A 144,179-nucleotide genomic window follows, 5' to 3' on the forward strand; every position below is an offset into this window, starting at 1 on the left:
GACTGCTGGTCCTCCTATGGGGTCACCTCCTCCTCAGCTTCTTCCAGCTTTTCCATAATTCAACCCATTTTTAATAAGGGCTCTCATACACTTCAACCCCTCTTTCTAGCCTACCATCCAAAGGTAAGTAAAAAAGCTAATAACTAGGAGAAGGGGATATGGACCTCTTAAGAAGCAGTTCCTTGGGGCAATTCAAATCTGTTTGTCAGGAAGCCAGCTGTCAGGTTACCAGGAATCAGCAGCAGTGGCACGATCTAGCAGAAACCACTAGGCTACCGGCGAACCATCACGAGTCAGCCGGAGTGACCAGGATGGCAGGGGAAGTTCTCCACTGCGCCTCTGTCAATGAAGTGAAGATCAGTAAAGATTTTCGAAGACTTGATCAAGAAAGCATTGCAAAGCTAGCTATGTAAGGGCAGACATCACGAGTCCTTCCACAGGTCTTGGCCCAGCAAAACACCACGTAAGTCTGTATCATGTGACATAACCAGAAATTTCCACTTCAGAGTTTTTTTGTTTCATTTTTTTTTAATTTGAGAAATGGGTCCATGTATCCCAGACTAGCCTAAAACAAGGATATTGTTAGTCTATCTTTGAACTTCTTCTCAATCCTTTGTCTCCTCCTCCATAGTACTAAAATTTTATTTAAGTACCACAACGTCCAGTTTATGTGGTACTGGGAATTGAACCCAGTCCCTCATCCATGCAAGGCAAGCCCTCTCTCAACTACCAGAGCCCCTAACGTCTCTTTAGGTATTTTAGTGCCCTTTATCCTCAGTAACAGCTATTGCTTTATATGTTGGTGTGCTCAAAAGCACCACACATTTCCTGAGGCTTTTATTTTTATTATACTTTTTAATTTTGCAATTCTCAGATAAGATATTTTCATTCAATATACATCATTGATTACTTCTACCATTTTAAGTCTGATGCTGAGTCTTTAAAGTGAATTTCCCACCCAAGTTATAATAACAACAACATTAGGGTTTGTTAGCCAAGACGATTCCATTTTTTTATTCAACATGTTTTTATTGATTCTTTGGAAATTTCCCATCATACCTACTACCCCCTGCAAAAAGAGTTCAAGTTGTGTTACCTGTAGACTCACTGGAGAATAGTCAAACAATAAATAGCCTGCCCTTTAAATAGAGCTGTGTCCTTCCCCTCCCTTATGCCCACCTGAGACCATCAGTTGGGGATAGCTATACTTCACCATCCTTATCACACTGTCTGTAAGAGTTTTCTTTAGTGGCTTTGTACTGGCTGGTTTTGTGTGTCAAATTGACACAAGCTGAAGTTCTCACAGAGAAAGGAGCCTCAGTTGAGGAAACGCCTCCACGAGACCCAGCTGTAAGCCATTTTCTTAACTAGTGATCAAGTGGGGAGGACCCAGCCCATTGTGGGTGGTACCCTACCTGGGCTGGTGGTCCTGGGTTCTATGAGAGAGGAAGCTGAACAAGCCAGGGGGAGCAAGCCAATAAGAAACATCCCTCCATGGCCTCTGCATCAGCTCCTGCTTCCTGCTGTGTGAGTTCCAGTCCTGACTTCCTTTGGTGATGAACAGCAATGTGGAAGTGTAAGCTGAATAAACCCTTTCCTCCCCAACTTGCTTCTCGGTCATGATGTTTGTGTAGGAGTAGAAACCCTAAGACAGGCTTCCTGTTTAGGCTGTTACTATTGGGGTGGGGATGTTGCCATCAGAGCTGACCGTGTTCTTCTTTCTCAGCTGTGTGTCTGCAGTCAGCAGGAGCACAGATCAGGGGCTTCTACATGGTGTCTGTCTGGCTACAACATAGACCATGAACAAGGAAGGCCCCTAGTTTCAGTAGGACAGTGGACCCAGACAAGACCCTCAAGGGCAGCCTAGACTAGGGTCATCACCATAGAATCAACTAGTAGCACAGACAACTCACATTAGTATGGCCCATGGTAGCAACATCAACATGGATTGGGGATTCGGCACAGACCAGAGTATATTCACTTGGATCTTGGGCTGTGTCGTAGCCTGGAGCCACAGCATGGACCACAGAGACCAACTTGGTCTCCAGTGTCATAATGGCCACCCTGGTCCTTAGAAGAGGTAAAATGCAGACCCATTTCACCTCAGTCATTGCCCAGAGACAGAGGGATCTCATGGTCAGGTAGACGTGCCCGGAGCTTAGTCTGCCTCGGCACAAGCTCCAGGCTGCAGCGCAGGCAGGGCCCCACTGGGCAAGGGCAAGTTCCACCGTTGAGGTCTCCAGTTCTGCCTGCCTTCAGAGCACACAGCTGCTCTTCTGTCCTCCCACCTCCCCATCGCTCTTTTGTACTTTGTTCCTTGTAGTGGTACTTCTGCCGCCCACCCCCACCAGGCCGTTTATAGTGCCCACTGATTAAACAATGACAATTCCGGAATCTAACTTGCTTTTCTACATTCTTCCTCTCCTCCACCCTGTCGCCTGTGGTAATGGACAGCCATGAGTGGTGCTGATTCATTCATCACCTGATAACCTCTAATCTATCATTCAAGTTCCTTAACGACTGCTAGCAATTGCCAACCAGGAGGTAAAACGAGGAAAGTTCAGTCCTCTTCCTTCTTTTTATCCTATAACTACCCCAGCTTAAAAGCTGCAGGCTCTGATTCCTAACCCTGGACATTTCAGGCTGAAGGGTATTTCCAGAATGTACCCTTCCCGTCAATGAGTGGCTTGTTTCTTATTTAATTTTCTTCCTCATTCACCTTACGTTTCTTAATACCAAAACTCCTTTTTCCAATGTTAAATTCTGTAACTCACTGGTGTTTCTTCACCAGGGCAATTTTACAAAACATCGTGCACACATGCCTTCATCTAATTCTGAAAACTCCTATTTTTTTTTAGCTACTGGAGCACATTTTTGTGAGCTGTGTTGTTGAAGTCTTTGCCTATTAAGGCTTCCTCTGTAACAATGTCTATTGATTCCTTTCCAGAGTTTAAGTGGGTAATGATTTTGTGCAATTCCTGTTGATGGAGATACTTTGTTAACACAAATATATTGCAGAAGAGCTTGAATTGATTTTCTCCCTCAACGGAGTCGGCATTTCCCTGTTAAATTTCTAGCTAGGCTGCTGGTATCTTGTTTCCACCGCTATCACAAATTCAGGGTAACAGCAAGTCACGGAGTCACTGAGTAACTGGGAAAATGCCGAGGGCCTCTGGTTGTAACTTATTTACTCCAAATCAAGTCAGAGTTTACCCCATTAAAACCTCTGAGGTTTACTCTCTGCCCACTTTCCTAGGAGTTTGATGGTAAAAAGAATGGTAGCATATCAAGTCTGAACACACAGAGTACATCATTTTTCCCTACCAAAAATGAGAGAGAGAGAGAGAGAGAGAGAGAGAGAGAGAGAGAGAGAATATTCAGCTAACCTATTGTATAGTTTTGTTTTATTTCCAGCTTGGATACATTCGTTTGGAATGTAGTCGTTGGATACATACATTTTCCATTTTGCCTAGTTTTCCAGCATAACCACATTTTAAGAGAGGGATCAATGAGCTTCCAATACCACTATCTCAAATATTCTGCTGGGTAAATACTCCTGCCTAGTGTGTGACTGTAATACTGATGTGAATGTACACATTTACTAGGTATAGTAGACAGAGTTCCATTCAGTTCTCATCCTCTGGACTGTTCTGTGAAACTCCCATCCACAACAGTGGTAGTGGGAGTTGGTGAAGTCAACTAAGTCCTGGACGTTGCAACACGGAGTTCATTCCAGAGTGCAGGTTTGTCAGATTGCAGAAGTGCTTGAAAACAGGACAACTTCAACCTGCAACCTCGTAACGATGCAACTGGAGAAGACAGTAGCTAATGCTGGCACTAATAGGGTCACAGCCTGAGCACTAACACTCTGCAAGTCAGCAGGCAGACCCATCCCCCACATGAGGACTCGAGGTGGCTTTCTGTTTAAATAGAGAACTTGGAGTTAAGAATAATTAAACAGTACCAACGAAGGTGTGGTCCTACCAGGCCTGTCGCCATTGCCTGAGCTCCACTCTGCAAGTTCTAAATCTTTCCTGAAGATAAGGAGGTCATTGGCTCCCCTGGAAGCCTTGGCTTTTTCCTTCTTCCTTTTCCCAGAAAGGGATATCTTGAAGAAATTCCAATCTTTTAGAGTCTATTTTCAGTTAGTCTAATTACCAAGGAGAAGAGCATCATTAGTGTCTCCTTAGAATATTTGTATTACTTCCAGAGCAGTTGCAAGGGGATAATCAAGTATTAAGTACTGACAGGGATCATGGAACATGGATCCCTAGACTTGTAACGTCAGCATTCGGGAAGCCGAGGCAGGATTAAGCAGGTATTCTATTGGTTTTGAAAATGAACTAGAGGGAGGTGCATTAGTCAAAAAAAATGTGATAGTCTCCAGGACACAAGAATATTAGCTTCAAATAATAGTCCTTAGAGTAAAGACCCTTTAACAGCCTTTTTTCTCTTAGAAATCAGTCCATGCCACCGGTAGGCCATTCCTGGGCAGCCCCTGCACTGGAGGTTAGAGCACAGTGATCTCTGTGGTGGGGATTGGAAGTTGGCAGGGGTGGGGATAAGTGGGAGCTTTGACTTTCCCTACCTGGCTACAAGAGAAAAGAGTGACCCTAAGTAGTTCCTTGCAACAGTGGACTGTGTGCTAAATAGTTATATGTCAATGTATTACAAGCTAAAGTTATCTGACAGGAGAGAGCCTCAAAATTGATTAAAATGCCTCCCTAAATCTTCTACAGGGAATTATAAACACATCTTTTTTACTCTTTATATAATTGTCATCTCTGATGACAATTTATCTGTTCCCTCTGCTAACCTAAACCTAGTCCAGGAAGCTTCTAGCCTCTGTGAAATTGTGTCTAGGCCTAGAATGTTTTCAGCCTCTTGAGACTTATGCTGAGTAAGTTGCCCTCTTAGTTCTTTCTGAGCTCTGGCTGGCTGATTGAGCTCAGCTCTTCTGGACCAAACTCCTCTCCCCAAACTGACTGATCCATCTGCCCCCTGACTCCTCTCTCTCCCTCTCCTGAATTGCTCTGCCTGACCTCAAACTAATTGTGGCAATCTGTTTTAATCTCCCCATTTTCTGGCTTGTTCTGTCTTTACCTATGTCTAGTTTGTTCTCTTTTCAACTTGTCTCTGGTCGAACTCTTTAGAAGCCGTCACAACCATCTTCAACTCCAGTTTCAGGGGGATTCAGCAGCTTCTTATGGCCTCTATAGGTACTGCACCCAGGTGGTGTACAGACGTACAAACAGACAGAACACCCATAGACATGAAATAAAAAGTAATAAAACAGTGTAATATAAATATTCCAATTTAATAAAAATTATATGTATCAATTATTTACAGAGTTGTTTGCAACAAAGAAAATAGGCCTACATTGTATTTATATTTCTTCCAATTTACATAGCAAAGTCAAATGTATACAGTTCTTCCATGGTTAAGAAAGAGTACTATAATTTTATTTTTCGCAGTTAAGAAAATCAAAATATTACAAATTTTAAGATATATTCAATTATGTACAAAATTACAGCAGGTACACCTGCAAGTTATTTTAAAATAATTATAAGCTCTGGCAAATACATATCATGAAAATATATTCTAAAAGCAGCATACCAACACATGTAATCTGCATGAATTTACAAATGGGAATGATGATTACAGTAGTGTGTTCACTTCATTCCAAATGTTGGTATCCTTTCTAAATATGTATATTCAAGTGCCGAAATTATCGGTTCCTTTAGCCATTTTCATTTGCACGTTTGTTAAAAAAAAAAGTGAGATAGGAAAAACTGAGTATAGTGAAGACGACGTCCATTTGATGACCACTAACTATTAGAATAACAATTCTCTACTGACCTGTTTAACAGACATGTCTGGGACTTTTCACTTCTCTCCCTGAGGGGCCACATACCCTTTTGTCTGTGCAGATAGCTTGTTTTCTTTCTCGTTCTCACTTCACGTTTCTATCACTAAGCTTCTCAGGATTGCATTAGCTTATCCTCCTCACAGACTGCCATGCTTCCACACGTGGGATTGTAGAAAGGCTGTCTTCTCGTCCCCTTGGCCGCAATGGACGCAGTATTTAAAATGTGCCCAGAAAGTCAGGAGAAATTTTCTCCCCCGAGGTATCATGTGGATTTCCCTATTTTCTTGTACTATCCCTTTGCATGATAGAAGTGTCAGCCTCCCAAATACCTGAATTTTGGCTGAATTCTTTCAAATTGATTTTTAGTATGTAAGTTCCTGAGATAAGTAGGTCTGTTTCCTGAGACTGTCCTCTCTCATTGAATATTGAAGGTGCTTATGAGTCTAACTCCTAGCTCATCCCTCTTTCTTGAATTTGGCTTACAAAAGTTTCTGAAGTCATGGACCATACATGGATGACCACCAGGCACAGCTATGTAAATTCTGTGAATTCTAGTGTCTCTAATTCTAATTTTCTTCCAGGTCTTTTTTCTGGGCCTGTGTTGCCCTGAGGGAGAAACTGATTCACGAAGCTTATAAAGAGTTAATATAGGTGATAGAGATGTGGGAGGGCTGGCTGGGGAAGCTAATTAAAGGAAAAGATTTGATTTGTAAAAAACAAACAAAAAAACAAACAACAGAATAGTTCTTTTCAGGACCGGGCATCAAATTTAGAATTTGCACTCAGCTACATCCTTAGCCCTGTAATACTTTTATTAATTAGAAATGGTATTCACAATAGTAAATTATTTTTGTTGATGCTCAATGACAGACTCCTTCAGTATTTTAAGTAACTTCGTCAGGAACCTTCAGAGATGGAATTTAGTTACTGAGATATAAGGTGGTTGGAAACACTCAAGCTTTCAGTAACTGCATCATTGAATTTAAAACTTCCATTGAATCGCAATGCATGATGGCTAGTCAATGAAACTCTACTTGGGTTACTATCGTGAATGGGCGAGGTGATTAGTTTGTAAAATAAAATATAAAGTAGTTGATATATAGACGCTTATCAATAGTGCATTATGTCCTCCTGGCTTGTCTACTTGGCACTTTTCATTATGGAAGCTGGTTCTTTTCTCTGAAAATATGTAATTGAGGAATACTATCACAGTCGTACGTTTTAGTGTTAAAAGTCAACAACATTAACAAATTCCCTCCTAGAATTCTTATTCTGAGTTGAAAATGCGTACTTCTTGCTGATAGTTCTGAGGCTGTAGGGTATCGAGACACAAAAAAGATAATTACCCTACCTTCTATCAGCTTGGAATTTTCTATGAAAATATATGCCAGAGAGGATATATTATATAAAACCTAATTACACTGTAAAGATGTCTTTTAATTCCATGAGTTTTAAATAACTAGTCCCCAAAACCATCACATAAATTTCACCAGCCTACATTTTTGTGCTGTAAACTTCTCAAATAAGCTCAAACAATCAACAATGAAAATTAATGTGGAACTAGTTAAAGAAAGAATGAAAATATGACAGTGGGAGCCAATGGGGGTGACACAGGCTTGTAACCTCAGTACATGAGATGTAAGTCCAGGAGGATCAGGCATCTAGGTCATCTTTAGCTACCGGACTTCCTGGGCTGTATGGGGTATGTGAAAAAAAAAGCAAAAGAAATAAAAACTAATGTTTTACTTTGTGTGCATAGCTGTGTTTAAAGCATAAACTTTTAACTATGTTTTGTTGGCCATTGTTCTGTTTACCCCGTGGTGATTTTATAGGTAGAAAATGGAAATAAATAAGAATCTGTATGGTTTGAGGCTTTTGGTGAACTTTAAAGGCGTGGGCCTGTTGTGTTCTGAGTTTGTCTTTTGTTTTTCACTTTAACAAAAATAGGAATCTGTACATAGACAGTGACCACTGAAATATGGGTTTTAAGCCATGGTGTACCCGGACAAGACAATGGTGCCTTGGCACAGTTTGTTCTGACAGGAAGGAGCCACTTTTCTAAAGCAGTATCCTCTTCTTTCTCATCCTTCGTTCTCTATTTTGTTGAGGTCCTCCTCCACTGTAATCGTCGACACAACTACATTCTGACTTTGAAATGATACCTCCGTTCCTGGGGGCGGTGGTTTATAGAGAACTATGGCAAGTCCATTGAAGAATATGGTGATGACTTTACAAGTAACACCTAAATACAAACAAAACGAAACAAAAATGGCATGCTTTAGACCTTTACCAATTAGTAAAACAAACTTTCTACTAAGTAATTTCTTCACAAATAAAAAAAGCTTCCTATTTCAAAGTAATGACTATAAAGAATAGTAATTGTATAGTTTCAGATTGTAAACCACAAGAGAGGCTGAGTACGGTAGCCCACACCTGTAAGTTACAGGGTTCACATGGCAGAGGCACGAACCGCATTAGACTAATTCCTTCCTAATCAGAAGGAATTTCTGGGCAGCTTAAAACAGAACAGGACCCTACCTCAAATTATTTATTATTATTATTATTATTATTATTATTATTAGTAGTAGTAGTAGTAGTAGTAGTAGTAAATGAAATGTTTTGTATGATTTTATATGTATGCAATTATTTTGTTTCCAAACAATAAAAAATAAAAACGTACAGTAACAATTATTTTATCCTTGAGAATAACTACAAAATTAGTGCTGTGTGTTGTGTAGGAGTCAGGAACCTTTAACTGACATTCCTTTGCCCATTTCTGTTTTCATTTTGCTATGTGGCCCAGATGAAGTGATCTTAGCTTCAAGGGAGCTGCAATTATAATGTTCAACACTACATTCAAGGTCTGTCACACATTTCTAAATTTGTAAATACATACTATGTTTATGGGAAGAAAAAGCAATCGAAAGTGAAAAATGAAATAAAATAGCTCACTATCTTTAAAATTGCATAAAATCAAGACATTTCATGTCAAAAATTTAAAAAACGTTAAAAATATGCTACAGAGTTCTTAGGTAAAGGACTGGATATGAATAAAGTCATATTTCATACCTACCCTAATTTATCTTTCCATATCAGCCAAAAACAATCTATTCAGATCTACCACATAAGTTATCTCAAATACTTCTTTTTAACCCAACTTCATAAAGATAACTTGATGTCCACTGTAGTATTCTCCTTCACTAAGTGCCAGCATTGAAACTGCTTTCACAGTGTCATTTCTCAATGGCTAACTTCCTGTTTGTTCGTCGTGCAAATTTATTATAAGGCATCTGAATAGCAGGAATTCTCCTGGGTCTATCTAAGCCTTACTTAGTTCTTCTGAAGATCACTGACCTAGACAACTGTCTCAATGGCTGTTCATTTGTATTTGAAAGGTTTGTATTTTAAAGTTATACATCTCTCTTTAATTTTTCAGGTTATAAATGCAATTACAATATTTCTTTCTTCCGTTTATTCCCTCCAAATCTTCCCACATACTCATGTTCTTTTTCTGTTTCAAATTCATGGCTTCTTTTAATTGTTATTACATGTATATACATATATGAATATATATTCACAAATACAACCTTCCTGGTCTGTATAATGGTTTTGTACGCATGTTTTTCAAAGCTGACCATTTGATATTGGATAACTTATCACTGTTACCTGGGGAAATTATCCTGCTCTTAACATGCCTTAGTTGCCTGTACTTCTTTGTGTAGGCTTGAGGCCTAACAACAATCTAAACATTTGTCCATATATCCATCCACAATTAAGTATAGTCTTCACCCCTCTTCTAGGAAAAACCATGAACAAGTTGAATAAAACTAATTTTGAGTACTAAGTAAACATAATAAGATGAATTTTATCTAGACTTAATATTTGCTCTCATTGTGTGTTTTGGGGTGCTCTGGTGCTGTTTGTATCTGAGGTAATTCTGCTTCCTCAAGAGAGACTGCCCTGACAAGGAGTGGGTTATGTTCTCAGGTGATTTCATGTGAATCTTCTCCCCATTTTAAGTGGTCAAATAAAGGCTAGAGCCCGTGATTGGGCAGTGGAAAGGAAAGGTGGGACCAGAGGCTTTAGAGTCGGGTAAGGGTAGAGGACAATGGAGAGAAGGGCAGAAAGAGGAGGCAGATGGAAGATGGACCACATGGCCTGGAGAAGTTACAAGTAGCAGAGGATTTCATGGTTGGGGAATAGATTAATGTAGCCGTGCTCCGCCCAGTCTAGGCGAGCAGCTCATAAATACTGTATCTGAGCTGTGTGCTTTTGCACAAACTTTTGGGGCTGGAGATTTACCATAACAATTGTGACTTTACATATTTACTGTTTATTTAATCAGTAGATATTGTGTTTCTGTAATTATTAATTCAGACAGAATATTGGTTAATATATAGGGTAAAAAAATCTATCTTGCCGTGTTAACATGATAGCAGTGAAAATCAAATGACATTTATGCATTTTACATTCTTTATACATATATGTGATATATATAATTATATGTGTATTGCATATATATAATTGTATAATGTATAATATATAAATATTACACACACACACACACATATATATGTGTGTGTGGGTGAAAGAGAGAGACAGAAAGAGGAACAGAGGGAGAGTGAGAAACAGACAGATACACAGACAGACAGAGACTTAGTCTTAGCCCAAGCTAGACTGAAATTCACTATACAGCCTAGGTTGTACTCAAGCTCATACCTATCTGGGCTCAACTTCCCATGTTCTAGGATAATAGCTGTGTACTAGCATGTCCTGCTAAGGGTGCTTTATATTCAAACATTTTAATGTCTTACATTGATATGAAATGTTTAACTGTCAAATTGTTACACACACACACACACACACACACACACATATATATATATAAATATATATATTAAGGCAGAATAATATATATTATTCTGCCTTAATCTTATCTTTAATTTGTCACCTAACCAAGAATGTATAGACTATCATCAACACAATTAATCATATCATGGCAAAACCTCTGAACTGTGAAATACTTCTTGTAGCTGCAGGACATCCCCCCGCCCACACACACACAATTTACATTGTTTTCAGAGCCCAGACACTTAGATGACAGTTATTCCAGATTTTCAAATTCTCCTTAATCTTTTTTTATATACTTTCTGCAAACTTAAGAGAAATTCTTCCTAAAAACCATGGCATGATACACAGAAAATGTAAATCTTATTCTTCCTCTACTGAAGAAGACTGAAAACTGCAGAGGCCACTGGAGACTCTGACGTCCATTGGGTAGCTTCATTTAGCTTCAGACCTGCAGGGTGACCTGCACACTGCAACAATACTAGACTGTGAGTCCATAGCGAGATGCCCACTTACTTATAGCCACCAGCATATGCGCCATCCTGATGTTATCATAGATCCAACACGCCCCCTTTGTTCCACATTCATTGATGTCCCACAGAACACACGTGCTGTCTATTGTGACACCAAATATAATTGGCCCAGGTATCGTGCCTAGAGGAATTAGAGGCAAAATGAGAATAGTGAAGAATACAGATTATAATACAGGTTTCAATACATAAAGATATACATATATTTATATAATACAAATAGACTTTATCCACATATACATTAGCTGATTCATATCTAAGTCAAAGATATATTAAAACAAACTTGGTCAAAATATTTTAAATAATTATAAGTAATTACATATTTCTAATTAGTTTTTAAAAGTACTTTTGTGCTGGGGCCAGTAAGATGGCTCAGAAGGTAAGGGCACTTGCTTCCAGGTCTGGCAATCTGAATGGGATCCCCAGAACCCATGTAATAGAAAGACCAGACTCTTCAAAGTCTTCTCTTCCCCATATGTCGCACATGTATACTCACACATATATATACATGTATACATACACGAAATAAAGGGTTTTTTTAATTTAAAGATAATCTTACTCTTACATTGTGTTAAAAATTTAGAAAAAATGTTCTTTTAATTGATACAAAAATCTATAAACAGTAATAAGGTACCATGTAATGTTTGATGATCTGCAAAATCATTAAATTAAGGTAAATGCAGTTATAGCCACAAATCCATTGTTTGTAGTAAAAATACCTTTCAAAATCCATTTCCCTGACTTTTAAAAATGTTAATTTAATAAGTAATTTAGTTCATTGCTTTCATAAGGTAAGAAATGGCTACCTCTTTGAAATTGGTTATGATAGAGTTAGAAAATAAAAAGACTGGTTTTGGTACACAAATAATGATAAACTACTATGTGCATGTCTATACATTTTGTATCTACACACACACACACACACACGGGCATGAATTAAAGCACGTGGGAGTGAACATGTCCACATATAGACATATATGATCATTTCCTACACACAGCATACACATACCAGGAGGCTTCCATGTGCTTCCACATGTAAGGGGCCCTCCCCACTTTTATATATTCAATATTAGTGAACTCAAACAAATAAAGACTGAAAGTATTAAAGTTAATACTGAGTAAGAATTACTTATTTTTTCAAATAAATCAGACATTCCCTTTAATGCAGTGAGACTGGAAACAATAGATAACAAGCCAGACAGGTGAGATCTAAGTCACTGTATTCTCATACATGTAGGCATTGCTATATCATGAATGTTAGAAAACTTTTACCAATGACAACTATGCCTTCTTTATCCTTCATCATTTACTTGGTGTGCAACATATACACACACACACACACACACACACACACACATATATATATATACACACATATATATATAACATATATGTAACACTAATTTAGCATATATGTAACATGTATATAACACTAATGAACCAAAGCAGCACATACTAATGTTTTTAAATAACACACCTAACAACCGAAGAAGCATGAACTGCACTCCCAGTGCTAGAGATCGCTGTCTGTGATTGACACACCTGCAAACATATTTAAAACAGATGATAAAAAAAACATCAGGGTATCTTTTAACTATAGCTACACTTTCTTATAGACACAAGTTTAGCATTTCTTCTCAAGTAAATGTGCAAATTAAAATATTTGCAAAATCTTACCAGTAAGTTATCCTGGGATTACAAAAGAAAAATATTATCAGTGGTAAAGCATCATATATAACAGCAAAAAAAGTCACTAGCTTCTGTGAATTTCAACAAGTAAAAGCGGGGGGGAAGCAGTCAGTTACAATATTTATCTTTCATAAATATGCACAGGGGGACTGAACCTCAGCACAATAGAAGTCACAAATTACAAAATTATATGCAACAAAATCGATGCTCTGAGTTTGGGAGTAGGAGACGAGGCGCTCTGTCCATGTTCAAAATTCTGTCAAAAAGACTTAAGTATCAAAAACCAAGAAAAGACATACAAATTGGAAAAGAAGAAACACTCTCTGTTTTTAGATTGTTATTCCACCTACAAAAAAAGAAAACAAAAACAAAAACATTGCCTCTACAAGCAGAACTATTCTCACGAAAAAATGAAGTTAATAAATTGGAACTTATCAAGTCAACACTATTCGTTACACTTCTACTCATTAGGAAACTAAGAAAAAATCCTGCTTACAACAGTAATTAAGTATCATGGATTAAACAAAAGGGATAAAACTTGTGGATATGAAAATAATGTAAAACTGAAGTTGGAAGATGACACACACATACAGAGAGACATTTCAATGTTCATGAATCAAAATAATGTTGTCAGTAAGCCCCTACTATCCAAGGCAATTAGAATAAAATCTCCATCAAAATGCTAATGAAACTTCATAAAAATAGGAAACATAACATTCATATGGAAAAAATCCAGAATAGCTATACCAATTTTGTTCAATATGAACAAAGTTAGAGGTATAATACCAGATTTCAAACTACAATAACAAAGCTATAATAATAAAAACAGACTGAGTCTGACACCATAAAAATGTACACAGAGATCAATAGGACAGAACACACATTTATGTACATGCAACTGATGTTTGACACGGCCGTCAGGAACACACAGTAGGGAGAAGAAGGTTGCATTGCATAAATTATGTTCAGAAAATTGTACACTCTAAAGTTACATGCAAAAGAATGAAATTGGACCCTTATCTCAAACTGTGTACAAATCACATTCAAAATGACTAAAGACTAAACAGAAATCCTGTGTCTTATCCTTGCAGAAAAAAAAATAAAACATAAAGTTCTTGATGTTCTTGATATTCATTTCAGCAGTGACATTTCTGGCTATCATATCAGAAACAAAAGCTAACAAAGAAAATAGAGGCGAATAGGAGCATCCCACAATGAGTCTGCACAGCAAAGGAAGCACAGTTAAGAGACAGGGTACAGGAAAGCACAGGTAAATGAGTCATCTCATAGCACTTCTTTCAAATCATAAACTCAAGTAGCATAATAATGAGAAAATAGACAAAAGATCTATCTGAATAGGTAGTTCTCCAAAGAAGACACGGCATGAAACAGTGTGGAAAACAATATCAAAATCAGTAGTCATGAACAGATGTTCTTCAAAAATGTTCATCAAGACCACAGGAGAAGCCATCTTGCTCCATTTAGTTCATTTCTTATGATAACATGAAACCAAGTGCTCTTGCGGAAATGGGGAAAAGCAAACCAGTATAAACTACTAGAAGGAAACAGAGCTGATAACACACAGACAGACAGCAGTCTCTCAGAGAAGTTAAAATCATAAGTAAAATGCGAGCCAGCACAATGTCAAAGATTGCTGCCCTTCTCGTTGACTGAAGTCATTAACAATAGTTAAGCTATCGAACAAGTCAATCATCAGATGAACGGACAGAGAAAATGTGGCATGTGATATTATACCACACTAGGAAAGGGAAGTCTCGCCATGTGTAGAGCACGAATGAGCTTACAGTATGTCGTGCTGAGATAAAACAGACAAAAATCAAAGTACTGTATACTAGCGTGCTCTCACTCATACTTGCATCCTGAAGCACCAGCTTTATTAGGAAGTAAAGGAGAGAGAGAGGGCAGGCTGGTAAGAGAGCTCTCGCTGCCAAGAGTAGTCGCCCAAGTTCAATTCCCAGAACAACAGGAGTGAAGGGGGAAACTTGACTCTTGAAAGACGTCATTTTCAAGACATCTACACACATACCATGGTGTAGGACGATGTCATACAGGTGACGGCAGGTACAAGATAGAATGAGGCCTGTCATTGGATGAGAAGGAAGTATGGGCGGGAGAAAAGTTTTAGAGAGGGGAGGAGACTGGATCGAGAGAGTAGCCCCCAGGAGAACATGGAGGCAGTTGTTAAGATTCCTCTCTGCACATTTACAGGTTGTTATGAATATTCTTTTTTTTTTATTAACTTGAGTATTTCTTATATACATTTCAAGTGTTATTCCCTTTCCCGGTTTCCGGGCAAACATCCCCCTCCCCCCTCCCCTCCTTATGGGTGTTCCCCTCCCAACCCTCCCCCCATTGCCGCCCTCCCCCCATAGTCTAGTTCACTGGGGGTTCAGTCTTAGCAGGACCCAGGGCTTCCCCTTCCACTGGTGCTCTTACTAGGATATTCATTGCTACCTATGGGGTCAGAGTCCAGGGTCAGTCCATGTATAGTATTTAGGTAGTGGCTTAGTCCCTGGAAGCTCTGGTTGCTTGACATTGTTGTACTTTTGGGGTCTCGAGCCCCTTCAAGCTCTTCCAGTTCTTTCTCTGATTCCTTCAACGGGGGACCTATTCTCAGTTCAGTGGTTTGCTGCTGGCATTCGCCTCTGTATTTGCTGTATTCTGGCTGTGTCTCTCAGGAGAGATCTACATCCGGCTCCTGTCGGTCTGCACTTCTTTGCTTCATCCATCTTGTCTAATTGGGTGGCTGTATATGTATGGGCCACATGTGGGGCAGGCTCTGAATGGGTGTTCCTTCAGTCTCTGTTTTAATCTTTGCCTCTCCCTTCCCTGCCAAGGGTATTCTTTTTCCTCATTTAAAGAAGGAGTGAAGCATATGAATATTCTTAAGGGATGGATGTGTACAGGGCTTTGTGTGTCTAGATGAGCAAATTATATCTTATCAATTGAATCAGAGGTTATTGTGATGTGTGTTCTTTCATGTGGCGATTGAAGTTCTAGAGAGTATGTGGTGGCTGGAGACACTAAGCCACCATGGAATTGGGATGTACATTTCTGGCATGGTGGCCACTTGCCTTGGGAACTGGATGGGTAGAGAGATTGTTGCCAGGCTCAGAGAGAAGCCATCGGCAGTGAGATATGGGATGGAGCAAAGCAGGTGAGAGGCTTTGCTGACTGAGATGAAGATGTCTACCAGATGTCTTGGGGTATCACAGTGCCGGACTTAGTGCAGGGTAAAAAGACAGCCATTATTTTAATTTTACAGCAACACCATGGTATATGTGCACACGTACAAATGTACACAAATTATAAAAATTTAAGATTGTTTTGAGGTGTATAGAGAAAAGTCATAATTACAGGAGGCCAAAGTCAAACGAATGGTTCAATTCTTGCAAAGGTTGCAAAGTTTTGACTGTGCAGGTTAAATTCTGGAGATGGAATGCATAGTGTGTCAGCCATAAGGCAGAAGAGTCTCAACTGCATAGCAAGTTCAAGGCCAGCCCAGCCTATGTAAGACCCTGCATTAACCACTGATCCTCCCCACCCCCAAATTTGTGTTATATATTTGAAATTTGCTATGAGTGGATGTTACTCATTCTTACCACGTGTGTCCATACACATTAAAAATGACCTGAGAGATGGTGAATTAGCTTGTGGTAATAATTTTATATCATATGCGTATTTCAGTATATTTAATAGTAACGCATATAGCTTTAATGGAGTAGTTATTGCAATGTATCTTGATGTCAATTAAAATAAGCTAGCATTTGTACCAACCCCCCTCCCTTTTGGGCAGGGATTACAGGCATGTAACACTATACTCCTGCTAAAATCTTTGTGTGTGTGTGTGTGTGTGTGTGTGTGTGTGTGTGTGTGTGTATTAGTATCACTGTTAAATAATCTTCAAGTACTATCACTTCTTCTACCATTGAGACTGAAATCATATAGACAAGATAGGGATATAAAGTGAGGAGAGAGAAAACAGTTTCTGGATTCAATAATAGTAAGAGTTCTTTCTTTAATGACTGCTCAATGACAATAACGTCTGACACCACCACAAAGGAAAGGCACGTGAGATACAGACAAGATGACTCTTCTTTCTAAACAAGTGTATAAGCCAGGCACAGCCTGTAATCCCAGCACCTAGGAGCCTAAAACAGAAGAAGAGTAACTTCAGGTTCAAGGCCAGCCTGTGCTCGATACTGAAATGTTATCTAAAACTCCAAAGCACCAAAAAACCACAAGAACAAAGAACCAAGCACTTAAAGAGGCAGTTATAGAATCTAAATTACTTTACTAAATACCTCTAGGTCTCAGGGAGAGCAATGCTAACACTTAATATCATTAACAGTGATATACCTTCCACTTATTAAAGGTATGAATGATAGTGGGTGAATACTGAAAATTAATGTGCTAAGAAAGAGAAAGGCCCGGCACTTGTTTGGAAAGAGGCAGAAAACTGCCAGATGGAAGGTAAACTCCTGTAGAGTGGCATTAAAGGGGGGAAAACACCAGTAAGCAGAAACCTCAGCTGATGCCGAGAGGACAGCTCGCTTCTTAGTGTTTTGTAGGGAGCTGATTTGCCAGCACCCACTTCTCAACTTAGAAAAGAAGACTGTGATTATGGCAGAAGACTTCCACACAACTTCCAGTTTCCAGATCACACCAGTCATGTGGGAAACCCGCAGAGAGACTAATGCCAAACGCTTGCCACCTGGGCAAACAGTAAGGCTTTTCCTGTGTTAGTGTCTTTAAACCGCAGGTACCTGGGCTTCTATGGAATCTGAGAACTCGAGGTGCACCAGGAAGGTGTTGCTTAAATCAATCAAAGCCTCCTTGAATCTCCAAGTTCACAACATACATTTCTAGGAAATGCAAGTTGTGGGGGGCAATGCTTACCTTAATATGGACACAGTTATGGGGGTACCTGCCATAAAGGTAAAAATCACAGTGATGAAGAAGATGCCGAGAAATATGGGCAGGTTTGAACACTGAGTTTTACATTTTCCAGCCCTTGCTTCAAAATCAGGGCTTTCTGCAGTAGAAGTGATGTCGACTTTCCTTTCAATACAGGAACAATTATAATATGCCTGAAATTTAAACACAAAAAATGTCAAAGTCGTTGTACGCTTTGAAAATGCCTTTTGTATCATCTTGTCACTGTCTAGTGTGACAGCCAGTAGTGCTGAGAGCCATTAACCCTTGTAAGAAGTGAAGCAAATTGTAACAAGCCACATATACGCAGTACCTGTGCTTGACTTTGTGGCTGTTACTCCAACTTGTAGCCTATTATCGGCTCATGACATAAAACAACTTGACAGGGATCTAACAGTTACACCCTTTCTCGTGTTCTGCATACATTACTTTCAGTAGATCATAATTGCTCAGATAATGTCTTCCTTCTATCTCCTCTTTTCCATGACAGGGGGCACAGAGGCATCCACGCTGGCAATCTCATTATGTGCACTAGTTCGAAAGAACAAACACTATAATTTTGATAAGTGCCAAGGTAAAATTACCTTGTATGCACAACTTTAACAAAATGCTGCTTCTAACAGCAACATTTTCTGAACTTTTGATCTACCTTACAGAAGACAAGTTATCCTTTTTATAACATGTTAATGATAGCAAAGGAGTAGTTGCTCTAAAAAGCATATCGGTTATTTCTCATATACTTATATATAGGCATAGATGTATGACTATACGATCATAATATTGTGAAAGGTAATGACCAAGAAAGATCATGTTTTATCCAAATAGAAAGACGATCGCTTATTTAGAAACTTTATTAAGTCCTAAAGGCATTGTATATCTCAATTTTTATCTTTAATATAAACTTTTTATGTGTTTAAGACATCAACAAAATCATAGCGAGATGGGAAGTCAAAGAAAGCAGTGTTTTCAGGGTTTCTAGGATAGATTCTTTCTCTGTATTAAAGCAATTGTAATACCAGTGGTGCTGGTTTGGGAAGAGCTAATATGTAAATGATGCTCTAACATGTGTTCTTATATAAGAACACTCAAATATACATTTAAAAATTAAGTCATTCATCCTGAACACTTTAAAATTTTTTGACACTCATTTACTGTGGGCAAGGGAATCTGCTGTGTCACAAAACACATTCAGAGGCAAGGAGACAGCTATTGAGAGTCTTATCCCTCCACCATGTGAGCTCTGGGATTCGGTTATTCATGTTTAACTGCATGCACCTGCCCTTTGAGGCATGTTAGACACCTTAAGATAAGAAACTGACTACGGTATTCTGTTACACTTTCATTAAAAAACTCAAGTAAGAGATGTGACAGAGCTCTCAGCCAATGTCAGTTTTGTATTTGGGTAACTGACAGAAAATATTATTTATTCTGAGGGAAAAAGCACAAGCATTTTATCATGTATATTTTATCATGAAATAGCTCCTAAGAAAAGTGTGTCTCGGGCTGGAGAGACGGTTAAGAGTCCTTGTTGCTCTTGCAGGAGTCGGGATCAATTCCTGTACCCACATGGTGGCTCACAACTTTCTGCAACTTCAGTTCCAGGGAATCTAGTATCTTCTTCGCTTCCTCAGGCAATAGGTACACACATGGTAGACTTTCCAACTACAGGGAAATACTAGTCACCCACCCCTACCTTGTAGGTAGTTCTTACTTTATATTGGTGCCAAGCTCACTTGTAGGACTTTTATTTCTGACAATTGATATACTACTACATTTTGTCAAGGTTCTTGAAAGCAAAGCCTTCCAACTTAACTAGAGTAAACAACCGTCCATTTAATGGCTGAAATCTTAAGCTCTCTGACATTGGTTTTTCTCTTTTCATTTTCAGACAAGGCCTCACTGTGTTAACTAGGGTGGCTTCAGACTCAGAGACCTGCCTCCTGAATGCTGGAAAATAGGCAAATTTATGTCAACACTGTAGTAATTTATTCTCCTGTAGTAATTGTTGTCTCCAAAGCCTACTGCCTCTGTCTGCTAACCTAGGCCTTGTCCTTGAAACTTCTAGACTCTATATAATCTTAATCTGGGCCTAGAATGTTTTCTGCCTCCGAGACTTATTGCTGAATAAGCTCCTCCCTTCCTAGTAAACTCTGCTATACTGACTTAAACTCTCCTCCAAGCTGACTAATTCAATCTGGCTTTTGACTGAATGGCTCTTTCTCATTCTCTGGTTTGTTCTATCTCCATCTGTGTCTAGTTTGTTCTTTCTTCACCCTGTCTCTGTACAACCGTTCCAGTAAAACTGCCTCCTTTCCTTCTCCCTCTTAGTGCTGTTCTCTCCTTTTTTCTCTGTACTCCTGAGAATTGTGCATATCCTATTCTGTCCAGTCTTTCTCTGAATTAGTCACTTTGTCTGCCACTCAACAAGACACCACTTTCAAACATGGTTGCTTCCTTGTACAAACTAGCTTTACCTCCATTGTTTGGGATTAAAGGTGTGTGCTAAGGGTTGAGCCACACCACAGCTAGAAAGAGCTTTCTTCAGTCAATAGCCAAATTTCAGAGTTTACAGTGCGATCCAATATCCTGCCACACAACATATGCAGGATACAACATAGGACACTGTGGGATGGAATCCACTGGCTCAAACATGAAAGGAAAGCACACTGCCTGCTAAGATAGTTACGTGGTTTGTCTGAAATTATTTAATTATATTAAAAAGAAATTTCTAGGCAAATTGATAGAAATTAAAAGTAAATTTATATTTGAAACGGAATTAATGATTTGGATGTTTTACAATGTATCCATGGTGTGTGAAATTTAAAAATTAGTCAGTTTCATCATATTACTGGATAGTAACCATGTTCTCATAATCATGCTCTCATAATGGAGAAAAAACAAAAATATAAAATGGTAATATAATTGCCATGCTGAGTTCGGCAAGAATTGCCTGAGACATGAAGGATTGAGTCTGAAGAGGCCAGGGTTGTGAAACTGGGAAAGGAAAGGAAACTGAGGGAAAAGACAGAATTGCCCACAAGGAGACTCAAGACAATAATCATATTCATTGGGGTAAAAGGAAACATGGCTACCTTTGGTTTCCTGTTTGAAACTGAGTTTAAACAACCTGCAAAGCAGGGAGAAAAATACTGGACTCCATCACTTCCACAGAGCGGGTAATAATAGGATCTCAAACAATTGCAATTGGCATTGCAAGGTGCAGTCAGATTCCCCATCTCTCCTGTTCTGTAAATAAGAAAAGATAGATAAGGTGAGATTTTCTTCAACAGAATGCCTTGGGAACAACTCAAAAGCAGTTGCATTTCGCCTTTGTATCATTTAGTTAGCTGCTCAACATGTTAGTACTAAATGCATAAAACATAATGTCTGCTTTTCCATGAGACTTAGCATACACTAACCTACATCCAGCCATAGACTGAAGTGTTCTCCTTACTCAACACAAAGCCTAATTATCACTGTGTCACACACATTGTTGACTGCATGCATGGGTGAGGCACTGGGGAAGCACACTTGATTAGGGTAAGCCTTTTAGAGGAATGGTGTCAAATAAGACAAAAGAAAACCGGATTGAATGTCTCAGTAAATATCGGGGTTTTGTGGCAGCGAAGAGCTCTTGTCTCTACAGATTGTTCATCAGGTGAGCAGCAGTTTCCCCTGCTCTTACCAACAGTTGCAAGTAGCTTTTTCTTTACTTGTGGCAAGGAAAAGGTTGTTAGACATTTGCAAACATCTTAGAAAGGTAGACAACTTTTAAAAAAACCAAATAAGTGAATAAAATCATGATGTTTAATCTGTGAATATCGTAATAAAACCTCTTTCTTTGCCAAAAGTAAATTTCCTACTTTCAGACTTGGTGAAATTTTGATTATCTCTTCTCTTCCTGTCTGTGAGAAGTCCTAATACCATGCAAAGAAGTCCTAATATAAATGGCCATCGAGGTTCCAATATAAAGGCTTACATCAATCAAAGAGGAATCCCAGTGCCTTGCCTATTCATCCATTCAACAATGTGTCTGAAGCAGGTGATAAGTAAGCCTTGAGTTGACTAAAGTGAGCATGAAACTGAGTAACATAACATCAATCTTCAACGACTTGCGTCCTGGGAGAGAGGTAGGTTCATTGTATCCTAATCTACTGACCTACTGATATGTACAGGTGCATTTTAGAAACTCCAAGGCAGGACAACTCATATGAGGGAAAGTTTGAAAAGGGGAAACCTGAGAAGTTAGCTCCTAAGTGAGTCTTAAAGGTGAGCAAAATTTAGCCAGACAGTGGGTAATTAGAAAAGGAACTATGGAACAAGAAAAATGGAAATGGTATTTGAAACAGAAAATGCAAAGGTATGTTCTTATAAGAAGTCAAGATCCAGTTGCCTCAGGGGCCTTGTTAAAATCAATGACTGTTTATTGTACAAATACATGTTACATTTAACAATGATGTTGTCAAAAGCTCATCAAAAACGTTTTCTTATGCACATGATATTTATGAATGTGTGTATACATGCATCTGTGTAGGTGCACTTGGGGGCATGTGAAACGGTTAATGTTGAGTATCTTTCTTGGTTACTTTTTTAATTGAAACAGGATCTCTCACTAACCCCAGAGATCTCTGATACAGGCTGGTCGAGCTAGCCAGCTCTGGGGAGCTACAGTCTCCATCGTCCAAGTGATGGAATTAGATGTGGACCACCATGCCCATCCAGCATAACCATGGGTTCTCACACTAGCTCAGCAAGCATTTCTCCTCTAAAGTTACATGGAGTATGAGCTTGTAGAAAGAGCCAGTCATAACACCCAACACAAGCGATCAGAATATAAAGAGAAATTGAAATACAACATGATTATAAGAAAGATTGGAGCAAACTTTTGAACACAGAATAGTAATTTTTTTTATTGATAGATGGTGAAGCACCACTTCACGGAATTCAAAGGCACTCCTACTATTTAGCAGAGGAGAACCCAATTCTGAGGAAGAGGTAAGCATTATGGCTTTATACATATTAAGAGTCTCAAGTTATTGGACAAGTAGTCAATGACTAGAAATCTTAATAACCATTTTCATCCATATTTAACAGAAATCATGATAACAACAAGATTTGCCACACAAAGTATAAACATATCCTACTGTCTGATATATTGCACACATTGCAAAATCTAACTATAACATGCACACAATCTCACACTGTTTTAAGTAAGTTTACAATTTTGTGTTGGACTGTTTTTGTGGCTATGCACTGGGGCTGGATACACCTGATAGAGACAAGTGGAGGTCTTGGGAGGTAGCTGACTTCATGATTACATAGTGAATTTCAGATATGTGATCATAAACAAGAGTGGTAGCAACATAACTGAAAGAGCAAACCAGAGCCAGGGAAAAGAAAGAAAGCATTATTCTTGCAATCATAAGTCAATACTTCCTTGGGAGGTAAAATATGTAAACCAGTGGAAATATCAAAGTATTCAAATACAATATTTCAAACTGGAAAATAATGGGACTTAAGAAGTAGGCAAAGAAGTTTGTGAGGGAGGTAGAAGATAGAAAACCAGTCAGCATGCGGTAAAAGGAAATGGAAATCAAAGAGTAGACTTTAGGATACTAGAAAGAATGCAGAGGGATATGGGCCCCAAGCAGGATGGCCTGAGCCCATATATTAGGAGAGAGCCAACTCCCACAAGCTGTTTTGATTTCCATGCACATATACACACAAGTAAATTAATAAGTGGAAAAAATTGTTAGCAATCTGTTCTTCTGAGTGGAGTGTCTTCTTATGTAGCTAGCCATGCCCTACAAAATGCTGCCATGTGTCCTTGCGATCAATAGAAAGGAAACTAGAGAAATATAGTCCTTGCAATTCAAACTAGTACTAAAAATTACATCATCGTTTCAATTGATTTTCCAACACTTAATTGTCATATTATATCCAGGCACATTTTGAAAATATTCAAAATGTAAGATGGCATTATGTAAAACGCAGCAAGAACAATAAAAAAATCATATTACCTGTCATCAGTCAACTTCTCTGAATTTTATACAAATTTGCCATGTGGTGGAAAAGAAATTATTAGTAGAGAACTTGTAAATGCTTGTGAAATATTTTCTTTCTTCCTTCCTTCCTTTTTATTATTTTTCCTTCCACAATAGGGTCTCTTTAAGTAATCCTGACTGTCCTAGGACTTGCTAAGTAGGCCAGGCTGGCCTCTAAGTCTCACAGATTCACTTACCTCTGCTCCTCTGCCTCCAAAGTGCTGGATGAAACATATGCCACCACACCTGGCTTAGCAGGTGTCTTTTCAACATTTCCAGATATTTTCATTCCCTATTTCCAGGAGTGTAATTCAAATTCCCCTCAAACTGGTGGCTGAAAGTGGCCTTTATTTCTGATATCATCTATACGCTTCAGTGATGTGTGTCTCCCCCAACCCCATAGTGCCTCATTCTCTCTTCTCCCACAGTGATGCATCCTCTCTCCTTTTCCTCCTTCGTACCTTCTTAACATTTTTAAACTTAAAAGCTTTAAGTAGTTAGGTCACAAGTCTTTCCTACTTGTAGCCAAATAAAATTTGACAGACCTCCTTTAGTGATTGCTATAGAACTTTCTAGAGCTCCAGTTTCATAACCCATTGTTCACTTGGTGTTCTGTTTTCCCAGTGTCTGTTTTATAGTCAGAGTTTACTGTCTCTGTAAGAGGAAGCATGAAGGTGTTTGGACTAAATGTAATGGAGCTTAACCAAACACTGATTTGGAACACCTGGCATCATATTAACACAAAGGAAAGACAGACATGTGCACACCTACAAATCAGTGTTGTTGTTATTGGCAAACTTTCCTAAAGAAATTTAGTGTCATGTGAATGTGGTATGACACAAAACTATGGAATATCATTCTTGGAGTGGCGCCTGCCTCAGAAGTCACACACATAAACAGTGAAAGAAAATACAGTGGAAGTCGCCTGTCTGATCTACTGCTGCTGGTATAGAACTTCATACAAAACAAACCTGACCAAAAAAACGGGTTAGAGGGGGAAACTTGTCTGCAGGACAGAATAAGAAGGTATTTGCTTCTCTGAAGTAAGCATAAACTTCAGCAGGAATAGAACAATCAGGACGGTACTGGTTTCAGGTTTACTTGAATGTATTTTCTGTATACTTTCAACCCAAACAAGATGAATTCATCATAAATATTAACTCCCATTTTTAAATATTTAAGTTAATAGGAAAGCAGAATGTTAAATTCTCCCTAGGATGTTGCCATAGTCTGTTCTTTGTAGCTATAACAAAATATCCAAGGTGAACAATTAAAAATAATGAAAGGTTTGCTTGAGGATAGGCAAGAGTACTGGAGGTCCAAGCAAAGGGAAGCGGGACCTGCTTGGCCTCTGATGGTAGAGGAAGTCATCAAAGGATGAATTGAGACGACAAGCTAGCTGGGGTGCTTTGTAGAAAACATTAATCCAGAATCTGGGGGTTCCTAGTCATTTCCTTTCCTCCAATAACCATTTGTACATAGATCTGGGGAAGAGCTTTTGGGGAATACATTCAAACTCTACCAAATATGAATCCTTACAAGAGAAACTCTCTGTAATGTTCTGTTCCTCTTTCAATCCCTGAGCCAAACACATCACCCTTCATCTGCTTCCTTGCTGAACACCCACAGCATTCGAGAAGGCACAAAATATTCAAATTAAAGCAAACAAAACACAAGACAAAGTCCCCCGGTGTTACACTGGTATGAAGGGTGTCTAAATGTTCTAAAAAGGCAATTCCTAATCATGTACATTGAGAGGAAATACTTGCAAATACACACATAATCTCTGACATGAATATAAAAAGCAATGAAGTATATTTACCCATTATATGATTCAGACACACCAGCAAATGGCCCATTTTCACATTTTGCATAAATAAATACAAAACTCAGCATAAGTGCTACTCCAGATGTACATAACGCAAACTTCATTGTATTTTTACACTTCATTTTGAATTTTGAAACAAGAACACCACCTAAGATTTGACCAAGAGCAGCTCCAGGAATTAAAACAGCCCCTAATGAAAAGTAAAATAATGAAAAACACACAATTATGCTCTGTAACTCATACAGACAGCTGGAAAACATCAAAACCAGCATCACCACAGCTTCCAGATAAAAACATTTCCCTGACATACATACACACACATGCACAAAAAAAAAATGCCATCAATACAGGCAGGGGAAGGTTAATCAACTTAAGTGTTAGTTAATATAGTCTTAGTTCAGTTTGGTCTGTCGTAAGTTGATACAGAACACTGATTTCAGAGAATCAAAAACTTCTACCAAAAAACTTTTAACGTGTGGGCTATCCAAAAGGATGCACTATCCTAATTAAAACAATGTGCTACATAGAATCAGTGCACTATGTAGTTTTTCAGAAGTCTTTTACCTCCAAGTGTCGCCGCAAAGCTCGATGTCAATCCAAATTGATTTTCTATAAATTTAGGTAAAAACGTGGCAAATCCCGTGGTAACTAGTGCTTCAGAAGTAGTTGATAGAACTAAACATATAAAGACTGTATTCCTCATCAAATTCTAAGGGAAAAATACAATTCAAATGAATGTCTGGGATTACAGCACAAAGTGTAACATTGAAATACAAGTTGAAATACAAACATTTAAACTACAGTATTCCTTCAGGCAGGAAAATATAATTATGGTTAATGGACACACACACACACACAAACACACAGAGAGAGAGAGAGAGAGAGTGGGGGGGAGGACATTTGTTTGTGGAGTACCTAGAGATTTGATAAATGCCCTTATTGCCCTCAAGAGCCCAGCAGAGGAGGTAAAAGCCCATTTGGAAAGGCTCCATGTTCTCAGATTATTGTAGATGTCTATATTATAAACGCACCTCTTACCAGATGATATAAAATATATGTAAATTCCTGTATCCACTAAATGGGGAACTTGAAACTTATCATGGATAAGTATTGTTTCATAATTAAAGTAATTAAGAACCTTAAATACAACATTAAGTAACCTTACATAGGTATCTACACTGCCAATTCTTTCATAATATTAAGGTATATGCCTATCAAATTTCCAGACCTCACGGATAGAGGACCACAATGGTTGTGTAGTGGTGAGCACAGCTGCCTGCTAAGGATAGATGAAACCTGAATCCACACAAGGGAGGAGTACAAACACAGCACTTCTCAACTTTCCACAGAAAGAGGAAATACTAACCTGAAACTACTGAGACTAAGGAGGGTGATCCAAACGGAAGGTGGCTTAAAGACAGCCAAATTTAGTGACAATTGATCAACGGATGACATAAGGGAATTAGCACGGGATAGAAAGCTACATGCTAAAGAGGAGTCACCGAATACACTGCCAGTGCAATAAATCATGCTCTTTCAGTTATTCTATTCTGGAGCTCAGAGGGCAATGAAATTTAATCAGAAAAGTTACATGGAAAAGCATCAGCAGGAATAGATAAGAAAATAAGTTATAAAATGATTCCAGTGTACACCATTTACTTATATGTGTAAGAAGTGTGTTCCTACGAGACTGGTTAAACACACACACACACACACACACACACACACACACACGAGAGAGAGAGAGAGAGAGAGAGAGAGAGAGAGAGAGAGAGAGGTTCTATTTTACCTTCACAGCAGTTGGAAAATCTTTAATACTTTTCCCAAAATTTTCATCCATATGTTGGAAGGAAGTACTATTATTTTGATGAGTCTGGGAAGTTTTGCCAGCTTGAATTTTTGCTGTCCCTAGGGAGAGGGATAGTAAATGTGTTTGTTTTACTATTTAATCAGTTTTTTAAAATATGCTTACCCTTTAATTGATATAAGTTCTATGGGTATGTAAATTCCAGTAGAATTCAGTTTTTTTTTTCCTTCTGGTAACTGAGAGGCCCAAACGTACTCCATCTTGAGATCAGCCTCCATCAAAAACAAAACAAAACAAAACAAAACAAAACAAAAAAAAGGCCTGAACATTTGGCCTGAGCTGAACCTGAGCTGCACCCAAGTACCAGGACTGACCGACCCCACGGCTTGTCCTTGGCCAGAGTCACTCACTAGCTCCTTCCTAGTAACAGTTAATCAAAGATTAATCTGATTGTTTCAGATGCACTTCCAGACTGTTCGTGATTGTATAAATCTTGCTTACAGCAGTCATTTAATTAGATGCTTGCAAGGATGGCCCACCCTCTCACTTGCTTCCATTTTCTATAAAACCTTGTCCTGATGAGAGTTCAGGGATGTTTTGCCAAACAGTCCTGAGGGTCAGCGGTAACTCAAGATCATAAGTCAAAGACCCTAATGTGATTATATTGGAAAGGGCTCATTGGTGGTCTTTTGGGGTTCACAAACACTTCTTGGTACAACATAATAAAATTCTATAAATACTTATGCTTGTAATCAAGCTGTGTTAAGGGCTAGTATTCATTAACACTCATGAATGATGCACAGGCATGGTGGCTCTGGTCTATAATCTCAGCAGGATCTGCCAGGAAGACTGACATGAATCTGTGGCCAGTATCAGCCTGGGCTGAGACCCTTGTCCAAAGATTAAAGAGGAAAAAAAAAATACCCGCTCACAAATGAAGTTCCCATCTGTCTAATATTAATGTACAGTCAAAGAATTGTAATTTAATGACACAGTTTTGCTACAAACATACTTTCTCTTTTCATTCGAAGTATGCTCACAATCTTTGTTTATTTAGCAATGTGTTTTGACAGTCTTTATAGGTTAAAATCTATATATGGCCATTCTTCTTTGTTCGCTAAAACAATAAAAAAGCAAGTGCTTGGAAGAGGAGGTAATATCTGCTGTCTGTAACCATGGCCCTTTATTTCAAACCATAGCTCTGTGAAGAGGTCTGAGGAAAGCATGCTTATAGGGCTTTACAATGGGATAGCCTAGGATGAAGACACCAATGAGTTCACCTGGTTCCAGTACGTCAGGTGTCTTTGGTCGAGTTCCGCCTCTTCTACACACTTCTACCCACCTCACACACCTCAACACACCTCCATATACTTTCATTCACTTCCAAAATCTTTGTTGCAAATGGCAATGAAAATAGGTAAATACCTTCAAATTTGAGAAAAATGCTTTAGAAGCAGGATCTCATAAGGAATGAATATTCATTTCTACTGAGATTTTTTTCAGACTGTCTAGTATTGAAATATGGTTTACAAATTAATATGTGGCAGAATTACTTCGAGCATAATTGAAAGAGTAAGTAGCAGGACAGTTTATAATGATTAGCTTGAATGATTTCACACACATTGGTCCTTGAAATTACTAACTCCATATGAAGTAATCTGAAGTAGTAGTTTATGTAATAGGTTACTAGTAATAGTAATAGTTTTGTGTCTTGTATGTATATAAGGCAAGAATTATATAAGGCAAGAATTACAATAAAACACAAGGACAGTTTTAGTAAAGCACAGTACATTGTAATCACTAAATATAAATGCAAATTCATGAATATTAATATTACTGAATTTTTTTTCTCGGAAGTTAGATTTCAAAACTTTGCACTGGCAAGCATGAACAGATATCTATGACATGAACAGAGTGATTCTAGCGTTCTTATTGATCATCTTAAAAACAACTGACCTAGACATACAGTAAAGCTCTCTGAAATTCAAGGAGATGGATTTACCTGGTAAATGCTTTGGAAAACAGGAGAAAGGCATTATCAAAGACCAAGCAAAGAGCCAAGCTAAAAGGAATCCAATCCACCAAGCCCCCAACCACCGGGGATCATCCTCAGTCAGATCTGAACTATAAAGATGGGGGGAAAAAGAGTTATAACTCATTCAGTATTAATTAGAGATCAGTCATAACAATCACATGTCTTGTAATTCAGGTGCAAAGTCTAGGCTCTTACTGTATCTAAAATTGTAAGGAAGCCATCACAATGAGTCAAATAACGTGAAGCCATACAAGTATAACAAGATTTAAGAATAATGGTCCAGAAAGCATCATAAAATGGCAACCATGGGAGAACAGAGAGATGACTCAGTGGTTAAGTGCATTGGCTACTCTGGCAGAGGACCTGGGTTTGATTCTCAGCACCAAGATGGTGACTCACAAACACCTGTAACTCTAGTTCCCAGGATCTGCTGCCCTCTTCTGGCCTCTGCTGGCACTAGACTTGCAGATGGTGCACAGCCACATAGGCAAGCAAAATATTCATACACAGAGAATAAAAGTAAGTAAGTCTTTTAAAATGCAGCAAATACAGAATCATGGTTTAAAATTTTTAGTGAACATAAATATGACAAATCCTTAAAAACATATAGAATGTCAGTGTGTTATTTTTTTGGTTTTGTTTCTGTTGTTGTTTTTGGAGCTGAGGACCGAACCCAGGGCTTTGTGCTTGCTAGGCAAGTGCTCTACCACTGAGCTAAATCCCCAACCCCCCTCAATGTGTTATTTAGCTTTCTCTTTTTCATTTACTGCAGCAGACTAAATACACATCACAGCAAATCACTGGTCTATGCTAAAAGTCTCAAGTACTTGGAGATCTTTCTCTAAATCATTATTTTTAAAACTTTATGATATTTTCATATTTTAATGTCAATAAATCTTACCCTCTGACATAACACTCTGACAGACTTTCCCTTTTGTTAAAATGCATGATCTTAAAAGGTGACCATCCTTTCCCATAGACTGTCCTGTTGAACATAATTATCTGCAGAACTGAGTAGGATAATACATAATATTATACCTAACACCAAATGTGAGGTATAAAATATAAATATTGGATCAATAATATTTATTATCATTATTTGACTTCCTCAGTAACAAATGCAACATGGTCTTTATTTTTTCATAATATCATCAGAGGTATCAGAAGACTTATTCTCATTCAGATATTTATAAAATGATTCATGTTTTCTATCTGCAACTAAATCTACTGAGAAGCTAATTTACTACATTCTTATTGTTCAATGACACAAAGGGTATATAAAGTCTTTTTTATAAATCACCAGTGATTCTATTGGACATCCCTATTCATGAATAAATACATTGTTATGTTAAAAGACCCTGGAAGCAAGGCAGACACAGTGGGTGTCAAATAGTGCATACTGTTTGATTTCCTGAAATCCTTCACTGCATTCTGAATGAGAAATGAGGCTCACTTTACTGCAATAGAATAAAAAATGAGAAGAAAAACAAATAGTGCCTTGCCTTTGTCCCATAGCAACATCAATGTACATTGTCAACAGCTGTCCTCCCAACACATAGCCAATGGCTGGGCCTAGGATTGACATAGAATAGCCAATACCTACGGAAAGATCAAAGGCATTAGGAATAACCATATAAACAGCTTTGCTCAACATTGTAACAGCAGGAAAGAAATACATTCTACTAAAGGACATTGTTAATGATTACACTTATATCAAATTTATAGTACACACACACACACACACACACACACACACACAGAACTATATGGTTAACAGTTATGTCAAGGTGCCTAAAATTAATATCTCACTATAGAACTACTTGATTATAATAATAATAGTTAAAATAAGCGCATAATTACAAATCCATGTACATTGCATAACTAACTAATGGCAAGATGGTGTGTGTTCTGTTTTCCTTGTAGCAATAATCATTGCTTACAATCTCATGGAAGAGTACAAGGGAAAGAAGCCTTTGCACTCCTCAGCCTCGTAAGAAGCTCTCCTCATTTCACTCCACAGCAGATTCTAACACCTAGATCTGCTGATGGGTTGAGTTGGTGTTTGGTTGACTGATTTTGCTTTGTTTTATTTTTCAGAAATGGTTTCTCTGTGTAACCCTGGGTGTCCTGGAACTCACCCTGTAGACCAGGCTGGCCTGGAACTCAGAGATCCACCTGTCTCTACCTCCCAAGTGCTGGGATTAAAGGCATGCACCACCATTGCCCAGTGATAAGTCAATTTGGAAAGCAACCCATTTACTATTAGACACTATTCCTCGTGATTTCTCTCACTTTTACTAACAGTAGGGGAAGCAACTTATTTCTGGCTATGAGAGATTTAAAATATTGTCACAGGGAACAGAGTATTTGCAAAATGAAATTTGCCGTATTGACATCATCTACATTTTTTATTTGCTGCTAAATTTCTTATGTATACACATGCAAACACACACACACACACACACACACAAACACACACACATACACAAAACCACACACACACACACACACACACACACACACACACACACACATGAAACAATTTTTTGCCCCAAACTAAACATACATCAATGGCAAAAGGACTTAGGTACCTATTAGATCAAGTCTCCACTACAAAGGTGACTCGAGGTAATATCAAAAGTCGTATTAATCCGTCAGGTATGTTAAAATACACAATACCCATGTTTCTATACTTAGAAAATAGTCTAAAACAACCTTAAGTATATAATGTATCAGTAGATGCATATAAAATATCGGTTTTTGTGGTCAGAAAAAACATGAATTAAAAATGCTGAAAATGGGCTAGATATTGCAGTATGTGTCTTTAATCCCACAAGGCAGAAACAGGAGAATCTCTGAGTTTGAGGCCAACTGTCCCAAGCTATCCAAGGGCTACCTGGTTAGATGCTGTCTCACCCCTCCCCTGAAAATGCTAGAAATTAGTGATTTGTAAATTTTGGGGGCGATAGACTATTACAGAAGCTTCTCTGTTGGGATATTCTCAACACTCAGGGCTTAGCCACGTATGCTGACTTGCAGCCAACATACCAAAGAATCCTGTTATATAGTAATACACAGACAAACCTGGGTGCAGTAATTTCCAAGACATTTAGACACAGGCCTTCTCTAGTCTCGTGCTAGATTTCAAAGAAAGAATTAGAGAAAAGAATGACTTTGAAATGAAAAATTCCATGGTGTTTTGGGTTTGTTTGTTTGTTTGTTTTTGTTTTTTGATAATCTCTTATCCCACCCTTATAAGATATAAGAAACCTTTATACTCTGAGAAAAATCCCCTGGAGTTTATGTAATCAAGGCAGAAGCTGCTGACCTGGTTCCTTCTACTCAGGAATGTATGGTATTTCAGAATGGAGCACCATAAAACTATTACGCATCCCAGTAACTGATTTGACAGCACAGAAAACAGGTAAACACAGTACAATCCTAAATGAAATGCCTGTGGCATTACCACTAACTTGGTTTTGTTTGCTTGTCTTTTTTCTTTTAGCAAAAGGAACTGAAACCATACGAGGTAAGCTGTTTACCCACTCTGCTTACAAAATGATACCAAGAGTTTACTCACCGATATATAGAGAAGATTTGTGTGTGGGTACAGAGTCATCAATGAAGGCCGTTCCCAGGGTGTAGAGCGGAGTTCCTCCAGTCCCCAGCAACAGTTGTCCCAGGACAAAGACATAGAAGTAGTTAGAAAGCAGAGAGGTTGAAGAAGCACATCTGGTGCTGTTCCTTGTTAAGCAGGTATCTTTAGTGGGGGAAAAACATGAATTTAAAGCTTAGCTAACAGTGTAAATGTTTATTTACAAATTACATTCACCTATGATGCCTTTTCCAAATGCTTCTTTTTTATTGCATTTAAAACACTCAAAGGAGCGGAGGGAGATTGTAACCCCACAGGAAGAACAACATCCCCTGGCCTGACAACCCAGTGCTCCCAGAGACTAGACCGCCAACGGAGGAGTGTATAGGGATGGATCCATGACTCCAGATAGATAGGTAGCAGAGGATGGCCTTGCCTGACAGCAATGGGAGAGGAGGCCCTTGGTCCTGTAGAAGTTTGTGGAACTGTAGGGGGTTGCTGGAACAGTAGGGTGGGAGAGGGTGAGTGGGTGGGTGAGGGAGCACCCTCGTGGAGGCAAAGGGGAGGGGAAGAGTGTGGATCTGGGATGCGGGGGTTTCTGAAGGAGTAACCAGGAAGTGGGATATCATTTTAGATGCAAACAAATGAAGTGATTAATAATAAAAAATAAACACCTAAGTTACTTGAGAAAATTTAGGAGTTACTATCAAGCCAAAATTTAGAGTATAAAGTAATATTACTTAAGGTTTGGATCTAAAAATTTTGTAGGTGACCAAATTCAAGAAGATGAAGGGCTGCAAAATGCTTTTATCTTCTGAGTTAAGAGGTCAATAAGTAGGTTTTTGAGCTCACAGAAATGTTGTGAAAGAAAAAACAAACTAGAAATAAAAGAGCAAACTACTAGAAACAAAACAGGCAAAGGCAAGAAAAGACTGGAGGATTTACGAGGACAAAAAATACACTTGACAAATATGGATAAGTAAGAAAGATGTCGAACCCTAAGACAGTGAGAACTGGAGTCACACAGTGGTAGGCCAGCACTTGTTTGTTATGCAGAGGACCCAGGTCCATTTCACAGCACACACAAGGGCCTCTTCTGACCTCCACCGGCACCAGGCATGTTTGCAGTTCCCAGTCATACAAGCAGGCAGAACACCCACGCAGAGAAAATATGAAATAATTTTCCAAACTTTCAAAAGACGCAAAAGGCAAGACAGCAAGTTACAGATAGGAAAATCATACAAAAGCAATCAAATGCGTGATCAATGGAGATAAGAAAATATGGACATTCCAAAGTAAAAGAATATTAGCTTATCATCGTGAGGACAGAGACAACCATCATAGACAAATCCGATGCAGAATTTCCAACATGAAAAACCCAGGTAAAAGCTAAATGGGTTTTTAAGTGAACAGGCATAAACCGTCACTTCTGCAGAGAGAGGGAAAAATGAGTAGGTGTGTAGCCAATTCCAGAGAGGCAGTAAAGAAATAGCACGTTAACCAATCAAAGATAATCTGAATCTGATTTGTACATTTTTTTCTCAAATTTTTCTTCGGGTATAAACCTATTTTAATATATTTAAAATAGAACGAGCCTTCTATGGGGAAAAAAGAAAGATTTGAAACATCTTAAGAGAAGCGGGGTAGGAAGGCTCTATTGAGGTTCATTAATGGAAACCATTTTCCTTCTGTAACCCACAGTTAAGTTTTGTGTTTGTTTTCATTTTAGTTTTATGAGACAAGTTTCTCTGTAGCTGAGTCCCAGCTGTCCTAGAGCTACCGTAGACCAAGCTGCCCTTGTGAGTGCTGGGATTAAAGACATGTGCCACCACACTTGACATGCAGTTTTATTTTTAATTTTTTTTAAATTATCTTTAATTTATTCTGTTACATAATTTGGGAGAGAGAGAAAGAGAGAGAGAGAGAGAGAGAGAGAGAGAGAGAGAGAGAGAGAGAGAGAAACACGAGAGGGAGAGGAGACCTAAGTTGTATCACTCTAGGTTGAGCCATGACATTCCAAGCTGACCCAAATATTACAAGGTTATAAAAACTACAGTCATCTCCTCCTGCAAGAGGTAATCTATCTGAGTCCATCACTCACTGTGTAGCTAAATTAAATAGATGAAAGGATCAACATTATTCAGCGTGTATAGACCCCCAAGCCTGTGAGTCTGTGAAGTTATTTACAGACCTCACTGTTCTGCCTGCCCACTCCTTTTCCTGAGTTCTCACTGAGGAAGCAATGTGTTTCACATACCGTTGTTCGCATACAAACCGAAATCTGAAGCCTACCGGACTCGACACTTGGGAGTTCTCACTCACTTCAACAACTTCTACCATGGAGCCACACACAAACTTCTATTGCCCTGCTTTCCTGGCCTCTACCAGAGCCAAGGCTGTCTCTTTGCCTTTTCTCTCTTCTTCCTCCAGGAAGCTGTTGGGATTTATGGGTTGCTTCCTAGTTGCTTTTCTTTTATAGTCCCATAAATGGTCTTCAAGTTTCCACTTGCCTCCATTTTCAAATGCCTTTTATCAACAAGACTAAGAACTAGCAAAAGGGACCCATGTTCCACAAGCAACTAACTCAGGGATGAAAGGTAGATGCTAAATGCTAATTACGATCATTATATATTATACACACATCTTTAATTATCACACTACATTCCATTAATTTGTATGCCCTTGCATTAAATAAACAGAAAACGACGTGCAATTTAACAATAACCACAAGAGGGAGCTCCCATATCGTTTATGAATTCTGAAAAGCAGAGCAGGTAAAATAACGACTTTTCTGTAATAAACCAATCAGTGGGTGGTCAGTCCTACCTGTTAATATTAGACATATAATTACTCAGTATTAATATTTACACAAGCGAATTGGCACTCATGCTCAGTCCAACCATTACCACAAACCCCCAATAAACTCCCCAGGCCCCTACTGTTGCTCAGGTCCAGGGAGTTGCCCTAATACCCTAGAGGCTAAGCTGTGGCTTTCCCCTTTGCTCACCCTACAGCGGGAATAGAAAAGATGGCCACCAGTGTGTGACTAGGATACTACTCTTCCAGACCAAGCTTCCAGTGAGAATTCTGGAGAGCAAAGCTCTGGACTGAAGGGCAGACTGCAAAGGGTAGTTGTCAAAAGAAAGCAAGACACCTTAATTACCATAGCAGGTACTTCAAGGTAAGTAAGTTTAAACAAAAGCTGCCCCATTTCCGCCCTCTTTGTTTGAACTTAGTAGTGTGTGAATGTGTTTTCTTCCTGCCTCTCAACTTTCCACCCTCTAACTAGAGCTGGGAAAGAAAGGAGAAACACTGTTGAATTTCTTTAGATCTGACCTTCCCAAGTCATATAGTATCTTCAGGTCACTCCCACACCCCCATCCCGTAATCCCATTTTGCTTTATCCTATTACCAGTATTTCAAACATGCCTTTAAACACGTGATAGACAAAACTAAAAAGAATCTCTGATCTTACGCATGCGGGTCCCTCCCAGCACCTGGCAGGAACCAGAGGCCCTTTTCACTAAGGGCAGCTGGTGATGGGACCCTAGAAAAAGATGCAGGAACAATGCTTCTTTGCCTGACCTCAGGAGTCACCCTCCCGCATCCAAGTTAAGGGCTCCGCCTGTAACAGAAGACCCAGGTGCAGGGCGCCCGCAGAACCTCCCCATACTGCAACATTTCTACACTGCAGGGGTCGAGTCGGAACAGCTTACATGAGGAATCCCAAATGCCTATCTACCTTTGTAAAAAACTAAAATCTGAGAGCCTTGGCCTGAACAGCCCGCCTGTCTAGGATGTCAACCTGGCTGCTGTTTCCTCAGAGAACCTGACCTTAATCTGGTCCACGAGTGGAATTTTTAAAAAGGGGAGATGCCACTACATCTAAAGAAACTGATCACATAAGAAAACAGGCACAGGGAACCTACACGACCCGAGATGGTGACCCGATGGGGAACACCCAAAGACAATTTAAGTCATAGAAGCGGGGGAGGGGTTGGGGTGGGGGGATGGGGGTTTCCGTAGGAGAAACCAGGAAAGGGGATGACATGTGAAATGTAAATAAAAATAAATATCCAATTTAGAAAATAAAAAAAAGAAACCGACACTCAATAATCAATAGGAATGTATATATGTGGATTTCATGTCTTCGTAAGAAGGTGGTTGGGATAGTCGTATCACTAACCCTAGCTCTGGTTGACTGCTATATGCACACATGTTTGGATGACTGCAATCTTGCAAAGCATACCTGTACACTGCATGTCTCAAGAATCCAACAATTTCGGAACACAAAGGTGGATACAGGTTGTTGGGTGTTTTGTTCCTCCATTCTTAGAACGATGTAACCAATGAGTTAATAATATTAATGGGAAAAATAATATTAATAGGACAAAGTTTCACACTATACAGTCTTCATGTACCCAAATTATTCTTTTTGTCTCCACTAATATTCAATGTGGCATAAGATACTCTTCGGAAAAAATACTAGTTAAAAGCGAGACCCAGATATAAGTAAAGGAAATAGTCTGAAATATTTTAATTACTTCAACTGAGCTTGACTATAGACATGTTTAGTTCTTGGCCTAAGATTGTACACAGAATTATCTAACACTTTAAATTACTTTTTGCATGAATTGATTTGAACCCATTACATTCATGATGCCAACTGTTTTTCCCTTTATAATTATTTTGTATGTGATCATGTGTGTGTAGTGTGTACACACTTGGGGAGCATGGAGAGCAGGGATGCAGGTAAAGACTAGAGGAAGACATCAGGTGACCTGCCCCATCACTCTCCACTTTATTTCCTTGAAACAGATCTCAGGATCTCTCACTGAACCTAGAACTGGATTGGCAGTCAGCAAGTCCCAGTAATTGTTCTGTCTCTAACTCTCAGGGAACTAGGGTTAAAACCCAATGATGACCACATCTTGTTTTTGATGTGAGTGATGGGATTTGAACTCTGGTCCGCATGTTTAAGTAGGAAGTATTCTTACTTTTTGAGCCAACTGCCAAGATTACTTGATTAATCTTCTCTAATCATTTTGTCAGTGGCTAGACCAGGATTGTTACTACTCAAAAATCACCAGCAAGACTAGGAATATGGTTGAATGCACTCTCAAAGCCAATGGTTCAATTTTTTTTCTTTTTTCTTTTTTTCAGAGCTGGGGACCGAACCCAGGGCCTTGCACTTGCTAGGCAAGCGCTCTACCACTGAGCTAAATTCCCAACCCAATGGTTCAATTTTTAGCATAAAAAAGTATGGTATTTTTCTTAATAGAATCTTTATGAAAATGCCTCGAATTTCCATCCCAAAATATAGAAGTTACCTACAGACATGCTTCCTTTCTATTTTAATTATAAGACACAGTCGTATAGGCCGGAGGAACTAGTAATACAAAATAAAGACAAATGGTTGCTCTTTCACAAGGACAAACAAAATTACTTTCCCTCATTTCCCTAGGAAACCCTGCCAGAAGTTGCCTATTTCCACCCACTCTTCAACAAACGCAGCAGCCAGCATCTGGTACAGGAAGAACTTTAACTTATTTTTCTTCCCACTGAAACCTGGTAGCCATATACAAAGTCTAATAGATGCCTGACCAGTTAGAGGGCGTTTCTGAACTCCAAGCTCTGCTAAGTGTTAGCGTTAGAGCATAGTCCGTAAGGCACACAAGAACACTGTGTCAAGATCCCAGAAGCTGAGTCCTAGAAATTCAACTGCTACAGTAGACTCATAGTTTGTCCTTTATCTTCTGGCATGCATGCATGCTACTAGTTGCTTTCAGTGTGTCATATCTAATGAGCTTAACACCGTCAATATTGAAGGCCAATGTGACATTCTATGCCATGAAGTGATCATGGCTTTTGAACTATTGTTATTAGATAATGAATGATCGTTTGGTGTGGAGGGATCTCCGATGCACTGCATTATGGTAAGATGTGTCAGTGACCCTACTCTGGAGTAGAAGAAGCATCTTTCTACTCTCTAATAGCTGTATTCAAAGACATTTACATGTGTGGCTAATTGTCTACAACAGAATGTTATGGCAAAGATCGTGAGAATTTACATAATACTGAGATAATCCGATGTTGATGCTCATGGACTGGTTCATAAAGTCGCGATGTAGTAGGAGAGAACTGACTCCAGCAAGCTGTTTCTCTGGCCTCCATACGCTTGCACGCTCTACACACACCCATGCCCATTCCCACACACTGAAAATAAATAAATAAGATACAGTAAACACTTTCAGGAACAAAAGACTTTGTAATAAATGGGTGATAATGGTGTGACTGTATTCCCCCCTACGGAACAGCAAACCTTCCCTGACTTTGTAAATGACAAAGAATTGTATCTCATGTGTAAGAGAGCACCAAAAGCTTCCAGAAAAGATACCAAGTATGGGGTTGGAGCTGCAACAAGTCCCATCACCTGCTAGTGCTTCCAATGACCGACAGTTGCTTCTCATTGCTTTGGCCTGAGTGAGTTTGTACTGGACCACTATGTATCGAAGAGTGATAATATTTTAGCCATCATTCCTAAGTCCTTCAAACCACTGATGATGTTGTTGAGTTATTCATTCTCCATAGGATATAGAGCGTGAATGTAAAAAGCCTGAATATTTCTATTCCCTTGTTAGCAGTTTCAAAAAGAAATGGTATCGGAACTGTCCGTCACAGATTTGGGAGACTACACATCTCCTCCAATTCTAGTCTGCCTTCCCCATTGACAGGGACCCTGGGCCGATGAACCTATTTAGGCTTCTGATGGGATAAAATGTTAAGAATTTGTGTTAGATAAAAGATTCAGATTTGTCTTTTTCATGAGAGTTACAATTTTTTTTCTACTTAGATACTCAGCGCACCTCTTGAAAACACTTTGGGAAAGTGGGCCAACTTAGCTTCTGAAGGTTGACCTTATTTTGATTCTAAGATGGGAGCAGGTAGACGGGGAGCATTCAGAGCAATGAGAATTCATTAGATCTTCTACGAGTTTTATTTTTGCAAAAGCAAAATTTACTCTAAAAATATGTTTTGAAGTTAGATTTAATAGCAATGGCTTTCTGTGTTAGTTCTATTAATTAGACTTTATAAGGCCACATATCCTTTAACCCTGAGAAGCAACCCTTATGACTTCTGCATGGCTGAAAGACTGATCTGGAAATAATGGAAATGATGCAAAATAACAGCCTAATAATTCATGCATTTGCATGACCTACATATTATAATAATGAGTTAAGAGTTGATAGAAATACAAAAAAGTGAGAATGTCAAGATTAGCAGATAGACAAAAAAAAATGTAATTATAAACTATCCCAATGCATGGCAAATATAGCAATAAACAAGGCGAGTCTGTTCCTGGGTCCAGCGATCTCACCTTCTAGCAAAGGCAAGGCTAGTCTTTAACAAATGGAATGGTCCAGAGCTTTCCTCCAATGCAAATGCAGTAGAATTCAGTACTGCCAAAGTCCAAACACCAGCAGCCACAGAGGCCTGAGAATGCGAACAGATTACCCTATCCTATCCCCTGAACTGCTTTTAGAAGTAGGACTGAAACCCAAGAGGCCCGTTTCTATAATACGTTGCTGAGTCCGCTTTCTTGGGGCAACAATGGAGTTAAGCGACTGTAGCAGACGGAACAGACCTAAGGCTGAAACTATTTACGATCTTGAAGTTTATAGACAGCGTTGGGTGACACCTCTTACACCACAAGAGTTGTAAGCACTTAAAGTGCTGTGTCTCTCTGTCTCTGCAGCGCTTGTATGTGCTCCTGCATGTAGGAGAAGTAACTTTATTCTGCTGTTTAGTATAAAAAGATTCAAAGAAACAGAATGGACAAGATGTAAGCTTAATCTCGTTGGAGCACAAAAACAACTTCAGCAAATACCAGTCCAAGTTCGGTCTTGCCCTGTGTTGATTTTGAAAAAAAGGATGAAGTATTGCACTGTTCAGCCTGCGTATGTCCTTATGAGGTTGGCTGTATTGTTTATAATCCAAAAATGATTTGCTGTTCCACTGGGGAATGACTCCATTCCATGTCCCCGTTGGCGTTAGGTTGAGCATATTCAGCATTTAGCATGTTAGTTTGTTTCACACAGAGTCAAGATGGTTATGGATTAGCTGCAGTTCACTAATGAAAACCATGCAGAGTAAATATGAAATACGATTGACTCGGGAAACCACAGCGATCTGAGGGTTGATGCTAATACATAAGCAAGTTTATCCAGGTTTCTCATTTTACGGGTCTCTCATTCATCGACACCGATCCATTAGCAGAGTCACATTTTACCAGTGTGATACAATCTAGCAGAGTCACATTTTACCAGTGTGATACAATCTGCTAGGATGCAATGATAAAGCAGACGTGGAGGATTTCTCCGTGAAGACAGCATGCAGAGGCTTTCACCTACTTCCCCCAATACCATAACAGTCATTCTGCTTAATTAATAAAAGCGACTATAAGAAGACTCTGAGGCTAACGACCAGTAAGCTAGTGATATTGAGTATCCAAGAAATTACATGATAATGATCTCTTGAGTTTCATTTTTGCTTCCATTTTCCAAACTTTGGAGTTAAAACCCAGAGGACAAAGGGAACTAGTTCATTGGCCTCCAGCAAGAGGTCAGAGTCCCACCCTGGGTTAATTGGTGCCACACTGGTGGTTGAGATTCCTGTGTTTATCCAATAATGCAGCACCCATGTCCTCCTTTGTGTCTTCAGAGGGATGAGAAGAGGAATCCTACCTAGCAATGTCAGGACTTCCTGCATAGTCTAACCAGAACAAGGACAGAACACCCCACTCTTGTGTCTGTATAGCCATTCCTATCTCTCAGAGAGCATGGTATCAGTAATGTTCTAGAGAAACCTGCAGCATCCATTCAACAAGGACCCTCTTTTCTTGCTAAAGAATAAAGGCCAACAGGGATCCTAGACTTCTTCATCTGATAATAATAGAGCACAACTTACACACTTGTCCGACCCATCTGAGCCTTGCGAAGGCCAGAAGCTAAATCAAGAACAAGTTTAAATAAGCAAGAGTTGAGAGCTGAGCTTGCAAGATAATCTTTACAAGTCCAAGGGGTCACCGTGATATACATAGAGAGTTCCAAGCTAGACAAGGCTAAATACAGACTTTCACACACAGAGACACAGACACAGACAAACACACACACACACACACACACACACACACACACACACACAAAAAAAGAGAGAAAGAAAGAAGGAGAGAGAAAGACAGACAGAGATAGAGAAGCAGAGAGACACAAAGACAGCAATTTTCAGTACCCAAAATAAAAGGATTTCACAATAGATCCTAAAGACTACAGACTAAAGAATTAAAGAGTTTGTCATTAAACATAAATTATAAGTGAAATCAATCAGTTCTACAAAAAGGCATTTGAACAGCCCTGTAACTACTAGAGAAATTATTTGGGAAGAGTGAACCCCCCCACACACACACACACAAAAATAAAAATTGAAAAATTCTGAAGCTGAGAATCTGAATAATTGGATGATCTGGCTTGGTGCATTCCAAAGCGGCCACTAAAGTGTTCAAATCAATTTTAGAAATCAGGAAGCAGAAGCAGGTGGACAGCATTGAATTTGGGGCCCTCCAAAACCCTCAACTCCACCTACACCAAACGTAACAGCACTTTCAGATTTATTTTATGAACCAAATCATCCTCTTAAGGCAAAACCAAACAGATGAAAAATAGGGAAAAATACCCTTCGAATAGAAATAAATTTCCTGACAAAATATTACTAAACAGAGCAAAATTCTAAAATTCATCTAAAAGCACAAAAGATTCTGGATTCTCAAAGTCAACTGAGCAAACTAACAAGGTCAGAGGCATCACAGTTACTGACTTTAAGTTAAGAGACAGCCATGCAAATGGAAACGGCAAAGTGCTGGCACAAAGAATAACACAGCAATGGGAGCCAGGACCCAGAAATAAAGCCATACAGATAATAGCCACTTGGTTCTTAGCCAAACTGCCAATAACATACAATATATAATAATACATTTTAACAAAATGTGCTGGGGAAATTGGACAAGCACATGCAAAGGAATGGAACTGGATCTTTATCTCTTGGTCTGCACAAGGGAATGTATTCAAAATGGAGGAAGGAAGGCTTCAACTTTGAAATTGCCAGAAGGAAACAGGAAAAAGACTTTTAAAATACAGGAATAGATATGAGCTGTTTGAAAAAGACTCTAAGAATTGACACATGAAGATGCATAAAATTAAATACCTTCTGTACAGCAGAGAGCATCATTAACACTGTCAGAAAACTGTCTACAGAATGGGAGGAAGTCCCTGTCAGCTTCATATCTAACAGACGATGAACTTCTAGACTATTTAATGCACTCAAAAAAAAAAAAATACAAAACTCTGACAACCCAGTGAATAAATGAGCTAATGGAACAATGGCTGCTCAAAAGACCAAGCACACATTAAACATTGCGAAGCAACATTTTCCACCAAGAAAATGCAAACTAAAACTGCATTGAAAGTCTGTCTTTCCTTATACACAATATCTAGCTATCGAGATAAGAAATAGCAAACGCTGATAACAGTGAAGAGAAAGGGAACCCTTGCATACTGCCGTGGTGAATGCTGTCCTTTAGTCAGTGTGGAGTTCCTTACAAAACTAAAAGCATCTCTATCATAGGGTCCAATTCTGGACCAAAGCACCACAGTGGTAAGGATCCATCCATTGGCATTGCAATCTTGTAAGTGCCAAGTCATTAAATCGTCACAAATATTTGTCAACAGACGGAGGGATAAAGATACTATGGTTTACAGTCACAGCAGAGGTTTTTATTATAATTGTGATTACACTTACTTACACTTGCATGTGGGGGGCGTGGTACAGACATGAAGCAATGCATAAAAAGAAGTCAGAGAACAACCTGTGTAGGTAGTCAGTTCTCTCTATGGACCACGTGAGTTTGAGGGGTAGAATTCAGCTCATCCCTCGTGAGGGCAAGGACCATCTCACCAGTCCAGGGTGGAGTTTTATTCAGCCATAAACAAGCAATAACTGGAACCTTTTAAACCAGAACCATAAAATACATTAATAAGAACATAGCAAAGGAGGGTTGATTAAACACATCACCTATAAAATTAAGTAAGACGAGAAATCGATTCCATGGCTCCATGTCTACTAATAGCAGACATACCCAACAGGTATTACAGTTAGACATATTTATATGCATAGGTTCAGCTGGTTGTTTTATTAAGCTGGATTTTAAATGATGTATGTGTAGATATGTATAGAAATGTGGTAGACTGATGGATGAGTGTTAGTGAAGACTGGATACAAGTACATGAGTAGGAGCAAGGTCAATACCACACTAGGATTATTTGCACACACATGTACATTTGAAAAGATCGGATGATGTTAAATTAATAGTGGGTGGCCTAGGTGAGGCCCTCCTAAGGTGTACTTCATTTCCATTCTCTCATTTCTAGTCTATCTTCTCCTGAAAGTTTTAGAACATTTCCTTACTATGTTTAAAACCAGAGAATGAAGATATTCAAAAACCAGGAAAGGTGTCTACTAAAAAGACCATATTGAATTGTGTGATAGGAAGATTCAATTACCTGAACTACACTAGTAATTCTTCTCTTAGGTCTCAAATGTGGAAGTTTCAAAATATTTAGCCACATTTTGGCAAGACATGACGACCAAGGTGCTTCTAACGAAATGCAAATACAGTCTATGGGAAAGTTTTTACTCATGTTGTAATTACCATTTCCAGTAACAAACAGAAAACAGACAGCCGTTTTAAATACTACAGACTGTATCGTTAGTCTATGCTACTGTTCAAGGAACACTGAACCTCGCACCACACACAGCCTTAACTATGAGTTATTATGGAAATTTCTAGTTGAAGGAATCTAAGTGGGATCACAGAGTTGTCTCGCAGTGCACAAACAGAATCCCTGCTTGACTCTGCTGCATGCAATTGCATCTAATGGGCAATACTGTTAGAAGTAAAACAAAAGAGCTCATTAAGACTAACACTGACCAAAGTGTGCACTTTTAAGGAACAGGACTTCGAAAATAGAATTTCCTCTTTTTTTTTCCTCACCACAAACCACATTTTTACCAATCTTTGAGGAAGCTTAAAAAAAAGAAAGAAAATTACTTAATCTTTATCTCCCAAGCATTTTATCTACTCAGACACAACTATGCTATACCTCACTTGAAGATCACATTAGACATTCTATAAAAAGAATCCTGCACTGCTACTCCCCTTCCAAGCATGCCAGTGAAATTCGTATTCTATCACGTATGTATAGCAAGTCAACAGTACTTTCAAAGTATTTCCATAGTACTCTAAAATTACTTCTCATTTAGCTTCCTCTGTCACACTATAAAATATCAGATATGAAGCATGACTAATAAAAATCATTCATGGACAAAAAGTTTGGCTCGGGTTACTAAAGAAAATTCTAACTCAACACACACACGCACACACACTCACACGTGCACACTTGATCCTTGGCGAGTATGATCTGAGACTCTCAATGAGTCATTCTGAACTCATTGACCAAAGAACACCATGGCCATGCTTGTCTTTTCTTTGTTGATCTCATTTTTTTGTATCCCCTGCAAGCACATGCTGAAAATATGGCTTGATGCTGTCATAGGTCTAAGTATATGATTATGGCAACAGGACTGTTATGAGGTAGGAGAATTCTCACCGCACAAACAGCCAGTGACATGTCAAATACTCAGATAATGGATACTTCTTAGAGAGACTACAAGAGGCAATGACCTTCCATGGTAGACCAGAACTAGGCAATAATACGGAACACATTAAATTAAAGCAATCACCCAAGGTAATGATTACTGTTTAAGATATTATGGGAAGACTGAATCACCTGTGGTGGTTTAGAAGAGAATGGTCCCCAAAGGTTCATAGTTGGATGGAACTATCTGGGATGAATTTCAAAGACCTAGGCCAACCCAATGTCTTCCTCTCTGCCTCATGCTGGTGGAGCAGATATAAGCTATCTACTACTGCTCCAGTGCCATGCCTGCCTGTCCCCCACCTTGTTCCTGATATGAGCAAACCCTCTGAAACTGAAACCCAAAGAAACCTCTTCTCCTATCAGTTACATTGACATGACATTTTGCCACAGCAGTAGAAGGGTAACCACCAAGACAACCTCTGGTACCCCAAACCATAATTTGATCTGAAGCATTTACTAGCCATGAAGTGAGCACCGGTCCTTTTCTTGTGTATATTACATTTAAGCTGAAATTCTATTAGGAAGAAGCCTCAATAAAAATGAGTCCCATTAAAAAAAAAATCAAAGAAAGGATCCTCCTAGTCAAACAAAATCACAGCATCTGTACAGAACAGACAGTTAAAATACCTTAGGATTTTTTTTGTCATGTCCTCTTTAATACAGATGAGTAAATATTCCATATTTCAAGTGAACAAAAAAAAAAAACCCTCTGCCCAAGTGTGAGATAAAAGATAAGATAGAAACTAGAAATTAACTCGCTCTACTCATTTTCTTAGAACGGTTGTTTAAAGTGAGTTACTCAGGACAACCAACGTCCTTTGTACGAACTTCTCTCTAACCTACATATCTATTTTTTTTATTAAATTAGTTTACATCCTAAACACTGCTTTGCATCCCTCCTTTCTTTCCAGTCCCTCCCTCTCGCTTCTGCTTTCAGCCCCTCACCCACCTCTTCTTTCCTTCTCCTTAGAAAATGGTAGGCCTCCCCTGAATATCAGCCAGCTTTGGCATTTCAAATTGGACTAAGCTCACCTTCTTCTACTGAGGCTAGAAGAGGCAGCCCAGGTAGGAGGAAGGGATCCAAAGGCAAGCAATACAGTCAGAGACAGGCCTTGCTTCTGCTGTGAGGAGTCCCTCATGAAGCCCCAGCCACATGACTGTTACATATATACAGAGGACCGAGGTCAGTCCCATGTATGCTCTCTGCTTGACGGTTCAGTTGCTATAAGCCCCTATGGGCCCAGGTTAGTTGATTCTATATAACCTACTGATCTTACACCTTTAAGAACCGAATGGTCTACAAATAGAATTTTTTTCCCATGGACGGTTACCTTCAGGGCAGAAATTATTTTGATCAACAACATTAAAATAGTACGCATCCAAAAGGAATAAAGATGACCTCAGATAGAACTAAAATATTATGTAGGAAAGGTCTGTTCCCTTTCAAATCATAGTTTTATTAATGACTAGTTAAGATTACAGTTTACTTAAGACACACCAAGAGGCCAGGCATGATTGTGCACACCCTCATTCCCAGAGAGTCAGAGGCAGAAGGGTCTCTGTGAGTGTCGTGCCAACCTGGAATACAAAAGAGTACCAAACAATCGGGGCTACATCAAAAAGGAGCGTTCTACTGTGAGTGGTGGTGCAGGGCTGTAACTACAGAGAAGGGGCAAAAACTAGAGTTCAGGGCATCCTCAGCAAAAGTTCAAAGCCAGCCTGGGCTTGACTTGGTCACAGAACCAACATAGAAACTGGCCGTGGAAACCAAAAGTGAAAAGATGAATTTTAAGCACAGTCAAATATTACTTATTTGAAAGTGTTTCATGAAATTTTTCCATTTCCAGCTCAATGAGTTCATAACTTAACCCCTAGAAGTATTTATTTCTCCTACTCTTTTTCCTTTTGTATCCATTAACAACAGCCTTTAGCTATCACTTCCCTGTGATAAATTCCATCGTCTCCACGCAAAGCTAATCACCTCCAATCTTTATGTCTCTATAAAATCTCCAGCTGAAAAAAAAAATGATCCTTTGTCCCAAGTCTACCTTGGTTTTCTATAAGACAATAAGAAACCATGCTGATCCAGATCCCCCTTTCTACCTCTGCTGACTCTCACCCTCCTTTGGTGTCATTTCTCACACCTGTAGACATTTTACATGCTACTTATATTTCATATTTGGTTTTCATCTCCTTACTAACTATATTATGTTACTTTAATCTCCTCATAGAGATTAACTCATCCAAAGTTATTTTCCTCAAGTGTAAGAGAAAAAAAAAAAAAACGCAGCAAACAAAGCATGCATGCAGGCCAAGTCCCTCAATGTTCATTTCAAATGAGACAGGGTGCTGATTTCACTGAGCAAAATGAGTTCCGTGCTCCTCAAGTTGTTCTACGTTAAGGGTTTCTGGTGGGTGGCGTGGTCATTATCTCACAGTATTCCAGGATGCTCTATGAATTGTTCAGGAGCATGAAGATGTCCTTGAACTTCTGATCTGCTGGCTCTACCTCCCAGAGCTGATTACAAAGGTGTGGCACCATGCCCAGCCTATGCTCTGCTGGGACCTGAGCTCCAGCTGCTATAGCATTAGAGAAGCTGAGTTCCATCCCAGCACCCTGACTTAGCTTTCCCTTTACTTATGAATACACGGTTTCCCCAGCCTTCTAATTTACTTACTGGTGCTTGCCACACACTGGTTTTCCTTTGTCACTTAAATCACCAGGCTTTTTTTCTCTTTTTCTATATTTCTCAGAGTTAGACAAATCATTCAGATTTTTGTTCCAGGCTTTCATATTTGTGAAAGTGAGTTAACTTATTTGAACAAAGAAGTTACGATTTGTTTTTTGTTATTTTTTAATGATACTTGTCTTTTTGAGGAAAAGGGAATGAGGATTCAGGCCAGTAGGTAGAGTGTTAGCTAAGCATGCAAGAGGCTCTTAGTCTCCAAACCAACACAGAGTCCCAAATGGTGGCAACCCATAACTCCTGCAGGTGAAACAAGTGACTCAGAATTCCAAGGTCATCCTTGGCTATGCACAGTTCAAGGCCAGCCTGAGCCACATGATGCTCTGTCTGGAAAGAAGAAATTGTTTTATTTAGGAAAAAAAAAAAACCTTAAAGCATCCAATATCTAATAAACCATGAATAGTAAACACAAAGTCTTAAACAAATAAAGTAAAGCATTTAAGGTAGGATTCGTTTTAGGAATTATTGATGATGAAATCCCCATAAAGTCACTGCATTACTTGCTGTAAAGTTCTAGATAGCAACAAAGAAAGGGTTTTAAGTCCAGCATTCTGTGTTTCAGACGTATAGTGCGATTTCAGTCCTGTATTCTGTGTGTATTGAGTGTGAGCTCCCTATCACTCCACCTCTGCTCCGTGCATGCCGTCTTATTCATTTTCCTTTGAGGGAAAACACCCATAAAACTCAAAATAACAGCTAATTATATATATATATATATATATATATATATAGATATATATATAGATAGATATATATAGTTGTACACACACACACACACACACACAGTTTGAAGAGAAACTAACAAAATGCTACCAAAAAAAAAAATCAATGGGGTACTACTAAAATTTAGGAAGCCTTTCCGGTACAGTATTTACACTTCAAGCATTGGCTTATACATTTAGGTTAACATAAATGTGTGTGTGTGTGTGTGTGTGTGTGTGTGTGTGTGTGTGTGTGTGTACTTATGCATGTACTGCACACTGAGTATAATAAACACTCTGATTCCCGCTCCTGCTTCATTCTACCAAGTCTTACATATTCTAGCACATGGTCCCAGGTGGCCAACGAAATCCCTCCAGCTCCCCATGTACCGGTCACAGCACATTCTTCTTGGTGTGACTGTGTTGGCCACAACTGACAATTCTTGAAGCCTTCTAGGCCCTCATATTTGTCTCTAACCTGAAACATATCTCTGAAGATTGTCCCCTCCTTATCTCTCTATCAAAACTGTAACCTGGGCTGGAAACATAGCTCAGCGGGTAAGAGCACTGACTACTCTCGCCAAGGACCTAAGTTCAATTCCCAGGAATGGTGGCTCACAAGCCCTTCTGGTGTGACTGAAGACAACAACAGTGTACTCATGTACATGAAATAGATTAGATGTTTAACAAAAACAACAACAAAAATATTGTAACCTTCCCTGTAACCCACTTTTAACCTCCAATTATCTTGTTTATTTGCTAATAATGTATTCTTCCTCAAATAACAAGTGAAATAAAATGTTTTGCTATTGTTCTCTCAGATCCTGGTGTTAGAGACTATGTCCAGCTCTGTGTACTCCACGCCAACAACATTTATTATGGACATGGCACAGCAACATAGAGGCAAGCTGAAGTTTCCTATCCTCAGTGGAGTCCAGTCTACTAAAATACTGAAAAGTATTGGCAAGAATTTTAGGCATGCTTGAATAGTACATGATATTTACTAAAAGTTTCTGCTCTCGATTCAGTAATATCTCAGGTCCAGCTGTTATTAAAATCTTTCCATGCCCCAGAAACACCTTAATTAGTAGCTGTTCTCCTTTGGGATATCAAGAGTTCACATTGACTGTAACTTGGGATGGGTACAGCAGGAGATATACTGGCAAACCACAGGGATAGAGGCCAAGGTTCTGTAGGAGAGGCACTTGTGTTTTACCTGATGAATCCAAGGCTTGCCAACCAAGTTTCTTTAAGCACAAGAAAGTTATTTAAGCATGGCTGCATTCTCCTTTCGTGCAGCATTCGGAGGTGTTTTTACCACAACCAGGGCTGCTCAGAGAAACCCCATTTCAAACAACAAACAACAACAACAACAACAAAACCACAAATAATACAAAACAAAGTGAGAATAATCTTTTCCAGAGATGAGCACACCAATTGGTTGTCTTATACCTAATGTCCAGTTCTGAAAACATGCACACAGGTAACATTATACAGACTGAGGTTATATTTAGGAATATATATATATATATACATATATATATATATATTTCATGTATACATCTGGATGTAACAACAAATAATAAAAAAAAATCATGCCATGAATTTAGAAGAGAACAAGGAGGTGCATATGGGAAGTTTTGGAAGGGGGTAACAGAAGGGGAAAATGTTATAATTCTATTATAAAAAATTAAAACACACACACACACACACACACACACACACACACACACACACGCACACACAAGCTAACGGCCTAACAAAGAAGAAAGGAGCCTGGTTAACTGCAGCAGTAAGGGTCCAAACTATGAAAACACAAATAAATACATTTCTCAGAGTCAGTAGGATGTGTTCTGCTGAAGCACATTGGTTTCAATGTTCTGCACTGTTTAGATTTTAAGGTGTAACAGCACAGCCTATGCTGCAATGTGTGTCTTGTTCCTAACACTACCCCAGTGAAATTATGCAGTCGGTCTTATGCAACATTGCCCAATGTCAGATCAAGAATCCACTTAAGGACTCAGTCCATTGGCAGTATCTTTTCCTATCCTATTTATTTGACCACTTTCATGTTTTAAGTGCATCCTCTCTTCATCCTTATACTTGTGTTTCCCATTTTTATGTCTATATGAAATATTCTTATACAATAAGCACCCTCTTAAAACCAAGTGCATAAAACAAAACTTTTTATTGGGAATGACTTCTCATTCCTTATTATCATGGGATTGGGAAGTCAGTCAATCTTGGGAAGACATTGACATGTTGATATTATTTTTTAAATGTTTATCGATGCATATATATGTATGTATATCTTGTCTATGTGTGTGTATGTACATGAGATGCATGCCCAGTGCCCATGGAAACTGGAAGAGGTCATCAGATCCACCAAAATTCGAGTTAGAGATGATTATAACCTGCCATGTGGATTCTGGGCAGCAAACCCAGGGCTTCTGTAAGTGCAGCAAGTGCTGTGAGTCACCGAGCCTGCTTTAATATTACTTTTATGTTAACACACAAAAAATATAAGATATTAGCTTTAAAATAAATGCCAGGGTGGGGGCATGGCTAGGTGGTGAGGATGAATGACTGTTCTTCCAGAGGACAGGTTTTAACTCTTAGCACAAACAGGTCACCTCATAAACATCTGTCTCTCCAGTTCCGGTGAATCCAATGTACAAACATGCGGCCAAACACCAATGTACATCGAACAAATTTTTCCAAAGCAATATCTCAATTCCTCCTCTCCCTCTCCAGGCCTTTTCTCAGTTGCCTAATCCCTAAAAGCTTCTCAATATTTGGTATTGCCAATCCCAGAAAGGACATAAAACCGTTAAAGTGAACTTCCACAACTCATAAGCAGGTTCTTCTAACTCTAATGCAATCGTTTTACTATTTAAAATGATTGTTTAGTCAAAAGGTTCATTAAGTTTCCTCCCAAGTCTTTCAATAATGGGCTTTGTTTACTCAAGGTAACACAGTCTGAAGGCCACCCTGAAGCTGTAAGGACAAACCAGAGCGGAAAGAAAACTGGACTTCAGTCCTGAGAGAAAATGTCCCAATAGGCAACTCACCTATCTTGTCTTAAACCAGGAATGTGCAAGCCCAGCACACAGGGCTGTAATCTCTGCAAAGAACCACAGGACAAAAGGAAACCTGCAAGTCTTAGCATCTCAGGCAGCTCAACGCCTGCGAACAAGATGAGTTCCTTTCTATCTGAAAGGGGACGGTGCACAGGACGGGGAAAGAGAAGCAGAGAATCGGAGACCTGGAGAGCCACAAATAGCATACAGTCCATCTCTCTGCTCTCCAGCCTTACACAATTCACACAAAACAGCAGGAGAGACTTTAGACCTGACCTTACTGTACATGGTCAACAAACCTGTTTCTATGTAATCCTGGGAATTAATGCAAACAAAAAACGTCACAGAGACTTTACCTTCGAAAATGGTTCCCAGTTCATATCTCCCACTGAAGAAGTGTGGTAAAGAAAACACCAGCGCTCCCAGTCCGATCATAAAGGATGCAAAGGCAAGCCAGCGAGGTTTGTGTCCTCTCTCACCAAAGAAAGACACAAACAGAGACAACACGCAAAAGGAGATGTCGTAGCTCGATGATATCAGGCCGGTCAGGGAACTCTTCATTTCATAGCGCTTCTCGATGGTGGAAATGCTAATATTTACTAGGCCATTTACTACAATACCTGAAAAAGAGCAAATGCCCTGTTATAACGTTACCAGACACCGGGCTAGCAAGCAAAGACTAACACTGCACTTTGCTTCACTGTTTCTTCTGCTATTTTGAAATGTACCAGTAGGAGTTGGGGATTGAGCTCAGTGGTAGAGCCCTTGCCAAGCAAGCGCAAGGCCCTGGGTTGGGTCCTCAGCTCTGAGTGGGGGTGGGGGAGTGGACATGGATGGACAAACAAAACAAAATGAAACAAATGTACCAGCTTCAGAGGTCTCTCAAGTATCAAAGTTAGGCACTCCAAACACACTTCCTCCAAAGTCATTTCGCCTTTCACATTGTACACATTGTGTCTTCCCGTGTGCAACAAAAGCAATACTTACTGTGTACTAACTTAAAGCTATTTGTCTCCATTCACTTTTCTCTAATTACCAACAAAAGTCAGACTGGTAAAATCCCATGGAACTAGTTTGCTAGAGAGTTCTTTTTTTAAAGATTTATTTATTTTATGTATGTGAAAACAAAGTAGCTGTCTTCAGACACACCAGAAGAGGGCATCGGATTCCATTACAGATGCTTGTGAGCCCCCATGTGGTTGCTGGGAATTGAACTCAGGACCTCGGGAAGAGCACTCAGTGCTCTCAACTGCTGAGCCATCTCTCCAGCCCTACTAGAGAGTTCTTAAGTTCATTCAGGACACTCCTCTCCACAAAACTCCTGGGAAGAGTAAGGCAAATAGTACAAGCACACATGTGGACATTACTTCCTGTTTAATTACCGCCTTAGTCCCAGCCAGATTTCTCAGGAACTTCCACTCACCCTGATCTAAGTTCAAGGAGCGGGAAGCCGAGATCTCAGGTGTATTTCTTCTAACAGTTTCACAAATACAAAAGCTTCCTTCACCCACTAGGAGATATGGTACTTTGTCCCCTGATTTACCTAGAATCAATGACCCTGGAGCCTTGGCTACTTAGGTGCTGGGATTGTAGGTGGGCATTCCAGGGACATTTTAGAAGTAATATAAACATTTCCTAATATCTACAGTCTGTACTGTTGCTTCATCAAGACTGAGACTGAAAATATACTTCAACAAAATCAATATCATACCTTTCCAGGTCCTAAAATTGTGTTTGCTTGTTGCTCCCTTTACAGACTATAAACTAGTTAGTAATTTGGAGTATGTAAAATCAAATGTGCAAAGCACCTAAAAATGACTTTCGCAAAGAAATAGTTACCTGATGACATGAAACATTTCCCACCCAATCTTCCAAAATACCTACAACCCTAATGAAAAATTAGTCACACTAGGCCAGATGATGCATGCCTTTAATCCCAGGACCAGAGAGACAGAGGCAGGCAGATCTCTGCGAGTTAGAGGCCAGTCTGGCCTACAAAATGAGTCCTAGGACAGCCCAACTACACAGAAAAAAAAAACTTTTATCAACCAACCAATCAATCAATCAATACAGTAAAAATTTAAACAATAAATAAGGTCTAGTCCTAGTCATCAGATGTCACTGGTTTTACAGTAAACCTTCATTTTACAAAAATCTGTAAGAAGATAGCGTTTAACCCTATGAATCTCCAATTCTATATCACACACATTCCAAGAGCATTTGAATTAGCTGAGAAAGAATGCAGACTGTGTCTCTCCTTTGTCATGTAAGAGGATAGAAGGCACCCAGGGAAGTGGGGAAACACCCATTGCCTCTGAGAAATATGTTAAACTCATTCCTTAAGTGATTTTTCTTCTTAATCAAGCATCTATTAATATACAGTGGAAACAGATCTCCCAAGGTTAGTGAGACCCAAAACAATACTCATTCAGCCACTGAAACCTCAACTTGGGCATAAACTAAGTTTCTGGGGTATTTTCTTCTCAGATTATTTCTCTTAAATTAGAGTAAGTGATGCTTTAAACTAACGCAGACACCCCCCCCCCTGCCAGAGTACCAATTCTATTTGATAATAACTTAAAATAATAGTTTTTGTTGACTATAAAGTCTCTTGGAATAACAGGCATTGCAGAATAAAATTTAAGGTAAAATCCAAGATATATTTTACTTTTTAATTCTATACTGCTCTAGCAAATATCCTTTACTATGTAGGGACAAGGAAAGGAAACCTACTATAGCTAAAATCTTCAGAAAAGGAGCAGAACGGAAGTACTTAGGATCAACAAATATTTACTTAGCACCCGAGGGTGAAGCAACAAAAAAAAAAAGAGGCACTGAGTATCCTGAAATAGGGGGGGCAGAAATAAAATAAGAACAGAAGACAAGGGTTGGGGATTTGGTTCAGTGGTAGAGCGCTTGCCTAGCAAGCACAAGGCCCTGGGTTCGGTCCCCAGCTCCGAAAAAAAAAAAAAAAAAAAAAGAACAGAAGACAAGAGAACTTAGCAGAGAAAGTTTCCAGAAACCCACCACTATCTCTTGGGTTTCATTCCTTTCAACCCATCCTTGACTATTACAAAATAGTTTGGGATTATGGCTCAACTAATACCAAACATGTCTACATACCAAAGGCAGCATAACTTTCAGCATGTCCTTCAGGCTGTCCTACCTTCGGCCCATCCTTCCTCAGATTATCTCCTTTGAATAACTTCCCATTTATTCTACCCCTTGCATTGAAAGCAAACCCGCAACTTCCAACTTCTTTCTTTCTGCTTCCTTTTCTTAAAAGAAAAAAAAAAAAAAAAAAAAGAGCCTCCCCCCGCCCCCCTCCCCGCTACACTCAAGGAAACTCCGTTCAGATTGCAAACTCCAGGGGGGATAAATCTAGGCTTAATCTGTTAGTCCCAAGGGAATTTAAAAGAGCTCCTAGAACAAACAGACACACGATAACTCCTGAGACTGAAGAGCTGATTAAGGTCCACCCTGCGTGGCTGGAAGTCTTTTAAGCCTTTTCTCATTTACTCACCAGACTGCAGTTGTCCCCACATTCTCAAATATCCAGAAAATAAGATTACCCACATCTAATCTATGCTCCATAATTTAAATACTTCTATCCTCGCTCCTCTTGGAAGATCAGTCCACTCCTATTTGCAAAACTTTCAATCCTTCCTCTGTAAAAACAAACAAATAAACAAACAAATCCCTTTCCTAGATCCCAGTAGATAGTACGGTTTTAAAACGCAGACCAGACTACCCGATGACTTATCGTTTTCCCAAAGGAGGAATTCTCATAATCTTCCCTAGAGGAATCCACTCTGCTAAACTGAGGCAGAACACAAAATCTGTAAAAATGCTATGGGGGTTGGGGGTGGGCTAAAATATGGACCGCAGGGAATGTGGTGGACACCCGCAGGCAAGAACGCCTTCAAGTTCCAAACCCAGGTTTAGGGAAGTGGGGGTGGGGGTTACCTAGTCGGTGGGGTTCCCCTGCACCTGCTTCTTCCTCTCCCCAAGCTCGACCCCACCCAACCACCAGCTCAGCCAACGCCCCCAGAAGCTGGCGCTGGACTTTACCTTGCGTTAGGGCTAAGAGACAGTAGTGAAGCAGAAAACCTTTGGGGTTGTTGCAGCGCTGAAGACACTGGGGGTGGAAGTTCCTCCACCCGCAAGGTCCCTCCTCAAGCTCGCTTAGCTGTGACCCCGGCGGCTCATCAGAAGCTGGGAGAGTCGAAGAAGGAGGAGATGGCTCAGTTGACTTCTGGGGATCTTCAGATTCCCGAGGTTGCGAACCCCCATTCTGATTCCTGGAGGCCACAGCAGAGACCTCCACCTGGGAAGGCGACGCAGACGCACGGCGTGGGGTGTCTGGGCTGGAAGGGACGAATGCCGGGTTCTCGACTCCCTTGGAACCCTGCATGGTCAAGAAAGGTTCTCTAGACTCCTGTGTGTGGGTGATCGGCGAAAGGCTGGTTTCTTTCCTGGCTCCGCCCCTGGGCAGGTGACAGCGCCCTAGGGCTGGACTAGTCTCCGCCTCCCCGCCCTCCCCATCTGGCACTTCGCGGCCACCGCAGCTACCGGGACGCTCCTGGAGCTCTGGGTCCTAGGCACCTGGAGGTGTGAGCGCTGCTCTGCGCCACACCAGTTGCCACAAAGGAGGACCGGAGTGCTCTGCGTGGGCGTGAGACCCGACCTCGGTCAGGTGAGAGAACAGAGAGACACTATCTCGGATGCGAGGGCGGCACTTTCGGGGGATCTCTGCGTAGCGTTTTTGTTTTTTTGTTTTTCCTGAGCCCAGGGACCGGGAAGTGACAGAGACTGTGGGAGTCTGTGGGCCAGCTTTCCCCCTGGGTAGGTGTATGAAAGCTGCAAACACAGTTGCATCAGGAGACCTTTCAGGAAAACCTGCTGCTGTTTTCTCCTTTGCTGCTAATTTGAAGCAAGAATCCTGTGCTCCAAGAATCAGGTATATTACTTTGAATTCCATGAACAATAGTACTTTCACTGCCAACCTTCCTAGAAATACATCTTTCCTCACTACCTACATTCACAAGGCAACATAGTGGCCTTTTGGTTTGAGTTTCTCCAAACTGAAGGAGTGACAAAACTTTAAAAACACATCCACGGCATTCTCTGGCAGCATTATTGCAAGCCTAGGGTGAAAAATGATGATCATTGTGTAAATAATGTGTATTTATGAAACAAAAGAAAACTGCTTGGAAGACATTGATACAAGTGCAGGGTTGATACTAATTCCAATCTATGTATTTACTATGTTACTGATCATCAGAAAGTACTTATTTCCTTATTTAGTATTTATGCTAAAGATTGTTGGGAGTCCCAGAGAAGCTCTCAAATATCCCAAACACTGTGCTGCTCACACCCCAATAGGAAGCAATCCCTAAGAAAGCACACACACAGTCCCACATGAGACTACGATAAATTCTCTCGTGAAATTTTTTTTTTTTGATTATACATTCTGTACTTAGTGGGTTGAGTGATTGAGATGTAAGCTCCATGACTTTGAAGAGTCAAAAACTAGCCTCCTGGATTGCCACTGGGCCTGGCAGAGCAGAGACAAGGGCTGCTGTGCTCACAGTTATTGGTCTTTAAATGAGTGTAATGGCCGTTTCACGCGTTGAAGAATCCGTGCCCCAAGGAGAACCAAAAACCCTCCCAAGACAGCACACTGGCAATACTTGTAGGGAACTGGTAGGCCTAATATTTGTAAGGAACTGGAACTCAGTTTTCTCACTCTCTCATTATCTGTCTTTTAATTACCTCAGCCTACATGTAATGTTAGATTACATAATCATTCTCAAAGATCAAAACAAATACTTAGCCAGTGTGTTGACACATGCCCTTAATCCTAGTGCTTGAGATACCGAGGCAGGCGGATCTCTTTTGGGTTCAAGGGCATACGTAGGTCTACAGAGTGAGTTCAAGGACACCTAGAACTACATTGAGAGCTGCCTTAAGAACAAAAACTTCGTGCTTCTCTGCTATGAGGTTTCGAACACAGGAAGTTCCGAATAAATCAGATTGTGGGGGAATTAGCTACGGTATGTAGTTCTCCTAGCCCTCTTCCAAAAGAATTGGGTTTAAAGAAGATATCAGTATAAATAAGTATCATCATGACTTCTGTGAAGTATGAAGGCTGAATTTGTTGAGAGGTGGCTACTTACGTTGTTAATTTGAATAAACAAGTAGAGTAGCAGCAATGGGACACAGGTAATCTACACATGTAATGTATATCTAAGGAGTCTTCATTTGCACAATGTTAGTGCTGGACTTTAGGTCGAAGATTAGCAAAAGGGTTGTTTCGTGTGGATGCTACTAAAACTCTTGCTAACATCATTTTCCTTTGACTTTGTATTCTTTGTGTTGCAAAGACAGAGGGAAGGAGACTGGCATGTTCAACAGAGGTGAAAAATGCTTTTTCTCTTCAGTCATGATGTCTTCCTCACAGTAAATGAAGAGTAACCAAGACATTATATAAGTGTTTTGCCTGTATGTATGTATGTATGTATGTATGTATGTATGTATGTATGTGTGTGTGTATGTATGTATGTATGTATGTCCATGTCTGTGTGTATAACACTAGGTATTAAACCCAAGACTGTGAATTTTAGGCCAGCATCTACCCATGAGCTACATGCACAGACTTAAATTTTTATTTTTGTACAGGATCTCTCCACATTTCCCAAGTTGACCTCAAACTTGGCATCATTCTGCTTCAGTCCTCAGAGTTTCTGGGATTATAGACCTAAGCTACTCTCCCAGATCCATGGAATCTTAACCTAACTGAATACAAGTGAAGAAACACCCTAAGGGCTCAATAGTGTCCTTTATTCGTCTCTTCCATATATGTATTTTACACAATGTATGATTGAGAACAGTGAGAAAAAGATCAGTGCTTATCAGTATTGTTTTACTATTATAATTATACACAGATATATTTGTGTTATAAAAAATGCAACTGTGATTTTTAAAATGTTTTCTTGTTTTCAGGGCTTACCATTTGGTGCTGAATAGGCATTTGGTGTGCTCTCTCTGTAGAAGACATTCTCCTGCTCTCAGCATTCCTTAGTTGCCTGTAGTTCTTTGTGTAGATTTGAGGCCTTGTGGGTGTTCCCCCATCTACTTTGGTATGTCTGTTGTTGCCCGTATTCAGCTCCTGTTTAGACAGTATTGTTTGTGAGATTTTATAGGGCTAGCTTCAGACATTACTAGGAGACAGAGTCTTGTAACAAACTCCCTGATCTTTTGGTTCTTAAAAATCTCTCCAACTACTCTTCATTTGCCTTCCCTGAGTCTGAGGTGCAGAGGTTGTATAGATTTAATACTGTAATTTCACAAAGATATATTTATATTAAAACCATATAACTATAACTTTTAAAATGTTTTCTTGTTGAAGTGTCTCTGTGTGTAAACAGTTAAAGAAAAAGAGGGCTTGAATTTGAAAGACAGTGAGGAGGGTTACATGGGAGTGTTGGGAGGAAGGAAAGGTAAGGGGAAAATGATGTGATTATATTTTACTCTCATACATAAATAATTTTTTAGTTTTGAAAATTTCAAATACATAGAGAATGAAATATGACCAAATGTACTCCTCCTTTCCCTTCCAGCATAGGCATAGTATCCTTCTCCAAGTCTGTCTTTTATTGTTTTCTGTAGCCCACTAAGTCTATTAATATTACTCACTGGATCATGGTACACCTACTTGTGACTGCATCCTCAAAAGGGCATGGTTTACCACTACCAGCAGTTAACAAACCCCAAGTGCTACTCAGACATGGCCCTGGGATCTTGCCTGACTTGATCCCATGGAGCTCTCATTTCTGTCTGTGATATTTCCTGATCCATGATGCATAGTTGTGGGGAAGAATTGCTACAGGTGTTCCATGAGGACTAAACATCCCGATCCCTTGTTCTCCAGTCTGATCGGCTATTGCATCCAACGACTGCTGCCCACTGCAAAAAGCTCTGACTGGAGTTTGAGAACAGATCAGAACTGTTGGTGTAAACGTATTTAAAAGGCAGTTTGACAGCTTGTCTGTTTAGCAGTGCAGCAGACTTTAACAATAGCAGACTCTAGCCCAGGGTCTTTGAGCTTCCAGCAATGGGCTTTTGACTTGAATTTGATGAAGGTGTACCCTTAATCTCTACCATTCAGAGCGATGAAGAATATTGAAGATGACTCCATCGATGAGAGAGAGGAGAAGAATGATATAGATAAACTCATTACATGAATTTGACTGAACAAAACAATGCATTCTATACTAAAGGCAATACAATGGTAACGGTAACATTAAGTGGTATCATAAAGCAATCTGAGGATTTTTCTGCTTGTTTTTAATAAATCTGTGAAACATTTTTATTCAATGTAGATATCTCAGAACCTATTTTTCTGAATTTCTATACATCAAATGTATATATTATATATATATGTGTGAATTCCTACTATATATATTTATATCAAACCAAATAGTAATCTAGGCCAGTTGGACATGTTCAAAGACTAAGTTTGGAGAGGAGGTTGTTCTTTGAATAATGATTTGAAAGGAAAGTTTTTCAGAGTCTGCTTAGGGTCAGAGGAATTGAGACAGATACACACACACACACACACACACAGAGAGAGAGAGAGAGAGAGAGAGAGAGAGAGAGAGAGAGAGAGAGAAAAGACACAGAGATGAGATAGATGATAGATAACTGATGACATAAACATGTAGGTACTTAGATGATAAATACATTGTTATAATAGATAGATAGATAGATAGATAGATAGATAGATAGATAGATAGATAGATAGATAGATGGATGGATGGATGGATGGATGGATGGATGGATAGATAGATAGATGGATAGATAGATAATAGGAAAGAGAATGTAGATGCCACACTCTTTAGCAACAGGTTTAAAAGGTTGCTGTTTAAATTGTAGAGATACAAAGAAGAAATGGTCAGAGATGCATCATAAAAGGGTGGGACTCCAAAAGTACATCGAGTTTTAAAGTTCAAGTGTTAACAAAACTATCCTGTGGAAATACCTGACAGGGGTTGCGGGACTTGTTTTTCAGAGTCCCAGTCCAAAACTCAGCAGCTTGATGATAAGAGTTAAGTGACCTCTGTGTAATATACCCATCCAGTTTTCTGTTTTCCTTCTCTGAGCCAGCACCTCAGGGGTGAGGGCATGAGAAAGACATCAGATATGAGTTAGGTTGGACTTCATCTTCCACAGCTAAGACTCCACAGGAATAGGCAGAACATAATAAGGGCTTCTGCTTCAGACAAAAAGATACGCATGCAAAAGAATGCACTGAGGTTCTTCTAGGGTTCTTGGAATTGGCACAAGTATATCAAGAATAGAAAATTACTGTGGGTTCAGTGCGAAGGAAAATTTCACCAATACTACAGTGTTTTGGAATCTATTATCTGGATGTTGAAAGAGAAATAGACTTATTCGTTACAATTCTCGTATTCTTTGCAGTAGACTTAGAAATGTCATCTTTTCCCAGAAAAATCAAGATCACAATACCCTTTTGGATACCTTGGGAGAGGAAATATTGAACACACATGGTCGTATAAAGCTAGTGTTTTCCTATTGCTTCATTCTCATAAAAGTATCACTTGTCTTAAGTACCTATTTTCATAAACGTAGTTTGACAAGTAGGCAGGACTATGCACATTCCTTTCCCTGGAGGTTCTAGCCCCTTCTCTGACTGGCATTAGACTTTAAGCTGCCTCCCGCTCCCTGCAGCAAGAGATGGACAGAAAAATTCCTCTTCATCAAAGATCATTGTTTCAACAGCCTGATAGTTCAAGGGAAGCACAACCTTCATTCCTGTGTAATTGCACTTGGGGAAAAAAAGAGGTTAAAAACAAACAAGCAAAAGGTGAGCTTTATGTGTACAAAAAAATCCTTAATCAAACTTTCTTTTAAATTTGTCTAAGGGTTGTCAGTGACCAGGCAGACATAAAGCTGTGCATTTCAAAAGGTTGTAAAGTAATAGGTACTATAGCTAAAATTATTTACTTGCCATTTTTTGACTTTGTACACTTGGGCCATGTCATTCTGTTTCTTCTGGTTTTCTCTTTTGTATAATGCAACCAGTAACATCTATACCATAAAACAACGGTGTTACAGTAAAATCAGTTAATGGCATGAGCAGAGTGTGAGGCACATGAAAGGGCTCCACTTATTCATGCATTCGTACCACACAGAAAGAAACAGTAATTGAAAATAATATGTAGAGGTGGAAATAATGTGCAAACAGTATGTGCAGAAGATAATTTAAAGGATAATCAACCTAGGTAAGCCCGGCAATTGCTCAAGTAGTGATGATGAAAAAACAGCCTCTTGGTAGAATACTATCTAAGTAGAAATTTAACTGTGAAAACCTTGAGAGCCACATATGCACAACTGTAAAGGAATTCATAAGCTAAGCTGAATTGGAGACTTATATAGAGAATAAACTTCAATTCAGTATTTCCATAAGCCAAAATAATGTCTGCTTTGTAACACTGGGTCTAGGAAACCAAAGGTATGGCCTGTTAAGGAGCTGCAATAAGTTTAGTTACAGAAATGAAAATAAAAGAGAACAATAGCTCAAACAAGTATTAGTAAGCTGCTTTGACTTACCAACCTATGTTGATTTGGGATCCAGGATATCAACAGCACATACACTGTATCCTATTATTTTATAGTTCCTGTATGCCAGGTTAATTCTTCAAAAATAACACCTGAAGTTCTTGCTGTCTCTAATTTTATTCAAACAAGAAGTGTAAGGGTACCTGATTTACAGAAGGATACCCTGAACTCAAATCATATGTAAAAGCAAAGAGTGTTTTATTGTGCAGAAGTCGAGCATGTTGGGGTCTACCATCTAACAGGATGGAGGCACCCATGTGAGTTCACAGGTCCAATCTAAAGCACATTTGGGGAGTTCTGGGAAGAAGGTAGGAGACCTTTCTCTTAAATCTGTTGGCTCCATCTCTAGGGACATTCTGGAACCATTGTTGGGGCAGTCTGGAAACTGTTGCTGGAAAAGTCTGGAAACTGTTGCTGGAGAAGTCTGGAAACTGCTGCTGACCCCATTCAATGTCTTTGTCTCTGACCAGGTGGTGGAGCAGCTTCTGAGACCTGGGGTTTTTCAGGAACTAACTTGCCCAGTTCTTGGGAACAGAGATTCTGGCCTAGTCTCCTGAACTGCCAATTTGAAGCCTGTCCTGGAGTCAGCCTGTCTCAGACTAAAATGGAGAAGGACACTTTCTGGAAGTTGCACATCACATCTGCAGGCACCCAAAAGCCGGGCTCCATTTTCATCTGGTTAAAGAAAGGTCAGAAAGTATTGTTTTAAATCCATGCATTCAAGGCAGTCACTAATAATGCAGAATACTAAATACTAAGGAGAAAAAAACCTAAATTGTATCAGAAACACACTTATCAATGATGACAACTTAGAAGGGTTCCTGTCTCAGTGATAGGGACTAAGAGTGCACTGCTGCTGTCTGTCTAGGAAGCTTTTCTCTGTTAGAACTATACTACAACAGGTATATTTCTATTTGAGATGCAGTGTCTTAGTGTTCAGAGGATAGGGTAGATTGACCTTTGAGTAACAGGGGTTCTGAAAATTTTATTGTTTGTCAACGTTTTTTAATGAGGAGAAAGATAAATTTTCTCTCCACTTTATCCCCCTTAGGGTGCACTGCAGTAGGCATATGCTGTACTGTGTTCCTGTAAATGTTTATGCTTTTTGTCCTATGCATTTTTCTGTATTGAGTTACCCTGGTGATGCTACTGCAGGGTGCTTCAGGATTTCTTTATTTTAAATCTGTGAGGCACCTGAAGTCACAGAGTAACATATAAAACCTTGCACACAGCAGGCATGGAGATGCAGGCCTTTAATCCCAGCACTGGGATGGCAGAGGTAGGTAGCTCTCTGTGAGTGTGAAACCAATCTGGTCTACATAATGAGTTTCGGGCCTCCTAGGACTTTATACTCAGACTCTGTCTAACAAATAAATCACAAGAAAGCACAAATTAATGCAAAGCAAAACAAAACGGGACAAAAATTTGCACTTAGGTTGAAGTTACCCCCGTATCGGTATAGCAAAATTATTCCTTTGAAACATGAAAAAGTTTAGGGATCAATATAGATTTTAAAAATAATAATTTGTTTAATGAAATAATAGCCCTTGATTTTTACCCGCATAAACAAACAACAGATAAGCAAAGTTCTTATGGGAAAGTGGCATTCAGTAATATTGAAAATAATTAAGGTACTGAAATCATTGGGTAAAATGTTGATGATGGAGAGATGGCTCAGCACTTATGAGCACTGTCTGTTCTCCCAGAGGTCCTGAGTTCAAATCCTAGCAACCACATGGTGGCTCACAACCATCTGTAATGGGAGCTGATGCTCTCTTCTGGTGTGTCTGAAAACAGCAGCAGTGTACTCATATATAATAAATAAATCTTTAAAAAATGTTGATGAGGAAAAAGATGTCACATGCTTTCAGACTATTGATTAAAAACATATATATTTATTACAAGTTAAAAATTAATAATAATAGTGGAGGAACATCGTAGAAATAATTTTAGAGATGCTGATGATCTGCTTTGTTGAGAAGGGTTAGATGTAAGGTAGGCGGGGTTCTTGTCATACCTGCATAACCTAACTCATCATAAGGAATTATTAAATTTACCTAAGATGTGTTCTGTCTGTTCCTTTTTTCTTGCCATTTTAACCAGACTATATGACAGAAACAACTTGAAAAAAGTAAGATTGACTCTGCCCCAGGCTCTTAGCTTTTCAGATCTAGAAAGATAGGGTAGGACAGTTCCTCAGTGATAACAGATGTGTATCCTGCTACGATTGTGACCTCTAAAGATGGCCTTCCTCCCCTACACAGGTTCCTCTTTCAAATGACTCCAAAGTCTTCAAAATAATGACACATTGTTGTGAACAATTATTTCTATTTTCTTTTTTAAATGAGAAAAACCACTTTGTCATGTTAAATATGTTGTCTGAGGTTATATGATGAAATGAAAAAAAAAACTGAAATATAAATCGTGGTAATAGAGGCAGAGCCTGGAGTCTTGGCCATTCATTGCATGATAATGTGTTCTCAATGGTGGTTGTATGTCTGCTCATGGAATTGCTCTGAATTAAGATAATCTTTTACAAAGCTTTGAAAGTAACTGACAAATAAAGGGAAGGAAAATGTACTCCTTAAATTTAATCCAATCAAACAAATCAAATCTGTGTTTTTTAAAGATCTATTTTATTTTTATTTTAGAATATGTTTGCATATTTTCACATATATTTGGATTCCTGCAAAAGACCAGAAGAGTAGAATGGATCTTCTGAAGCTGAACCTTCTAAAGGTGGCTGGCTATAAACACACATGTGGAACTGGAACTGGATTTCAGTCCTCTGCAAGAGCAACAGACTCTTTTAATACCAAGCCTTAAAATGATGTTGCTGATGGGAACACTAGAGTCCCAACTGATAATAGGAAGTTATTTCATTTAACTAGAATTTTTTTCTCAGTTACTTGGCAGTGAATTTATAAACTCATAAGCTCATAAACTCATTAAGCTGAATAGCTTAATTAGCAAAAACAGACAATGTTTATTAGATTCTGAGGTGGGCTCAAGAGATTTCAGAACTGATCAATGGAAAAGATATGGAACGGGTTTTGTGTGGACAGCATCTTAACAGTTTGTTGTAATAGAATTCCTTCACACATGGCATTATCGATGGCTACAGTTCTTGATGGAATGAGTAAGGATGGGGTGATACCCAAGAAGGAAGGAAAGCACAGCATACAAAGTGGAGAGGGTCATAGAAGGATGCTACATATCATATGATGTCCTGCAGCACCACAGCCAGCAGTTAAACCAGATAGATGCAAAAGATAGCAACACTGAAGGGCCCTTATAGCTGTAGCATTTATTTCATCAATAGCTAGCATCTACTGGGTACATTTTTTTCCTGGAAGAAAAAATTGCAAAACCTGTAAATGGCCAAAAATATTTTTATTGAGGCAGTGTTACAAACAATTGGATATGTAAACTTTTCATATCAGCATGAGTAGGCTCTTGAGCTCACAAGTTGTAGGCTTGTGGAAAGAAAGAACTTAGGACTGGAGATGCAGAAAAAATGGTAAAATGTACTTGTCTAATCTGCACTGAGTCCTAGATCTGACTCCCACCACCACACAGCTCATTGTAGGCCAGTGGTTTTCAACATTCCTAATGAAGCCACCCTTTAATACAAGTCCTCATGTGGTGATTACCCCCAATGACAAAATTGTTTCCATTGCTACTTCATAACTGTAATTTTGCTACTGTTTTGAGTCATAATGTAAGTATATGTTTTCCAATGGTCTTGGGTGAACCCTGTGAAAGGGTTGAGGGGGGTACAACCCACAGGTTGTAAGCTGCTGTTCTATGCCTAGGACAGCCACAGTTATATGATACCCTGTTTTGGGAGGGGAGAAGAAAGGAAAGAGTAAGAGGGGGAAATAAAAGAAAGGAGAAAAGGAAATAACTTGGGATGGGGATAGTCATCTTTGGTTTATTTGTGTAACAATTCACACGACAGTAATACAATTCACTGGCCAGTGGCCAGTGGGCTATCTCAACAAGGAAGGCATTGTTGGGCAAGTCTGGCTACCTGACTTCAATCCCTGGAACCCACACAAAAATAGGAGAGAACTCACCCCTCAAAGTGTCCTCTGACTTCACATATTCCTCTCCAGACCCTGCATATTAATAATAAATGAAAATTAGAAATAAAAAATTCATTGGTCAAAGAGCGACTATTTACCTCTTAGATTCTCTAGGCCCAGATAAAACCTCAACTCTCTGTTCTTTGGCAGGTAACTTCTAAAAGTCAAAGAATTGTTTGTTTAAGATGATGAGAATGTCAGAAGTCTTTGAGATTAGCTGGATGCCAGGGAATGGGACAGTGTTTGCTGTTCTGGGCACTTCCAGGAGGAAGTGGGGTTATCTGTTGTTAAAAATGGCCCAGACTTTGCATTTACATGTTTGAATCTTCACCTGCTGCTGGTTGAAAATGGCTGGTCTGGTGAAAAATATGATTCCTAAAAGAAATACATGGTTTCACTTCAGGCGTCAATGAGGGAACACCAGTTAGAATTGTGAATCTGTATGCCAAAGGTGTTCAAGGGAGAATGTCAACAAGGAAGTCTCATAAAGGGGCCAGAGGAATTTGGGACTTGCTAGTGATATCTATTCTAAGCTATACTTTGGGATATGTGGATGCCACAGAACGATAGCAACTTTCTCTTTAAACTTTGACATGTTACTAAAATTTAGATTAAAACCATAATCCCGCTGTGCTACATTCCGGTGGATGGCATAAAGAATATTTACTTCACTGCATAGTCATTTAGGAGCTCAGGTTAAAAGAGAAGCCCACCATCCTGAAATGGTGCCATCCAAACTATTATAGACACTGGAGCAAGGAAATAAAATCTGAATGGTGACACATCCTTACAGTGATCAGAATTCAGAGCTTTAGAAGAACTACAAAATGTGGGCGGGGAAGAATAGGATACACAATAGTGGAGGAGTACTATGTGGTAATTCTACAGCTACATTGGGAGGGGGTTAAAATTTTATTTTAGTGTGTGTGTGTGTGTGTGTGTGTGTGTGTGTGTGTCTGTGTGTCTGTGTGTCTGTGTCTGTGTGCCTGTGTGTGCAAGCTGTGGAAGACAGAGGACAATTTTGGGAGGCTTGGTTTTCTCCTTCTCTGTGAGCTCATGGGTGGAACTCAGGTCCTGAGGCTTGACAGCAAGAACCTTTACCTGCCCAGCCTCCTTTCTGTCCCAAGTTGCTTTTAGAGATGTGGGTATTTAGTTTGTTTTGATTTCTTTTAAAGTCAGGCCTCAGGAGTCTTTGTTAACCTAATTATCACTGTGTAGATAAGGCTGGCATTGAACCTACAGCCTTTGTTAACTGATTCTCACTTTGTAGATAAAAGCTGGCAGAGAGCCTGCTTCAGCCAGCTAAGTGCTGGTATTAAAGATGCAAAAGTATGACCTTCAAGTTCTTGGGGGTTAACATGTTTATATTAGTTTCTTATAGGCCACTTAATGCATGACCACAGAATAATTGCAGGTCTAAAATCCAAGATGGGAATCCAAAGGCTACTGTCGGTATTCTGGTAACCATGATTGTGGCTCCCTCTGTCTTCAGCACAAGAGTGTTTAATAGAGTCATTCTTTTACATCGTTCAACCTTTGTCTCTTCTGCTTCCCTCTATTACACAGAACTCTTGAGATTGTATCCAAAATTGATAACCCGACTATTCTTGCTAGCTTAAGGATCAAGTAATTAGATTCCTAATTTCATCTCTTATCTTAATTCTCCTTTGCCATATAATATAACATACTCACAGGTTCCAGAAATCCAGACAGGAATCCTAATTTTCCTGCCTGCCTCAGTAAAACATTTATGTGTCTATATACTTGCTAATAATATTTATTATGTTGTGCAATGACTTTGCTATAAAATTCCATATTTTAAATATTGCAAGAATCACAAGCTTCTTGTTAGTTCATGAGATGATACTTGTAATACAGTGCATTTCCCTTTTTGTTTTAGAGATAAGGAAGGAGAAAAATTATCTCAGCAATATATTACCAGAGGCATTTTTAGTGTTAGTTTCTATAATAATATATGCTGGGTTTTATTATGTTTTCCTGTAATTGTTTTTGTTGGGAAATTTTTTCCTTGCTACTACTAATGCATTTAGAAGTAAAAAGCTATTAGGGAAAATGGTTACAGAAAATAGAATAATTTTGTTATGGTTGGACCAAATAAAATGATACTGTTGATTAAACTTGGCAGAAAAAATACTGAAAAGTATTCAGTATGATTTTTTTTTAACTTTTACAGGTTACCATGTAGAAAACATGACTTATATGTACTTGGCAAAAAGAATAGACAAAGGGATAAAATACTCAACCTCCTCAGGATCATAATATTTTTCAGACATGAAGACAGAACTTGCTACACTTGGTAGAACTGAAGAAGTATGTCATAAGTAAGAGCTGTGTGTTGAAACAGGACAAGAGGAAGAAAGATGTGGTGAGGCAATAGTGTCGAATACATTAATAAAAATAAACACAAGGTGATTTTATCAAAAGGATTTATTCTTTTGAAAATTTTTTCTTAAGAGATTGAATTTATGTGGCTAATATACTCTTTCGACACAGAAAAGGTAAGCCCTGATATGACCTTTAATTGTTCAGTGATTTATTAGCAAAAAACTTTCCTTCTCCTCACCACAAAAATAAACAAGTTTTTTTTTCTTTTCAATAAAATTCACATAACCTCACGACCCTTTTATGTGACCATGTTTCAGAAAAAAAAATATAATTATGGTAAACACTGCTGGTTGCTTACCCCTTCTCATTTGAGTTTATGAATCAGTAACTTTTAGCTTTCCATAATAGCTCACAATATCAGTATGCACAATAGAATATTACCTGTCCAGTATTGTTTGATTATGAATGCCCTAAGAGGATGGGAGGGTGATCTGCTTGTGACGTCAGTCATCCCATTGATTATCAGCTGTAGGTCTGGCTGGCTAGAGAGTTGTCCCTTTGCTCCCTCTCAGCTCCAAGTGCATCCACCCCCAAAGCTGGGAGGCTGGGGAAGATGATAGCAGTCCCCAAATAGAGAAGGACAATGTAATGTCTATTCCTGGTTGTCAACTTGATTATATCTGGAATGAACTACAATCCAGAATTGGAGGGCTCACTGAGATCCAGATCTTGAGGCTGGAAGACACATGTTTCTGACCTGAATCTTGGCGTGAAGATCTTGAGGCATAATGGCCATGAAAAGCTTAGGCCCAGGCAAAGTAGTACACGCCTTTAATCCCAGGAGACTGAGGCTAGGAGATCTGAGTTCAAGGTCAGCCCGGGGCAAAGCAAGTCTCAGATCCAGCCCTGGTGGCACACACCTTTAATCTGGGCCACACCCTCTGCTGGAGACCTACCGTAATGACATTGGAAGAAGGAAAATTCTTTGACAGCTTGCATTTAGTTGCCAGCACATTCGTAAGAACCTACTTACAGAAGACCAGCTGAAGTAACTACCCTCATGGGACTGAGCAACTACTGGATTCTTGGACTTCCCATGCACAGCTGACCACTGTTGGGTTAATTGGATGGCAGACTGTAAGTCATCACAACAAATTCCCTGGATACATAGAGACAGTCCATGAGTTCTGTGACTCTAGAGAACACTGACTAATACAGACAGTAAGGACAGTCAGTCAAGGACATACAAGGAGCTGTATCCCCTGCTAGAACCTTCATACAAGTTCTGAAGTAATGTCCAAGGAACAGCTCTCTACACTGTCACTTAGTGGGGAATTTGACATGTGGCCTTTTATGTTTGCCACTTCTCCCCCTCCCCTTCCCCCCAGTCCAATCCTATTTTCCTGTCAAGTATGAAGATGGCAGGCATCTGGTGTCTACTTTGTGGCTAGGACAAACTGGTCACAATATTGAAGATGGTAGAAGAGAAGGATGGAATGAATCCATACCCTTGTATCAAGCCAAACCCATCCATGCAATACTTCCTGCTTGTGAGGGACAAAGAACCCTCACCTTTCGGTTTTCAGTGCTTCAGTTGCAGTACTCGTTCTCTGATCTTCTCATTTGACAATGATGTGTAGCCTAAGCCTCTTTAGCAGAAAATGGGCATCTGGTTATGATCTCTCTTGGATCAAATGTTTTCAGGCACCTCACACAATAACCTATTTGGATTTACTGATCAGTCAAACGTAAATGGCCACCATTTACAAATGTTTATGTGGAGACTGACACTAAGCTGAGTTTACCTCTTCAGAGGTATTGGAATAAGTTAGTGACTAATTTAAAAATTCTTGAATTGGCCATCAAATTTTCATTTTGCTTTTGTCTTACTGCAGCTCTTGTTTAAATTACTTGGAATAATTGCTTTTCTGCACTAAAGAATTTCAAACTTTGCAGTGACCTCTCATGAGGAATCTTCTTATAGTATCATAGTTCTCAGGGTATCATGGGTGTGTGACGGAAGACTGGTGGGGATGGTATGGAACTACTGAGTCTCCTATTTTCACCCAGTTAGTGCTTGTCTTGGTTACTGCTTGTTATTTCATGTTTGCGCTCTTAAGATTTAATAATATGTTAACCTCTTTTATGTTCATTGGCATCGTCTTCTGTTAACCCAGATATACTTACTGTTCATTTAATTTCCCCTGATAGTTATACTGCTTTGCAACTTCAGGAATGTACTTAGTTCTCTCTCTCTCTCTCTCTCTCTCTCTCTCTCTCTCTCTCTCTCTCTCTCAAATATGTAGTTTCTGTCTTTCACTGATAGTTATTTTGCCCTACTTCAGTTCCTTATTTATGATTCTTTTTCTATTTTATTTGCTAAATATCATATTAAACTACCTCATAAAGTTTCAAGGAGCTGCTTGTGTGTTGACCACATCTCCAGTATTTTTCTACTATGATTTAGATTTAATATGCGATTTTCCATCAGGGGAAAATGATGTTGAGAGCTACTGTCCTCACTGTTGGTGAAGGAAAGGGATATGGAGTTTTTAAAAGATGTCCTGACCTTGACATAAGTAGATCTTTGAAAGTACTCCCTTAGAAGGAGTACTTCATGGATAGATTTGTAAATGATTTCACATTATATTTGAAGTTCAGTAAATTCATGTCTATGCTATATTTCACTTTTTTATTGATGAGGCCTCATGTTAAGACTAGAGTGGTTGTTTAGTAGAACTCTAATGACCTCTATATATTACTACAATCTTCCAGATAACCAGGGAAAAGCAGAGTATTAAGAAGGTCCCAACTTTACCTCCTTAGTGCTTATTTTGATTTTCTCTCGTCTTATGGGCTCTATCATTATCTGTAATAGACCAGCAGGCCACTCTTCAGTAGCAGGGTCCTGAGAGAGAAGACCATGAGATCAGAGAAGATATCAGATTATAGAAAACGGAAGGTAGGAAAGTTTATGAGAACAGGAAGCCGTACACAAGTTCTGTCTTATGCCAAGCATGTTCCTGTGTTCAGAGGAGCTGTGTTCCTTTCCTATATATCAGTTCATTCCCAAGTCTCTGGCTTAACGGTATTTCAGGTTCTGTCAAGCATGTTTTTGAGAATGAACTAGGTTTTTCTCCATATAACTGGACCTCAGTGAGCACCTCATTTGAACAGTCTAGCCCTCAAAAATCATCTAGATTTCTCTTCATTTTCTGGAGGAGTAAGCCATTTGTTGATGCCCCAACCATTATCACAGTTTATTGGGCTATAATGCTCACTGCTAGGGAGAAGTGCATATGGGCATAGAGAGTTCCATGTTTTGTTTTGTTTTATTTTGTTTTGTTTTCCAATAAGTTTTTACCTATACTGCCAAAGCTCTCCTGAGATTCTCAGTTTTCTTAGCTAGGGTGATCCATGGTGATCTGGGAAGGAACATGTCCCCAAGCCTTGGATAGTTTTCCATGATAGATTTCCATGAACTTCTACCATGCTTGGTCAGATTCAGATTTTCTTTCATGCATTGAGCTTCTCACTTTTTGTCACATCTTAGAATAAACAGCCCTTGTGAACAGGTTTACCTGGCTTTTGTGCTATATCTCAGCTCCCCATTTCATAAATCTCCCAAATTAATTTTTATGCAAATCATAATCCTAAGTTAGTAGCTTATAATTAGTAGAAATTCTATGACATAGTTCTCAGTGTATATTCATATTAATATACTCTTTTAAAATATATGCATGGGAAACAGACCTCTATGTTATAGGCTATTATAATTTATTTTGAGAAAGAAATAGAATACAATTTATACCAAAGAAAATTATGCATTTATTTGGAAATTGTTATTATAGTGTATAAAATAGTCTAAATTTGCTTTAGACTATAAGAACAGCCATTTTTAATTCTTATTTGTTACCAATTTTACTTTATAAAAGATTGTTTGTATAAGATATAATGCTGATTTTTACATATGTGTAAACATCTGGATATTATATTGGTTGCTATTAGTTTTAAGTCAAAAAATATTCATCACAGTGTGTGAAAATTTGCAGTAACGAAGTTTTAAAATATACTGTAGTCATAAGTCTTTGGGATGAACTTATTTTTATATTATTGCTTTGAAGGAACCTGTGGAAAGAATATCTTGTATGTTGTATGGGTGTATCAGCTAGCAATTAAAAAACCTACAGCCTGTGACATAGAAGGAAGTAGGAGAGGGGAGATCAGGGAGGAGAACAAATTCTTGGATAGAGCCAGGCAGGAGACTTGCCCTGGAGGATGTGGAGAGGGACACATGGTATCTGGGTACAGGAAACAGCCACGTGGCAGAATGTAGGACACAATGGTATCTAACCAAGGTATTTGTAGATATATTTTGAGTCCGAGTCTTGTTTCTGAGAACATAGGGCTGGGAAACAGAACTGGTCCTAACTTCAGCAGGAACCACCTGAATGAATTAGAACAATCTTTAAGACATGATATAACAAAGATATTAGTATGTTCAAGAATTGGCAGAATGACAATTGAAAAAATTAGGAAGAGATGAACAGAACTAGCGTTCATCACACCAATGTTTGATTAGCTACTTATCTCATTGATACTACCAATATCTAACAAGAAGCAACTTGAGGGAGGAGAAGTTTCTTGGGACTTGCAGTTCACGTGATGTTCATAGTTGCAAGGAAAGCATAGTGACACAGTGGCAGGAGTTGGTCACATCGTACCCACAGCCAGGAGGCAGAAGAAACAAGAAGTAGGGACAGACTATAAAACCCACAGCACCCTTATCCCTGGATGATTTTCTCCTGCAAAGATGCTGCATCTTCTCAAGATTTCTCAGCCTGCCAAGACAGACTGGCTGGGACCCAAGTTTTCAAACTCAGGAGCCTAAAATGGGCCTTTCGCATTTAAATAACAGTAGTGGGTCTGTTGCTGTTGTTCTCTGAGTGGGTTTGACGTCAATTCATTTGTTTATGACAAACAGAATTCTTCATATTGATTAAGTAAACTTTCTGAAATGGTAATGACCTTGCTATATCAAATCTCACCAAGTAACCAGTAAATCAGGGGCTAGGGAGATGGCTCAGTGTGTAAAGTGTATACTGAACAGGTATGAGGGCGTGGATATGAATCTTCAACTCACAAATAAGAAGCCGGACACGGGGCTGGGGATTTAGCTCAGTGGTAGAGCGCTTACCTAGGAAGCGCAAGGCCCTGGGTTCGGTCCCCAGCTCCGAAAAAAAGAACCAAAAAAAAAAAAAAAAAAAAAAAAAAAAAAGAAGCCGGACACAACCACATACACCTACAAAATCAGCACTAACAGTGGGTGATTAGAGAGACTCCAAAGCTGCGGGCCCAGCTTACGTTGCCAAATCACTGGGATCCGAGTTTACTGAGAAAATCTACCTCAGTAAATAAGATAGAGAACAAGGGATGGAGACACTTGACATTGATATCCTGCCTCTGAATCTACACATAAAGACAGATGCAATACCCCTCTCCCCAACCTACATACGATAAACAGTGTTATACAAGTAAACTATAAAATTATCCCAGATTAGGGATTGAGACATATATTATTCAACTGCTTATTAAGATTGTAAGCAATACTACAACAAAGTCGAATTCATTTCACAAGAAGATTATTCTAGAAGCAGCTGTACGGAAACAGTGATGGACTAATAGTAACTAATGAAGCATTCCCCAGCAATGACAGTCTAAGAGGAAACTGCCAAACCAGAGGTTCTAGAGTGAGGAGGGGAGGACATATTATAATATGTCAAGTGTAGTTTATAATGGAGTTACTTATAATGGGAGAGAGATATGTCCTAGGTCCAGCCCCGTACAACACATTGGTTCCCTGTTGCCTCCATGTGCTTTCACACTGGTACAGGCAGTGTGGCAGCATGTGCATCAACCTTGAGCTACAGTAGGTAAACCTGAGCAGTGGAATTGGCCAGGTGCAACTCTGGTGCGCTTGTGCGATGGGGAAAGCAACACCCACAGATGACCCTTCCAGCTATTTTCTTTTCTGCTGACTTACCTTTTCTAAACGTCTGAAATTCTCAAAATTCTATCATTTAGAGTCAAAATCTGTCCCTTCTCTTTGTCCTGATTCTTTGTTCTCATTTTTACTTTTTTTGACTTAATTTCTTGGAATGTTTCCATGACTAAAATCAAACCAACCAACAAATAAAACTCAAAAATTTACAACCATTCATTTGATGTCTAGTAAGTTCTTCAAAGATAATATAACCAAACTACACTTTTTTTTTTGAGACAGTTCCACTTTGCAGACCAAACAATATTCTGGTACTTTCTCTATAAAATAGAATAGCCTCGAACTCCTAGCAATGGTCTGGGCTCTGCCAACCCCAGGGATTTGGGTGACAGACATATCTCAAAACTACAGAGGAGCATCACTTTATTTTTATTTTTATTTATCTATTTATTTTTAAAGAATTATCTTTTAAGTACACTGTAGCTGCCTTCAGACACACCAGGAGAGGGCATCAGATCTCCCTACAGATGGTTGTGAGCCACCCTGTGGTTGCTGGGATTTGAACTCTGGGCCTCTAGAAGAGCAGTTGTGCTCTTAACCACTGAGCCATCTCTCCAGCCCAGAGGAACCCTTTCAATGTTTCCCCAAGTGCTGTGATGAAAGTCATGCCCAGCTCAAGGCTAAGATTGCTGACATTAATTTATTGTTTATTTCTCTTATTCCTTTCCACCAGTCTATAATTCTGTCACCTCTGCCACTAGAGTTAATGAGGCTGGGATCTGAACACTGACCTCACTGCACGGCTGTTGTTCAGTCATCTTTTTGGGTACCAGTCTAAAATCTCTAAAAGCTCCCGCCTGACCTCCCTGTCCATGCTTTATTTTGTTCTGTTACAGCACAGGGTCTAAAGGACTATGCGGCTGTGGGACACACAGTAACACTAAGCAGGCTGGGGCAGGATGGTCTGATTTCCTTCCGTGTTTCAGTTTGAAAGTTTTACACATGTATATAATTCATGGAGCCATTTTCATTGCCTATGCTCAGCACCCCATGCTCATCCCCATATCTCTCCTACTGGAGCCCCTCCCTCTTTCCAGCATCTCTCTTCCTTTCACAGATTCCTGATTGTGGCCCTCTGAGTTAAATTAGGAAAAATTGCCTGACTTTAGTAGGGAAGTGACTTGAGAGGCTATGCCATTGAAGAAAGTGATACCCCTCCCTCAACAGCATGAATTGCCAAAGTCCCCGAGGGAAGACAAGGGCCTCTTGGGTTCTTCTTTCAGGTGTGATTGCACATTGATAGGCCCAGTTTCATGCAGGTTTTGTGCAGACAGCCATGGCTACAGTGAGTTTACTAGTGGAGTCCTCCTGTCACGTCCAGAGTGTACCTCTTACTGTGCTTCTCATCCATCCTCACCTCTTACATTCCTACACCACTTCTTCCAGGATGTTCCTTGAGCCTTGGAGGGGTTGTTAAAGCTGTCTCTGTTGGGGCTGAGAACGCCAGCCATCAAGTTTTCATGGCTCTTCGACTAGTTGCATTGAAACCAACCCAGATTATATAGTGAATCCCAGGCCTACGTTGGTCACATAGTTAATTCTGGGTCAGCCTAAACTCCATAGTCAGGCCCAACCACAAAATTAGCAAGTGGCTTAATTAATTTTAAAAACCGAGGAGGGGAAAAAAAAAACCCTATCAGTCAGCATCTATGCCTTTAATCTCAGCTCTTGGAAAGTAGAGGCAGGCAGATCCAAGTGAGTTTGAAGACAGCCTGATCAACAGAGAAAGTTTCAAGTGAGCCAAGGTTACACAGTGAGACCCTGTCTTGAAATCTAAAACAGCCAAAATACAACAGAATAAATTGCCCAACACAGGGCTAATCGTGACCATCCTATCCGTGGCCTTTCATTAAGGTAAAGACTCAAGTCTGGAGAAGTGCTTAAGTGGTTTTCTTACTCACCATCTCTAGGATTCGTCCCACAGAACTCAGGAGCCCAAAAGTCTGAGTGGATGGAGTGCTGAGGTTCAAGAGCCCTTGTGTCCATCAGGGCTCTCTTGATACAGGTCATTTGAACTTGTCCCTCTTAGAGAGCACTACACGGCACTTCCTTAGAAACTGAGGGACCTTCCACCTACAGTAACAGCACTGACCCTGGTTTCACCTCATTCATTTAAATGGCTGTCATTTTAATTCAAGGTGCCAATCATCATTAATTGACATGTTAACATTTATTTATCACTTGTCCCTGCAGACACATGCCATGTGTGACAGAATTAGACAGAAGCAAAAGACAATGTAGACATGTATAAACTAGCCTGGGGCTAGAAAATTTGTCTGTTTTAGTTGCTACTCTTTCCTTGATGCCTAGAACAGTGCCTTCCATAAAACAAACACAGAAACAACAAACCAAAACAAGCTTCTTAGGCACTGATGAGCAAAGGACCATCTGGGTAAGAGAATGAAAGGGAAATAAAGGGTCAGGTAAGCTGTTTGTTTCTTCCACTCAAATGATTCGATTTATTAAGATTTCTCCTGTTCTTTTCATTTCAAATTCAAACAAAATCATATCCACATATGATCTTCTGGACTCATCCAAAGGGCTTGTATCACATCTTCAGCTCTGCCCTCTGTAGAACTCTAGGCTCTGGTTGACTCTACTCCCCTACTGCTACTGTTCTTGGTGATCATCCTATGGTAATGCTCTCTCAAATATACTGGGGTCTTTGGCTACAACTAGGTTTCACTAATAGCCTCTCATAGATTCTCTTCGTGGTACCAAGCCTCAACTTCTTTGCATGACCCCGTCAGTCCTAAGACATCAACTGCAAGTGAGGCTGCACCTTCACCAATGTCCTTCCCTGGCCTCTCACAGTGCCAGGTCTCAACTGCTCTCCATGACCACTTCAAAATCCATGACCTCCTGGCTGATTGTTAAACATTACCAAGTCCAGCTGCAGCACAAGGTTCAACCTTGCTATTCTACAACACAGTTTCTTTGTGCTCTCAAAGAACAATTTCCAGAAGATTTTACCTTAGTGATGTTGGTTTCTTCTTAATCACTGCTCATTTCTTAGCTCCATCTAGCCAACATCAACTGTCCCAGTAGTCCATTCTATTTTTAACTCTAAAGCCAGAGCCACATGACTGAAACTGCTGAATTCTGCTGCTTGCTTGAGCTGAAACATGGCCCCTTTGTTCTATTACATCATCACCAGCTTTCTCTTTTCCACCTTCTTCACTGCCTAAGTGTGACTGTCCTGGAATTTGCTCTTTACATTGACCTTTAATTCCAAACACTGGGATTAAACATGTGGTCCACCAAGCCTGGACGTAAACTTTTCTCTTAGAATTTTCTCTGTACCAGGCTGGCCTTGATCTCAGAGATCTGCTTGCTTTTGTTGCCTGGAATTGAAGGAGTGTACCACATTGATGGGGCCTAATCATTTCATGGGCACTATGCCTCAAGATCCAGAACAAAAGCCTGCATGCATCATTTCTAGATTGTAGTTCGTTTCAGATGAAAAGTCCAAGTAAAATCAATAACCACACAATAATAACACCTAATATAATATAACTGTTGTTCAATTATTCATGCATAAACAATAAGCTTAGCTGGGAGGGATGTTGTGACAAAGTCACGACTCCCCTAATCTGTTCACTTCCTTGAATACAGGATTCAGCTCCAGTTCACTTCCTGGTGCCCCTTGTTTACTAGAACCATACATTTTATATTTTTCTTTTCTAATCTTGCTATGCTTATTCAAAACGCTCTTCATGAGGCTTAACCAGGGAACAAAGTCTCTGCTGGGCTTTTTTGAGACTTCCTTTGTCAATGCGATTAATATAAATCTTTTCACCATAGAGTCAGATTCTTTGGACAAGGGCAAAGAGCAGCCACATTCTTCACCAAAATATCACAAGAATAGTATCTTGGCCACATATTAAGGTTCTTCTTTTCTGAAGCCTCTAGAGCCAGACTTCCACAGTTCTAATCACCCTCAGCAACTAACTCCTCCATATTTCTACTAGGATGATCCGTTAAGCTCCTTAAAGCATTCCATGGCTTTCCAAACCCAGAGTCCCTAAATCCCTAGTCTTCTATACAAAAGCATGCTCAGGCCTATTACATCAATACCCCAGTCCCTGGTACCAACTTCTGTCTTAGTTAGGGTTTTACTGTTATGAACACACACCTTGAATTATAAGGCAATTCTTATAAGGACTACATTTAATTGGGACTGGCTTAAAGGTTCAGAGGCTCCAATATTATAATAATGAGCAGTCCATTATTATCAAGGGGAGAACATGATAGCATCTAGTCAGGAGTGGTGCAGGAGGAGGAGCTGAGAGTTCTACATCGTCATCTGAAGGCTACTAGAAAACTGGCTTATGGGCACATAGGAAGAGGGTCTTAAAGGCCATACCTACAGTGACACACTTTCTCCAACAAGGCCATACCTACTCCAACAAGTCTATACCTCCAAATAGTACCACTCCCTTGGTCAACCATGAACAAACCATCACAGATCCTGTGGGTTTTTTTTTGTGTGTGTGTGTGTGTGTGTGTGTGTGTGTGTGTGTATGCGTGCTTTTTGGGTTTTTTTTTTTTTGTTTTATGCTATGTTATAGAGATTAAAGTCTTTCTAGTCCTTCTTAGATTTTGATTTTTATGAGAAGTTTTCTTAATCTATTTCCTGCTTCATATCTAGCCTATCTGGCTTCTATTTGTATTGTATTTCTACAGAAAACCAACTATATCTGAGAAATCATTTGACTTCTACATATTTTTGCAGACGAGGTAATTCCAAATGAGAAAATTTCTATTTATAAATGAATTAAAAATACACTTACATTTTAAATCATAATATATCAGGTGATGTTTCATTTTTCTTTTCAAATAGACATTTCCCTATTTTTAGATGTGTGCACATGTAACTTTGTAGGTGTGTGCTTGTCATGGCATACAGGTCAGAAACCAAAAGAATTTGGCTGGACTTTGTATTAAATAAGAAAACAGATTAATATGTGATTATGAAAATATCAAATATCACATGTCAATGGATAGGACATACTGATATCACCAAAACAATGGCCATTAGTTTCTAATTATATGCCAAAGGCATGATATTATTTTGCAAAGATAAGAATAATTGTACCTGGCACACTTTGAATCATAACACACTAGAAAACAAACATATGGAGGTGTGTGATTTATGGAAGTTGTTCACTAATCTGAATGATTGAACAGTGCACTTCATTGAAGGGTTGTTAAGTACTGGTTAATCTGAGGATTAGGAAAATCTGTCCACTTTAAAATGACAAATAAATACAAAGTCTCCTGAGGAGAGTGATTATTTGACAATATGGTATTATTTCACACTTTACAGACTACATGTTACATAAATGTAATTTTATATGATCCCCAAACCCAAAAAAAAATCCAATATATTATAATAGTCTCCTTATCCTGGTGCTCTACAACCAAACCCATACAATCTTCAAATATGGTATAATGTAATTCCAATCACATCTAATTACTAAGTAAATATTGCTTCTGAGTAAAGAGTAATAGCTTTAGATTAATATTTCAGAAAGACTTCTCCAAGTTGACTCATTGTCGTGATGAGAGAGAAACTCTTCCTACCATTCCACCTCAGTGTCAATTTCGTTTTAACTAGGAGAGATGCCCTTTTTGTGTGTTTGAGACAGTATGTGTCTATGGTGGAGAGGGAAGTATTGCTCTATAGTGTGTGGTCTCCTGGTGGTGCTATCAAAATTCACTGTGCTATCACTGTAGAGTGATAGCATACCATATTTATTCCTAAGAGAGCAGCAATATATTTTCTTTAATAAGTACAGTCTATTAGAAACAAAAATCTACCAAAATAGGGAGAGGAAAGGAAAATTTTTAAATGGCCTTGCTAGTAAGATTTGAAGACTGATAATCGAATAGTACACAATGTTAGTACTTGTGGGGGAGAGCATTAAAACCTGTTATCATATAAAATTATAATCACAATCTTCCAGCAAATACTTTATAAGGCTATGTGGTAATTTGAAGATGCTGGTCCCAAAGGGAGTGGTTCTGTTAAGGGTGGGTGGTCTTGTTGGAGGAAGTGTGTCACTGTTGGGGATGGGCTTGGGAGGTCTTGTCTCCTCTGATACTCAGGCTCCACCCATTGTGGATGAGAGCTTGCTCCTAGCTTCCTGAGGATGCTAGGCTTTTCCTGGTTGCTTTTGGAACAAGATGTAGAATTCTCAGCTCCTCCAGTGCCATGCCTGTCTGGATGCTGCTGTGTTTCCCCCTGTTAAGGTAATAGACAGAACCTCTGAATGTGTGAGCCAGCCCTGATTAAATATTTTCCTTTATAAGTGTTGCCTTGTTCCAGGACCCAGCAGCGAGGACATTAGCCGAAATACCCAGCAAAGGGGAGATAGAACTTGTAGAAACCATATCCAGTGGATCGGCATGGCCCCTAGTTGAGGGATGGAACCACCAAAAATATTAATCCAGAATTCCTTGTGTCAAAAGGAAATGCAAGGACAAAGAGTGGAGCAGAGACTGAAGAGAAGGCCATCTAGAGACTGCCCTACTGAGAGATCCATCCCATCTGCAGACACCAAACTCGGACACTATTGCTGATGCCAAGAAGCCCTTGCTGACAGGAGCATGCTATAGCTGTCACCTGAGAGGCTCAGCCAGAGCCTGACCAATACAAATGCATATGCAAACAGCCAAGCATCAGACTGAGTTCTGGGACCTCAATGGAGGAGTTAGGGGAAGAACTGAAGGAGCTGATTTGGTTTGCAATCCCATAGGAAGAACAACAACGTCCACCAATCAGAACCCCCAAAGCTCCCAGGGACTAAACCATCAACCAAAAAGTGCACATGGAGCAACCCATGGCTCCAACTGGATGTGTAGCAGAGGATTTCCTTATTGGGCATTACTGGGAGGGGAGCCCCTTGGTCCTATGGAGGCTCCATGACCCAGGGTAGGGGAATACTAGGTCGCTGAGGCAGGAGTGGGCAGGGGAGCACCCTCATAGAGGCAGAGGGGAAGGGGGAGAGGATAGAGGGTTTGTGAAGGGGAAACTGGGAAGGGGGATAGCATTTGAAATGTCAATATATAAAATAACCAAAAAAAAAAAAAAAAAGAGTTGCCTTGGTCATGGTTTCTCTTCACCACAATAGAAATGCAGCAGCTAAGATTTTCGTTACAATGTGAAAACGTGCATTACATATCTTTCCTAAGACTCACAAATATTTTATATAAATTTTACAAAAAATGTCTCCAAGTGTGCATGCATCTATAATTTATAAACTTTGTTTTATTTGGCATGGCTTTCAATGTGTACTTAGAAGCATGTCAGTGAGCTAGAATTACAATAGTAAGAAAGGAATATTATTCAATAAGCAAATATGTATCTGAACCTAAAGCGTGTGTTGTACATAGGCACCTGTTCGTGAAGAAAAACAAGCTCAACTTCCCTCTTTCCTGGTGCCTAATGACCAACAATTTCAACTGTACGCATTTAAAGTCATAACCCACTCCTGTCCTCTTCTGCCCTCCCCACGGCTTCTCAGTAAACAAAATGTCTTAGCTTTAGGTAAGGGACAAAGTTCAAGAGGAACTACTCTTTGACACAGACATTTGCCTTTGGGATTATTTTATCTCCTAAATCTCTGGGCTAAGGGAAACAATACTGTAAATAAATATTGTAAATCCTCTAACCATGGCTTATTTAGACAAAGACAAATTAAGAAAGTAATACAGTAAATGTTTTGAATAACTTCCTACCATATAACTCTACTTCAGTTGAAAAGGAAAATAATTTACGGACTCTGTCTTTTGTCAATTGCATCACCCTCAAGTTCCTCAGTTCCCATTTAATGACTTATTAATTTATTATTAATATTAATACTGATTCCAGTTCATTACCTGAAGTTTCTATTTATAAACATTGTTCAAAAATTATTTTGCATAAATTGAGACAAAAATGTGCCAGGTACAATATGCTTGTTTTTATTTACTATAGATATTAACTTCTCAGAAAATACTGAATTTTTATCAACTTTAATATAGTAATGAAATGTGTTATAAGCAGTGTATTTTCCTCTTTATAAACACTGTGCTCATCAAAAATAAAAGAGCGGGGTTGGGGATTTAGCTCAGTGGTAGAGCGCTTGCCTAGGAAGCACAAGGCCCTGGGTTCGGTCCCCAGCTCCAAAAAAAAAGAACCAAAAAAAAAAAAAGTAAAAGAGCTTTGTATTTTGCAAACAAATGCCCATGAATGGCCAACTTTGGAAAATATTGAAGCTGATTTTTTAGTGGAAATTTACCAGCATCCAGGCTTCCTTTGAGCCTCCAGAAAGGCTTTGTACAGAAGACTTTCACTCTGTGAAATTTCTCATGTGAACTTGTGAACTTGGGCCAATCCCTTCCTAACACCTCTGCAGGTTTTATTGTCTTACCACGTTATTCATACCTAATCAGATTAATGTCATTGAGAATCTTTCCCCTTCGTTAAACAACTACATTAAGATGAGAAAAGGAAAAAAAAATACCACAAGAAATTGAGAATAAAAGTCAAACACAGGAAACAAATGATCTTTTGTTCTAAAGTTAGGGCAGTGTTTTATGAGAAGGTACATTCCTGATTAGGTAAAGGTGAAAGTCTTTATAGAATTGACGTCTGTCTGCTTGTAAGTTTCATAAAATTTGAAGAACCATTCTAATCAAAGTATAGACATGTTGCTCATTTGTTTCCTAGGGCTTTAAACCTTTTGATGAATTTATTACAACTGAAGGAGATCATGGGAAAACAATTTGGAAAGGAAGAAGTTAAAGTATCTTTATTTGCAGACAATATGGTCAAATACATAAGTGATCCTAAAACTTTGACCAGGAAACTCCTGCAACTGGTGAGTTCTTTCAGTACCTAGAAATCAGAAGCCATCTCATACGCAACGTGACAAATGGGCCAAGAAAGACATCAGAGGATCAACATCCTACAATAGCCACAAATAATATCTTGGATTATCTCAAACCAAGCACAACCACATGGCATGTATGCTAAAGACCTTGCAACACTGAAAGTATACACACACACACACTCACACACACACACACACACACACACACATTATTTGTTATTTTATTTACAATTCAAATGTTACCCCTTTCCTGGTTTCCCATCTGGAAACCCACAATTCCACCCCCTAATCCCCCTGCTACTATGAGGGTGCTTCCCCACACATCCACCCACTTCTGCTTCCCTACCCTGGCATTCCCTAAACTGGGACATCAAGTCTTCACAGGACCCAGGACCTCTCTTCCCATTGATGTCCTACAAGGCCATCCTCTGCTACATTTGTGGCTAGAACCATGGGTCCCTCCATGTATACTCTTTGGTTGGTGGCTTAGTCCCTGGGAACTCTGGTGTGTGTGTGTGGGGGGTGTCTGTTTGATATTCTTGTTCTTCCTTTGGGGTTGCAAACCCCTTAAGTTCCTTCAGGCCTTTCTCTATCTACCTGCCTAAGAATATCATGAAGACATTGTTTTTAATAGCACAGTAGTACTCCATTGTATAAATGTACCACATTTTCTGTATGCATTCTTCTTTTGAAGGACATCTGAGTTTTTGACAGTTTCTGGCTATTATAAATAAGGCTGCTATGAACGTAGTGGAGCATGTGTATTTGTTATATGTTGGGATATACCCAGGAATGGTATAGCTGAATGGCCAGGTAGAACTATGTCCAATTTTCTGAGGAACCTCCAGACAGATTCCCAGAGTGGTTGTACCAGTCTTCAGTCTCATTAAAAATGGAGGAATGTTCCATTTTCCACATCCTCACCAGCATCTGTTGTCCCCTGAGTTTTTGATCTTAGCCATTCTGATTGGTGTGAGGTAGAATGTCAGGGTTGCTTTGATTTGCATTTCCCTGGTGAATAAGGAGGTTGGACATTTCTTTAGGTACTTCTCAACCATTCGATATTCCTCAATCAAGAATTTTTGTTTAGCTCTGTACCCCATTTTTTGAATAGGATAGTTTGGTTCTCTGGAGTCTAACTTCTTGAGTTCTTTGTATATATTGGGTATTAGCCCTTTATCAGATGTAAGGTTTATAAAAATCTTTTTCCAATCTGTTGGTTGCCATTTTTTCCTATTGACAGTATCCTTTGCCTTACAGAAGCTTTGCAATTTTACGAGATACCAATTCTCAATTCTTGATCTTAGAGCATAAGTCATTGGTGTTCTGTTCAGGAAATTTTCTGAAGTGTCACATGTGTTGGTGGCTCCTCCCTACTTACACTTCTTTCAATTTGAGTGAGTCTGGTTTTATGTGGAGGTCCTTGATCCACTTGAACTTGAACGTTGTACAAGGAGAAACGAATGGATCAATTTTTGCATTCTTCTACATGCTGACCTCCAGTTGAACCAGCACCATTTGTTGAAAATGTTGTGTTTTTTTTCCTAATGGATGGTTATGTTGTGGCCTTCATTTTCATTAAATTCTAAAAAAAGTTTTTGATTTCTTTTTTTTATATCTTCCTAAACCAAATTGTCATTGAGTACAATTTTGTTCAGCTCCATGTGTATATGGGCTTTCTCTCATTTTTGTTGTTATTGAAGACCAGCCTTAGTCTGTGGTGATCTGATAGGATGCATGGGATTATTTCTATCTTCTTATGTCTGCTGAGGCCTGTTCTGTTACCATTTATATCGTCAGTTTTGAAGAAAGTACCATGAGGTGCTGAGAAGAAGTTACATTATTTTATTTTAGGATGAAATATTCTAGACATATATGTAAAATCTATTTGGATCATAACTTCTGTCAGTTTTACTGTGTCTCTGTTTAGTATCTGTTTCCATGTAGTAGCCTAGGCTGGCATTTGTGTTCTTTTAAGGTCTGTATGACATCTGCCCAGGATCTTCTGGCTTTTATACTCTGTTGGGAATTCTCGTGTAATTCTGATGGGTCTCCCTTTATATGTTACTTGACCTTTTTCTGTTCCCTGTTTCAATACATTTTCTTTTTTCTGTGCATTTGGTCTTTTCATTATGTGGTGGGGGATTTTTTTTTCTGGTCCAGTCTTTTTAGAGTTCTATATGCTTCTTATATGTTCATATGGATCTCTTTCTTTAGGTTAGGGAAGTTTTCTCCTATAATTTTGTTGACAATATTTACTGGCCCTTTAAGTTGGGAGTCTTCACTGTCTTCTATACCTATTACCCTTAGGTTTAGTTTTCTCATTGTGTCCTGGATTTCCTGGATGTTGTGGGTTAGGAACTTTTTGCATTTTCTTTGCCTGCCTCTACTCTAAGGATAAACAGGCTGAGATGAAATTAGGGAAATGACACCCTTCACAATAGTCACAAATAATATAAAATACCTTGGTGTGACTTTAACCAAGCAAGTGAAAGATCTGTATAAAAAGAACTTCGATGTTTTCTATGGTGTGTTCTCTACGTGAGATTCTTTTATCTCTTATAGTCTGCTGGTGATGCTTGTATCTTCCCTATGTTTTCTATCTCCACGATTGCCTATCTCCCTTTGTGATTTCTTTATTGTTTTTATTTCTGTTTTTAGATCCTGGATGGTTTTGTTCAATTCCTCACCTGTTTGGTTGTACATCTCTAAGGGAATTTTGTGTTTCCTCTTTAAGGGCTTCTGCCTGTTTACCTGTGCTCTCCTGTATTTCTCTAAGAGAGTTATTTATGTCCACCTTAAAGTCCTCTATTATCATCATGAGATGTGATCCCAAATCCAAATCTTGCTTTTCCGGTGTGTCAGGGTACCCACAACTTGCTGTTCTGGGAGAACTCTGTTCTGATGATGCCAAGTAGCATGCTCTGTGGTTCTGTGCCCTGCGGTCTCTTGGCGGATCTCCCTTTGGCCAGTCACTGGAGCAAAAGTTTGGTCTTACCTATATACTTAGAATTGACAGCACTCCTGGGAAACCAATTCTCTCTGGGCAGGATTTTGGTACGGAGATCTGTGTTGCTGGGTTAGATCAGGGGAGTACACACACACACACACACACACACACACACACACACACACACACACACACGTGTATTTAAAAATCCCATTTCCCTGGATGATACAATCTCAGGTCCTTGTCAACAACATTGGTATGGGTTTCATTTCATGGAGTATGCCCACCTATGGAGAACTGATTTTTTTATTTTTATTTTTTATTAAGGAGACAGAAATGCACACTGGGGAAAAAAGATAGCATCTTCAACAACTGATACTGTGCAACTGTGCAAACTGAATCACTGAATCACTGTGTTTAGAAAAAAAATCCAAAGAGATCCATATTTATTACCATTCACACACCTGAACTCCAAATATATCAAATACCTCAAAAAACAAACAAACAAACAAAAGGCCAGGGTACATTGAGCCTGATAGAAAAAGAATTTGTTGGCACATGCAAAGCCTTTCTAAACTGAACACAGCCCAGGAACGAAGACCAACAATTAGGGAATGGAACCTTGTTGAACTAAAAAGACTTCTGTTAGGCAAAGGACACCATTGATTGTACAAGTTGGCAGTCTACAGATTGGGAAAATATTTTTACTGCCTACAAATCTGATCTAGATCTAATATCCAATATGTATATAGATTCCAAAAAACTAGACATTTAGAAAGTCAATAACCAAATTCAGTATGGATATTGATTTTAACATATTTCCTTTTTTTTTTTTTTTTTCAGAGCTGGGGACTGAACCCAGGGCCTTGTGCTTCCTAGGCAAGCGCTCTACCACTGAGCTAAATCCCCAACCCTTTAACATATTTCTTAAACAGGAAACGCAGATGTCTGAGAAACACTTAAAATAAATGTTAAGTGGGTTTTGTCACAAGGAAATGCAAATCTGCTCTACTTTGCAATATCATCTGTACCTGTCAGAATGGCTAAAACCAATAAAATAAATGACAGGTCATGCTTCCATGTATGTAGAATAACTGAAGCCCTCATTTCTTGCTGGATCAGTGTGGCAGTTCCTCAAGAAGATGAGAATTGATGTATCTCAAGATCCAGCTATAGCACTCTTTCAATTTATCCAGAGAATGCTTCATTTTACCACAGACTCATCTGCTCGACCATATTTGTTCATAATAACCAGAAGTTAGAAATAACTTAGATGTCCATCTATAGAAGAGTGAATAAATGTGATATATATATATATATATATATATATATATATATATATATTTGCCTGAGCACATTTAAGCAATTCTCTACTGTGTGATTGTGCTCAGTCATTAAAAAAAATCACATTAAAAATTTAAGGTAAATGGAAGGACATAGAAGAAAGCATCCTGAAGTAGCACAGATCCAGAGAGACAGATATGGTATGTATTCACTTGTATGTAGATATTAGCTGTTAAATCAATAGGACCACAGAATTTACAGATAGATTAAGCCATTAGAAGGACAAATAGATCTTGCTAGGGAAGAGAAATAGAGTTTGGATAGATGGGAGAAGGGACTTGTAGGATGATGTCATAGGTGAGGCAGGTACAAGATAGAAGGAGGCCTGTTATTGGATGAGAAGGAAGGATGGGCGGGAGAAAAGTTTGAAGGAAGAGGAAGAGACTGGAACAGAAAGGAAGAAGAGACAGGAGGGACAGGGAAAGAAGCCATGGCAGGACAATGTGGCAGGTGATGTTAAGATTCCACGCTGACAACGACTTTATGAAATTCATAGGCAAATGGAGGGAACTGGAAAATATCATCCTGAGTGAGCTAACCCAATCACAGAAAAACACACATGGTAAGCACTCATTGATAAGTGGATATTAGCCCAAATGCTTGAATTACCCTAGATGCACAGAACACATGAAACTCAAGAAGGATGACCAAAATGCAAATGCTTCACTCCTTCTTTAAAAGGGGAACAAGAATACCCTTGGGAGTGAATAGGGAGGCAAAGTTTAGACCAGAGACTGAAGGAACACCCATTCAGAGCCTGCCCCACATGTGGCCCATACATATACAGCCTCCAAACTAGATAAGATGGATGAAGCAAAGAGGTGCAAGCTGACAGGAACTGGATGTAGATCTGTCCTGAGAGACACAGCCAGAATACAGCAAATACAGAGGCGAATGCCAGCAGCAAACCACTGAACTGAGAATAGGACCCCCGTTGAAGGAATCAGAGAAAGAACTGGAAGAGCTTGAAGGGGCTCGAGACCCCATATGTACAACAATCCCAAGCAACCAGAGCTTCCAGGGACTAAGCCACTACCTAAAGACTATACATGGACTGACCCTGGACTCTGTCCCCATAGGTAGCAATGAATATCCTAGTAAGAGCACCAGTGGAAGGGGAAGCCCTGGGTCCTGCTAAGACTGAACCCCCAGTGAGCGTGATTGTTGTGGGGAGGGCGGTAATGGGGGGAGGATGGGGATGGGAACACCCATATAGAAGGGGAGGGGGAGGGGCTAGGGGGATGTTGGCCCAGAAACAGGGAAAGGGAATAACAATCGAAATGTAAATAAGAAATACTCAAGATAATAAAGATGAAAAATATATAGCAAATTCAAAAAAAAAAAAAAAAGATTCCACGCTGTAGCTTTACAGGTTGTTATGAATGTTCTTAAGGGATGGATGTGTATTGGGCTTTGTATGTTTAGGTGGGCAATTATATCTTATCAATTGGGCCAAAGGTTATTGTGTTGCATGTTCTTTCATGTGTAGATTTAAGTGTGATGGGGTGTGGGGTGGCTGGTCTGGGCCGCCACAGAGTTGGAATTTGTGTTTCTGGCATGGAAATTTGCCTTGGGAACTAGATACGTAGAGAGCCTGCTGCCAGGCTATGAGAGAGGCCTTCGGCAGTGTGATATGGGATGGAGCAGCACGGGTGAGCGGCTTTGCTGACTGAAAATTAAGACATCCAGCAGATATCTTGGGTCACTGGGGATAAAAAACAGCCTTTTTTTATTTTTTTTATTTTCCCAACAACAGGGACTGGAATGGGAAGATCAAGTGGAAGGGTGTAGTGGGAAGATCAGGACGATGCGGAGAGACAGCAAAGATTATGTTCTCTTTGAGAGGGAGTATGAAAACCTAATGCAGCAGCAGCTTTCTGAGATAACTGATGAAATCACCAAATAACGGGGGGGGGGGTTGATCTTCAGCTGGAGAGCTCCTGATCAATGAAGCTTCCAATACCGAGTTTGGGTTGGTCCTAATTGGGTTTTTGGCCAAGGTGTTTAATGGTAATCCCCAAACAACCCAGGCTATTGCTAAGACCATGGTTGCTCTCTGAAAACTGGCAGCAGGGTAGCGTTGCTGAAGACAACCCCCACATGACTGTTGTGGAAACAACCAGCTGTGCCAACCTAGTGCCTTCTATACATATGTATTAATGTATTTGGTATAGAAAAGTACTTTGCATGCCAGCAAAAAATAAAGGTAAATACCAGTCCACCCAACCAATGCTTTGATCTAAAACGGTATCCTGTCTGCAAGATATGCTAGGGCAAAATGCTGACACCAAACTTTTGGGAGTATTCAACAAATATTTGATTTGACTTTGATTTTCCAAGAGACAAACCCCATGCCTGACCCTGCTTGGGTGACAAAACCTGAGAACTAAATAGTTTAGGGACCTAGGGTAAAACCAAATACTAAACACACAAAGACACACACAAACATACACATACACATACACACACACACACACACACACACACATGCATGCATGCATTCATTCGTGGATATACATGCACCTGCTCACAAAACATACAAACAAAAGTGTAGCCATAAAATGATGTCTAATATCATTCTGCAATACTCATAGATCAGTGTCTTGCTAAGCCATCATTATAGAAGCTGCCTCTCCTACTAAACGGAAGCAAATACGGGGCATATAGCAATACACCGGGCAGAGAGAGAGACATCTTGTATCACTCAGCCGTGCATGGGATAGTTCCATCAAAATCACTCCTCTCAGGGATCAGGAAACCCAAGGGAAGAAGAAGAAACAATTATGAAAAGTTAAAATAATACTAATTAAAATATTACTAAAATTATACAGAAATAAATGGACAGATGAAGAAAAGGCCTCAGAGGTAAACAGCTAACACATAACAAGGCAGTTCTGTGACTCTGTAACCAGAACCTTGCCATGAATTTCCAATGTCTTAATAAGTCTGTGGAGATAAGACTTGATCAATTGTAAGCCAACACCAAAGTCAGTCAGTTCTATTTGTTTCCACTTTGAAGATATAGCTGAGGTAAAGGATGCACTTAACCAGGTTTTATGATTTTGCATTGTATTAGGCAATCTGCTATTAAAAATGACCAATTACACTAACGAAATCCATAGGTTGTTGGAAATATGAGTTCTCTGTATATTCCCGTTTTAGTACAGAAATTCTTAATTTTCACCTATACTTGTACTCTCAAATGTGTAATGATTTTTTGTAATTTTCATGTTTTTGTGTATGAGCGTTGCAATGAGGGTATGTGTTCATGTTTGCATTCCCATGTATAAGTGTTAGAAACCAAACATGCATGTTGTGATGGTTTGTATATGTTTGGCCCAGAGAGTGGCATTACATGGACATTTGGTCTTGTTGGAGTAGGTGTGTCACTGTGGCATGGACTTTAACACCCTAGTACTTGCTGCCTGGAAGCCAATATTCTGCTAATAGCCTTCAGATGAAGATGTAGACCTCTCAGCTCCTCCTGCGCAATGCCTGTCTGGATGCTGCCATGTTCCCTCTTTGATGATAATGGACTGAACTTGTGAACCTGTAAGCTAGCCCCAATTAAATATTGTCCTTTATAAGACTTACCTTGGTCACAGTGTCTGTTCACACAGTAAAACCGTAAGGCACATGTGTATGTGAAGTCCAAGGATAACCATCTTTTTTCTAATTTACTTGTTCCTCCAAAAGTCTTCATCCCACTTCAACAAAAAATAATAAATAATTATCACCCCAAACCCTTAGATTAAGATATCTGACTTAATTACTTTATAAGTTATACATATATTGTTATTTTAAAAGATAATTTATAAATAAGTATAGTTTTAGGCAAGGAGAAAACTAAATTAAAAACTTAAACTCAAAAATTTATATCTTTCCCTTCCTATTTTCTATCCGTTGAATTTTAAGAAAATGGAAGGTGGTTAAAAAAAAGGGGGATATGCTAATATTGAGATTAAGAAAATAGGGATGAATTGTTAAATCTACTCTTAAACAAATCATTTTATAACTGTAATTCTACATTGGTAGAAATCTTTATATTTTGATACAGAATTGGTTTTATTTTCTTACATTGGTATAGAATTTATATATTGCTACAGGTTTAAGGTTTTCATTGGTATAAATCTTTGTATATTGATACAAAATTTAAAATTAATTTTGCTTCATTAGATAGGCATTGTGCCCACATAACTCATTTAAGAATACAAAGCTTAGACCCAGTCCTTTTAATAACTGCTATTACAAACCATTTAGAATGATTAAGTAATGCCAGTTAATAGTCATATAGTAAAACTCTTGATGATATTAGATTCTAATTTAGTTAATTACAATAAAGTGTTTTCAACAATATTCAAACAGTAAATAGCTAAAGATAATCAGTGTTTGACAATTCAGTTATACTGTATATAGATGGTCTTCAAAAATGTCAGAGATCCACACAATATATTGGATGTTCCTTCACTATTAAAAGATCCTTTGACTGTGAGATATGTCTGCTTCTGACACTACCCCCATTCCACTTTAAAGAAGAAACTGAGCATCAATATCTCAAGGCAGAGTTGCTTCAATTGTGGCAAGCTAGCCACTGAGCTAAAAGGACAAATGAATGCAGGACAATTGATTGCTAAGCTCTGCCAAGACCATGTAAGCTAGTCCTTATAATTCATGCTTCTCTTAAGGTCTGTCAGAAGTTCTGTTCCAGAAGTCTAGAGATACATACTCAAATGGTCTATGAATATTGGGAACCATCCAGGCACTCAGCTGTCTTTGCCCATTGTTGTAAGTTTTTGAAGCTATATCTTTATGCTTCCTACATACTTAGGTAATACTTAATTCCTTCTTAAATCTCTGACAGGGTTGAAGACTAGTTACCATCTTACAATTGAAGTTTCTTTTATTCTTTACTGTAGTGCTAAGAACGTGTCCCCAAGACCTGGAGTCTTCACATAACCCCTAGGAATCTGCCCCCAAGTTTATTTTGATTGGGAAATAAAGATACCAGGAGCCAGTAGGTGGGAAGAATAGACATAGGTGTGGTTGAGGTTTCATGGGCTTGGAGAGAGAGGACCACAGGGGGAGAGATAAGCTGCCACAGAAGAAAGAGAACATGCAGAAAAGAGAAGGACATCCACATGGGCTAAGGGCATGAAAGCATGGTCCAGAGGGATGTCCAATTGCATTAAGAGAAGCCCAGATAAGAAGTGATAACTTGGGATTGTAGATAGGAAAGTAGATTCTAACAACATGGGGGTAAGCAACTGGTCACCTACTGTGCTGCCTAAGGCATATTAAAATACAAAGGCTGTGTATGCCCTTAGCCTGGGAACATAAATATTCTAAGATGGGCAAGGAGCCCTCGGACATAATTTTAATAATTCTTACTACAGAAACGAATGTTATTTTTAAATTATTTAATATATACATATCAATCCCCTTAGCATACAGTGGTTTGAGAAAACTGACTCCTAGTAGCTGCTCATGTATGTGCTATGTCAGGAACACACGCTGTCTCCAAAATAAAACTAAGGAAAAAGTGCTAACCCACAAGACATGGTCAGAAACATTTCACAAAAGTATTCTTTATTAATGAAATAAAAATTTGCATAGATATTTTTCTGATAATTTTCTCTTATGAAATTACAGTGCTGCCACAATCTTAGGAAATCTCCAAAGGATAGGCTGCTGTCCTTCGAACCTGGACCCTCACAGGTTCTCCAGTCCTACAGATTTAAACCAAAAACAGTCAGTCAATTTTCACATAAAATGAGATTTTCACATTGCATATTCAATTTAAAGAGTGTGAGTCCAATGAGTATTTTCTGCCCCATACTTTCTTCTACCTGCCATGTGTATGAATGGAGTCATCCTTCTATGCAAAGTTGTGTTAAGGTTATCACTTCTCCCAGAGAAGGAACAGTAGAGGAACCTGGCCTATTTGTTTTCTTGTTGTAGAAAAAAATATTTTTTATCTAGTATGTGGAAGCTGTAACAAAATATGTACCAAATATGAAAACTTAAAATTTCTTTAGAAGCACAACTTAATTTGAGACAAATCCCATACATTAATTAATATGCTTCCATATTTAAGTGCAACTTTTCCTCCATAAGAAATAGTTGGGCTTAATTTTAAACTAAATGATAAAGAAAAAACCAGGCAATTTATTCAGATTATCAGGCACTTTTAATAAAATTTGAGTGAATGTAAAATGTAGAGATGTGTGACAACATCAAATTTCATGTTTTCTAAAACAAATCTCAGTAGAAATTTAACTATTAAAAGGCTAAAATAATTTATCTTGGAAATTTAATGTAATTTTAGTTTAAGTTGAAATATCTAATTTAATGTGTTAGATTATTGAGAAACAATTACCAAGTTGCCAGATAAAATTAACATAAATAGAAATTAGGAGGATGAGGTGTATGCTAGCATTTCATTTTTGCATGTGTGAAATTCTCAGTTATAAAGTAGAACATTTTAAATGTACTTGAAGAAAGGGAGTTAATCCTATATGGCCTATATCCCGGTAACTAATGGGGAAACCCTGTAGAGTTAAACTGTGCACACTTTCACATTTCCATTTCACACTCCTCTATTCCCTTCCTATTAAAAGTATTACCAGTGCTCTCTGTCCCTTCAGATCCAATCCCCAAGTCTCACCTCCAGCACTGAGATAGAACCCCTGTTGCAGCCTTCTGTGTCCCTTCCTCCATCTTCTGTGGACCACACAAGCCTTCCCTTCCTAATATCCCCTCTCTACTTTCTGCTTTACTGCATCTCCCAATTCCTTCGAACCCACAGTCCATCCCCAGGGGGAAAAAAAAATTCCTCTGCTCTTCCTCGAAAGGAAAAATTTCAACTTCACATGAACAACAACAACCAAAAAAAAAAACCAAGCTAATTAGAAAAGAAAAAAGGAAAGCTAAAACAAGCCTGAACAATAAGTAAAAGATCTGCTTGCTGGAGATCTCACGATTCCCAGTTTCAAGTTGTACCTCAGAACTATAGTAATGAAAATCACATGACACTGGCAGAAAACAGATACATTGATCAATGGAATCTAACTAAAGACCCAGATTTAAATTGCCACACCTATGGGCACCTGACTTTTTTAAATAAAGGAACCAGAAATAAACACTGGAAAAAAATCCACAGTATCTTTAACAAATGGTACTGATCTAACTGGATGCGTGCATGTAGAAGAATGCAAATAAAGCCATATTTATCACCCTGCACAAAACTCAGGTCTACGTGGACCAAAAACCTCAACATTCAACCAAACATACTGAGTCTTGACAGAAGAGGAAGTGAAAGAAAAGCCTTTAGCACATTGTCACAGAAGAAGACTTTCTAAACAGAACACCAGTAGCACTGGCACTAAAATCAACAATTAATAAATGGGAACTCATGCAACTGGAAGGCTTCTGGAAGGCGACGTATACCTTAACTTGGACGAAGCAGCTATCTACAGAATGGGAAAGGTTTTTACCAACTCCATGCCAGATGGAGAACTAATATCAAACATATATAAAGAACTAAAGAATCTAGGTATCGAAAAAAGCAAAATAATCTAATTCAAAAATGGGGTACAGATCTAAACAAAGATTTCTCAATAGAGGAAACTCAAATGTCTGAGAAACGTATAAAGGAAATGTTCAGCATCATTGGCTCCCAGGAAAATGCAAATCAATTTTGTTGTTGTTTTGATATTCTGTCTTATACACATCAGAACGTCTAAGTCCAATAACAAATGACAGCACATGGTGTGGAAGAAGGGTACCACTCTTTCATTGATGGTGGGAGTGCTAACTTATGCAGCCACTATAGCAACCTGCATGGGGTCACTCAGAAGGGTGGGAATCCATTCACCTCTAACATTCTTGGATATATAGTTGAAGGACAATCCATCCTACTACAAGAACATTTCCTCAACAGTACTGATTGCTGCATTGTTCATAACAGGTAGCTAGGAATTGTAAATAACTCTAAATGACCCCAAACTCAAGGATGGATAAAGAAAATGTGGTGCATTTACACAGTAAAGTATTGCTTATGGTTGAAAAATTGTACCATTAAATTTGCAGGCAAATGGACTGAAGGAGATTAAAATAATCTTGAGTGAGGTAATCCAGACCCAGGAAGGTAAAAATGGTATATAGGCACATATATGTGGTTAGTAGTCATTAAATAAATGATGCCCAGCCTACAGTCCATACACACAGACACAGAAGGGAAGGGCGTGGGGGGCAGGGATCTGCCTGGGAGGGGAAAACAATAGATTGTAAGAGTGCACTGGGGCTGGACATAGAAGGGAATGAGATAGTCATGTGGGGGGTAGGAGTGGAGATGGGGCTAAAGGAGATCTTGATGGACATTTGATGGATGGTATGAAATCTAGTGCAGTAGAAACGCCCTAGAACGTATAAGGGTGATCTAAGTGAGGTCTCCTAATAATGGGGGAGAGAGTCCAAAAAACCCATCTCTTGTCTCAAGGGCAGCTTTCAGTAGTGGGACTATGTTGCATTCATTTTAGTTGTTGACTAAACAGGTAAATGGAAATCCTCAAACAAGTCAGGCTGTTGTTAAGATAATAAGTTAGCCACATTGCCAAGGACAACACCTGCACCACCTTTTGAACATGGGTAAGTCCAGCTGGTGCCTACATGGAGCCTTAACCCCTACGTTTTAGTCTTGTTGGTGTCGGAAGATATTCTGGTCTACAATCTGTCTTGCCTCTCAGATATGCTAAGGCAATGATGGCACCAAACTTGTGGAGACAGCCGACCCAGATTTGATTTGATTAAGGCTCACTCCATGAGCCAGAACTCATACCTGACGCTGCTTGGGTGACCAAGAACCAGATACTAGATAGCCTAGAGACCTAGGATAAAACCAAACACTACTTTTCTTTTTTTAAAAAAAAAGGCAGTAAAATGATTTCTAATGATATTCTGCTCTACTCAAACATCAGTGCCTTGTTCAGTCATCACCAGAGAAGCTTCCTCCTGCAACAGATGGGAATAGACGCAGGGACCCACAGCCAGACATTATGCAGAGAGGAATTCTTGGAACATGTACCTTTAGATGGGATGTCTCAATCAAATCTTGTTCCTCGGAGCTCAGGAAACCTGGCAGAAAAGGAGGAAAGAGTATAAGAGCCAGAGAGAATGGAAGATACCAGAACGAGGCTCTCTGAGTCAATCGGGGCAGGCTCATATGAACTCATAGACAGCATAACAGCAATCAGAAAGCCTGCACGCAGTTCTCTCATAAATTGCAGCTTTCAGTTTTGGGTTTTAACAGAACTCCTGAGTATCTGAAGGAATGGATCTCTGATTCTTGTGCCTGCTCTTTTCCCTCTGTTGGGTTGTCTTGTCCAGGTCCAATGTAACAATTTTTCTTTTTTATCTCATTGTATTTTATTTTGTTGTGTTTGGTTATCTTCCAGAAGCTTACTTTCTAATGAGAGACAGAAAGGGGGTACACCAGGAGAGGAGGGGAGGTGGGGAGGAAGTCGAGGAATAGAAAGAATACAGACTGTAATCAGAATATAATGTATGAGAAATGAATTAATTTTTGATGAAAGGAAAAATACCTGCAATATTTTTAAAGATTTATTTATGTATTTTATGTATATGAGTGCTCTATTTGCATGAAAACTTGCATGCCAGAAGACAGCATCAGATTACATTACAGATAGTTGTGTGACGCACCATGCTGTTGCTGGAAATTGAACTCAGGACTTCTGCAAGAGCAGCCAGTTCTCTTAATTACCCCCCCCATTTGTTGCTATAGATTTGTGTGTGTGTGTGTGTGTGTGTGTGTGTATGTGTGTGTGTATGTGTGTATGTGTGTGTGTGTGTGTGTATGTGTGTATGTGTGTGTGTGTATGCACGTGCCTATTTTTGAGTTAAGTTTAGCATGTTTGTTTTGTTTTGTTTTGTTTTTTTTCTTTGTTTTTTGGAAACAGAGTTGGTAGCTCTGGTTGTCCTAAAACTTTGTAGACCAGGCTGGCCTTGAATTCACAGATTTATTTTCTCTGCCTCCCAAATGCTGAGGTTAAAAACATGCACCATAACCCAAAGATTTTTTTAAAGAAAAAAGTTAGATATTCAAATATCTTAAGCAATCTTAAAACAAGTCATGGTTTTATGCTCAGATTAATTGAAGCATTACATGAAACATACTTTTAAACTACATCATTATTATTATCTTAAAAGTTACTCCATTGACAAAGGGAAAAACAAAGTTCTTACCAAAGAAGAAATCAGTTAAGAATTACGTTTTTCTTGTTTTGCTTTCTTTTGTTTTCTTTACGCCCTCACTTCCAACTCTTAAAACATTATACTTTAAAAGTGCCAAGAGGGAGAGCAAGGTTGAGATTAATTTGCAAGAAATACCTGTATTAAAGAAAATCATAATGTAACTATGTTTTTAATAAAAGTTTTGAAAAGAATGCCAAGCACCTCAAGAAAGTATATAGTTTACTTCTGAAAGTATTAATTTCTAAATTACAAAATAAAGTTAATATTATAGTGATTTAAAATTAATTTTTCAATGCTTACTAAACTTTTCATATTAATCAGATAGCCTCCAAAGAGTAGTGTTTTATGCATTCATTTACTGTATTAATGTAAAGACACATAAATGCATTTTCCAAATTTATCATCAAAAGAAACTGAAACATTCTTAAAGATTTAAGCAGGTTTAGTGTTTGAAATATTGATCATTTCCCATACATAAACATTAATTTATAGAAAATTGCTTTCATAGGTTTTTGAAAATTAAAATTGTTATGTAATAATTAAACTTCACAAGTAATAAATCCTGTTAAGAGTCAAAATGATGTAGCAAAAAAAAAAAAAATACCAGTTAGTCAATATAGCTACAACACAAGTAAGTTAATGATTATTTTCCATTTATTCATTATTTCATATAAGTCAAGGGATACTCTCTCAAAGATAAAGTTACCTGTAATATTACAATGAAAATTATAGGTAGTGAATAACTAATATTCTTTTGGAAACACAGAGCTTGAAAAACAAATGAGAAATCATGGAAAATACATCGAGTGGTGCTTCCAAGAAGAATGTATTGGTAATAAGAAACTTATGTGACAAGAATAGAAAAAGTTCAGACCATACATTAATATCGCCTATGTCTAAATAAATAAATAAATAATTGGCATCCAAAGATAGGTAAGAGCAACAGGGCAGTGGCACGGAGTCCTCTTTGAATACATTTTCCAGAGCCGGTGAGACCAAGAGGTGGGAAACCACGCTTTCACTCAGAAGGATCTGTGACAGAACAGAGCATTCTGTTGCAGTCTTACAAAGACTGACCTGGCAGAAGGATTACCCAGAACGAAGAGTGCAAAGAAATACCAAGAGACGTGGTTAACATCGAGGGGGCAGAATTTAAAACAACCAATCAGCAATGATATGCTGTGGGCAGCACTGGCTGTTTTTATTCAGAATTTCAGTAGAACCAAAGGAATGGGAAGGCAAAGACACGGGGAGTTTATAGCCTGGTCAAGAAAGAGCACAACCACATCTTTGGAAGAACAAAACCTAAGTGTGACCCGTAAGGACTTGCCGATGAGATTACTGTGACTAAACAGGAGTGTTCAATGGCGCATCTAAACGATGAGCCAAGGCCCTCAGGGGCTGAGCGCCATCACTCAGCATGGGCTTGCTGCTCAGGGAAACTGTTTCCTCCCTGATTCCTTCCTTTCTTTTTTCCTCCTTTTAGTTTTTTTTTAACTTTTAACTATCTATGTCTCTCTATCTACATCCCAAATGCTGCTACCCCCCACCATAGTTTCTCCCCCATAGAGTCTCTCCCCTTATCCCTCTCCCCTTCTCTGAGAGACTGAAGTGCCCCCTCCACTCCTATTCCCCGGCGGCGCTTCAAGTCTCTGCTCGATTGGATACATCCTCTCCCACTGAGTCCAGAAAAGGCAGCCTTGGAGACTCAGCTGCACATCTGCTACATCTGTTATGGGGCCCTCGGTCTAGCCTATGTATGTTCTTCGGTTGGTGGCTCAGTCCATGAGAGTTCTGGAGGGCGGGGGTGGGTAGATAATTTGACTCTATTTGTCTTCCTGAGACATTCCCATCCCCTTTTTTCCATCCTCCTGCCAACTCTTCCATGAGTCCCTAATCTCTATCCAATGTTTGGCTGTGGGTATCTGCACGTTTCAATCTGCTGCTGGGTAGAGTCTCTCAGCGGACAGTCATGCTAGGCTCCTGTCTGTAAGAATTAACAGAGAATCATTAGTAATGTCAGGGATTAGGGTTTGCCCATGGGATGGGTCTCAAGTTGGGCCAGTTATTGGTTGGCCTTTCCTTCAGTCTCTGTTTTATCTTTGTTTTTACATTTCTTTTAGACAGGAAAATTTGGGGTTGAAAGTTTTGAGGGTGGGTTGAGGGTTCTATACCTCCGCTGGGGACCTGGATGGCTACAGGAAGTGTCCTCTACAGGTCGAATGTCCCCACTGATAGGCATCTCAGCTAAGGTCACTCTCACTGAGTCCCAGGAGCATCCCCCATGACAGGTCTTTGGGACTTCCTAGATATTTCCCGCCAATCCTGGCAGCTGAAGATTTGCAGTCTTTCTCCTAGTGTTCTGGACCTCTCTCCTATCTTTCACCACACCTGATCCTGACTCCCCGTTCCCCCCACCCATCCAGTTCCCTCCTTCCCTCTGTCTCCTATGATGATACTGTTTACACTTCTAAGTGTGATTCAAGCATCGTTTCTTGGGTCTTCTTTCCTGTTTTACTTCTATGGGGTATATCAAGGGTGTTCTAAACTCCATGGGTAAAATCCACTTTGTCAGTGGTTCCATGTCCGTTTGGGTCTGTGTTATCTCACTCAGGATGATATTTTCTAGTTCCATCCATTTGCCTTCAAAATTGTTTTTTTTTTTTTAAATAGCCAAATAGGATTTCACTGTGCAAATGAACTGCATTTTCTACATTCATTTTTCTGTTGAGGGACATCTGGTTGGTTTCCAGTTTCTGGCTGTTATGATAAAGCTGCTATGAGCATAATGGACCATGTGTCTTTGTGGTATGATGTAGCATGTTTTGTATATATGCCCAGGAGCAGTATAGCTGGGTCCGCAGGTAAAACTAGTTCCAAATTTTCCCTTTCTTCACATAATTGTCCGGATTGGCTGCCACTTGACTTTTGATCTTACCCATTTTGGCTGTTGTAATGTGAAATTTCAGAGCCATTTTGATTTGCATTTCCCTGCTGATTAAGGATGCTGAACATTTCTTTGGGTGCTTCTCAGCCACTCTAGATTCCTCTGTTGAGAATCCTCTGTTTATCTCCATACCCTGTTTTTAAATTGGGTTATTTGACTTGGTGGAGTCTAGCTTCTTGAGTTCTTTGTGTATTTTAGACATTAGCTCTCTGTCAGATGTAGGGCTAGTGAAGCTCTTTTCCCAGTTGGTAGGCTACTGCTTTGCACTGCGATCAGTGTCCTTTGCCTTATAGAAGCTTTTCAGTTAAATTGGGCATCATTTGCCAGTTGTCGATCTTAGAGCCTAAAACCCTTTGTTTTCTGGTCAGGAGATTGTATCCTGCAACAATGTATTCAAGGCAGTTACCAACTTTCTCTTCTGTTAGATTTAGTGTGTCCAGTTTCGTGTTGAGGTCCTTGATCCACTTGGACTTGAGTGGTCATGGCTCAGACCTGAGTTTTATTGCTCTCGTGGGCAGCAGATCTTACTAAGTGGTCCTAATTGTCCAGAGAAGCAAATTGCAAGTGTTGTGGGGTCCTGAAAATTTCTAAAAAATTCTCCAAGCGAGTCAGGAAGAACAGCCCAAAGTCAGCTGGAAGGCTGGACAACACTAGTCAAGTTTTGGACTTGAACTTTGTAGGGATTCTGCAGGTCCTTGACACTATAAGGATGTGATTTTTATATTTTACATTAGGAGAAGAGCGTAGATCATGGAAACCAAGGATGAGTTGTGGAAGATTGGAAATTCATGCTTGCAAAGTTTGACTTCATTGTATGAATACCACGATGATAAGTCTTGTAATAGGTAGGACCCAGCAGGAGACTCACAGAGAATACTAGAAATATAGATTGTACAAATAATTGACCTGGGGGTTGGGGATTTAGCTCAGTGGTAGAGCGCTTGCCTAGCAAGCGCAAGGCCCTGGGTTCGGTCCCCAGCTCCGAAAAAAAGAAAAGAAAAAAAAATTGACCTGGATTACTTCTATGTTAACAGAGCCTAATTTCTGGATTTTCTAGCTTCTCGTGTCACAATGTGATAGCCCTCTAACAAGCAGGTCTCAGATTATGTCAAAGACTGTGATCTGATACAGCAAAAAGTCTCTTGTAGAATTGGAATCCTATGTGAAATTTTCAACTCCAAAACTGTGGACTAAATAAGCTTCTTTTCATTATAATACGCCAGGACGCAACCACCATTATTATTTGTATCATTATAAAATATCAAGATTGATTTAAAGCAATCAAAACAAAAAAATAATACACACGGTGTCTATCTAGCTTATCCATATTATGAGAGAAATGTTTCTTCATTTTTCAAGGCAGAATAGTATTGCTGATATGGAATGTCAGCTTGTCATTATCCATCATCATTTTTTTAGATTGCTTCCCACGTTCTGTAATAGTTCTAAGCTTACTAATGCTCTTTCTGTTCACTTTGAAGCTCTTATTGTTTCTTATACTTTTTTCTACTGAATTTTGCTTCTATTTATATATTGCTTTCTGATTGCATTCTCTTTTTGTATCTATAGTAGTTTTCTTTTATCCAGTACTAATATGGGAATATATTCCAAGTTTCTCTAATGGGTATGAAGTTGTGCTTAGCACCAAGTGGCTCACATTCAAACAATCAACACAGACAACCTCACTTTCTGGCTTAATGTCCAGTTCTTCTATCCATTAAATTAAAACTCAGATTGTATTCATGTATTTTTTAACCCACAAATATTTTGTTCAAATTTAAGCACTCATCTGTGCTAGGTCCATTCTTGAATTTTTATATAAAATATCAATATTAATATAACTCTGTTTTCCTATTTTGTAATTTCTCAGGAAGATAATGTTCTCAGTGTTAATCATAGTGACTTGATCCAATAATTTTTTCCCGATAAAATACTCTTGTTCATTCTCATTTCATTAAAAAGAACTCTCAGTGATTCCTCTCCACAATATCTGGGTATTTCTTCTCTCATAACTTTGAGGCTGTTATTATGTAAATCAAAGGCTACCTGAACACAAGCCCTGGGATAGCACAGCACGTGACATTTGAGCCAGGATGGCCGTTGACTGGTTAGCGGGTAGATAAGGTTATTGGATAAAGAGAAGACCTGCATCTTGGGATGGATAAAAGATGATGGCGTATCTTCTTCAGCTCTTTAAAATGGACTGAAAATTTAAATTTATGGCTTGTGCTTTTTCCGCAGTCTCCTTTTAACACCTTCAAGCCAGAGTTGGTGATGGGGAACCACCACCATGGTTAAGGCCCTACTATTCCCCACTGGCAGTTTCCTCGGCTTCTTTAAAAGGACCAATTTCAAAAAAAAAAATAAATAAATAAAAGGACCAATTTCCATTGGGTCAGGCAGGTTTGGGTTCATCCAAATGTGCTTTGTTTTCCTAGTATCACCTTATCCCTATGTTAGAGGTATAAGCTTCGTTTTGTTTTAAGAAGAAGTCATGAAGGTTCTTTAGATTTAATTAAAAAGTCCTTTCAGAATTTCACACATTCTATTTGGTATACTCATCCTCCACTCGTCCCTCTAGGTCTTCCCAGACACACCCTACTTTACCACTTTACCGTGACCTTCTACACTTTTCCCCCAATCCCTGCTTTTAAAAGAAACTTATCATAGTGGTTTGAGTGACAAGTTTTCCCTGAGCCTCAGGCGTTTGGACACTGGTCCCCAGCTGATGGCCTTGTTAGGAGGAGGTGGCTCTCCTGAAGGAAACATGCCATTGGGGTAGGACTGGGGAATTCATGAGGTTACCCCAATTCTAGTTTACACTCCCTCCCCCCCCCTCTGTGCCATTTTCTCCTGTGCCTCCCACCTGCGGACTGTCATCACTCAGAAACCACACTCGAGGCAGACTCTTCTATAAGCTGCTTTCGTTTCTGCATTTTATCCCAGCAACAGGAAAGTATCTAATACAGAACTTGGTACCAGAGAGTGAGATCGCTGTGAAGAATCTGTGGGCTGGAAGAGCAGTCGATTTGTGTGCGCAGAGCATCATGGGTTATTCAAGAAGCACCGAGAGAAATGTGGGCTGTAGAGGCACAGTTCAACAAGTTTCCTGGGGAAAGTAAGACCACTTACAGGCCATCCTTGTGATATTTTGCTAGAGAGTTTGCCTATCTTCTCCCTGTGTTCTACGAGCTTCACGGATAATTATGGGATGATTTCAATGGTGGAAGTCATTTCAAGACAGCATGTCATTAAACTCGGGGCTTTGTTATTTTCTATTTCTCTTATGTGATTCTTCAGAGAAAAAAGGAGAAGGCAGAAAGAAATAGAAATGTAGAGTTTGGATGGAAAAACGAGTACTAGTTATAGTTAAGGCAAATGCTGGAAGAGCGGTATTATTGTAAAGGAGATATTTTCCTAGAAAAGATAGACTTCTTCACTGGGCTAAAGTAAAAGATACCATAAGCGCACCCAGACAACTTTCCAATTTGTGAAAGAGAGGCTGAATGTTTTCTGCTCTGAGGAAGCTTTCAGAAAGTACTGCAACTACAATTCCAGGGTGTGAGAGACAATGCTAAGTTCTAACAAGGCACTATGGGATTGTGGTAGATGGAAAAGTAAAGGGAGTATGTTTAAATTCCTCCTTCAAAAGTTCAGTATGATACTGAGGCCAGCAAACACAGCAGGAGAGTTCCGTCAAGAGGAAGGCTCTGAATGTTTAAGAAGCCTTGAGAGTCCTTATAATGAAAGTGTGAAAGTGCATCCTGGGTAGCAGTAGAAAGACAACAAGATGATACAGATGCCAGAGCGGTGGAATATATACCCAAGAGAGTAGCAAAGCTGAAGTGGCAGAGACATCTAAATCCCTGGGCACTTCCCTGCAGGCTGAGACATGCTCACTCCTAAGGTTTGATCTTGTTTTGGTCTGTTGTCTCCCCACTGTGTCCCAATTCCTCCCCTTTGGAAAAGCAATGTGACTAATGTGCTTTAGATACTGAAAGTAGGTAACTGTCATTGATTTTTATGTGGGGATTATAGCTAATCGATTGCCTTGAATCTCTAAAGAGCCTATGAACATTGGTCATTCAAACAGCATAGAGACTGTTGTATTTTCTAGAGACTTTTAAAAGTTGACTAGATGTATTTTGCATTATGACATGGCCTTGACCTTATGAAAGGCAGGGAGTGGAATGCAGTAGTGTGAATGAGAGGGTCCCATAGGCTTAGGGATTTGAATACGGGGTTCCTGGTTGTTGGCACTGCTTGTGGACATGGAGCAACCTCAGTGGAAAAAGTGTGTCACTAGAGAAGAGAAAGGTTTTTCCCACTTTCATGTCACCCTCTCTGCTTTCTGTTGATTTAATAAACACCAAGTCTGTACCCAACTCCATAACATGTGGAAATGTATATCTTGAAGATTGATACCAAGTAAACATATTAAACTTTCAGTAACTAAAAAAATTACAAAATATTTCTTGTGTGGATCCAAATTTGTTTGTATGACCCCAAAACATCAGGTTTAGTCTTCCAACAGATAAAAGTATTTTGAAGATGCTATTTACATCTATAGTATTTTATACATATATTTATCTAATATTTAGTACCATGAAAATGAAAAGCTCACAAGTGAAATCAATTTGGATATATAAATGCACAGGCAAAATAAGTTAACAGACTGAAATTATGCCACTTATCATGCTTTTTTAAAGAATAACAGGGAACTGAAGTGCATTTAATATTATATTAATACTATAATAAAATTGTATAAATTAATATATAATTATATAAATTTAGTATAAGTTTATAAAATGTTCCTACATGATTGTATAAGCCTGTAATTATAAGCGTATATGCTCATGGTTAGTTATTACCTCGCTTTAAAACAACTGAAAATTGTAAATCAATTTTATTTACTTAAATTTATATGTGTTACATCACTTACATAATCCCATCAATATGGACATCATTTTAAACTTATTATATATCCAACAATGTCCTCTGAGTCCACATTTATTAATGTCCCAGTAAGAACAAGAACTACTTGATGCTATTCGAAAAAGCAGTGGTCCAGGGATGGAACCTAGAAAACAGTCAGTGATTATGAGTTCTTCATAAAAACACTACTGAGCAGGATTAGAATAATATTTTCTTAAAATACACACACTCACACACACACACACACACTCCTACACACATTATTTAAAATTATTATAGATTTTTTTATTGATTGGCTCATCAATATCCTGATTCCTGCATGTATACCAATATTAGTACTTTGAAATGATTTTAGAATTCTAAGTTGCTGAGTTTGCAGGGAATATTTTTGAGATGTAGGTAGAACAAAAGAAGCAAACCACATGATTTTGTGACTTCCAGTATCTTTAAAGATACACAACTGTGAGAGCTTCACTGACTGAGAATGACTTAATACTGCTTTGTGATTGCATTCTGTGGTTTGCGACTCTACAATATTCTTTTTTTACCCCAGCGTGATATAGTTCAAGGTTCTCCAGTGGGTGTGTGGAATTGTATATGACATTCAAATATGCACACTCACCCAAGTGTGTGTACACCATGCTGCGGTCAATTAAATTAAAATACATTTTCAATCTATGTCTTTCATTTTTATCTAGTTTGTAAATAAGTAGGATTTCACAAACTTTCATCATAATTTTTAATTTTGGTTGACTCGTCCCATTGTTCTCCTCATCCCTATCCTCTTAAAATGCTCGCACTCTATTCCTCCTGCATTTTCTCATGTTCTGTGAGTTCTATTATTCCACTTTATTATACTTTTACTAAGATGGCAAGATTGTTACTGCCCATGTGACTTCTTCATGAAGACATCATTTTGTCTAGGACTTTCCCTGGTCCTTCTTCCTCCAGCCTCATCACTTCACAAACTGCCTGGACCCTTCTGCTCCCTGTTTTCCTCCGTTCTATTTTCATCTCACCTATATTCCGGAGTCCCTCCTCCGCAGGTGCATCCCAGCAAGCAATGAACCATTTCTCGTCTCACCATATGCTTCAGGTTCAAAGTACAAATGATTGGAAACTACACTACCAACCTACCAGGCAGGTGGTGCTTAGGGCTCAACAGTGGTAAGGTCCTTTATGGCGACAAGCAGCCACTACCTTGATTGAATCTGAGGACTGCTTTGCGGGAGGAATTAATGACTAGTACTATAAACATGGCAACAAAATAAAACAAAAACAAAACCATGAGTAGAGAAATCATATACCCTAGTAAAGAAAATATTGATGTTGTCTTTATAAATGGTCATGTTGTGAAATTTCATCCTAAACACTGCGTATTTCCATACATTTGTGCTGCTCCTGATCTGTCTCCAAGAGGCGTCTTACTCCATATGTGGTGCTTAAAGCAGACTTGTGCTAAGAATATTTCACTGTGGGTGCTCACCTATAGATGTGACATGTGTGTCACCCTTCTCTTGTCTACATCTCAGGAAACATCATAGAGGACCAGTTTAGGGAATGTTAAGAGCTACAGGACAGAGAGACAAACACAAAACACTGTCTCCTAGACATGACATAGCTGATGCAAATATGGACTCATAATAACGGTCGCTATTTTCTCAGGCATTTGAAATATCCAGCCAGTTAAAAATCTCATCGTGGATTTGGATTTTGATTGGGTTCTAACAAAACCGCCCCAGAATATCCAATCTATTCTTGGGGTAATTTATATCCATAGACATCAAATTAAGGATTATCATCATCGGTAATGAAACTTTTATAAAGGACTTATTCTATTTGGTTACTTCCCAAACATATGCTAAGTATGAAATGACTTTGAGTATGTTAATGTTTTGTACAGTCTCTCAGAGTCACATGTGCAAGATGATGAAAATACTTTGGTTTAAATGCATGGTTCCAGCTGAGGTAATGTAATTGATGCATATTTGGTTTAACTGCATAGCTTTCATTTCACATGTTTTCTCTGTAATTGGCTCCTAAATCTTTCAGAATGATCTTCTATTCATTTATTTTGTGTTATTGCACATTATTACTTACTTATAATTTTAATTATATTTAAGCAAATCAATATAGCAAAAGGAACAATTCTCATTAAAAATAGCTGAAAATACATACCAAATATTCTCAATATTGTATAGGTCACAGCTAGGCCCAGTGAATGTAAACTTGTAGGTAAAGTTCTGAAAACAAATATCAATGATATTACCTATGGGTGATATGTGGTAGGTATAGATTTAAATATATATATTTATTCAAATATATTAATACATGCTTATGTGTATGTATTTTAGATTCATGACTATATGCAAGTTTATATTTTTATGATTATATATTTATATGTAATGTAGAATTACATATAATCATATGCATAATTTCATATTCTTTGCCCAGTTGACAAAAGTTCAATTTGGCCTATGAACATACTGTAAATCCTTCCATTTCTGCACCTTTTTTTCACTTGCTGCCTAAAACTCAAATCCTGTAGTGCTTTCCATGAGAAAGAACTTTATGGATCAAATCTGCCTGAGCCACCTTTTCCGGAAACAGCTCAGCTCTTTCTAGCTCTCACGTTTACTTTCCTGCCTCTACCATATTGCTTAGAGTCCATTTCAACATTGTCAGGTACCCTGCCCATTTCCCTGGTTTGCTGTTTATGGTGGGATTTACACTCATGAATTGTACCATTAAGTCTACACTTGACATTTTGGCTTTTCATTGGGTTCTAACTAAACCGCACTGTGAATGAAGGAGACAGTTTAAGTCCATTCTTTACCTTCAGGCTTCTTCCCATGGTTACTTGGGGTGACTGAATCTCTCTCTCTCTCTCTCTCTCTCTCTCTCTCTCTTCTCTTTTCTTCTCTCTCTCTCTCTCTCTCTCTCTCTCTCTCTCTCTCTCTCTCTCTCATTTGCTGGAGTGCACGATGGCTGCATACCACACTGTGCAATGTCGTTCCTTACATGCACCCCATATTTGGTTGCAACTTTATTCAACTTTACTTGATTTATCCTAATTTCTGATTGTCCCCTCTTTCAGGTGGTACCTTTATTATAGTCACAACTCCAAATTTAAATAAAAATATCACTGTTTCATTTAAAACAACTAAAATTCATATATATTATATATATGAAATATATATGAAAGTTGATAATATATATATATGAAAGTTGAATAACAAGCAAGAATATCTTTGTTTTTTATTGATTAAATCAGTTATTCATTGAAGAAAACTGATTGTGATATATATATATATATATACATACACACACACACACACACACACACACACACACACTTTTATATCAACTTCCACTCTCTTTTTCCTTTCATGTCCTAAGGATTTTCATTTAAGTTCATGACTTAAAAAAGATAGATTCAAAACATGAGGTACTATATACAGGTACTTATATATAAGTGCTATATACAGTGCTTAAAATTCCAAGTCTACTTTATTCCCTTAATCTGTTGATATGCAGTTTCATTAATATTCCAGCAAATGATGTAATTTCAGTCTTCTTTATGGTCCACTAATCCTCCAATATATGCACCATGTATTTTTTTTATCCATTTAGCAGTGTTGTTACCACTGCTCAGTGACCGTGCTGTGTGGCTCTGTCAGTACTCTGTGCTGTGATTCCTCACATAGGTAACCTGCAGTGCTACAGATGAGCCGTGTAGTAATTCTTTTTATAATCTTTTTAAGGGGCATCCACACTGATTTCTAGGTTCAGATGCAAAGCTATTAACTTCAGCTCAAGGGCACTTCTTTCCCTCCCTTGCCCTCACAAGATTTTGTTTTTCTTAAATGTAGCCTTTCTACTGGGGGAAACCAGGAACTGAATGGTTGCAGATTTGCATTTACTTTACTATTAAAGAGCCTTGCCACTTTTGTGTTTGTATTGGAGATCTCTCCATTTCTTTATTGCATATGTGTATTTCTTTTGGTAAAGTGTGTAGACATTGTATTTCCCCATTCGTTGACTGAATTATTTGTGCTTCATTTTTCTGATTTCTTCATATATTCCGAGTAGCAGTTTCCTGCCAGAGGTGTAACAGGACATAATCCCTTTCCCAGCTCATCGAATGCTAGCCTTTCTTAATCATTTTCTTTACTGTACGGATTTTTAAAAATATCGTGAAATCTCACTTGTCGGTTTTATTCCTCCTGATTCCTGAGCTGTTGGATACCTTTTGAGAAAGATATTGCCTATGTTTATATTGGGGGTGCTTTCAGAAAATGTTTCAGTTAGTTTCTATTTTACAATGTCATTTGTAGTGGAATTTTCCCCTAATTGATTGGACAATAAAGATAAGAAACTAATCATTGGTCGACGAGGCAGAACTGGGTCGGGGAGAGGAAGAGGAAAGACGGGAGAAGGGAACTAGAACTTTTGGACAGAGGGAGCAAGGCAGGCACATTGTAGGAGGCCAGAGGATATTAGTTCAGGTGGTGGATGGTGGATCCACCACTGGAAGATTTCTAAGTTAGAATAGTTGGAGAAATTAGGATGCTAGGGTTCTGTGCCCAGCGATTGTGTTATCTGTCAATTTTAAACTAAGATTCTGAGGTGTTTTCGTTTTCACAGAGACTCAACGAAGCTCCAGGGAAAGGGAACCAAGGCAGAGCATGGGTTTACAAAAAGTACACCCCAGCTAGCCATGATAATTTGGGAGCACTGAGTGGATTTGGTGGCAGCCAGCTGTGGGGAGGAGAGAGCTGTTTGGGGGCTCTGGAGAAGCAGAGCCAACTTTGGTGGGACAGGCTTTAACAAAAGAAAAACTACGGGAACAGACTGAGACCACCCTCCGTGCCTAGCCAGCGTTAGCATGGGTTATTTTGAAATATTACACGCTACAGCCATTATTGGTTTAGCGTCTTACATAAAGATCTTTGTTTCATTTAATTTTTGTTTTTCTTTTTTTTTTTTGTATCAGTTTCATTTGTTTTTCTATGTGTACTTCCAGATTTTACGGAGCCGTTTGTTGAAAAGACTGCATTCAACAGAAACATCTTAGTCAACATATATTTTGGAAATGTTTATTTAAATTAGAGGGCTTTTCCTGTGTGGGTTTATTTCTGGGTACTGTATTCTAGTCGGTTACTGTTCATTTGAGCTTATGTGCTAGTGGAATGTTGTTTTTTCCACTATGGCTTGGTTGCGTAGTTTGAAGGTGGACATAGTTTCACCGTTTGCTTTGTGCTCATTGCTTCTGTGTTCATTACAGGTTTGAATATTCAGAAAGTTTTATACGTACATGTATATTTTAGGAGTCCCCCTTGTCTTATGAAGAATGGCATTAGAATACACTGACGGGGCTTGCATAAATTCATAGGTTATATTTGGTAGTGTGGGCATTTCCCCACTATCTATTCTACTGACCTGTATACACAAAATGCCTTTTTCTAATGCATTCTTTGATTTCTTTCCTTTTCTATTGTTCTCATCGAAAACACAGTTCACCTCCTTGGTTAGGTTTTTTCCTTGATATTTCACTAAGTTTGAAGTTACTCTGAGTGTGACGCTTTTCTTGATGATAGGTCATTTACTTTCATAAATATATCCAAACTGGCTGACTTTTGTGTAATGACTTTGTGTATTAATGCTTTGCTATTAGTAGCCAGACAGAATACTGAGGGTCCCTTGCTTGCTTATTTATTTATTTGTTTGTTTGTTTGTTTGTTTGTTTGTTTTGAACCCTGGTTTAGTTGTGACTCCAAGGTTGAGCTGGAACTCATGATCGTCCTGCTTAGGTCTTCTAGGTTATGGAACGATAAGTAAACATATACATGACTTTGAATGATATAAACATTTTCTCTATTTACTACTTTAAACTGAAACTCATTTGCTATAAGACTTGAACTGTTTCTAAATGCATCATTTTACGTACTAAATATATAATAATTATGAATATTACACACTTACCGGAGGATAATCAAGGTGATAGGTATACTAGCTGAACTGGAAAAGACAATTGACGAAAAGAAAAAGGCAAAGAACAAAGGCAGTGCATAGCACTTGGTGTTACACTTTCCGAGGAAGGCATCAATGGGGTCATTTTCAGAATCTGCATTTGCCAGTCCATGTTTAATGCAAGAACAATTGTAGAGTGTCTATGGACAGTGACAATAAAAACAAGTATTTCAGATGCAGCCAGGAGAAAAATAACCTCAGTATAAAATTTAAAGCTTAGTTATTATACAAAGGGAAAAGGCCTAGTTTTTTTCATTTTTTAAAATATGATTTAGATTAAAATGTGATCATCTCAGTTTCTGATTCTCTTGCCCTTCCCAAAGCTATTTGTCCCCCTTTCAAATTCATAGCCTCCTTTTCCTTAATTGTTGATACACACTAGCCCAATTTGTATAATGTTATTTAAATATACGCATTCAGGCCTGACCATTAATAACTAGCTGGTATGCTCCTCCCTAAAGAATGTGACTTTTCATCCTCTCAGCATAACTTAGGCACAGTCTCACTGTGTATCTTTGGCTAGTCTGGGATTCACTGAGTTCTGGTTGCCTCTGCTTCCAGAATACTGGGATTAAAGGCATGTTCCATCACATCCGATAACAATGCATTGTTTTAATAATATTCTCATACTAAACCTGTCATACATTGTTTTGAAATGCAATATTGTAAAATCAGAGATGTATTTTCCGTGAGTGAATTACTTTTTGTGTAGGTGTTTGTGGATGAATAATTGTTGTAAATAAGGAAGAGTCCTACAAATTTAAGAAATAGTAATTATCTTAGGCTAAATTTATTATCATTTATCAGAAATATAAATTAAGGTCAATTAAAAGTAATGAAAAATTGATTTCAGCTGATATTTGAAATATGGTTGATTACCCAATTACAAAAGATTGTGTGATCTTGCTAATACTTTATTTTGAATATACCCATGACAGATTTGATTTTTATTAAACACAGTACACACAGTGCTCCAGACATCAAAGGCTTTAAGAGCACACAAAAGAATAATTGTAATCCCAGCACTGGGAAGACAGAAATGCGCGCGCGCGCACACACACACACACACACACACACACACACACACACACTCACACACACACGTAAAAAGACTTACACAGGGACTGGAGATAAAGAGATCATTTGGGAATTTATTAGGCCCTTAAAAATATTCTGAGTTAAACAAAACAATAATTATAACAGAGAAACAACAAAGTAAATGTACTCCCAAAAACAAGTGCAATGATGGCTTGGGCTCGAGTGGTTAAGTACACATTAAATAGCATAAATGTACATGAGCCCAAATTAAAATTATCCAATCCACCAGTTTTCTAAATGTCTGTGTGCTAAATCTCATTTTAATTTGAGGGGGCATATTGCAAACAATACAACAAACATCTGTTTGCCATTAGAAAACTTTCCACCTAGGAAGGTCAGAAATTAAACATGGCAGAAGAAAGTTTTATATGATTCATATGTGTTTACTATTCATGGAAAAAGAGGGCAAGAAAAATTGCAGGTCATATTAGGCGAAATAGCTTTTGTACTTAGCAGTATGAGGGGATGCATGAATGATGGAGTATTACTTGAGAAAAAATTTTAAGAACAAATGGAAGAACGTTACAAGGCTCTCAGGAAACATGTTCCAGATAAGAGAAGGAGAGCAGTGGGGCATAAAGTCGAGAGCTACATCTTGCTCGGCAAGCTCACTGAGCAAGCATGCTAGGACTGGAGCAGAATGTGAAAGAAACAAGAAGACAACAAACAAACAACCAAACAAACAACCCAGGAAGTGAATGAGAAGTGTAAGTTGTATAAAAATTGGTAATTGCAAATTAGGTTAGGGAACTTACAGGATGGGAGATAAGGAATTACCTAAAAGGTTAGACCTTTGGTGAGAATGGAAAGCAAAGGGGAGCGTATTAGTCATAATGTTCACACACACACACACACACACACACACACAGAGAGAGAGAGAGAGAGAGAGAGAGAGAGAGAGAGAGAGAGAAAGAGAGAGACAGGCAGACAGACAGAGACAGAGACAGAGAGAGACAGAGAGAGACAGAGAGACAGACAGACAGAGAGACAGAGAGACAGAGAGACAGACAGAGAGAGAAAGAGACAGAGAGAGTGTGAAAGACAGAGGGACAGAGAGACAGACAGAGAGAGACAGACAGAGAGAAAGATACAGAGAGAGTGTGAAAGACAGAGAGACAGAGAGACAGAGAGACACAGAGAGAGACAGAGACAGAGAGAGACAGAGAGACACAGAGAGAGAGAGAGAGGGAGACAGAGAGAGAGAGAGAGAGAGAGAGAGAGAGAGAGAGAGAGCCACCAGTTTGTTGATAATTGATGCCAGTAGGACACATCAAGGAGCTGCCTCCACAGACGAGGACTCAGAACAGTGGGTGCCTTAGACATCAGACTTACGTGACAACGTCCAACAAAAAACCAGAATGAGTAGTGAGTTTATGGCAGAAAACTAAAAAATATAAAAAAAATAAAATAAAATTATGCTAGTAGATTTCTTCACAGTCCTGTCTAAAGTGGTAAGAGATGTTTTAGAGATGAACTTTCCTCCTTTGTAGCAGGGATAGCAACACTCCGAATGCCTTTTACCCTACTTTTAGGCAAACTGAGAGACAGAGAACATCTTCATAACTATGCTCAAATCCACGCAATTGATATTGGAGAGTCACACTTGCAGCTAATGCATGCTGGCTTCCTTCATACACACAGAAACACCATAAAGACAATGGTAAATTTTAAGTGAGAAGAGTTGGCAGAAATCATACCATCTCATGTACCATTTATAAGATAATGATGAAGTGTTTATAAATTATAGCAGATGGGCTATGAAAATGCAATTGAAATGAAGCAGCAAAATATATTTAATTCCAGTAATGAAAAACAATTTAGGACTAGGTAATTGGTTGAGTGGCTAACTTAGTCAACATGGGCGATTTTTCTTTTATTTATGAGTCAATGCTTTTTATTTGAAAAATTAATAACACCAATAAGACGAAGCTAGGCTAAAATTCTTCTATATTAAATATATTAAATATTAATCTATGAGTTGAAATTGAATTTAAAGATATTTGCAAGTGTCAGAGAAGCAATAACCTTAACGCATCAAACATGAAGATACAGATACACGGAAATTGAATCAGCTATAATCGTCAAAAGAAAGTTAACATTAAGAATCTATTGAAAATAGACTTGAAGACACTGTAGTTACCAGCCGTGAAAAGGAATATTTCATGAAAGAATAATCCATTAACGAGGCATAACAGTGTGCCGTACACATAACACAGCCTCGGAAATAAAACCCAATCAGGAAAAGAATTAGAAGCAGTGTAGTTAGGCAATCTTTTTCATGTGTGATGTTCATAACTTAAAGTTGCTATAGCAGCTCAAAATAACAAATAAAATAGGCTTAAAATAAAGACAACAGATGGCAGTAAAGTCTTACTTGATATGGTTGATGGAGTTAGTTGCAAGAAAACAGTGTATCAGAAACAAGGAAGAGAACAAACTATGGGAATGCATAACGTTGCTAGACATTTGTGTTCTGTGACATCATGGGATCAGTGTAGAGGAATTTTAATCCAGCAACAGGGTTGCTCTGGCAAGGGATGACATCCAAAGACCTAGGTCTGTGTGATCTGGCTGCAATAGAAATACACCACACACCTTTATTTTCTCTGGCTGGAATACAGACAAGCCTTTGGTATACATTTTTAATGCCAAATAACGTCATCTTAAGTTGAGAGGCAGACAAAATCACGAGTCAGAGAAATATTTGACTGGATGAGTCAGATAGGAAACTCCTACCTCTTAGAAGAGCAGAGAAGAAAGAGAGACATAGAAAATCAGCTTGGCAGGAGGAGGAGGTTTTGTGTGTGTGTGTGTGTGTGTGTGTGTGTGTGTGTGTGTGTGTGTGTGTGTCTGTGTGTGTGTGTGTGTGTGTGTGTGTGTGTGTGTGTGTGTGAGACAATTTTAACCAGGACAATTTTATACATACAGGTCTAGGGAAAGACAAAATAAGCCAGAGAATGAGAACAAGCCAGAAGATTAGAATAGAATGCCAAAGTCAGTATGAGGCGAGGCAGAGTAATCCAGAAGTTTAGAGTAGCCAGATAGAATCAGCTTGGAGAGGAGTAGGAGGACCAGAATCTATCAGCAAAACCAGCCAGAGTTCAGAAAGAGCCAGAAATCCTGAGCTTATTCAGCAGTGAGCCTCCAAGACAATTCAGTCAGGCAAATATGAGTTGCTTTTACTGATCATAAAAGTGAAATTAAAATGTAGGTGCTAATTGCAAAGAAATCACTATAGAATAAAGGATCAATTAATGACCGGAAAACAGATCAATGGCAATAACTACATTTAAACAGAAGAAAAGAGATGAAGACATATAGGAGATACTAAAAGGTATGGAACAGTGTATAAAAGTCCCCAACTGCCTGTGCTAGGAAACAATTCAAGATGGCTTCTTCTATAACTTGTGAATAAATGAATAATACCCAGGTCAAAGAATTCATGGTTTTTAGTTCCCTTTCTAAACTACATTTCAAGTGTAGTGAAAAAGAGAAACTACTTTGTGTAAACCTCACCTACCTAGGTGAGCTTCAAACCATCCCAGGCTTTTCCTGATGCCAGAGTTTCAAAACATAAGATTCTATTGTGTTGGCCTTGAGGGAAAGGGTTCATCTCTTCAAGACTTTGAGTAGTCCACAATAGTCAAAACTGCTTCTGAAGAGAGGTAGCAAAGAAACACACATGTCTTTTCTTTCAAACTCATAAAGAAATAGACGGGTTTACACGTCATCTCTTCTCAGATCCTCTAGAAAGAGCAGAGCGTGGACATGCACCCTGATTTCTGTCTATACAACTAAGTGATGCCATGTCTTGGATTCTGAACTTAGAATTGGGAGGTCATGACAATGTTATTTAAATGCACAAACACATTGCTAATTTACTAGGCATGAATGAGATAACAAATGTCAGACATCCATCCAGACTCAAGATGTATAATGAATCTCATCAATCAATCAATCAATCAAGTGAAAATTATATCCAGGCTAAGTGAAACTACAGATAGCACAAAACATGGAGGAAATCCTAAATGTATCTGGAGACAGACAGAAGATATCAATAGAGTTCTGTGGTGGTGGCTTTTGATCCTCAGTTTGGCTGTGTATACATACATGAGGCCAGTTCCAGAGGTTGGTTAGTAGATTTGAATGTGAGAACTGGTGCCTAGCATGAAAGGTCCAGAAAGAACCAAAAAGCGCAAGTCGTCAGTTAGTACAGGCACACCTACCTGTTTCTCCCTCTTTCCTGAATGCAGTAAGGTGAAAAAGACTTTAGGCACCCCACACAGACTTAAACCTAATGCAGCCAGCTACAAGGGACTAAAAATGTGAAAGCATGAGCAAAAATAAATCTTTTTTTCTTCCTATTGTTTTTCTTGAATATTTGTCACAAAATAGAATGGCTAACACCAAAACTTCAGGTGACAGCACATATTGGCAAGAATGTGGAGAAAGAGGAACACTTCTCCAGTGCTGGTGGGATTGCAAACTGGTTCAACCACTCTGGAAATCAATCTGTAGATTCCTCAGAAAACTGAAAATAGATCTACCTGAACATCCAGTTATACCCCTCCTGAGCATGTACCCAAAAGATGCCCCATCTTGCCACAGAAGAACATGTTCTACTGTGTTCATAGTGGCCTTGTTTGTGATAGCTAGATGCTGGGAACAACCCAGAGGTTCCACAACAGAAGAGTGGATACAGAAAATGTGCTTCATTCACACAATGGCCTACTCCTCAGCTATTAAGAACAAAGACATCCTGAGTTTTTAGGCAAATGGATGGAACTAGAAAATGTCATCTGGAGTGAGGTAACTCAGACATAAAATGACATGCATGGTATGTTCTCACTAATAAGTGGATATTAGCCAAAAAAAAAAAAAAAAAAAAAAGAGTACCCGAGATACAGTCCACAGAACTCAAAAAGGTCAACAAACTAAAGGGCCCTGACTTGTACATACTGCCATAGGCTCGCTCTTAAATGGGACATTTCCATCAAATCCCCCTACAAAAGGGTACAGAGAACTCTTCAGAAGAGGAGAAAGAAAGATTTTTCAGAGTCAAAGGGGATCAAGAACACCAAGGAAACAAGGCCTTCTAGACACAACAAGACTGATGCACATGTAACCTCTCAGAGACTGTGGTACTATGTACAGGTCTGTGCCTGACCATGTCAACAGATGTGAGCGAGGAAGTAGACACAAGCTCTTTCTCTCCAACCAACGCTCACTGGGAACTCGAACCACTTTCAAGTGCAGGCTGCATGTACATCAACTGTTGGACAATGTAAACCAAACTCAATCACAATATCTATCTCCCTGTCTATCTGTCAGTCTGTTTGTCTGTACATCTGTCTGCCCATCTGCCCACTCATTTGTCTGCCTGCCTGCCTCCTGCCTGTTTGCTTGCCTGCCTTCCTGTCTGTCTGTCTGTTTGTCTGTCTGTCATACAATGTTTTGTCTGGGGGTATTTATTTATTTTCTAACTACGAATAATTTGTTATAAATATAGTTTTCAGTTTTATTTTTCATGGATTTTGTGATTGTTAAATGTGTGTCTCTTAGAATCTATACTTTTTTAAAAAAAATGCTTTTTCTTTGGCTCTTTTTCCTTTGTTTTATCCTACTCTGGCTTTTTAAATTTTTATCCTCCTCCTCCTCCTCCTCCTCCTCCTCTTCCTCCTCCTCCTCCTCCTCTTCTTCTTCCTCTTCCTCCTCCTCACCACCACCACCACCACCACCACCACCACCACCACCACCACCCACCACCACCACCATCATTACCACCATTCTAATTGTCTTTTAATGATAGAGAGAAAGAAAGGTTGTAGTTTGAATGGGTAGTGACGTAGGATGGATCTTGTATGGGTGGAGGGGGGTAACTGTACTCAGTATATATTGTATGAAAACATTATTTTCTACTTGAAAAAAACTAAGAAAATATATGAGGGTCTATGTAGAGGGCCGCAATAACATTCGCCACCACTAGATGGCGCTGGCTTCCACTGAGCCCCACGTGGAAGGCCAGGATAGCCTCCACCATTACAAGATGGCGCCAGCCTTCGCCGCACCAGCCGGCTCCCTTTCAGGAAGTTAACTGTGCGCATGTGCAAGAGTGCCTTCGTGCCAGGTCTTTGCCCACTCCGGGGCGTGCCTTATGAGATCATGGGTAAGCGACCAATCAGGTGTGGATGCGCCGCACTAGGGTGTATATAAGCGTGCCATGTTGGCGCGGCGGGCCCTTCCTCTTCTAAGATTATAATAAAGTTGGTCACAGTAAGGATTTCTATGTACCCGCGTGTTTCTTGCCAGCGGGAAGTCGCGCGTGGGACAGGTCTACAAAAATAAAAAGAATTAACAAATAGAACTTAGGAAAGGGCTTCAATAGAGTGCCATGCATGAAGAGGAACCAATTTAAATAGCCAATACTCGTGGGAATCTATTTCTCTAGCTCTGGGTTGGGAAAATGAGAAAGAAGATAACTGACCATACAGCCTAACCAAAGGGATGAGCTCCAGATTCAATGAGAGATCCTGTCTCAAGATCTAAGACAGTGAGCAACTGAGGAAGACATTTACTACCAACTTCTAGACTACAGACGCACACGTACATGCGCACTAAATAAAGTGAATAGATAAGATGTTTAAAACTATACGAAGTCAGGGCAAACAGTTTAAGAATATTTCAGGTGAAGGAGATGCTAATAGCTCCTTTCTGTTTATTAAAAAAACTTATTAATCTTTGGACTATCCCAGGAAAAGTCACAATTCATTCTAAAATATCCATTATACTTCACAGGTAAATACATATTTTGATGAATGAGAAACAAACTAATGGTGCCTTGTATCTACCATATCTCTCTCATTAGAATCCTCTATGATTTGCCTAACATTTGTATGTCTTGCAGTATCTATTTCTTGTGTAGGATTTCCATATCTACTTCTGGTGGAGGATTATGTTACAAATTCAAAGGGAAAAGGAAAAGTCCATTTATTATCTTTTGCTTTCTGACCAATCTGAGATACACTTTCTACTTTGTAATGTTCTATGAAGTTGTCACCATCCTTTGGCACCTAAGTGATTCTTCGATGCTTCGGATGAGGTAGACTAGGTCCTTCATTTATGATAAGAGTGAGGTCTCCATTAAGCAAAACCTGCTGATAGGGGTTATCTTAAACTCAGTCTTGTTATCTTTCACTGAAAGCTGTGACCGCTAACAAAAAGAACACGTCAAAGGGGCAAGATCATAAAGAAAAGTTGAAGGGTTTTTAATATATTAGAATGTGAAAAAATGTGAGCATTTTTAGAAGCATGAATTGTGGTCTCAATGTGACCCAAATGCAGATTACTAATATGGAAAAAAACATATATTTTTCATTTCTGTATGGGCATTGTTTCCCCTTCTTTGTTCAAAATTATTCTGTTGTTTCAGTTTTTCCCTATTTGAAGTTAATGCTAAGTTAGTGTGCTCTTCATTTCCATTCATATCCGATTTCTCTAACCACAGTCTTTGTTTTTGTTAATTTGACTTAAATGCTATTGTTTCCATCTAAGATTATTGGCTTTCTATACAACTTCTGGCAGCTACATACATCACTGAAAATTTTTCTTTCATTTTGAAGTAGCAAAATGCTAGCCTACATGATGTGTAACAATTTTGTGGAATCTTTTCATATTTGATGTGCACTATGAATTAATTTCCTGTGTAGAAATATTAAAAATTAGAAAGGATTTCTTGAGATGAATGTTTTTAAACAGGATTCCCCACACAGGAAAGTAATTCAGTAATGGTACTGTGCTTAGCCTCTCACTAAAAGTACATAAAAGTACATTTGATGTATTGTGGCATGGTGGACATTTACAGCTTCATTGACTAAATGCCAAGAATAGGGGATTGGGTTTTATCCCCAGCACCTACATAAAAATCCTAGTGTGGTGATGTACTTGTAACCTCACTGCTGCAAAGACAGAAATGTGTGGACCTCTGGGGTTCTTGGGTCCAGGTACCCTTGACTACTTGGAGGAACTCCAAGCCTGTGAAAGACTGCTTCAAAGATCAAGGTGGGTGGATCCTGGGGAATGATATCAGAGATTGTTCTCTGGCCAGTACTTCATTTTTAATATCAAATTCTCTCATACTTGTGCATGTGTTTCATGCGCACACGCATACATCATTGCCTCAAAATATTTATGCACACAACATGAAAAAAACCATAAACTTAGACAAGTAGTAGACTTGTCATTGCTCTCTACAACTGGAGAAGTAGTAGGAAAAAATATGGGTGGCTATAACAGTTCAGGAAATAAGAAATCCATGTTAGTACCAACAGGTGTGTAACTACATTATGTTTTAGTAAAGTCAGTGGGTGGTTTTTTAAGACAGAAACCAGAAACAATTCAGTTAAGTCATAATTCTCCAATTCATAGGAGTTCTTTATAGCTCTCTGCTTTTGAGAATGTCAGATATATTTTGTGAAAGCCTTGTATATATGATAAGATCTGGTGCACAGAGAACTAGGAAGTGGGGATATAGCTCAGCTGGAGAGCACTGTATTCAACCTCCCCATACACTTAAAAGTAATATCCGTATCTGAGTTACTGTGAAGCAGAAACAGGAAATGGAAGGAAAATATGGAGTGTGCATTTTGAATCTCAGCAGAAGACAATTTTGAAGGAAAGATGATTCATAGGATAGCGCTGTCAAGCCTGTTGGTGTGTAAAAGATTATGTTCAATGTTCGGTGAGTGTTGCTGAAAAGGAATTCTGAAAACACAAAGTAGGATTCCTTTCCACGTTGTTGAAATAAAAATAGTATGGAAAATATAAAAACAAAATTCTAGAGAGAGCTGAGAGTCAAATCTAGTCACCATCTACAAACTTAGCATGCTACTGGAGAGGAAGAAGCATGAGAAAATTTACCTTTTCATAGTTTAACTCTTTAGAATTAAGGCAGCCTGCAAAGCAGGGAGAGAAGTATTCAATCTCATCTCTTCCACAAATAGCATAGTAGGTGTGACTTGTGCAACCACAGTGTGCGTTGCATGGCGCTGTTAGGTTTCCAAGGGTACCTGATCTGTTAAATTGAGATTAAATAAAATTATAATACCCTTATTTAAATATAACGTATATATCAAGATATCAATAAAATTCCTAAGTATGCCTATTGAAATGATTTTTACCGGCTTTACTGATATATAAAAGCATAATAAAAAGCATATTTATGAGTGTAACCCATGATAGATCTGGAGAGATGACACTTCCTGATCCTTCCAGAGGACCAAAATTCCATTCCCAGTATCATAGCACTTCACAGCTCTCTGTAATTCCGATAACAGAGAATCTGATGTCCTCTTATGGTTTCTGCAAGCACCGGGCATGAATGTGGTACATATACATATATGTTGGTGAACATTCAAACACAAAAAATTAGAAATCGAAAATCTTTAAAATGTCACCTGGTGTTTCATGCTATAGTGAAATCGTCACTACGGTCACATTAACAAGCAAAATCATCACTACCTACGATGGGGTTCTTTCCCCTACTTCAAAGATTTCCTTTACTCCTTTGTAATCCTTCCTTCCTTCGTTCCTTCCTCCCTCCCTCCCTTCCTTCACTCTCTCTTCCTCTTCCTTTCATTCTTTCTCTTTCTTTTGTTTTCTTTTCTTCCCTTCTACTTTATCTCCTCTTTTTTCTCCTGTGTGACAGATTTGTCCCCTATTGACCAACCTAACCTCACCATGTAGCCAAGGTTGACCCCAAATCACAGCAGTCCTTCTCCCTTAGTTTCCCCTGTGTTGTAGAACATTTTATCACCTTAGAAAGTAACAGATGTTGAATTTTATCAAGTTGCTAATTTTTTGTCTACCTTAAGAATTTCCATGCCATTTTTAGCTTGTTTAGTATGATGTATTCATTGATTCTTATCTGTGAATCTGATTTTCCTGGTGATGATTGGTTAATCATTTATTTACACATATGATAAATTCATCAATATAATATGCAACTGAGATTATATTGTGATACATTTATTGCCTTCAGCACTTATCATTTCTTTGTATTTTGAAATACTCAAAGTTGTCTTTGCTACTTATTTAAAATATATATTAACCATGATTATAATACTGTGTTATAAATATAAAAGCCATTCCTCACATACAAATACCTTCTTGGGCATACTTAGCATTTTTTTCTCCAGCCATTTCTCATTCACACAATTATCTGAGAGACACTATTTGACTGTGTCTTATAATTTATTGAACAGGCTTTTGTGATTTACTTTTCCAAAATTGAATATAGGCTGGCCTTGTAGTAGTTACATTTTTCACTGCAATAATTTACTCCTTTGGTTACATTTATCCTTGGGAATGCTACTTCATTTGATTTTAGAACTACAGCTAATAATATTATCTTTTCACAATTATTATATGATTAATTCAACATAACTGCATTTAGTTCTTTCTACCCAGCCCTTTGTGAGGTTATGGTGTCTGCCCTAATGCCTCTCTTTGATCTCTAATTTTACTAACTTCAGTTTCTCTGATTTTCTAGTTTAGTTGAAGGTCAGGTAGTGATTATTTATTTATTTATTTATTTATTTATTTGTCGAAGAAGCAATGTTGTGTTACACTAATTTTAGGGGAGTCTGGAGAAATGGCTCACTAGTTAAGCGCAATTTTTGCTCTTCCTTTTAGAGAACCAATGTTTAATTTCCTGGAACCAGGTATTCCTGTGCTGGATGGAGTTACAGTATTCCTGTAATTCCAGCTCTTTTGAGTCTGGCACCTTCTTCTGGCTACAGGCTCCCACACATGCAGGTGCTCATGCAGACGTATAAAATAAAATTTCTAAAAGAAGTACTCCTTTCTGTTTTAAGTTTCATTTTTTTCTGGTACAACTTTTTTCATTTCTACTAATTTGTCCCTGTTGAAAAATTAACTAGCTCCGAGTAAAGAAATCAAAACAAAGCAAGAGTCTATAGGTCACACCTATAACAGCTTCCATGACACTGATCCAGTCCACCTTGCTCACAGGTATCTAAATCAATCTCTTCAAAATACTGGTGTAAAAATGTGTCCCTTGTGCTAGAAGCATCACCCATTGCCTATGAATCTAAAATTCTCAGATTTGCCATTTTAAAAATCACAAGGATGGAAGCCAGCCAATCTATATTTTGACATGTCTTATAGGAAGATGATATTAAAGATAATAAAGAACAGTGTTTTAAGAATGAAATAAATTGTGAAATGTTGTAAGCAGAGCACACATAATGCTCACAATTCAGCAGTCCAGTTTCTTATGTCTTGACACGACTTATTGTTCATCTATAGATCTCTTGGGAACTGAAGAATTATGTAAAGCTGTATCAACTTATGTTTCCAGTCGGATATTTAAATTTTCTGGAGATATATTTTTGAAACATGTAACATTCTCAGATTGGAATGTCTACTTTACATACATTAAATTTTTAAGTATTCATAAATGTATCTCTTAGGTGCCCTGAATCTTAGGAAGATTTGTAGTTAAAGACAGTACTGCCATACTTGTTTGGCTTCACAATACATGTTTTCTCTTGCATTTGAATTTTCCAACTTGGTTTTATTGATTTATTTTATAATAGAGTATATTCTCAACTCGCCTTGTGTTTTTTGCCACATACACACACCTGTCCACATACATATACATACTGACGGGAAAATGATTTTTTATCTTTCAATTAAATGTTTTTTTTAAATCATAATTGCATTTTAATTATTTGTATTTTTAAAAATATTCTATGGGTTATAAATAGTTTTCTTTTCCTGATTTCCAGACACAGTTTTTCTTCTTCTCTCATGCACTATATCTGGACCACAGCTTTCATTCCATCCACTCCCTTCTCTTCCCACAGTCTCTCCCCACCCCAAACTTCGTCTCCCCCAGATGCGCTCAACCTCCACCACCCCTCAGAAAAGATCAGGCTTCCCAGGGCCATCAATCAAACAGCATTAACAAGCTACAATAAGACCAGATGCATATACCGTCACATCAAGACTGGACAAAGCAACCCAGTAAGAGCAAATAGGCCCCATAATTAGGTAAGAGTCAGACCGAGTGTTAGAATTCTCACAAGAACACCGAGCTACTCAGCTATAACATACATGCCGAGTACCTCGGTCAGACCCCTACAGGCTCTCTGATCTCTGAGTCCCTGTAAGTCCTGCTTAGTTGATTCTATCAGTTGTTCGTTCTCGTTTTCTCGTTCTCGTTCTCTTGTTCTCATTCTCTTGTTCTCGTTCTCTCATTCTCTCGTTCTCTCATTCTCGTTCTCTCGTTCTCGTTCTCTCGTTTTCTCGTTTTCTGGTTTTCTGGGTTTCTCGTTCTCTCCTTCTCTCGTTTTCTGGTTTTCTGTTTTTTTTTTTTTGTTTTTTTGTTTTTTTTTCTGGTTTTCTGGTTTTTTTTCTGGTTATCTGTTTTTTTTTTCTGGTTTTCTGGTTTTCTTTTCTGGTTGTGTTTTCTGGTTTTCTTGTTTTCTGCTGTTCTGGTTTTCTGGTTCTCTGTTTTTTTCTGGTCTTCTGTCTTTTTCTGTTTTTTTTCTGTTTTTTTTCTGTTTTTTCTTTTGTTTTTTCTTCTTTTTTCTGTTTTTTCTTTCTTTTTTTTCTGGTTTTCTGGTTTTGTGGTTTTCTGGTTGTTTTCTGGTTTTCTGGTTTTGTGGTTTTCTGGTTTTGTGGTTTTCTGGTTTTGTGGTTTTCTGGTTCTGGTTCTGGTTCTGTCACTGACTCTTTTGGTTCCTCTAATCCTTCCACTTTCTCAGCAGGACTCCCTGAGCACGACCTAATGTTTGGCTGTGGGACTCTGCATCTGCTCACTTCAGTTGCTGGACGGAGTCTCTCTTGTTTCTTTTTCTTTTTCTTTTCTTTTTTTTTATTAACTTGAGTATTTCTTATATACATTTCGAGTGTTATTCCCTTTCCCGGTTTCCGGGCAAACATCCCCCTCCCCCCTCCGCTTCCTTATGGGTGTTCCCCTCCCCACCCTCCCCCCATTGCCGCCCCCCCCCAACAGTCTAGTTCACTGGGGGTTCATTCTTAGCAGGACCCAGGGCTTCCCCTTCCACTGGTGCTCTTACTAGGATATTCATTGCTACCTATGGGGTCAGAGTCCAGGGTCAGTCCATGTATAGTCTTTAGGTAGTGGCTTAGTCCCTGGAAGCTCTGGTTGCTTGACATTGTTGTACTTTTGGGGTCTCGAGCCCCTTCAAGCTCTTCCAGTTCTTTCTCTGATTCCTTCAACGGGGGTAGTCTCCAGTTCCAGAACACTTATGGGAGCCAGGTGAATTTGTAGAGAAATGATGTCTATCACATTTAACATTCAAGTATATGAGTGCTTACAATACTTTGCTTAGGCAATAATTTAAATGAGTAATATTTTACTTTATTCATAAATGTTTTGTTCACTTTGGATATTTGGACAACTTATTTGGGCATCTTATTCTTTAATTGGCAAACAAATTAATAGGAATTGGATGCTTTTTCAATTCATTTCTTGCTGGGGTGAAGAAGCAATTAAGTCTTAGTATTTTTGTGATTTAGTGATTTTTCAGTTGCCATGTCATTAATTATCCAGCTCCAGGTTCTCTAAATTTCATTTTTCAAGCATTTTTCCATTGCATTTTATACTCATTGCACCAGACTGACAAAAGTTTTTACACAGAAAAGGCTTTTAATTTGTATGTTTTTATAAACTTACCATTATTCAGTTATAAATATATCTATTGTATCTACAGATTCATCACCTTCCTCTGAGTCCCAGGGATGGATTTGTTAAAGGGGTGAAGCTGTAGTCATGTTTTGCATCCCGTTGGACAGCTCCAGAGCATTTACTCGATAGTAGTTTGCCCTATGCCATCCCGTTGTAGTTCAAAGTGCTATTATTCTCTTTTAGCATTTTGCTTACTTAATCTTGGATTTAAGTGTTATTTATATTATAGTATACTTAATATTAACTCATGCCAAGCCCTTTGAACTTTGGATATTTAATCGAAAATGTCCATGTGGATGTTCAAATATGCTTTAAATATTTTTTGATGTGCATAAGAAGATAGATCATTTCAAGAACACAAGGTCAGATCACATTACACATATTCTAGTAACATCTTGGACTTGTTACATACTCTAACTCGAAGTTCTAGTTTTGCTCATGAATCATTATTGAATGCATGATAAATATATTATTTCTCTATGAGATGTGTACCTTTGATATGAAAAGTAAACTATATATTATACTTTATTTTCATGTTTATTAATTCTGAGTTATATAGATATATAAGATTACTGGATCACTAATCTGAAAAATATGCCTTCAGTTATGATTTCAAAATCTAGTATGCAAACTTATATTTACCCTTCATAATCGCTATTGATTCCGGCAAATTTCACTCTTTCACACTTCACAAAAGCGTTTAACACAAAAAGCAGAAGTGATATAACAGATGTTACCGTTATAAATCTCATTTGGGTTTTACAAGACATTTTCATCTTGGAAACAATGAAACCTCCCAGAAAATTGCCGATTGCACCTCCTGGAATTAAAATAATTCCTAAGAAAGGGAAAAGAAAATACTGTTAAACATACCTGTGGAGAATATCAAAAAATTAGCTATAAATGTCATTTCCTTTACTCAAATACATAGTTTCAAACAAATAAAGAAAACAAACAAAGAAAAAAACTAACCCAAACCCAAAAACTAGAGAATGTTGTATTTGAATAAATCTAATATATACACAATCTTGTGCAAACGGATGAAGGTCCTGGACCTAGGATTCTGGTAGTGACCGTGATACTTCGCTCTACTATTACTGGGTATCTGATAGAAGCTAGAAACTTAGTTCACAGGACATAGTATTTAAGAACTGTGTTATTGAAAGATGATATTATTTAGAAGTTTAAATGTATGGCTTATTGCAAAAAACTTTAATAAAATAACAGGCTCCCTCAAACTGTCCTGTGGATAAGAAGTGCAACAACTATCTCCCTCAGATATCTCATAGATGTTCCACATGAACAGTCTGACGACAATGTGAGCCTCCATAGTACCTAATATAAGGTATGGATTGACTTCTTAATCACAGATGTTTATAGAGAGAAAATCACAAGAAGAATATGGGGGAAAAATAGAAAAGGAAGAAGAGAAAAATAGAAGAAAAAAAATCACACAATAGCACGGTCAACTAAATGTAGACCACTGTTTGTGTGCATGTGATGGGTATACAACACAATGCCAATAGCAACACAAACAACAGATTAAGTCTAGTGAGGATTTGAATACACACAAATGAAATGATCCATAGAAATAAAAAAAAAAGAAAAACAGAACAAACACAAACAACACACAAACAAACCAAATATGGAAGAAATAAAGGAGATGGGTGAAAAAGAAGACCAAACAAGAAGAGTGAATGATAACACATATAATTGATAAAAAAAAAAATTCAAGTTCAGGTTCAAGGTGGTGGTACAGGGACACTCAGCAATTGATTCCTCTTCCATGAATAGGAAACAAAGTAATAGACTTGGAACTTGTCGTGGTAGAAAGAGTGGGTGAGAACTGGAAGTTGGCTGCACAGGAAATAAGACCTAGCACATTGCACAGACTGGGGAGAATGACAGAGCAAGGTAAGCGAATATTCTGGCTCCAGGAATACAAAAGTGTGGTAGAGGAGTGGACTTCCTGTTCCAAGGCAGGAAAGTCACAAAGTCACAGAGGAGGCAGGACTTGGCACTGACTGCACATCCTGAAGACTCAAGGCCTGAACACATACCAGGTGTAGAGGATGAAAGCGAGCTTCAGAAAAGGTACAACAGGAAGCTCCGTGGAAACTCAGTATAAAGGTACCTGGAGGGAGGTCCTACTGTCAGGGACTCAGTCATTCTCAAGCTAGAGATCCTGGCACTCTCTCAGACTCCTTGGGGGAATCTCAGACTTCTGTGGACACATCAGTGCAAGCTGGGGAGGCAGCCATCCCAGACAGTGAGACAGCGATAATTTGGGTGAGTGTCTCAGACACAACATGACATGAGAGATGTACGCTCATGTACACTGTGAGAGGTGTACCAGGCATGCCCCATGTCTTGGATGGTTCCTGTGTCTCAGGTTGCCAAAATACTAAAAGCCTTAAAAGCCTTCAGAGCAAATGTGTGCCGGTGAGCACAGTCCATAGTCTGCCCAAATTTCGTGTTTAGTAAGAAGAGCTCCCCTATTGCACCAACAGTGTCTACATGTCCATTGTACAGATTGAAACTTCCTAAGTGAAGGTAAATCTAAAGTAACATGTATTCTCCCTATGCTCATGTGGCTGGACATGGTTCACTGCTCTACCATCAAGATCCAGGTACAAGGGATTGCAGACAGACTCCAGACACTGCACACTCTTAGAACAGTCTACGTACCCTGACTTCATTAGATGCTGGGCATGGCTGGCTTCTGTTCTGACTGGCTTGATGACAACTGAGAAGGTTAAGAGTAATCTGAAAATTGATTCTACTGTTCTCACCCTATTCATTGTGAATTTCAGATCAAGAAGATCCAGAGAAATCTTAGCTAGAACGATGTTTAAAGTTACTTTTCCCCTTTCTCTAATTGTATCTTATCTTATTTTGTTAGATATATTTCTTTACTTACATTTCAAATGTTATTCCCCTTCCCAGTTTCCTGTCCATAAGCTTCCACCCCTTACCCCTACCCCAACCCACCCCCCTTACCGCACCCCCCCATATTCCCATGCACTGGTTATCCAACTTTGGCAGGACCAAGGGCTTCCCCTTCCACTGGTGCCTCAACAAGGCTATTCTGTGCTATGTATGTAATTGGAGCCCTGGCTCAGTCCATGTATAGCTTTTCAGTAGTGGTTTAGTCCCTGGAAGCTCTAGTTGGTTGTGATTGTTGCAAGCTCCTTCAGCTCTTTCAGTCCTTTCTCTGATTCCCCCAAAGGGGGTCCTGTTTTCAGTTCAGTGGTTTGCTGCTAGCATTTGCCTTTGTATTGGACATGCTCTCTTTGTGTTTCTCTGGAGAGATCTATATCTGGTCCCTTTCAGCATGCACTTTTTAGCTTAATCAATCTCATCTAGTTTTGGTGGCCATATATATATGTGGGGCACATGTGGGGCAGGCTCTGAATGGCCATTCCTTCGGTTGCTGCTCTAAACTTTGCTTCAATATCCCCTCCTATGTATATTTTTTCCCCCTTTAAGGACTGGGAGCATCTGCATTTTAGTCATCCTTCTTGCAATTTTATTGCTTGATCTTTTTCTTTATTTTCATTTTAATTGAATTTTCCTCTCTTCCCTGTTTCATTTCCACTTTCTTGTTTTTACCTATATTTTTATCACCTTAAGTTTTCCTCCTTTCTTCTTGTATTTTTTAAATTCTGGGCATTTTTCATGTGTTCTAGGCAAGTGTCCCACCACTATGTGACAAGCTCTAGTCTTTCAATTTCTTTTTTAAAATTTTATTGGTTTATTTTATTTATTTACATTTCAAATATTATCCCCCCTCCCAGTTAAACTCTCTATCCCCTCCCCTCTCCCCCTGCTTCTTCTTTTTTTTTTTTTTTTTTTTCGGAGCTGGGGACCGAACCCAGGGCCTTGCGCTTGCTAGGCAAGCGCTCCCCCTGCTTCTTCTATGAGGTTGCTTCCCCGTCCTCCGACCTCACACCCTGGCATTTCCCTACACTAGGGCATCGAGCCTTCACAGGAAAAAGGTGCTTCCCTCACACTGATGCCAGACGAGGCCGTCCTCTGCTACATATGCGGCTGGAGCCATGGGTCCCTCCATGTGTACTCTTTGGTTGGTTATTTAGTTCCTGGGAGCTCTGGGGTTTCTGATTGATTGATATTGTTGTTCTTCCTGTGGGGCTGCTAACAGCTTCAGCTCCTTCAGTCCTTCCCCTAACTCCTCCATTGGGGTCCCGACACTTAGTCTAATGGTTGGCTGTGTGTATTTGCATCTGTATGGTTAGGCTCTGAATGGGGCCACCCACCCATCTCAAAAATATTAATCCAGAGTTGCTCCTTTCAAAAGGGAATGCAGGGACAAAAACTGGAACAGACACCGAAGGAAAGACCATCCAGGGACCACCTACATAAGGATCCATCCCATCTGCAGACACCAAACCCAGACACTATTGCTGATGCCAAGAAGAGCTTGCTGACAGGAGCTTGGTCTAGCTGTCCCCTGAGAGGCTGTGACAGAGTCTGTGCAATTTTTTTCTCTTAAAATCCATTTTTATTATTTTAAAATTTACTTCTGTCCTCAGTCCCACAAGAACTGAGGGTCAGAGCCAAGACCTTGTGTACCTTGGACAGTTACTGCCCTCGTGCATTATAATTTCTGGGGATTTGTATATTGTATATGTATATTCTTCATGTATATTCTACAATAGTCAAAGACAAAGCAGGGCAGACTGCATGTGACTTGTAAGTCTGGTGATGAACTGTGACATAATAAAAGCCATGCTTCAAACCGTGACCCATCAACATGAAGTACCTTCAGTCTGTCTGTAGACCCTTCAAATCACGAGCCCAGCAACCAACACACGAATCACTTTCAAATAAGAGTTAACACCAACAATGTCTTTAGATGTCCACAATTCCTAAGAGTGCCCTCTCCTCAGCAGGAGTCTCCATTGAGCATGCATACCACAACTTAGGGTGCCTGTTCATCTGCTTAAAGTGCCAGTTAGTCTACCCTTTCTTTTTTCTTTCTTTTTTTCATTAATCATTTTATTAGTTTACATTTCAAATGATAGCCCCCTTCCTGGTTACCCCTCCACAATGTCCCCATCTCATTCCCAGTTTCTCCCTCCCCCTTTGCCTCTGTGAGTGTGCGCCTCCACCCACTCCTGCCTTACTGCTCTAGCAACCCCTTGTACTGAGGCATTAAGCTTCTACAGGACCAAAGGCCTCCCCTCCCATTGTTGTCAGATATGGCCTTCCTCTGCTACATGTGTATCTGGAGCCATGGCTCCCTGCATATCCACTTTTTGGTTGGCAGTTTAGTCCCTGGGAGCTCTGGGTGGTCCAGTTAGTTGATATCATTCTTCCTATGGGCTTGCAAACCCCTTCAGCTCCTTCAGTCCTAGCTTTCCCTTTGGAGTCCCCAGGCTCAGTCTGTTGGTTTACTGTGAGTATCTGCATCTGTATTGGTCTGATGCTGGTAGAAACTCTCAGGAAACAACTGTATCAGACTCTTGTCAGTAAACACTTTTTTGTGTCAGCAATTGTGTGAGGGTTTGGTGTCTGCAGATGAGCTAGATCTCTAGGTGGGGTGGTCTCTGGATGGCCTTTCCTTCAGTCTCTTTTCCAAATTTTTGTCTCTGTCTTTCCTTTGGACGGGAACATGTCTGGGTTAAAAGTTTTGAGATTCTTGGGTGACCCCTTCCCTCAAATGAGGGCCATGCCTATCTACTGCAGGTGGTTTCTACAGGTTCAATCTTCCCTTTGTTGGGTATTTCAGCTAAAGTCATCACCACTGGGTCTTGGGAGCCTCTTGCTTCCCTGGTGTCTGGGACTTTGTAGTAGCTACCCCAGTTCCCGATCCCCCACTGTTACATGTTTCTATTCAATTTCCTCACACTCATACTTCTGTCCTTTCCAATACCTGATCCTGCCCCCTCCTCCCTTTTCCCTCCCCCTTTTCTCTCCCTCCCAATTCCCTCCCTTCCTCTATCACCTGTGATTGTTTAATTCCCTGTTCTATGTAGGACTGAAGCATCTACACTTTGGTCTTCCTTCTTCTAAAGCCTTATTTTGAGACTTGGAGAAATTCTGATTTACTCTTTCCTTACAAGGCAAATTTTATCTTGAAACTATGTTCACAAAGAACCTATGATACATTGTATTTCAGAGTACTTTTGTAAATAAATTCAAAATTACATGAGCAACATATAACAGATGAACAGTATGAGTGAGTTAAGTAAGGTATTTCAAGATAAAACTTCTCAGCAAAATAATACAAAACTTGAACATGAAAATCTTTATAAACGGAATCAAAACAAACTAAACTGGGTATGGCAAAGCACACCTAAAAATAGGAGGAGAAAGACTACAAGACCAGCTTCAGCTATAGACCAAGGTCAAGTTCACAATCTGTTTCTGCTATATCTCACCCCATCTCAACAAACAAAATTAGGTGAAAGCCTTACAAATTGGTTAAATAAAGCAAAAAGAAAACAACAAACAAACAGTATAATTTGGGCACTCTCAAGATGACTCAACAACTAAAGATGCTTGCCCCCAATCCTTGGACCCACATGGTAGAAAGAAAGAATGAACTCCCACAAGTTGTAGCTGGCTCCCACGTGTGTTTTTGAACGACCATACCCATATATATATATATATATATATATATATATATATATATATATATATATATATATATATACACAAAACAACCCATAAAGAATAAAAAGTGTAAAAATTAATGAAAATATTTCTAATGCTGTATGATGCTATTGGACTAATCATATAAATAATAATACTTCCGTAATATACTTGTAAGACCTTTAAATGCATTTCTTTTACTTTAGAATCTGAGATGTGAAGAATACTATCCATTGAAAGAAAGGGCGAGGCAGAGAAGAAACTGTTCTTAAGAGGGTCACTTATTTTCTGTGATCTTAGTTTTTATATATTTTAAAGCAATGCTATTGAGGCAGGTCCACTTAGGATTTTATGTATTACTTACTAATTCCTATAGTATTAGATCTTTTACAAAGTATGTCCTTTGCTTGAAATGGTATTGTTCTTAAAAGTAGTGGAGGGATAACAGCATTTACTCTGGTTGATGTTCACTCAACCAGAGTATATACTCTTTCACATCCTCATTCTTTAAACATTTGTGAGTCTCAAATTTAAGGAAACCTTCAGTTAACTAATATATGTTGAAATTTCTTCCCATTATGCCAAAGTTTCACCTATTTCTATATTATATACTTCAAATATAGATAATAGGTAAATGTTCTTCCTATCCTCCTAAGTCTTATGTACATGCCAAATATTGAAACAGACTTCTCTTTGTTCTAAACATTTTGCATATACATTTCTTTGTACTGTAAACCACCATAGATAATTATTGTAACTTTGCCTTGGGAACAGAGACTATTTAACTTACGATTTTAGTTTTAGGAAGTGGCATTCACATACATTCACATTCACAGTGTCCTCTCCTTATGTGACCTAATACTTAACATACATATCACCCTTAAATATACATATCATAAATATTTTGAAATCAGCACAGCAACAATAAAATCCTACCTGTGAGCAGAGCAGCACTTGAGGGTGATAACAAAAATTGATTTTCTAAATATTTTGGCAAAAATTCTGTAGCTCCGATCAAAGCCAAGGACTCTGTGGCTTTGCACATTGAGTAGCACATCAGCAGCGGGTTCTTAACCAGATACTGAAACAGAACAGGTCACATCACAATGATTTTATGTCATCACATACTAATGATCAATCTGCAGAACTGGCTTCCTATATTCTAAACAGAGAATATATAGTTATGCAAGCAAAGCTCTACAGTTTTCTAATAAACACGTTTCATATGAGACTGGTAGTTTTGTTTTTCTGCAGCAAACAGCTTTTTTTTTATTTTTAACATATTTATTTACATTCTAGTCATTTCCCCCTTTGTGGCCAGACCAGGCAGATCCCTGCTACATATGTGTGCAAGGAGCCTCAGATTAGCTGGTGTATGGTCCTTGCTCATGGCTCAGTCTCTGGGAGCTCCCTGGGGTCTGGGTTGGTTGAGTCTGCTGTTCTTTCTATGGGGTCACTCTCCCTTTTATCTTCTTCAATCCTCCAAATTCTCCGGGACTTCAATCCAATGATTGGGTGTAAGTATCTGCCTATGTCGCAGTCAGTTACTGGTAGGGCCTCTCAGAGGAGAACCATGCCAGGCTCCTGTCTGTAAGAACATCATAGCATCAGTAACAGTGTCAGGCCTTGGCACAACCTCCTGAGATGGATCCCAAGTTTGACTGGTCACTGGACTGCCTTTCCTTCAGTCTCTTCTCTATTTTTGTTTCTGCAATTCTTTTTAGACAGGACCAGTTCTGCGTCAGAAAATTTGACTATAGGTTACTAATACTGTCCCTCTACTTGAGGGATTATCTACTTGAGGTGGACTCTTTGAGTTCCTTCTTCCAAGTGTTGGGCATTTGGCTATGGTTACCCGCAATGAGTCCTGAGATTGTCCCACCTCTAGGATCTCTGGTATTTTCTGGAGGTCCCCTTGACCTCCCACCCCTAGATCTGTTAGATTGTTGAAAGTATTTCTCAGTGCCTATTAGATACACTCATATTTTGCATTTACCCAACCCACCTTTTAAGTGCTATGTAATTTTGCATCATGTCACATATTAATTAGTTCTTAATGGATTAAATACTTATGTCCTCTTCAACTCCACATTGTCACAAATGTGGTTACAATAAAACACCTTATTGTGTTCTTTTGATCTATATGAAAGTATCTTCAGAATTGTGTACATTTGGAAGGGATTTTTGGATATTGGGGATTGTGGTGGTTTGAATATGTTTGGCCCGTAAGGAGCGGCACAGTTAGGAGATGTAGCTGGTATTGATGAAGTGTTTGGGCATTGGAGGTCTCCTCCTATGCTCAGGCTTCACCCATTGCAGAAGAGAGCCTCCTTCTATGTCCCTGAAGATGCCAGTCTCATTCTAGCCAGATTCATCTCTATATTTAGCACCATGTCTGCTTGGACATTGCCATGCTTCCTGCCTTAATGATAATGGACTGGATGTCTGAAGCTTTGTAAGCCGGCCCCAATTAAATGCTGTTTTTCATAAGAGTTGCCTTGATCATAGTGTCTTTTCCCAGTAATGAAAACTCTAAGCCAGTGTTTATGGATAGTTTATTTGATTTCTTTTTGTCTAGATTTCCTTCCTGATTTTATCTTTAATTACAATGCTTCAATATTTGAGAGCCCAGTTTAATTGATGAAATGGGTATACGCTAAGATTCATCAGAACAGTATTTCGGGTTTGGCAGGCCTTACAATTCCATCAGTATTGAGCATCAGATGGCCTTAGGATTGCCAGAAAGGCTACATCTGAGTATTCTAAAACCTAGCATGTAAGCACACTAATAATAAAGCCAAAAACCAAGCTGTGAGATATTTCCATCCTTCACACTCTGAGCACTTGTTAATCAGACACAGGCACAGCTGGGAGAAATAAGCCTCATGCCAATTTTGGTTTGGTGAGTAAAACTGTCTGGTGTTATGCTACTAAGTTTTGTCATGCAGGAATAGCTAACTGGCATAGACTACGTAGAGAGAAAGACTTGACAACATTTGCTAATATTGGCAGGTATTGAAAATTTTGTCACACAAACACAAGATAGAAAATATTTCTTTTGTGTTTCTATGATTTTAAATATAAATGTGCATCTTGGGAATGAAGTGATGCTTTGGTGGGTAGCTTTCATTGCTTATATCATACTGCAAATACTTATATAATATCTTTCTGTGTGTGCATATATACACATCTCTCTCTCTCTACATTATATGTGTATATGTGTGTACAGACATATATATATATACATATATATGTATTCAGACATATAATAAATTGTTAAATTTGGTTCATTTAGATGCAGATAAAATGTTATACTGTTCTTGCTATCCTGTTCCTTTAGAATGTCTTAATTTGACTAGATCAAGTTTTTTCCCACATTTTTAAAAACATTTTAGACTAATTTGTTATTCTTTAAAATATGAAATCCATGCCATATGGTTAATTATTTTGGGTTAAATTTATAGCTTATTGGACAAAGTATCCCATACAGAGACATAGCCATTTCATGACTTAGCATTGCATCTGTCAGTTTACCTGTCTTCATTACTATAGATATGTTGAGTTCAATTTTCCTCATGAAATTTTTGTAAATCATTCTTAAATGAACTTCTGATTTACACAGAATTTTATGATTACGTTTTAGTGTAAAATTCAATTTTAAGCTTACACAAAAGGTATAAAACTAGCAAGGCACAGGGTCAAATTATCACTGTTTAATGTTTAAATTCACTTGTATACAAAAAAGAAACCCTAAAGTCAATACTCAAACAATATTAGAACATTTTAATAAGTTTAACCTTGGAATCAAAGCACCTCTATGGCGAAACATCAATGAAAACATTGAGGTAAACACACACAAACAAAATGAAAATGTCCTAGATGATAATGATAGAAAGAATTAATGCTGGAAAAGGTAAAATTGATGAATATGTTCATCAATGCAACTTCAACCATGTTATTTCTTAACTGTCAAAAACAATATTGAAATCTACAAGGTACATGAACAGATGCCAATAAGTTGGATTAATCTGTAACACAACAGAGCTAGAGGTGCCAGTATACTTGATATCAAGGCATACTATGGAGACACAGTAGATGAAGACACATGACACAGGGAGAAGACACAGATGACACTGAGCCAAAGATAGAGCTCTGCGGGTTCAGCCATCTATAGCCAGTTGATTGTTTTTTTATAAAGGGTCAAAAAGACCAGAGCTTCCAGGGACTAAGCCACTACCTAAAGACTATACATGGACTGACCCTGGACTCTGACCTCATAGGTAGCAATGAATATCCTAGTAAGAGCACCAGTGGAAGGGGAAGCCCTGGGTCCTGCCAAGGCTGGACCCCCAGTGAACGTGATTATTTCGGGGAGGGTGGTAATGGGGGGAGGATGGGGAGGGGAACACCCATATAGATGGGGAGGCGGAGGGGCTAGGGGAATGGTGGCTTGGAAATCAGGAAGGGGAATAACATTTGAAATGTAAATAAGAAATACTCAAGTTAATAAAGATGGCAAAAAAAAGAGAAAAAAAGAAAAAGAAAAAGAAAGGGTCAAAAAGTGCACAGTGAAGAAGAGACAGGTCCTTCTATATACACATGAATGTCCACTTGCAGATGATTGTAAATTGGCTCCATCTTCCCCTCTGTAGGAAAATCCAACTCAATAGTGATTGAAATGTAAACGTACAACTGGAAAGTATAAATCTGCCAAGACGGAATGTAAAGTCTACACTGTCTCCGTGTGAGCCAGGACTCCAAAGACACAGAAAACAGAAGAAGTGCAGAAAGATAAGGTCACTTAAAGAAATCAAGAGGCTTCTGTGGACGAAAGAAAACAACCCTAATGGAGGGTTCAAAATTACGTATTAATTTTCTGTTTCAATACGCAGCATGAGAGAGGATCGCAGAGTTGCCTTTAAAGATGCAGTTCATAAGATTTCATATTTTACAAATTATGAAATCATGTTTTACAAATTACATCTGCATATATATTTTGTTTAGATGTCATTCATAAGTCTTGATTTATTACTTATAGTTTGACTGACCTGGACTTTAGTAAATAAAGCTTTGAACTGAAAACAAACAAAGAAAAAACCACTGGAATGAAGATACAACCTTTGAATGGGAGAAAATGCTTGCCTCATATTTTTCTTTCTAAGGATTAATAGACAAAAAGATAAGGTTCCAGAGAAATTTCAAAAGGTAACCCAGTATGAAAGTGGACATATATTCTGAGTATGCCTGAAAAGAAGAAATATAAATAACTGAGAAGTGATACGTGAAATGTGAAAGATACTTAGCCATTGTAGACTTGACTATTAAAACTATGATGAGATGCTTCTGAGCCATGTGAGAATGATACTAGTCTACATATAAAATTCCCCCACAAGCTCACTGAGTTGCTTAGCTAATCATGCTGTTTGGGTGGAATTTGCCATCTTTTGTGGGGAGGAACAGTTACCTGGACAGAGTATGCCCTACAAGGACAGCTTTGAAATTTATATTCTGGTACCTCTTTCTTTCTTTCCTCTCTTTTTATATAAAAAGAAATTAATGGGTGATACATGCTTAATGACCTAAGGCATTCCCAAAGTAGAATTCCCAAAGTATTCTAATGTTTTTCTAAAAGATAAGCCCTTCTTACCAGACTGAACTTTAGGGCACACTAAATAACTCTTTGAGCTATAGCACTCACAAAGAAAAATAATCTTCATACAAAAGAAATGAGTGTATCTGAAGTTAATTGGAGGTAGTTCTACCTGAAAACCCAGCTGTATCACTCCTGGGGATATAGTCAAAAGAGGCTCCACCGTATCACAGGGGTATGTGTTCCACTATGTTCAGAGCAGCCTTATTTGTACTAGCCAGAAGCTAGAAACAACCCAGATGTCCCTAAACAGAATAATGGATATAGAAAGTATAGTTCATTTACACAATGGAATACTATTCATCTATTAAGATGAGGACATCATGAATTTTTACAGGCAAATGGATGGAACTAAAGGATATCATCCTGAGTGATGTAACCCAGCCCCAAGAGGACATAAAAGCATATTAGCCAGAAAGTAGACAATTCCCATAATGGAACCGACAGACCTTAAGAAGTTTAAGGAGAAGGAAGGCACAAGTGAGGATTCCTCAATCCTGCTAGAGGCGGGAATGAAATAATCCCAGGGAGGTAAAGGGAAGGAGGTACCTGGTACCTGGGTAAGAGAAGGGAAGGGGGGTGTAAATGGTGGGCAGGAGCAGTTATAGGGCAGGGGGAGACAGGAGAGGAGCTCAGAAGGCTAGGAGAATAAATGGAATTTTTCAAGTGTGTGTGCGTGCGTGTGTGTGTGTGTGTGTGTGTGTGTGTGTGTGTGTGTGTGTGTGTGTGTATCAGGGGGTGGGACCTCTAGAAAGTCCCAGAGACCTAGGATGTGAGAAGCTATCACTCAATGGTGATTACCTTAGTCAAGATGCCGAGCAGTGTGGAGATGGAACCTGAAGGAACCATCTTCAGCAGAGAGACAAGGCTCCCAGTAAAGGGGTAGGGTCACCAAACTACCTTCAAAAAGTTTGACCCAAAATTGTTCCTATCTAAAAGAAATGGAGGGACAGAAATGGAACAGAGATTAAAGAAAAGGTCATCCAGTGACTGGCCCAACTTGGGCTCCATCCCGTGGGCACCAAACTCTGAAATTGTTATTGATGCCATGGTTTGCTTGCAGACAGTGACTTAGCATGGATGTCCTCTGAAATGCTCTACCAGCAACTAAGACAGATGCAGATACTTACAATCACCTACTGGACTGAAACCATGGACTCCTATGGAAGAGATAGGGGAATGCTTGAAGGAATAGAAGGGGATTGCAACCCTCTCAGAAGACTAACAGTGTCTACTAACCCAGATCTCTGGGAGCTCCTAGAGATTAAGCCACCATGTAAATAGCATACATGTGCTGTTCCAAGTCCTGGGCACATATATAACAGAGAATTGCCTTGTCTGTCCTCATGTACCTGATCCTGTAGAGTCTTGATGCCCCAGGGACGGAGACTCGTGGTGGAGGTAGGAGGGCATTGAAGTAGGGTTTTGTGCATGGGTGAGGGGGGGATGGATGGGTGGGAGTGAAGGGTACCTTCTCAGTGACAAACGGGAAGGGGGATAGGTTGAAGAACTCTTAAAAGGGTTACTGGGAAATGTAGGCAATATTTGGAATGTAAATAAAATATTTTTTTCAAATTAAATAATGTAAAATTTAAAATGCCCATTCTGAAACTTTACAAAGTGTTGTTAACAGTCAGCTTAACATTTCACAATATAAAGTACTTAAACTTGTCTAACTCCTGCATTGTTAAAATATGTGCATGTAACATTTGTATAGAAATAATATTAAGTAGACTAGCTATGGTCCTGAATACCTGAGACTCTACTCTTTCTCTGAGTCTTGAGAAAGGGTAAATATTCAAGAGTGTCCTAAGCAATGCAGTTTAACTTCAAAAGAAAATTAAGATTAAAGTCTTACTGACACTTAATCACTTCCTTCTAAGGATTCATGAATTAATAAAGAAAATTTGAAGGACAGTTGTAGGTAAAAATAAATCTTATATAACATATCACTTACCTCTGAAAGAATTCAACTAATTCACATGTACTTTGACAAAGCCACCTCAATCCAACTATAACAACGTCAACTGCAGTAATTACACAGGACCCCCAGTTGAGGGATAGGGATACCAATCTACCTTCAAAAGTTTCAGACCAAAATTATTCCTGTCTAAAAGAAATGCACAGACCAAAAAAAAGTGCAGAGGCTGAATGAATTCCCAACCAGTAACCAATCCAACCTGTGGTCCATCCCAGGAGCAGACAACAAGCCCTGACACTATCACAGATACTATGTTATGCTTGCCAACAGAAGCCTAGTACAGCTATCCTTTGAGAGCCTTTGCCAGCAGATACTGATACAGATGCAGATACCCAGAGCCAAGCTTTGGACTGAGGTTGGGGATCCCTATGGAAGAGTTAGGGGAAGGACTGAAGGAACTGAAGTGGGTGACAACTGGATAGGAAGACCAACACTGTCAACTAACCTGGATCCCCGAGAGCTTGCAGAGACTAAGCCACCAACCAAAGAGCATACACCTGCTGGTCTGAATCTCTGGGTGCATATGTAGCAGAGGACTACATTGTCTGGTCTCAGTGGGAGAAGATGGGTCTAGTCCTGTAATGCCCCAAGGAAGGGGGATATGAGAAGAACTCTGCAAGGGGGACCATGAATAAAAATAAGAATGACAACTCAGTTTTTCACAGAGATTTAAAAAAAATCCTTGCATTCACACGAAAGTAAGAAAAACCAAGATAGTGGTGAAAACCATCTTGTACAAGAAGAACAGTACTAGAGGCACAAGATGATATCAGGTTATAATATAAAGCCATAATAATAAAAATAGCATATGACTGGCAGAAAAAATAGACTAGTTGATTAATGGAATAGAAGATCCACATATTATTCCATGCAATTACAGTCACTTGAGCTTTGATAAAGAGACTTGAAAATACAGAATGGAGAAGATAGCCTCTTTGTTGAATGATGCTGGGAAAACTGGACATCACTCTCAACTAAACTGGACCCCAAGATCTCTCGTACACGAATTCACCAACCAGGCAGCATGCACCAGCTGATGTGGGGCCCCTGACACATATACAGCAGAGGATTACCTGGTCTGGCCTCAGTGAGAGAAGATACACCTAACCCTTGAGAGACTTGAGGCCCCAGGGCAGGCCTGGTGGGGGTGGAGGTAGGGGGGTGGGGACAGTCTCTTGGAGGTGGGGGAGGGAAAGTGGGATGGGGAGCTGTCAGAGGGCAGACTGGGAGAGGGATGGAAACTGGACTGTGAAAAAAGATTAAAGAATAATAATGATAAAATAAAAATTAAAATAAAAGAATGAAAGTTGATCTTACTTTCACTTTGTACAATTCCAAATGGATCAAGGAACCCAGTATTCAACTTGAAACCCCGAAACAACTAGAGGATAAAGTTGGCAGTACACTAAAGATTATTTCTGAAAATGACATCAGCAATTTGAGAAACAATGTAAACAAGGAAAGTGTGGAATCATACGAGGTCAAAACACTTCGTTTCTTCAAAGGAGACCACTAATAGAATGAACAGGTAGCCTACTTAATGGAAGAAAGTTTTTCCTTGATTTATGTGTGGTAGATGACTAGAATATACAAAAAGACAAACTACAGCTAAAGAAACAAACTAAACAAATAAGAAACCATCTACTGAAAGATACCGAGAGTTCTCTAAAGAGGAAAGACACATGGGTGGTAAATAGTTTGAAGAGAAAGGGGCCTTTTCCCTAGTGAAGGTTGTTTCTCTTGCTCTTTATGATCCTTAACTGCCTGGAGTTCTTTCTCTACAGTTGACAGAGAGAAGCAGGGATAGGCGTACATGGAAAGGGAAGGAGGGAAGAAATGGAAATGGGGGAAAGCCATATTATATTTTAATTTTAAAATAATCCTTTTTAAAAGAAATGGGACATTTTGAGTAGAACAATAATAAGCAATGAACAAATAACAAATATCTTCAGGCAAGTGAAAATAGTTGGAAATTGGGAAGAGAGATACAATTCTAAAGTGAGTTAGAAAAATTCAATCGGTGTTATTTTTTGAAGACTTTTGAAAGTTCTATTCAGAGTGTAAAAATCACTAACAATCAATAGAAATCACCATGTGGAAAT

General features: G+C 38.9%; 1 protein-coding gene and 2 long non-coding RNA genes across 3 annotated transcripts in view; 1 reads left to right on the forward strand and 2 right to left on the reverse strand.

The window, feature by feature from the left end:
- Nucleotides 1–5,298: 5,298 nt before the first annotated feature.
- Nucleotides 5,299–56,939, reverse strand: Slco4c1 (solute carrier organic anion transporter family, member 4C1). Its single transcript, NM_001002024.2, is given in 13 exon segments — nucleotides 5,299–8,111; nucleotides 11,234–11,371; nucleotides 12,725–12,789; nucleotides 17,857–18,047; nucleotides 20,985–21,138; nucleotides 25,759–25,954; nucleotides 26,329–26,473; nucleotides 27,554–27,672; nucleotides 29,574–29,695; nucleotides 31,109–31,205; nucleotides 33,187–33,366; nucleotides 52,856–53,119; nucleotides 56,571–56,939. Coding segments are annotated over 13 exon segments (2,175 nt in total). The 5' UTR covers nucleotides 56,914–56,939; the 3' UTR covers nucleotides 5,299–7,950.
- Nucleotides 56,796–69,377, forward strand: LOC102553020 (uncharacterized). The gene is made up of 4 exons (XR_015629266.1): nucleotides 56,796–57,195; nucleotides 63,614–63,832; nucleotides 65,795–68,302; nucleotides 68,418–69,377. It is a non-coding gene; the product is annotated as an uncharacterized LOC102553020 (long non-coding RNA).
- A 25,001-nt stretch (nucleotides 69,378–94,378) lies between these two features.
- Slco6b1 (solute carrier organic anion transporter family member 6B1) overlaps nucleotides 94,379–144,179 on the reverse strand; it is an 80,699-nt gene continuing 30,898 nt past the window's right edge. Inside the window, 9 exon segments of the long non-coding RNA NR_185094.1 lie at nucleotides 94,379–94,537; nucleotides 97,894–97,943; nucleotides 99,072–99,215; nucleotides 106,970–107,107; nucleotides 109,141–109,205; nucleotides 112,948–113,135; nucleotides 123,010–123,163; nucleotides 128,471–128,666; nucleotides 135,383–135,527. This is a non-coding gene — a long non-coding RNA (solute carrier organic anion transporter family member 6B1).

Source organism: Rattus norvegicus, chromosome 9 (assembly GCF_021556685.1).
Source record: "Rattus norvegicus strain SHRSP/BbbUtx chromosome 9, alternate assembly SHRSP_T2T, whole genome shotgun sequence".
In the NCBI taxonomy this organism is placed as follows: Eukaryota; Metazoa; Chordata; class Mammalia; order Rodentia; family Muridae; genus Rattus; species Rattus norvegicus.